Below are 113,704 nucleotides of genomic sequence, written 5' to 3'. Positions count from 1 at the left end.
AGTGCTTGCGAGAGAGAGAGAGAGAGAGACAGAGAGAGAGAGAGAGAGGTGGGGAGGGACTCCTTGCCATTCCAAAATTGGTGGTCCTTCTTTGGCCAAGTGAGCAAGACGTGAACATCACGAGCGACGAAGGCAATCGGCGAAGATGAGTGGCGAAGGCAACCGGCAAAGACGAGGTGAAGGCAATCGGCAAGTGACTAGCAAAGGCAAGCGGCAAGCGTGGGAGGCGGAACGAATGCCAACCCTCAAGTTAGACTTTAAGGTTTTCTTGATGCATTATTTATCTTTGCGTTTCATGTTTACACTTGCTCTAAACCGGTCTTTTTGCCGTTGAAAAGGGAAAATTACCAAAACATCCTCTGATTTGTGGAAATTCGCAAAATGCCTCTCAAATTTCCAAAATTCCCAAAATATGTGAGAGTGAATTTCTCTAGAAAATAGAAAATTAGTAGCTTTTCATAGGAAGACTAATTGTCTATCATACAAGATGCTAAAACTAGAATTTGAGTCATAATTGCCTTCGTCTGGGAGGTAATTCGTGCCTTTTCATTTCTTAAGGTCAAAATGAAAAGTCATAATTGCCTTCTTCTGCGAGGTAATTTGTGCCGTTTCATTTCTTATGGTGTTCGTAAGGTCAAAATGAAGAGGGCAAATTACCAAAACACCCCTCTCATTTGTCGAAATTTCAAAAATGCCCCTCAAATTTCAAAAATTCCCAAAATACCCTTGGTTGTGAGAGTGAATTTCTCCCAAAGTTAGAATATATTTGTAGCTTTTCATAGGAAGATTAATTGTCTATCATACAAGATGCTAAAACTAGAATTTGAGTCATAATTGCCTTCTTCTGTGAGGTAATTTGTGCCAAATTACATGCCAAGCACTCAAAAACGGATCTCAATTGTCAAAAAGGAATTAAGACTAGGATGGAGGTCGGGTGCTTGTGTGTGTGTGTGTGTGTGTGTGTGTGTGTGTGTGAGAGAGAGAGAGATAGAGAGAGAGAGAGAGAGAGAGAGAGTGGTAGGGAGGGACTTCACGAGCGGAAAAGACAACCGGCTGAAGGCAATTGGCAAGCGACTAGCGAAGGTAAGCGGCAAGCGATCGAGGCGGGAGTGAGTGGATTTAGGGCGACGAACGACAACCCTCAAATTAGATTTTAAGGTTTTCCCGATTCATTTATCTTTGCGTTTTGTGTTTGTGATTTCTCTTAACCGGTCTTTTTGCGATTGCATTTTCCTTTGGGTTTTGTGCGTGCGATCACCTTATGGTGTTCTTAAGGTCAACATGAAAAGGGAAAATTACCGAAACACCCCTCTAATTTGTGGAAATTCCCAAAATGCCCCTCAAATTTCCAAAATTCCCAAAATAGCCCTAGGGGGTTGTGAGAGTGAATTTCTTCAAAATTTAGAGAATTTGTAGCATAGGAAGACTAATTGTCTATCATACAAGATGCTAAAACTAGAATTTGAGTCATAATTGCCTTCTTTTGCGAGGTAATTAGTGCCAAATTACATGCTAAGCACTCAAAAACGGATCTCAATTGTCAAAAAGGAATTAAGACTAGGAAATCTTGAAGAAAATACCCCCAATATTTTGTCATAAATTCTCAAGTTAGATTTTAAGGTTTTCCCGATGGGTTTATCTTTGCTTTTCGTGTTTGCAATTGCTTTAAACCAGCTTTTTGCCATTGCATTTTCCTTTGAATTTCGTGCGTACGATCACCTTATGGTGTTCTTAAGGTCAACATGAAAAGGGAAAATTACCAAAACACCCCTCTAATTTGTGGAAATTCCCAAAATGCCCCTCAAATTTCCAAAATTCCCAAAATACCCCTGGTTGTGAGACTGAATTTCTCCAAAATATGTAGCTTTTCATAGGAAGACTAGTTGTCTATCATACAAGATGCTAAAACTAGAATTTGAGTCATAATTGTCTTCTTCTGCGAGGTAATTAGTGCCAAATTACATGCTAAGCACTCAAAAACGGATCTCAATTGTAAAAAAGGAATTAAGACGAGGAAATATTGAAGAAAATTTCCAAAATACCCCCAATATTTTGTCATAAATTCTCAATTTAAATTTTAAGGTTTTCCCGATGCATTTATTTTTGCGTTTCGTGTTTGCAATTGCTTTAAACCAGCTTTTTGCCATTGCATTTTCCTTTGAATTTCGTGCGTACGATCACCTTATGGTGTTCTTAAGGTCAACATGAAAAGCAAAAATTACCAAAACACCCCTCTAATTTGTGGAAATTCCCAAAATGCCCCTCAAATTTCCAAATTTCCCAAAATACCCCTGGTTGTGAGAGTGAATATCTCCAAAAATTAGAAAATATGTAGCTTTTTATAGGAAGACTAGTTCTCTATCAAACAAGATGCTAAAACTAGAATTTGAGTCATAATTGCCTTCTTCTGCGAGGTAATTAGTGCCAAATTACATGCTAAGCACTCAAAAACGGATCTCAATTGTCAAAAAGGAATTAAGACTAGGAAATCTTGAAGAAAATTTCCAAAATACCCCCAATATTTTGTCATAAATTCTCAAGCTAGATTTTAAGGTTTTCCCGATGCATTTATCTTTGCGTTTCGTGTTTGCAATTGCTCTAAACCGGTCTTTTTGCCATTGCATTTTCCTTTGGGTTTCGTGTGTGCGATCACCTTCTGGTGTTCTTAAGGTCAACATGAAAAGGGAAAATTACCAAAACACCCATCTAATTTGTGGAAATTCCCAAAATGCCCCTCAAATTTCCAAAGTTCCCAAAATACCCCTGGTTGTGAGAGTGAATTTCTCCAAAATATGTAGCTTTTCATAGGAAGACTAATTGTCTATCATAAAAGATGCTAAAACTAGAATTAGAGCCGTAATTGCCTTCTTTTGCGAGGTAATTAGTGCCAAATTACATGGTAAGCACTCAAAAACGGATCTCAATTGTCAAAAAGGAATTAAGATTAGGAAATCTTGAAGAAAATTTCCAAAATACCCCCAATATTTTGTCATAAATTCTCAATTTAAATTTTAAGGTTTTCCCGATGCATTTATCTTTGCGTTTCGTGTTTGCAATTGCTCTAAACCGGTCTTTTTGCCATTGCATTTTCCTTTGGGTTTCGTATGTGCGATCACCTTATGGTGTTCTGAAGGTCAACATGAAAAGGGAAAATTACCAAAACACCCATCTAATTTGTGGAAATTCCCAAAATGCCCCTCAAATTTCCAAAGTTCCCAAAATACCCCTGGTTGTGAGAGTGAATTTCTCCAAAATATGTAGCTTTTCATAGGAAGACTAATTGTCTATCATAAAAGATGATAAAACTAGAATTAGAGCCGTAATTGCCTTCTCTTGCGAGGTAATTAGTGCCAAATTACATGCTACGTACTCAAAAACGGATCTCAATTGTGAAAAAGGAATTAAGACTAGGAAATATTGAAGAAAATTTCCAAAATACCCCGAATATTTTGTCATAAATTCTCAATTTAAATTTTAAGGTTTTCCCGATGCATTTATCTATCTTTGCTTTTCGTGTTTTCAATTGCTCAAACCGGTCTTTTTGCCATTGCATTTTCTTTGAATTTCGTGCGTACGATCACCTTTGGTGTTCTTAAGGTCAACATGAAAAGGGAAAATTACCAAAACACCCCTCTAATTTGTGGAAATTCCCAAAATGCCCCTCAAAATTTCCAAAATTCCCAAATAAACCCCTGGTTGTGAGAGTGAATTTTCCTCCAAAAATATTAGCTTTTCATAGGAAGAACTAATTGTCCTATCATAAATCAGATGCAAAACTAGAAATTAGAGCCGTAATTGCATTCTTTTTGGCGAAGTAATTAGTGGCCAAATTAACATGCTAAGCACTCAAAAACGGATCAGAATTGTAAAAAGGAATAAAGACTAGGAAATATTGAAGAAAATTTCCAAAATACCCCCAATATTTTGTCATAAATTCTCAATTTAAAAATTAAGGTTTTCCCGATGCATTTATCTTTGCGTTTCGTGTTTGCAATTGCTTTAAACCAGCTTTTTGCCATTGCATTTTCCTTTGAATTTCGTGCGTAAGATCACCTTATGGTGTTCTTAAGGTCAACATGAAAAGGGAAAATTACCAAAACACCTTATGGTGTTCTTAAGGTCAACATGAAAAGGGAAAATTACCAAAACACCCCTCTAATTTGTGGAAATTCCCAAAATGCCCCTCAAATTTCCAAAATTCCCAAAATACCCCTGGTTGTGAGAGTGAATTTCTCCAAAAATTAGAAAATATGTAGCTTTTCATAGGAAGACTAGTTGTCTATCAGACAAGATGCTAAAACTAGAATTTGAGTAATAATTGCCTTCTTCTGCGAGGTACTTAGTGCCAAATTACATGCTAAGCACTCAAAAACGGATCTCAATTGTCAAAAAGGAATTAAGACTAGGAAATCTTGAAGAAAATTTCCAAAATACCCCCAATATTTTGTCATAAATTCTCAAGTTAGATTTTAAGGTTTTCCCGATACATTTATCTTTGCATTTCGTGTTTGCGATTGCTCTAAACTGGTCTTTTTGCCATTGCATTTTCTTTTGGGTTTCATGCGTGCGATCACCTTGTGGTGTTCTTAAGGTCAACATGAAAAGGGAAAATTACCAAAACACCCATCTAATTTGTGGAAATTCCCAAAATGCCCCTCAAATTTCCAAAGTTCCCAAAATACCCCTGTTTGTGAGAGTGAATTTCTCCAAAATATGTAGCTTTTCATAGGAAGACTAATTGTCTATCATAAAAGATGCTAAAACTAGAATTTGAGCTGTAATTGCCTTCTTTTGCGAGGTAATTAGTGTCAAATTACATGCTAAGCACTCAAAAACGGATCTCAATTGTCAAAAAGGAATTAAAACTAGGAAATCTTGAAGAAAATTTCCAAAACACCCCCAATATTTTGTCATAAATTCTCAAGTAAGATTTTAAGCTTTTCCCGATGCATTTATCTTTGCGTTTCGTGTTTGCAATTGCTCTAAACCGGTCTTTTTTCCATTGCATTTTCCTTTGAATTTCGTGCGTACGATCACCTTATGGTGTTCTTAAGGTCAACATGAAACGGGAAAATTATCAAAACACCCCTCTAATTTGTGGAAATTCCCAAAATGCCCCTCAAATTTCCAAAATTCCCAAAATACCCCTGGTTGTGAGAGTGAATTTCTCCAAAAATTAGAAAATATGTAGCTTTTCATAGGAAGACTAGTTGTCTATCATACAAGATGCTAAAACTAGAATTTGAGTCATAATTGCCTTCTTCTGCGAGGTAATTAGTGCCAAATTACATGCTAAGCACTCAAAAACGGATTTCAATTGTCAAAAAGGAATTAAGACTAGGAAATCTTGAAGAAAATTTCCAAAATACCCCCAATATTGTATCATAAATTCTCAAGTTAGATTTCAAGGTTTTCCCGATGCATTTATCTTTGCATTTTGTGTTTGCGATTGCTCTAAACTGGTCTTTTTTCCATTGCATTTTCCTTTGGGTTTCGTGTGTGCGATCACCTTATGGTGTTCTTAAGGTCAACATGAAAAGGGAAAATTACCAAAACACCCATCTAATTTGTGGAAATTCCCAAAATGCCCCTCAAATTTCCAAAGTTCCCAAAATACCCCTGGTTGTGAGAGTGAATTTCTTGAAAATATGTAGCTTTTCATTGGAAGACTAATTGTCTATCATAAAAGATGCTAAAACTAGAATTTGAGCCGTAATTGCCTTCTTTTGCGAGGTAATGAGTGCCAAATTACATGGTAAGCACTCAAAAACGGATCTCAATTGTCAAAAAGTAATTAAGACTAGGAAATCTTGAAGAAAATTTCCAAAATACCCCCAATATTTTGTCATAAATTCTCAAGTTAGATTTTAAGGTTTTCCCGATGCATTTATCTTTGCGTTTCGTGTTTGCAATTGCTCTAAACCGGTCTTTTTGCCATTGCATTTTCCTTTGAATTTCGTGCGTACGATCACCTTATGGTGTTCTTAAGGTCAACATGAAAAGGGAAAATTACCAAAACACCCCTCTAATTTGTGAAAAGTCCCAAAATGCCCCTCAAATTTCCAAATTTCCCAAAATACCCCTGGTTGTGAGAGTGAATTTCTCCAAAAATTAGAAAACTTGTAGCTTTTCATAGGAAGACTAATTGTCTATCATACAAGATGCTAAAACTAAAATTTGAGTCATAATTGCCTTCTTCTGCAAGGTAATTTGTGCGAAATTACATGCTAAGCACTCATAAACGGATCTCAATTGTCAGAAAGGAAATAAGACTAGGAAATCCAAAAATTTCCAAAATACCCCCAATATTTTGTCATAAATTCTCAAGTTAGATTTTAAGGTTTTCTCGATGCATTTATCTTTGTAATTCGTGTTTGGGATTGCTCTAAACCGGTGTTTTTGCCATTGCATCTTCTTTTGGGTTTCGTGCTTACAATCACCTTATGGTCTTCTTAAGGTCAACATGAAAAGGGAAAATTATCAAAACACCCCTCTACTTTGTGGAAATTCCCAAAATGCCCCTCAAACTCCGAAAATACCCCTAGTTGTGAGAGTGAATTTCTCAAAAAATTATAAAATTTGTAGCTTTTCATAGGAAGATTAATTGTGTATCATACAAGATGCTAAAACTAGAATTTGAGTCATAATTGCCTTCTTCTGCAAGGTAATTTGTGCCAAATTACATGCTAAGCACTCAAAAATTGATCTCAATTGTCAAAAAGGAATTAAGGCTAGGAAATCTTGAAGAAAATTTCCAAAATATCCCCAATATTTTGTCATAAATTCCCAAAGTGTCCTTCAAATTTTCCAAAATTCCCAAAATACCCCTGGTTGAGAGAGTAAATTTCTCCAACAATTTTTTTTTTGGTAGCTTTTTATAAGAAGATTGATTGGCTATCATACAAGATGCTAAAACTAGAATTTGAGTTGGTTATGTACGCTTTGAAGATTCATTATTTTTAGACATAAAACCCTTCTTATGCGAGGTAATTTGTGCCAAATTACATGCCAAGCACTCAAAAACGGATCTCAATTGTCAAAAAAAAAAAGACTAGGAAATCTTGAAGAAAATTACCAAAATAGATACAAGGGTATTTTTGAAATTTGAGGGGTATTTCACGAATTTCCACAAATTAGAGAGGTAATTTGGTAATTTTCCCATATTAAAATTTGTTAAGCGGGAATACACTAAACCAATCTTTTAGGGCGACAATGTTTTTTCCCAAAGCATTGATGATGAAGGACACAATGAATTAGGGCAACCCTTTGCTATATTTGGAGATTTTCACATTAAAGACTTTCATGCGTGCTATCACCTTATGGTGTTCTCAAGGTGAAAATTAATATCTCAAGGTAAATATTAAAATTTGTTAGGCATGATTACACTAAACCGATCTTTTAGAGCTACAATGCTTTTTACCAAAGCCCTGATGACAAAGGACACGATCAATCAGGGCAACCCTTTGCTATATTTGGAGGTTAATTTTACATTAAATTCCTTTGACTTTCATGCATTATACCACCTTGGGGTGAAATTTAGAGATAAAACTCAAGATTCGTAGGTGGGATTGTACTAAAGTTAGGATGCTTTCGTCCAAAACAGGGGTGCTTTGAGTTTCATGGGTGCTATCACCTTTTGTGGGTCCTATCGCCTTGAGATAAAATCTTAGAGGTGGATCTTGAAATTCATAGGTGGGAATTTCCACAAATTAGAGGGGTATTTTGGTAATGTATGTAGCCATGGTAAACATGTTTTCTAGCACCATAGAGAGAGAGAGAGAGAGAGAGAGAGAGAGAGAGAGAGAGAGAGAGAGATAAAAGAGGCCAAATGTAACCTCATCTCAACATCCCCTACTATAAAAGGCATTCTGTATTTCAAAAAAAAAAACCACATGGCACATGCAATTCCTAGCATTGTGAAGCATAGAGAGAGAGAGAGAGAGAGAGGGGGGGGGGGTATATATCATATATATGTATGTGTGTGTGTGTGTGTGTGTGTGTGTGTATATATATATATATATATATATATATATATATATATATATATAGAGAGAGAGAGAGAGAGAGAGAGAGAGAGAGAGGGGGGGCGGTCAAGAAAATTTGTGCCAAAAACTAATCCCAGAATTTGCTATTTCAAAAGAAACCCAAGTGATTCCTCATACTACAATGGAAAACATAGAGCTCCTTACCTCATTTAGGTTGTTCTAAGAAATATTGCATGAGACAAGTAAGACCCCTTGAAACTCTTGCTCTTAGCGTAGCAGTCAAAAATGGAGAGGGAGTTGGGAGAGCCAATCTATTGCAATGGGGCAAGAAACTCTAATAACCAATCTACCAAACTTTAAGATTCCTCTTCTTCTTCATGCAGGTAGCCATGATAAGCACATTTTGTAGCACCATAGGAAGACCCCATGAGGGGGCAGGTTTTGGAATGTCATACGAGCAATGCTGATAGACTTGCCGATGAGTCTTGATACCTAAGCGTACTATTTCAATGTGAATTGGGAGAACCAACCTACAATATTTGGAGAAGGAATTGGAAAAGCCAATCTACCACATTGGGTGAGAAAACAAACAAAACCACTCTTACCACACTTGGGCGGTTCAAGCTTTCTCTCCTTCTTCATGCAAGCACCCATGAAAAACCTGTTCTTCACATCACAGAGAGAACCAATGATAGGAGATGCTAAATAACCTTCAGGAAATCTCACAAGAGTCTTCAACTCCAATGGTGTCATTTCATATTTAATTATCCTATGACATCTATTAAATTTAATATATCTTACTGATAGAAGAAGTGGGAGGATGCATGAAAGGAAAGGTTTGTTAAATCTATAGAAAGGATCTATCAAACAAGTCTTGAGCTCATGTGCACTCTGTATTCCTTACTTGGGGTATACTAATCCAATTGATATTGTGATGTGTTGAGGGTATTATACGCTTGCATTTGGAAGTTAGTATAGATAAGGAACTTCCCTACCTTAACTACACTACTTTAATCAATACTATGATGTATTGAGGGTATTTCATGCTTGCATGTGGTAGTAACTAAAATGATAAAACTTATGTACTCATTATGAACTTAGTGTTTTCTCTATTTCTTGACAGAAGCATTTATGAGGACAAGGGACACATGCCTTTGTCTTCTTGAATCTCCAAGTCATTCCTCTCATGTGCGTGCACGCCAAAAGGTTGCACAAAATTAAAGACACCAACTCGCTATACAACATACGGTATACTTGCCAAGTGATGCCTTGCCATGCTCAACAAATGACCATGGTCATGGTAGGAGTCCCTCCACAAATGTGGAGGGTTCTATCCACGGTGATGTTACTATTCCACAAGTCCCTTTGCAAACTATCATGCAAGGACAAGGACGAAGACAACACACTCTTTCATGTTTGGATGCAACAAGAAGATATCATTGACAATGGGCAAGGCAACGCACCTCCAACATAAGAGAGCAGCACCATCAACATGATGGACAATTTTGCCCTCTCATAGACGCTCAAAATGAGGAACATGTCCCGTATGTTCATGACACATCACTTGGAAGAATTGCTTGCATTCTACATGCCTATCCCTATAACCCTGTTCACCCTTCCGTGCTACCATTGACACATGTCTCATTGCCTACAAATCATACATGAACCATGTCCTCCTTCTGTGATTTTTGTGGTGCACGTCTTTGGCCGTGTGAAATGAAGAAGGAAGATACACCATCAATGGGAAAATATTGTTGCAAAAATGGGAAAGTATCCCTCTTTCCTCTTGCAAGACCGCTAGATGTATTGGAGAGGCTACTCAATAATGGTGATGCTTTGAGTAGGTCTTCAGAAGAAACATCAGGAGTTACAATAGTGTGATGGCATTTGCATCTCTTGGAGCTACCATTGATGAGACATTGATGGGTAGGTCTGGTGCATATTGCTTTTGTGTGTACATGGCAGTGTATACCATCAAATTGGTTCTTTGCTAGCACATGAAGCAGGGGTGCCAAAATTTGCACAGATATATGTATATGATACTGAGCATGAGGTTTGGAATCGTATGAGTGCCTTGGATGGTTTGAATTTTTCCACTCTTGAAGCATTATCAATGATGATGCAATCATGTAATCCGTATGTGAATGCCTTCTACAATGTTGGTAGAATGTTACGTGACATTCCTAGTGTGGAGATCAAAATGACAATTTGTGAGAATAGAAATACTTCCACGTAGTACTTGATACCTGTTGGCAACGAGGTTGATGTGATTATGCCATGTCAAGGGGATGTACAAACAGCTGGCCATTGAGACATTGTGATACATTGTCAAAATGGAAGGCTGCAAGGGATTTCGAATCTACACAAGTCATACATGCCACTATTGTATATTCTTCTCTTTCCACGGGGAGAAGATGGATGGCATATCAAACTTCCTTATGCTAATGTGCATGGACCTTTGGATGCCTTGGTTGGTCGACAATGTGCCACTCAAAGAGAGTACTATCCATACCGGCTACAGGTTCGTACTGATACGGAGACATGCTTGCTTTGTGGGGGTCGTTTACTTCAAAAATTTATGGTTGATGCATATTGTGTCTTTGAGGAATGTCGTCTTGCATGGGTCCGTACAAATCAGTAGTCATTGAGGGCATAATTGTATGCAGGCTTGGTTGACATGGTGCATTTGTCTGGGAGTGATGTTGTACTTGGACGGTCTGCAGGTCAAAGAATTGTCTTACCCTCATCTTTTATAGGCGGCCCTCAGCACATGTACTAATTGTATCAAGATGCAATGGCTATTGTGTGTGCAAAAGGGAAAGCAGACCTATGTATCACATTCACATGTAACCCTAAAAGGCCAGAAATAAATGAGGCATTACTTCCAGGACAGGTTTCCTCTTATTGACCAGACCTAACCACCAAGGTTTTCTTCTTGAAATACTCAAGCATGATGAAATATATCTTAAAGAAAGATATTTTTGGGAAAGTGGTGGCTTACATGTCTGTCGTGGAGTTCCAAAAGATAGGCTTGCCCCATTCTCATACATTATTGATTCTAGATCCTCGATGTAAGCCTCAATCAACAATTGACTATGACAAGATGGTTTGTGCAGAGCTGCCATATAAAAATCGATTTCAAGTGCTGCATGATATCATTGTTAATTGTAACATTCATGGACCATGTAATGAGTTCAATAGTTCATCTCCTTGCATGGTTGATGGCCGGTGTATTAGAAAATATCCATGTTCATTTTGTGAGCAAACAAGCATGGATAATAATGGCTACCCTATTTATGTGCGATGAAACAATGGCTTCACCGCCAAGGTTAGGGGTTCTACTATTGATAATCGATGGGTTGTGCCATATAATCTAGTTTTGTCAACACTATTTAATGCACATATCAATGTTGAGGTATGCTCTACAATTTCAGCTGTCAAGTATGTATATAAGTAAATCTACAAGGGGCATGATAGGGCAACTGTAATATTCCATATATCGGTACGTGATGCAAAAAGGGAGAACATTGATGAGTTAGACATGTACATGAATGGCCGCTATGTATCTGCATTTGAGGCTTGCTGGAACATTTTTGAAAATCCTTTGCAGAATGATGCACCAGTTGTTCAGACATTGAGCGTCCATGTTGGGGTTGGTCAAATGGTGACTTTTTGAGATAATGATAGACTTAATGATGTCTTGGAAAGGGACAATGCAGAGAAGACCACTTTGACAGAGTGGTTCACATGCAACTTGGAGAATCCTGATGCAAATGATAGTTTGTACATTGATTTTCCTCAAAAGTGGGTGTGGAATTCAAGTTCCAAAAAATGGACAAAGAGACGTCGTAGGGACAATATTGGGCGGATGTATTTTGTGCAGCCCTTTGCAGGTGAACGATATTATGTCTATTTGCTTTTGACTGTTTTTAAAGGATGTAAATCATTTGAGGATCTGCGCTCCACAAATGGTGTATTGTTTCCAACATTCAAGGTAGCATACATTGCAAGGGGTATCTTGGAAGATGATGGGGAATGGTTCGGATGCATGAAGGAAGCTTGCAGTAAATATACAGGCTTGCAATTGAGACATTTGTTTGTGACCATTCTATTGTTTTGTGAACCATACTCCGCTCATCTCTTATGGGAAATATTTTGACGTTTTTTGTCTGATGACTATCAACACATGTTGGAGAAGAGATATGAGTCGTTAGATGGATGTATACAAGTTGTTGAAGGGTATGCGTTGAGAGGTTTGCATAACATTCTTGGTACTTTTGGACGACGTTTAAGTGAATTTCCTGGAATTCACATGCCTGATGAGCGCTTTGTGACACATGATGAAAATAGCTTGCTTTTCCAAGAGCAATGCCTTGACACAATGCAAGAGCTATTCGTGTCATGTGAAATGGAGCAGACTCTAAATGAAGATCAAAGGATTGCTTTTGAGGCAATTTTGCATGGATTGACTATTGATGGTGGGGCTATTTTTTTTTCTAGATGGTCCTACAGGGACTGGGAAAACTTATTTGTAAAATTGTTTGTTGTCATGCACGTGTGCGTGGAGAAGGAGAAGTTGCATTGGCCACAGCATCTTCTGGTATTTTAGCATTGCTATCGCGAAATGGATGCACTGCACATTCTAGATTCAAGATACCCTTGGACCTTCATAGTTGCAGCACATGCAATATCCCTGTTCAGAGTCAACTTGCTAAATTGCTAAGAATGTGCAAGTTGATTGTGTGGGATGAAGCTCCTATGATGCATTGATATGCCTTCAAAGCTTTGGACAGGTCTTTGCAAGATATCATGTGCTCAAGAAATCCATTTGGTGGAAAAGTGTTGCTTCTTGGGGGAGATTTTGGACAAATCTTACCGGTGGTGTTCCAGGGAGCGCGTTGACATTGTTAATGCTACAGTTTGTCGATTGCACTTATGGAATCATGTGAAGATCCTTAGAGTGTCACATAACATGTGTGTGGGAGGTGGTGATGTTGCAAATTCTGCCTACAGAGAATGGCTTATGGATGTAAGAAATGGGACTTTGACAATCCGTGATGAACAAATGATAGAAATCCCCCATCACATGGTGCTTCTTCATCTTCATTGGATGTATTAATAGGTTGCATCTATCTAGAAATTGATAAATATGTGGTCCATGCAGAATACTTCAAAGAGCGGGTCATGCTTGCTCTGAAAAACTTTGAAGTTGATATTCTCAATGCTAAGGCCCTGTGCACAATGAAAGGTGATGTTGTGTAATAGTTTAGTGCTGACTCTATGGTGGAAAACTCGATGCAAGATCTTTCTTATACTCTGTGGAGTTTTTAAATAGTCTCACCTTGGGTGGTGGATTTCCAACACATTGCTTGGAGTTGAAGATGAATGCCCCAATCATTCTACTACGGAACATTGATCCAAATCGAGATCTATGTAATGGGACACGCTTGGTTTGCAAGGCATTTCATGCCAGAGTTTTGGAGGCAGAAGTTATTACAGGTACACGGGTTGGCACTCGGGTTTTCATCCCTCGAATATGTTTTGTGCATTATGGTACAAAGTTGCCATTTGTTCTTAGACGGAGACAGTTTCTGATTAGATTGGCTTTTTGTATGACAATATATAAGTCTCAAGGCCAAAGCTTTGCCAGGTTGGGCCTATACCTGGTGATACCGGTCTTCACTCATGGACGATTGTATGTTGCATTGTCACGTGCACGTTCAGCCGCTAGAGTGAAGATGGTAATGCTTTGGCCCTGTCACTTAGATAAATAAAAAAAAAAACAAAAACAACATAAGGGAAACCCACAAAAATATAAAATTTAAAAAAAAGGTGAAAAGAGGATAAAATTTGAGATTGTAGTGACAGTTTGTTATTTCTTTCTTTCTTGTTTTTTTTAAAATGGGTGTTAATAGTGGTTATTTTATGGCACAAATTATTGCCTCGTTTATTGTTTCAATTTTTTTCCCACTCCATCTTTATTGGTGTGTAATGGATACCTCTATAGACTACTTGTTTTTTGTGTTAGACCTTTTGTTCGTGGGTTGGGCATAGAGACTGTAGTCTATTTGATAGATGATCTACATGAAATGAAATGGTTGTTACGTTGGTGGGTAATGGGACTTGATTTGCAAGTGCACGATTGGGATTATCTACGCTTCTTGTTTGCAGTTTTTGAGTGTTTTTGTGAGAATGGCCCTATAGTCTTTATGGAGATGTTTCCTGACTTAGATGAGGATATTATGATTGACCCCATAGTAGATTTGGAGTTTTTTATTATTGACGATGAGGATGAGAGGTACCCTTAGGTTTACCTAGGGGATTATATCACAATAGTCCAATATGTCCAAGCACAACCCTATGGAGGGGGTCTTCAGCGTGTAGCACCTTTTGGCTTAGCCAATGCACATGCACTATTCTGTAATATGTAGTGAGAGACTTAGAGGATGATGCAGAGGGAGGAGATGGATTTTAGGTTTGTCTAGCTTTGCATACACATGTTTTTAAAAACAAAACAAACAAACAAAACCACAAAAATCCAAATAAATAAAAAATTTATAAAGTCCAAAAAGAAATGTTTTCTTTTATTCTTGATTTTCTATTTTATTAAAAATAAAATACTAAAAACACAAAAATAAGCAAAACCATCAAAACAACAAAACAAAAACAAACAAAATTCTATAAAAATTAGAAGTAGGTCTCTGCATGTACTTTGTAATGACCAGCCAAAGGTGTAGAAACTGGTTTTGCATTTTGCATTGCAAACCTTTCTAGTACCTTCTTGATGTAATCTTCTTGAGATAGCTTTATTATCTTCTTCGTCCTGTCCCTTGATATTTTCATACCAAGTATCCTCTTTGCAACACCTAAACCTTTCATTGAAAAAGATTTAGACAGCTCCTCTTTTAGGTCTTTGATGTCCTGCATGTTAGCACTTGCAATCAGCATGTCATCAATATACAACATTAGGATGATGAATTTCCCATCTCCCAAATTCTTCGTGTAGACGCAGTGATCCGAGTTGCATCTTCTGAATCCATGATCCAACATCCATCGATCAAACTTCAAGTACCATTGTCTAGATGCTTGCTTTAAACCATACAAGCTCTTCTTTAATCTGCAAACCATTTTCTCCTTACCTTTTACTTCATACCCCTTTGGTTGAAGCATGTAGATTTCCTCCTCTAAGTCACCGTGAGGGAATGCCGTATTTACATCCATTTGCTCGAGATTTAGATCATGAGCAGCCACAAGGCTTAAGACAAGCCTAATTGAGTTCATTTTTACAACAGGAGAAAATATTTCATTGAAGTCAATACCTTTCTTTTGAGAAAAACCTTTTACCACAAGCCTAGACTTGTACCTTTTCTTCCCACCTTCTTCGTCCTTCAGCTTGTACACCCATTTGTTTTGAACTGCCCGCTTACCTTTAGGCAACTCAACCAACTCCCATGTTTGGTTGCGATGTAGTGAGTCCATCTCCACTTGCATGCTCTTCGTCCATTCTTCTTTGGATTCATGTTGCATAGCTTCTTCGTATGATTCCGGCTCTCCAGAATCTGAGATCAAGAGATGGTTGAAGGAAGGAACAAACCTTTCTGGAGGTCTACTTACTCTTGTAGATCTTCGGGGAATAGGTTGAGGCTCCTCATTTGGTTGACGTTGTTGCACATTGTCACCATTTGCAGTCCTTGAGTCTTCACCGTCCTCAAGCTCCATGTACTCATCACCTGTTTCTTTTGTTTGTTTTCTTTCCGAGTAATCTTTGTACATATTTTGTTCGTTAAAAAATTACATCCCTACTCCTTAAGATTTTACCATCTTCAGGATTCCACAGGCGATACCCAAAGTCTCCTTCTCCATAGCCAATGAAGAAACACTTTTTGGACTTTGCATCTAGCTTTGATCTTAGGCTTCTATCTATGTGCATGAAAGCCTCACACCCAAACACTTTGAGAAATGCATAATTCATCGGTTTACCTGTCCATGTCTCTTCTGGAACTCCCCCATCCAATGCCGTTGAGGGTGACCAATTGATTAAGTACACAGACGTACTTACAGCTTTCGCCCAAAGCTCAAGCGGTAGGCCTGCATGTAGCCGCATGCTTCGTGCTCGTTCCATGATTGTCCTATTCATCCTTTCTGAAATCCCATTTTGTTGAGGTGTCCTTGGGGTTGTTCTTTGCCTCCAAATGCCATTGCTAGCACAAAAGATTTCAAAAGCTTGGCTGCAATATTCGCCTCCATTGTCGGATCTGAGGCATTCAACCATGGTACCTGTTTCATTCTCCACAAAGGCTTTCCACCTTTGAAATATGGAAAATACATCGGATTTATTCTTCATGACATCAACCCATGTTTTTCTAGTCGCATCGTCTATGAATGTTACATAGTACAATGAGCCACCAAGTGATGGTGTACTTGCAGGACCCCAAACATTAGAATGAACCAACTCAAGTTTTTTATTTTTTCTTTCATTTCCTGATTTTTGAAAATTTACCCTCTTTTGTTTACCATAAACACAATCTTCACAGAACTCTAAGTCCACTTCTTTCAAACCTGGTAGAAGCTTCTTTGTTTGAAGGATTTGCATTCCTTTGGCACTCATATGCCCAAGTCGGTAGTGCCACACCGCATTGTCAACTTCTGTAGTTGCTGCACAAGCTGAAGGTTGCGTGCTAACAGTACACAAGTAAAGTGTACCGACTTTTTCTCCCTTGGCAACCACCAAAGATCCCTTTGAGATCTTCCACCGTTTGTTTCCGAATGCAATGTTGTGACCTTCATCGTCCAATTGTCCTGTAGAGATCAAATTTTTGCGAAGAGAAGGAACATGCCTAACATCTTTAAGATTCCATTCATTTCCGCTAGCAGTTTTGACAGAAACTGTACCTTTGCCGACAATCTCACAAGCTTCATCATCTCCCAAGTATACATATCCAAAATTACCTTTGGTGTAGTCTTGGAAATGTTGCTTGTGTGGTGTCGCATGGAATGAAGCCCCGGAATCTACTATCCAGGAATTAAACACATTGTCTAATGAGAGAATTAGAGCATATTGCTCTACTTTACCTGCCACATTGACCTCCGATGTTGGCTTGTTGTCTTGAGACTCTGTCTCCTTCTTCTTCTTGGACCAGCAATCCTTCTTGACGTGGCCCTTCTTGCCGCAGTTCCAACATTCAAGAACTGACTTTGTGCGTGACTTGCTCCGCCTTGAGCGATCACGAACCTTTTGGTTTTTGAACCTCTCCTTAGGCCTTCCTCTTGTTTCCACTGATAGTGCAACACTTGATGATTCTCCTATGCTTCTCCTTCGCATTTCCTCGCTTAGGAGAACACCCACAACATCATCAAACTTAAGAGTATTTGTGCCAGAGATAGAATTACTTACAGCCATCACAAGGCTGTCCCAACTATCCGGTAGAGATGATAGTATAAGGAGAGCTCGCACTTCGTCATCGAAATTGATTTTCACTGATCGAAGTTGACTTATGTTTGTGTTAAAGTCATTTAGGTGTTCTGCAACTGAACCATTCTCTGCCATCTTTAGATTGAACAAGCGCTTCATAAGAAATACCTTATTGGATGCCGATGGTTTCTCGTAAAAGGCCACAATTGACGCCAAGCTTAACCGGATTGTTCCCAGTGCCTTTCGATCAAGGACAATCCATGCTTCATCTGCCATTGTTGCGGGCTTCTTCTCAAGACCGCCTAGTGGCAAATAGAGGTCCTTCTGGTAGAGATAGTCTTCAATCTGCATCTTCCAATGTTGGTAGTTTTTGCCGTTGAACTTCTCAATCTTGAGCTTCCCTTCCTCCGCCATAACTCCCACTCAATTCAAGGAATCCTTTCCTTGAGATAATTTAGCTACGAGCAAACCTTGCTCTGATACCAGTTGTTAAGAAATAAGACGTAGCTAAATAGGTTTTTGAGTAGATTACTTAATGGAGAGAGATAGATTTCACACACAAGAGATTATAGAGTAGATAGAGAGAAAGAGTACACACGATATACGTGGTTCACCCAATGTGGGCTACGTCCACGGGAAAGCAGCCACTCAATGGCTTTAGCACTTCAAAAGAAGAAGTAGTTTACAAAGGGATTAAACCCTTGATAGAGCTCCCGCCTTGCTTCACTCTCACCACCTCACACTCACCTTGTTGCATCAACTTCACACTATGAAATGTGTGTAGAAATGGTCTTCTTTTATAGGCCAAAAGGGGGGGGAGGGAGAGATTGGGGAGGAGGAGGAAGGTAGGGGCAGGGAGGGAGAGAGGAGGGAGGAGGGAGGAGGAGGAGAGAACAAAGCGTTTTTTACTTTTTGGGAGCAAATATTTTTGAAAAAATGGACTTTCTAAGCTTGTGGGTTAAAAAATGGGTCAAAAAATGATTTTTGGATATGTATATATGGATTTTTAAGTAAAAAATAAGTATAAATGATATTTTTTAAAAAAGTCAAATTTTGACTCTTAGTGACCCACGTTTTTGTTGATGTGGTCACAGGTCACATCCCTATGCTTCCTTCACTTTAAAAAAGCTAGAGAGAGAAAGTAACCCCTTAGGTCCACATCCTTTATTTGTCTAAAAAAGGGCTAGAAAAGCCTACTCAAAACTACCTTCTTCAATGCCCTTGCCCCCTTAACCCCACACAACATTAGCCTTGGTTCTTAAAAATTAGGATTCCTTACAAGGCCCATGCAAGGTCCATATTTCTCCTAATGATGTGATTGGCTTCGCCCAAGTCTTTCATGTGTCAAATTGACTTTTCAGCTTGGTTTTCAAGTCAGCAATGTCCTTCTTAGAATGACCAACAATAAGCATGTCATCTACATAAAGGATAAGCAAAATAAGTTGTCCATTGGGTTATCTTTTCACGTAAAGACATGGATCCTCATTACTGCGCCACTTATAGCCTACGGAACGCATAAATGCATCAAATTTTTGATACCATTGTTTGGATGATTGCTTCAAACCATAGAGACTTTTGAGAAGCTTACAGACCAAATGTTCCTTGCCCTTTAGCACAAATCCTTTAGTTTGCTGCATATAAATCTCTTCCTCGAGATCACCATGTAAGAAAGTTGTAATGACATCCATTTGATCAAACTCAATATCTTTAGTGGAAACCAAAGCAAGCAACGTTCTCAGTGTGGTCATCTTGACCACTGGAGAAAAGATTTCCTGGAAATCGACACCATATTCTTGCTTGAAACCTTTGGCCACTAAACAAGCTTTGTAATTGTCAAGCTTCTTCTTGTAAACCTATTTACAAGGCAATGCTTTCCTACCTTTTGGCAATGAAACAAGTTCCCATGTTTGTTCTTTGCAATACTTGACATCTCCCACTTTATAGCATGTTCCCACTGAACCTTACCATTGGCTAGCATAGCCTCTTTGTAACAAGAAGGCTCACCACTATCTGTCAGCAAAACAAAATCCATGCCTGGAACAAAACTTTTTGGCAGATATGAGACTCTTTGAGATCTTCACGGTTGATTAGAACTCGTACTAGCATGTGTAATAATTGGCTCGGGAGCTGTCTGGACAGGAGGTGATACATAAAAAAATATCACTTTCTAGAATTCAACCTCTTTCACTGGCTGTCTATGCATCTTAGTCTCATTAAAGACAACATCACTGCTACGGATCACTGATCGACTTTTTGGATCCCAGAAACGATAGCCAAATTGACCATCTACACCATAGCCAATGAAGATGCATTTCCTAAACTTAGGATCTAGCTTAGCACGCAACTCCTTGGGTACATGTACATAAGCTTCACAGCCAAATGTGCGGAGTTTTTTATAAGACAATTTATGTCCTGACCATAACTTCAAAGGTACACAAAACTGTAATGAAGCATGTGGTGATCTATTGATCAAGTACACGGCTGTGTATAATGCTTCATTCTAAAACGCTTGCGATAAATTAGCCTGTGATAGCATATAAATAATTTTCTCTTGGATGGTCCTATTCATTAGTTCCGCAACACCATTTTGTGCAGGGGTCTAAGGAGCTGTAAACTCAAACTTAATTTCCCTACTTGAACAGAAGTTTGTAAACTCTTTGGAGACATATTCTCCACCATTGTCTGAGCGCAAATCTTTCAATTTATGTTCAAACTGAGTTTCAACACTAGATAAGAACTTCTTGAAGCAAGAAAAGATCTTATCTTTAGACTTCATGGCATAAATCCAAACATGCCGTGTTGCATTGTCAATGAATGTAACATAATAGGACGCACCACCATGGGATTTAGAAGGCATAGGCCCACATAAATCACTATGCACAAGCTCTAAGGGTTTTCTTTCTTTGACAAAAGAATGTGTACGATGTGTTCGTGTTTGCTTTCCATATTGATAGTGCTCACTAAAGGGAAAATCAAAAAATGACAAAGACGATAAGTAGCCCAAACGAGAAAGTGTCTCCATTCCCTTCTTTGACATATGTCCTAACCAGCTATGCCACAAAGCAATGGTTGGCAGCTTAGTTATAGAAAGAACACTGCTTTTATCAGATACATAAAGAGGATAAAGTGAACCAACTTTAGAACCATGGGCTATAATAAGATGACCCTTTGCAACACGCCAAGACTGCTGATGAAAAGTGACTTTGTAACCCAAGTCATCAAGGTGTCCAACTGAAATTAGATTGTGTGTCAAGGCTGAAATATGACGTACATTACGGATGATAAACTTCACCCCATTTTCCATAACCGTGGCAATATCACCTACACCAACAATGTCACAAGAGTAACTGTCACCAAGTGTAACAGAGCCAATGGTTTCCTTGTATGTAGTAAACTAATGCCTATGAGGTGTGACATGCAACTAAGCACCCGAATCAAGAATCCATGTATGGGATACTTCACCACTAACAAGGAGTTCAACTGGCATAGAACTCTGCAAAGATAGAATTTCCTGTGCATCATAAAAGACCTCATTATTTTCAGTCAACATATTAATGTCTTATGCATCATTGTCATCCTAAACTATGTTTAGTTCTTCAATCTTAATTGAACTCTTTGGTTTCTCCTCTTTATCATCATATCTTTGCCTTTACCTTTGCCCTTCTCTTTGTCATGCTTCCAAGCATAAAAATCCTCTTTTATGTGACCAAATTTACCACAATAATGGCATTGAATATTGCGGTGACCACGAGACTTTGATCTATCCTTTGATGCATCTCTATCGCCCTCTTTTTTGGACTCATGTTGTGAAGAACGTCCTCACGTTGCTTATCATCCCTTTGCACATAATGAGCTTCATCATAATACGAGCTAGTCATGTTCTTTCGACGCATCTCCTCTGACAAAAGTGCACTAGTAACATCATCGTACTTTAGCGTACCATTAGGAGCAGAGTTACTAACATCTGTGCAAAAGGTATCGCGAGAGGTTGGCAACGAACAAAGCAAAAAGATTGCTTTCATCTCATTATCAATGGTCAAGCGCTGTGCACAAATTTGGGCAAAAAGAGAATCAAAATCATTGATATGGCTGGCAACACTGGCTGACTCCTTCATACGAAGGTTGAAAAGTTTTTGCATAAGGAAAACCTTGTTGCTAGTCGTATCCTTTTCATAAGTGTCGCATAATTTTTTCCATAAAGCATGAGCAGTCTCTCATTCTAACATTGAAAAGTACACCGACTCACCAAGGTGCAATCTAATCGTAGACCTGCATAGCTCATCAAGCTCCTCCCACTGAAACTGAGTCATGTGCATATCTTCAATTCTAGCCGCATAGGCAATAGGCAACTTTTGCTTCTTTTGGACAAGCACATCATGTATTTGGTTCTTCCAAACCTGAAAATTAGTGCCATCAAATTTCTTTATGTCATAAATGTCACGGTCTTTGCTAGTAGACATGGTGACAAAAAGATTTTGGGAAAATTTTGGCAGAGTCTCCTTTGAATTTGGAACTATGTCAACCAAAATACAAGACAAAATGACCAAGTATGTCACTCACAAAGCATAAAAGAGGGCAATGCCTCTCAAAAGCACACTATACAGAGACCAATTGAGGCGCATAAATTGTCAAACTGACCATAAACCGCCAACTCGACGTCAAAAGCACCTATACCACTCTATACATGTCCTATGGCAAGGTCTTGTGAGGGATTCTCCAGCTACCTGTATCACCGAAGGTATCTCCACATTTGAGAATACCCCAGCTCAATGAAAACCTCATGCTATAGATCCTCAACCACGTAGGTTATGTAGCAAAACGTATAGCCAAGTCTCAGAAATGGCTATCATCCGGACCAAGTCTCAGAAATGGCCGAGATTGCCGTACTAGCCAAAAGATGGCTCCACAAAGCGTACAATGGCAGTATCCACAAAGACGTACAAGTCTGCCACGACACTGAAACAGGTGTCAAACGCATATGCATGCAAATAAACATCCTTGCGGGGAGTCAAACCACTTTCAAAAGAGCTCAAACACTGTCAAAAGTGTCAACATATGCATGTACGCATAAACAACTTCTCCCACTAGAACCAGAGTATCGCAAGCACTAAAACCTGCAGCCTATGAGTTGATGCCGATGACGTAGTCAAAGCTGAAATCGAGGTCGAGAAGCACAGAGAAAGCTAACCAAGCCGCTCTATGTAATTGTACTTGTACCTGTACCTATAGTCAAAGAAAACAATGTCGTCAAATTCTCACTCTATGTGTGTGTATGAGGCCACTCCGAAATAGGCTACACACTCCTAAATGAGCCGTGGACTCTTGTGGAAGAGACTGCAACAATGGTACCTGTAACTAGCTATGGAAGCTCTGAAGCACAAACTACCAAAAGAGGGCTGAAAAATTCAGTTCCTGAACCGTAGCTTGAATGGGGTTTCTGATGGCTCGAATGGCTCCGAAAGGGGGGTAAAACTGCAGGACACCTGCTAGAAACGCTCTCAAAAAGCTAAATTTGTCGATGCCGAAATCAAAATCCTGTTTGCACTCTTGAAAGTGCACGCGTGCACGTGGAAATGATTTTGGGAATGAAATGTCTCTCATACCAGATGAAGGGGAGGAGCTGGGAGCACAACGATAGAGGAAGAGGAATATGCACACACACACACACACATACTCGCCACCATAGCCACACACACAGGTTGAAGGGGGAGAATCAACACGTATTGTGTGCCCCCTTTCTTTCTTCTCTATCTTTTACACTAAGTCACAATACACATTGTACTTAGTGTTAGTGGCTCACATAAGTGTATAGCTGTACACTTAGGGTTAGTAGCAGTTAGTGATGGGCGTTCGGCCACATGGCCATTAAACCTAACACCTCAGGTGCTTTGCATGTGCAAATATTGCTTGTAAGACTACCCAAAAAATGATCCCTAATACGTGGTGCCTCGCCTGATTTTGTGGTCAAGAAAAATTTACATTTCCACTCCATAGGTAAGTGAGGTGCTTTGCATGTGCAAATATTGCTTGTAAGACTACCCAAAAATGATCCCTAATATGTGGTGCCCCATTTGATTTTGTGGTTAGGCAAAATTTACATTTCCACTCCATATATCGACCGCATATATTGTGAGCAAACTCCCATTCTTTGTCGGGGGCTTTTCTTTTCTTTCTTGATTTTGTACCACTTGCATCGACATTTTGCTCCATTGCTTGAATTTAATGCTAAAGGCATAAGAACTAGATATTCAGCTATAAAAACAATTTTCTACTTTTCAATATATATTAAAACTGAAAATCTTTCTTAAGATAGCAATTAAATTTAGTCATTGTGCAATTTGCAATGTACTTTTGTCAACCCACATATCGATCACATATGTTGTGAGCAAATATACACATTACAATGCATTATCTGACATACAATATGCATACAACAAAACTTTGAATTTTTCAATGCATTTACAAACATGAGGATAGTTATACACCCTCTACGATTTGCAAACAATAAAACAGGTCTAAAAACTTCACATTATTCATATATATAGAGATTTAGGGTTTTTTAATTTGCTCAACTATTTTTGCATGCAACAAAGAATGATAAACTTAAACATTGAAACGAGGATAATTATTTGCAAAACACAAACAAAAGCAATAATATCTATGATTGTCCATCTTGCACACTAACAATCTTTCACAATACCAATGCACTCTCTATTTAAACCAATTCATAAAACAAAACTATTAAATCTTCAATACAATTACACAATTGAGGACTACTTGTACCCAATCAAGGATTATAGCCCCCTTATACACGTTCATGTGTAATTACTCACATTATTAATATAATCACAAGATTGTGATCATGTTAGTGAAATCCCTAGTAATAGATCATGTCTCATTGGTACAAGGTTGCACAATGGCCATTCTCTGGCCATAGGGGCCCCCAATAGCAAAAATATGGTGATTGTGCAACCTTAGACCGATGAGATTCTTTCAAATGGACATGAAACTTTTCACGAGTGAGTAATGTTCTATATATTCCACTTTCAAAACATTCTTGTGCATCAAAAACCATTTCATCGGCGGTCCAAGGTTGTCTAATAGCCATATTTTTGCCATAGGGCGCATTTGGGCCCCTATGAAAGAAATGTGGCGATTGTGTAACAAGATGGATCAAAATGGCCATGAAACTTTGCAAGGTTCAACATATCCACCACTCTTGCAAATTATTATTGGCATTGAATCGCATCTCGTTCAGTACACAGCACAATGGCCATTTTTTGCCATAGGAGCCCCCATTGCCAAAAGATGGAGATTGTCATTAGGAAGTGAATGGGGTATAGGAGGGCCTCTTTATTTGGCAGTTTAAGGGAATGCTTAAGGCTTAAGCCAAGTTTGACCAAGCTTAAAAGAGAGGGAAAAGGCCTATGCTGAGATTTTAAAAAAAGCCATTTTCATATTTTGAATTTGAAAATAGTTTATTCAATAACCCAAAAGAGAGGTGGGTAAATGAATTTTAAAATGTCCTTTTCCTACCCCTCTTCTCTCTCTTACATATAAAACACTCTCTCTCACTTAGAACTCATTAAAGGAGGCACTTTTCAGCCCCCTGCTAGAAATGCAGATTTTCCACATTCTCTCACTGCATCCTCTCTCTAAAACTTGAGCCAACTCTCTCTCTTTCTTTCCTCCCTTTTCTCTCTTGTCATTTCCTCTCCCAATCATTAAGGAGCATTCTTGGCTGCCTCTTTCTGAAAAAGTGCAGATCCTCCAAGGTTGCAGATCTGCTCTCTCTCCCACTCTCTCTTCCTTTATTGTCTCTCTCTCTCTCTCTCTCTCTCTCTCTCTCTCTCTCTCTCTCTCTCTCTCTCCCCTCGCTTCATGCTTCTCCCACTCCAGCTCCAACTGAGAGCAATGGAAATCTCCATTACCTCTGTGTGTAGCAGTATTTCTCTCTCTACACTCATGATCAATAATTCGAATTCAAAGGAGATTGAGCTGCACTCCCCCTCTTTCTTCCCTCCACAACATAATCCTTTTCTCCTATCTCTGAGTACTCTCCACTTCTTTCCTCCATAGCCACCTTCACCTGGTTGTAGTAGTCACCATTACACATTCTCACTAATTTGCTTCATTAATTAACACAAATGTCATTCAATTCCCTACCACTACAAGACATTATTAACAAGTCAAAACGATATCAATTAAACGTTGATTTAGAGTAGGATTATGCTACTGTGTGACTTGACACATCTAATCCCAATGTTGGAGATTAGCTACGGAACCATGGATGTAAGGCAATCAACTTATGGGTTGATTACCATATTACCATGACAATCCAATGACCAATGTGCATCATCGCCTTTTGGTAATGTCACTAAGCTACTGCATTTTATTGGAGATGGGAGAGACGGATTGTTTGGCTACTGTTGGAGATTACATTCAGCTTTTGTCAATGAAAGGGAAGCAAGAAAATATCTTTGTGCTACCTATTCATCATTTCAAGAGAAGTACGTGAAAGACATCTAGCTAGTCAGAGAGGAAGCCAACAAGAAGATGAAGCAGCTAAAGGAGGAGATGTCAAAGCTTATTGAAAAAGCAGAGCATAAAAAAATGGAGCAAGAGCGCCATCTAGACAATTATGTTCAGCTACAACACACTGCACGTAATATGTGCTGGCAAATCGATCATCTCACACAGATTCCATTGGGCTATCACATTTGCAAGCGCAAGTGACATGCGATGTCTATGTTATCTTCAAGCGTTGGAGCTCAAAAGAAATGTATTCATCAAACTCGGTAGGAATACAAATGCAAGCTTCTAATTTCATACATTTTTTACAGGTTGTTGTAATATTATTTCAATATGCAGAAACTTGGCTTGGATGATGATGGGAATCGATTCCGATGTTGAAACAATTGGACATACTCTGCTGCAACATATCATCAAACCAAAGGAGTTGGTGGAGCTTTTGGATGATCCATCCAATGCTGGCATTACTAATGTTTTGTGTCGAAAGTATTTCAGTGAGCTAAAGTGCATTGTGTTTCCTCAGGAGATGATGGAGGTGTGTGACAGCGTAGGAATAAGTTTCAAGGCCTACGAAGCTTTGTATAGACTTCTCACACTAGGTCACAGAGCAAAAGGTTTGTTTAGGTTGTTGCTGCCAATGCCTTATAGTGTTAGTGTTGCAAAAAGGTGCACCAATAATGATGTTGCAAGCTTGTTGGGTGGATTTCATTATGTGGAGGATGCCCTACCATTAGAAGAGAACAAATCCATTTGTTACAACGAGTTCAATAATGTCTATGTTGACTTGTTGAAGTTCCAGGAGTCAATGATCAAATTTTATGGGTTGACACAGGAAGAGTGTGATGGCAAAGTTATATTTGTGATGAAGCTTAATGAGTGCCAGATTGGCAAAGGTCAACGGCTTGAAAGGGTAAGCGTTACGCTTATGAACAGAGCCTTGGTGGGCGTCGATGTTGAGCTAAATATCAGCGAGAAGGGAAACACCTGTTTAGGTGTTCAGTTCAAAAAGAATATTTAGTGGTTGGAATATTTTCATCTCCCACATGAGACACATGAGTCCCTCAAATAGTATTTTAATCACACCCCAATCATTGACGTTATTTGGCAACAACAAGAAGGACAACGATTGCAGGTTTTAGGTCTGGGTACGTTCCAAGTGGAGTGGCATTTGGCAGGAGACTTGAAAATTCTCAAGTGTATGTTAGGATGCAAGCAAGATGCAATGACCCTCTTTCCATGCATTTATTGCTGCCACATATAACTCTCATTAGGAACTAAGGGCAAGGGTAAGGGTAAGGGTAAGGGTAAGGGTAAGGGTGGCAAAGCTGCAGTGGTCAACTCTGCAAAAGGTGTGACCACTACACAAACAGTGGGAACATTGGGTAAAGCACTACAACAATGGTTTCAAGGTATCATCGTTGTAACCAGAGTGTACCCCCTAATTGAGACATGGACGATCCAAATTGTGATCCTATTCTACCGATTCCTCTGATAAATGTGCATGTGTGCACTCTTCATGCCCATCTATGAATTCTTGACGAGTTTCTTATGCTCCATATTAACTATGCTTGGAATATGGAGCCTGCAGAAAGAAAGAAAGAGTGTATCAAAGAACTCGAATCTATTCTATCAAGTGTTGGCCTACATGGGGGTGCAGTAGAGTTATCAAAGGACAAGAAGGCATCTGGAAGTACACAGGATCGTCTTAATAAAATATGTATGGGTGGTAGTAAAGCTAAGCATATGCTTTTAAACTATTCTGACTCCCATAGTCCCAATGAGTGTCAATTTTGGAAAAAGGTGTGTGACATTACCACCTACAGAGGTAACAAAGCAGCCCTAGGAATTAAGCGTGCTCGTGTGTGGCAGTCTATAGATGATATTTTTTGTTTGCTTGAAAAGGCGAAGCTAACTTCTGCTGAGGTGTCCACGGTAAAGTTTGTAATCAATAGTTTCACATTGCAAATGGTGGATGCCTGGGGGGAGATGCACATAACACATTACATGGTGGGTTGAACACTTTGTCTTTGCAGTAAAAAAACATCAGTGTTGGAGCAAAAGTTTTATATTTTTGCAGCACATTCTTTTTGCTCAAAGCTCACTTTTTCTTGCCACATTTGGCTCATTGGGCATCTAGGTAGCCAAGGAATGGAGCGCTCACACTATCAAGCAAAAGCAGTGTATTTTAAAAATATACGGCATGGAGGTAAGAGAAACAAGAGCAACATCCTACACGAAATGTTCAATTGGTTCTACTGAGGTTTAGCGGGGAGAGAAAGGAAGAAGACCAAAGTGCACAGAAGCTTGAAATGCAGAATAGAGAAAGTGGATAGCGTGAGGTGATCAAAACTATATCATGCTTCTAGTGCAAAAGATCGATTCCGATGATGGTTGGCGACAAGGCGACAAAATGACAAGTGTTGGGTGGAAAACCAATAAATTTCTAACACTAACCACTTCTATATTAAACATACTTTGTAATGCCACGTGATTTGTTGATGCCCCAATCAGTGGTTCCATGTAACAAGTTTCGACAATTTTGGAGTTTTTTTTAAAATTTAATGGTATTATTGAGTTTTTAAGTTTTTTTTAAAAAATAAGTACTATATAAGTTAAAACTCACAACTTGAAGTTCATTTCTTGTTTGCATATTCTAGAAGATCCACTCGAGCACAAACGCATATACACTCATATCTTGCACCACATGGACGATTCACACGAGCAGCCTGGCACTACGCACAACAATACCACCACAGCCACTCACACCATAGAAAATCCGAAATCGGAATCCCATGCAGAATCTACGGCTTCAAATCCACATTTCGAACCACAAGTGGATAACCTAACGCCCCAGCCCCCGCTCTAGACACCCAAGACCCTTCCCAACCATCAAATCCAGATGATTTTACCACCATGCAACATATTTTTGGAGATCTTGGCGATATAAAACATGCCACTCGCACACCTCTGCCAGATCCCCCACCAATTTCACCTCTTCACAGAGCCACACAAGAAACAAGAGAAACAGAAGAAGAATACCGAGGTCCACTTGAAAATTCGACACCCTCGCTTGCTGTCACAACAACTGGTGCTCAAGCCACCACAGAAACCACACAGCAAAAGTTTCCACCACGAGTCAAGCAAAGAGTAATCAAGGTTATACCATGCGACCCGATTTCAAAAGCACGAGATACAAAGAGGAGGGAAAGAATAAGGGAGATGGAAAATAAAGAGGTAGCTGAGAAGGAAGCGTAGAGAGTACAAGAAGAGCAAAGAGACCAAGAGGAATGGCAGAGAGCTTAGGCCGAGAGGGCTCATTTGGAAAATTTACAAGCACAAGCAGAGGTAGAGAGAAAGGCGGTAGAGGATAGAGCTCAAGCCACCCCACAAGCAAAGGCTGGGAGCTCAAGGCCTTCAAAAATCCCTCAGAGAGCCAAGCAATGTGTAAAGGGAAATAAAGACAAGGTTATACCTGAAGAGCGACAAGCCCAAGAGGAGAGGAGGAAAAAGTATAAAGATGATCCTCCTCAATGGGCCAGGCAGGCGGCTCCTCCACCACCACCAACAACACAGAAAAAGCGAAGATGGAAGTGTTGGAATTAGGGTTGCAGAGAAACGCACACAGCTTGGGAAGACGAGGGAAGCTCAAGGCACACAATTGAGAGTGTGTTGCTTAGTGTGTAATGGAAAGATAGATAGCCCTAGAGTGATGGGCAAATATACAATGCACGGCGGAAAAAACCTCCTAAAGAGGAAAAAAATTCCCCGGCGGTCCTAGTGTGTTCACACACATCACTACCACATGTATATGATAACAAATCCCCCCTGGAGTGATGCGGTGAACGAGAGCTGGCACATGAGTAAAGGGAAGTGCCATTCCCTAAGGACATGATCAGTCCACAAAGGGGAGTAAGCCCAAAGCTTTGCGAAAAGCTTCAAGCTTCTCACGAGACAATGCCTTTGTGAAAAGATCTGCAAGGTTGTCCTATGGTCTCGGTGGTCCTAGTGTGCTCACACACATCACTACCACATGTTTATGGTAACACATCCCCCCTGGAGTGATGCGGTGAATGAGAGCTGGCACATGAGTAAAGGGAAGTGACATGCCCTAAGGACATGATCAGTCCACAAAGGGGAGTAAGCCCAAAGCTTTGCGGAAAGCTTCAAGCTTTTCACGAGACAATGCCTTTGTGAAAAGATCTGCAAGGTTGTCCTGTGTTGGCACATAAGCCAAGCTGATCTCTCCTGTTGAGAGCCTCTCCCTGACATAGTGGTAATGCACCTCAATGTGCTTTGTGCGAGCATGAAAAACTGGGTTCCTCGCAACTGCCAATGCGCTCTGACTGTCAATGTAGATAGTGTTGGCAGTGTCCTGTCCAACACCCAAATGAGCCATAAGGCATCTGAGCCATACACACTCAACCGTAGCTGTGAAGACTGCCCTGTACTTAGCCTCACAACTTGAAATGGCCACAGTAGGTTGCTTCTTGCTCAACCATGATATACATGAACTGCCAAGCATGAAACAAAAACCACTTGTGGACACTCGCGTGTCAAAACAACCAGCCCAATCGGAGTCCGAAAAAGCATGTAAGTCTGGCGGCAATGATCCTCTCTTGGGATAAAACAAGCCAAGATGTAAAGTGCCACTAAGGTAGCAAAAAATCCTCTTGACAATCTACCAATGCTTAGACCCTGGGCTATGCATAAATCTGCTGACCTGTGAGACTGCAAACTGAATATCTGGCCTCGTGTTGCATACATAAATGAGGCAGCCAACAACAGTTTGATAAAGAGTGACATCAGTAGGATCGCCAACATCATGTAGAATCAACTTCAAACGTGTTTCCATGGGAGTGGCAATAGGCTTGCAATCCTCAAGTCCAAACTTACATAGCAATGTCTCTATGTAATTTTTTTGACACAAGGCAATACCACCATCACACTGCTTAAACTGTATACCCAAGTAATGATGCAACAGCCCCAAATCTTTCATCTTGAAAGTAGCATTCAAATCAGCCTTAAATTCAGCAATATGTCTCTCATTTGGTCCAGTGATCAGCAAATCATCGACATAAAGAACCACAATGAGAAGTACAACACCCTCACGCTTTACATACAATGTGCTTTCTGTTGGACTGTTACAAAAGCCTCGTTTAACCAAATGAGTGTCAGCTTTTTCATACCAAGCACGAGGATATTGCTTCAACCCATACAAAGCCTTTTTACATCTGCACACTTTGTCCTCTTGTCCTTTTATGACAAGACCGCGAGGCTGTGTTACATAAACTTCCTCAAATATGTCACCATTCAAGAAAGCAGTAACAATGTCTGATTGATGTACATCCCAACCAAAATGAGCTACCAATGCACATAGAAAACGCACAGTAGTCATCCGACAAGTGGGAGCAAAAGTCTCTTCATAATCTATGCCTTTTTGCTATGCATAACCCTTTGCAACAAGTCAAGCCTTATGGCGATCGATCTCACCATCCAGCTTGCGTTTCAACTTGTAAACCCACGTACCGATGGCCTTTTTGCGAGGAGGCAAATCACATAAAGTCCATGTGTCATTTTCTATAAGTGCATCATATTGTGATTGCATGGCAGCCATCCAATTTTCTGAATTCTTTGCTTCATCAAAAGATAGAGGCTCCTCAACATCATGTAAGCTAGACACAGCCAAAGCATAACAATCTGATACATAAGATGCATGGCAAGAGCCTGAATGAGTACGACTAGACAAAGGTGCATCCAATTTAGTGTCACGCAAAGTGTGCAACAGCCATTTTGGCATACCTCTAGCCTGTTCATTTTCAACCCTTTCCTCATCAAGTACATCATGTACATCTGCATCAGTAATAGGCTGATCTGTAACATTTTCAGAAACCCCCATAGGCTATACATTTGCCTCATTAGAACTTACATTCGTATTTCCACCACTGAAAGGAGGCAACAAAGTGTCATAAATGTCGTGTGAGCTTACATTATTGTCTCTAGTACATGACAGCAAGGGCTGAACAGAATCTGCCACAAACACTACATCCCGTGAAACCAGAATACGTTTTGTTTGCGGATGATACAACCTGTAACCTTTGCTTTCAGCACTATAACCAACAAAAATACATTTGATAGCCTTATCATCCAATTTTCTGCGTTGTGTTTGTGGCACCAAAGCATATGCCAAACAACCAAAAACACACATGTGCTCAATAGAAGGCTTTCTATCATGCCATGCTTCATATGGAGTAATAGATTGCAAAGATTTCGTAGGACACCTATTTAGTACATAAATGGCACACATGATGGCCTCAAGCCAAAAAGAATGCGGTAAAGCTTGACTTTTGACCATACATCGTGCCATTTTCGTCAGTGACCTGTTTTTCCTCTCAGCAACACCATTTTGCTGAGGTGTATAAGGCATTTTACAGTGTTGTTTTATCCCATGACTAGCAAGAAATTCATTAAATTCATGAGGCATATACTCCCTCCCTCGATCAGAACGGAGGGTGCCCATAGTACATTTAGAGACATTTTCAGCCATAGACAGAAATTGTTTGAAGCACATAAAAACTTCGGACTTCTCTTTAAGCGGAAATACCCATGCATGCCTGGAGTAATCATCAATGAACGTCACGAAGTATAGGTAATTGCCCAAGGACGGAGTTTGCATGGGCCCACAAACATCACTATGCACAAGCTGCAACTTGCATGTGGCCCTAATTGAACCATCCTTTGGAAACTTAGAACGCTGCATTTTACCCAGAATGCATCCTTCACAAACATGTTTGACAGGTGCTTCAAGAGGCGGCAAAGAAGCAACCATATCAGATTTCTGCAAACGCAGTAAACTGGAAAAATTCAGATGACCAGAACATGCATGCCAAAGTTTTGCATCTGAAATAGCCCTTGAATCTGCAACAGCATTTGCAAAATTTTTTCCACACTTGTCATACAAAGTGAGCTTATATAGCCCACGGGACAAAAGGCTAGATGCAACAATTTCATCACCAAAATTGAGATCATGAACTGTACATCTGCCATCCACAAATTTGACTACAAGTCCAACTCTAGCAAGTGCGGATATAGACAAGAGATTCTTCTTGATCCCATGTACATAAAGTGCATGCATCAACAAGTGTGAAGGAACTGCCATTTGCAGCAATCTTTCCAACTCCCTAAACCAGATAAGAGGCATTATTGGCACAAGTGACTAAATTCCCATGAGGGACAAACTCAAGAGAGGTAAAGAATTCACGATGTGAGGTAATGTGCTTTGTAGCACCACTGTCGAAGTACCACACATGTGAATCTGCAGCAACTGACAAGCATGCATCATGGACAGCAGGATTGTAAGTGCACTCTGCGCTAAAAGACCATTCTGCATCAACATCACCATCAGAGTCTCCTTCCATAGAAGACTCAACAATGGCTGCATTTGTAGTGGAACCAGCATTTGCAGTAGAAGCACCGTCTTTCTTCTTAGCCTCTTTGGCCTTCAACTTAGGACACGACTTGATCAAGTGATCATTAGCTTTACAATAATGGCAACGCATCTTCTTTTTTCCCTTATCACCAGAATTGCCAGACAAAGTGCTTCCAGCAGAAGCATTAGGAACAGAAGTTTTGCCACTCGCAGCAGAACCATAAGAAGTGGTTGAATTACTGTTACCACCCTTTCTTTGAGAAGCAATAAAAGCATGTTGAACTGCACGCTGTCTAAGCCTGTTTTTTCTGGAAAGCGACTCTTGCAACAGCAATGTGCATAATGCATCAAACTTGACAACTTCTGGATTTCCTTGGGTCATAAATCTCCAAGTATTAGCAAAAGTCTGGTAAGAATCTGGTAAGGCATCAAGAACAGTTTGCACAAGGGAACTGTCTGAAATGACTTCTCCTGTAGAAATAAGTTTCTCATTGATATCCTTAACACTAGCAAGGAAAGTGTCCATATCATCTTCCTCATGCATAATCTTCGACTCTAGCTCTTTACACCACAAATAAATTTTAGCCTTATTGCGACTTGCATAAAGACCAGCCAAAATATCCCAAGCTTGTTTTGTAGATTTTGCTAAACGGATGTGAGGAACAATGATGCGCTTCACAGACAACGCAATCAATGCATGAGCCTGCGCATCCTTAACATCCCAACGAGCTTGTTCTGCTATAGGTAAAACAACTCTAACAACAACAATCCTTGCAGCAAGACCTGCAACATCCTCAACATCGCCTACATCCTCAGAACCAGGACGTACATCAATGCCCTGCACAATATTCTAGATGCGCTTTGACACAAGAACATGTTGCATCATATAAGCCCACATAGGGTAATTATCCCTACAACCTGTCCTCAGCAGCAAACATCTTGAACACATCTGTGTTGTTGTTGTCAGCCATGGTAAATGCTGCACCTGATGTGAAAACTGCCCGAAAATAGGAGAAACACAATGGGAACAACACGTGCTATATAGCACAAACCGTAGAAGACTATAAGGCACCTGTTATGCAAAAAATTGGCACTGACAAAATTTTTGCACAAAATGACGAAATTGTCTGTGCAAGCCTGTCTGTAGTGGAAACGGAGGCCGAAATGAGCCCGAATCAAAGCTCACTGAAATCGGAGAAAGTGAGCAGGCGTGTACTGGAGCAGCTGCGAACGCTCACCAAAGCTCATTGAAATCAGAGAAAGTGAGTAGGTGTGTACTGGAGCAGCTGGCGACCTGCTTTGATACCAATTGTTGGAATTAGGGTTGCAGAGAAACGCACACAGCTTGGAGAAGACGAGTGAAGCTCAAGGCATACAATTGAGAGTGTGTTACTTAGTGTGTAATGGAAAGATAGATAGCCCTAGAGTGATGGGCATATATACAATGCACGGGGGAAAAAACCTCCTAAAGAGGAAAAAAATGCCCTAGTGGTCCTAGTGTGTTCACACCCATCACTACCACATATATATGGTAACAGGAAGCCAGGAACAATTGCTCTGCGTGAGATCATAAAATATCAAAAGAGCAATGAGCGAATCATACCCAAAGCGGAATTCTCTGGAGTGGTGAGAGAGATGATGGATGAATATAGTGGCTCGGTTACAAGAATACAACGTGCAACTCTACTGGCCCTACAGTATGTCGTTGAAGACATTTTGGTGCAGCTTTTTCAGGATGGCGTCTCCTGTATGGTGCATGCAAAGCATGTAACATTAAAAAGTGCGGATTTAGTCTTAGCAATAAATTTAAGAAATGAAGGATGCCTTCATCAGAAATAGTCTCTCCCATGTACTCTCTCTTGATGAGATTTGTAATCTTTTTCTATAATGTCAAATGACAAATTTCTACCATTTCGTGTAATTGTTCAACTTTATTTTGTACATTGTTTTTTACAAGTATTTCAATTGTTGGGTATATTAAATTTAATCTGACCACCATGGAAATCGGCTCGTCCGACGGTGTCCACATGCACAAAACCTAGAACATCCAGCCACCACCGGGTGGCCGAGAGACAAGTCTCGGTGATTCTTTTGCAAAACGGGGCAACAAGAGGGCCATATAGGGTCAACCAGACCACATTATATATCAGCGATGCCAGGCGGGGTCTGGCAGGGCAAAAAAAGCCCTTGTGCACCACGATGCGCAGGGAGAAGATATGGCATTGGGTCACCGGGGCAAAAAAAGCCCCTATGTGCCACAATGCACAGAGAGTTGTGCCAGATCTTCTCCCTACGCGTCGTGGCGCACAGGGGCTTTTTTACCCCACCGGGCACCATCAATGTATAATGTGGTCCAATTGACCACGTACGACCCTCCCATTGCCCCGTTTCGCAAAAGAATCACCAAGACTTACCACCCGGTGGCTGGATGTTCCAGGTTCTGTGCATGCGTGTGCATGTGGTGCAAAAATGAAATTTATTGGACAATATGAATTTAAAAAACAATAAGTACTGAATGGTGACAGAAATCATTGACAAAAACAAGTATTCTTCATTGATTTGGATATTACATCATGGTCCATTAGTTTTTCTACGAATTACATCTATGGGTATGGGGCGAATGGCTGACTTGATGCCAAGGGATTTTACAATTTTCTCTGGGTTTGTCAACCCTTGACCTAGGCTCAAGGCACAATGGGAGAGGATCGAGCCTGGGTGCTTGCCTGTAAAGGCATACAGTGCTGCCTCTCAGTCCACCAATATACATTTGTGAGCGTTTAGGGTGAGAGAATATTCATTGAGTATGCCACTTAATGCTTTGCACTTTAGCAGCTCCGCAAAACCATTCGTGGAGAACTCTATGTGAGCAACTCTAAGAATCAATGGCCCCAGGTGGCTCAGGTAGTGCCAAAGCGAGCTACCCCTACCCATGGAGACGTTGCACAAACCTCCAATACCCATTGCAAACTTATCAACATGGTATGCCGTCTGCAAAGCATTTGAATTATCTTTAACACTTGTAGTATGGAATAATAGACATTCTACCAGGTTAAGATTTGTTTACCTCAGTTTCTTCGTCCTTCTCTTCAAGATTTTTCTTTGTAAGTGTGGATGAAATGCGCTTTTGGATACGCTTTCGTAGAAAGAGGCACATGGTTTTGTTTCCACTAAGGTACTTGCTACTGTTTGCACCAATTGGTGCTCGTTTTCATTGGGGAGGAAAGAGAGGCTTGCTGGGAGATCTTGGTCTTCAAAGTCAATTTAAAAATTGACTTTCTCTTCCTTTCCACTGGGATCCTTCATGGCCGCATAGATAGCAAGAACTACGCGCGACTCACCTTCTCTGAGTCCTAATGTTTTGGCAATCTCGTCAAGGAAAAGAAAGTGACAATCATCCACCACCACTACATGCAAAGTGAGAATTTGGAGGTCTGGGACCTCTTCCAACACCTCATCTCCCTCTATCATTCGATCCTCCTCCTCAGTGGAGCTGGGATCTTGCAAGAGGATGAATGCCATAGATGCTTCAATCTGCTCATCAATCTCTTCGATAACTTCATTTGATTCCTCACAATGGTCATAGGAGGTCTTTGGTTGACCTTTTCCTTTGATTTTACCTTATCAATTCCCTCAAGCACAAGTAAGACAAGAACCATGTCCCATGAAATGAATTGGTGCCTATGCACCCCATGCCCAAATCTATGAGACCATCTTCATCCTCTGTCTTGTAGTTCCATTCCGTGAGGGCTTTAATAAATCTCAACAAGCAAACCAAAAGTTTTTGTCGGTCGCATAGAGATGCTTCAAGAAATCCACTAGCAACCACGCCGTGTCGGATCCCTCAAAGATTATGGCATATTCGTCAAGAAAGCTTCTGATTCATACCTTTGCATGAAGGATGACAATGGCCTGCATGTCAATTGTCCCCTCAAACACACACTGAGTAGTTCATGTGCTTGATCTGCAAGTCCTACCTTTTCTAATTGTGTGAGAAGTGCATCAATAGACGTTTCCATGGGTTCGTTCGCGAAGAAGATGCGAAGAGAGCTTAGAGCTAGAGTTTTGTGAATGTGAGAAATGAAGTTTAAAAACTAGAGTCACTTATATACCCAAAGTCACTTTTTAAAAAGCACTTAAGGTCAAATCTTAAAACTATAATTTTAAACAAAATCACGCGACAAAGCATTGAAAGACACCAACATTGAAAACATTTTTTCTCCACATTAAATAAATTGCACGTTTCAATCGAAAACTCGAACAAGTTGAGAATAAACAAGTATGCATAAAAACGAGATTCAAAACACTGTATGTATTAATGTGGGCAAAATCCTTGTCAGTTACAAGCTTTTACAAAAATACATCACGAAAACGGAACGTTCTCACACAGAAAGTTCTTCTCTTTTCTGGAGCGAAAAATCTTTTCATTGATTACAAAGAGATATTGCTTGGCAAGGTATATTTGAGATTAAGATACTTGCAAAGATGACTGAGACGCCAGTCATTGTTCACTGTAATGTGGTGCACTGCATCATTGTTGAGGTGTATTTGCAGGTCAACTGATTCTCTAGAAACAACCTCAGAGTCTAGTGCCTTCCATTCTCCCATCGTCAGCTTCCATCTTCTATAGGGAAAGACCTTTGCTTTGCAATATGGTATATGAACACCACGTTGTCAGCAACTACAGAGCACTTGATTCTTTCTCCCTAGTGGTTGACCACCTTAGTTTCCCATCCAAATGCAAGAAATACGTTGATCGCACTTCCCCCTGTGCAAGGCCACATTGTTGGTGTCCTGTGAACTCTCTGAAGTCAAAATATAAACACAAACACATGAAGAGACATAAACCATGTTACCGTGGCTTTGTGGGAACCATAGGTGCTACTTGCACATCCACCTCAATTTTCCTTTTGGTTGCTGCAATCAAGGCACTGTCTGGCTTAGGCCATTCCAAACTCTCCAAGGTTGGAGAGTGAACCAAAGACAGATCACCATATCCATTTCTCCTAGATGTGACATAAGTATGTGTTGGAGCCCAACTTGTTCAACTGTTGTAATGAGCCCATCTTGTAAAGCCTATCAAATTCCCATTTTTATGTCAAAGAGGTCTTATCATTTTGATCCACTTGTTTGGGTTATGTAAAGATTAATCAGTCAGTCATAACCCACTTTTTTTCCCACTTTGTAATTATGATGAAGAGAACCCCATGTACATTTTTCAGCTAAGGTGACTAAAGTATAAAAGTCACCTTAGAACCATTTTTTGAATAACATTTGAATATTAATCCTATGTCGTATGAGTCTGAGAGAGAGAGAGAGAGAGAGAGAGAGAGAGAGAGAGAGAGAGAGAGAGAGAGAGAGAGAGAGAGAGAGAGAGAGAGAGAGAGAGAGAGAGAGTGTCTTATCCTCTTCGCTACGCGCTTCTCCCTCACCGGATTCACGACATGACCACACCATCACGGTAGCCTCTCCGAGAGCTACACGCCCATGCCACGCATTCACATTTTTGAGTTGTTCGCGATCGATCCTTCCTCGAGCTTGTTTTGCTTGTAAGTAGCACAAACAGTGTCTGTTTTCAACAATCAAGTGCTTTATGGAATGAGAAAGAGATTAGCTACACATAGATACTAATAAACTTAGGTTTCTCACACTTTTGGATTATGACCTGTGAGTCTATCGCGACTATATTTGAGATAACTAGGGTTCAAATCTGGTGAGATTAGACTTATAGGTAAGTATATCCTATTGAGAGGATGGTGCCTAGTAAGTTTGATGTGATTCCGAGTTCATTTGAGGTGTAAACGGTGTTGTGAGCGTTTAGGGATAGAGTGGGTTGCATTCTACAAGGGTTAGTGATTGATGCATCATAGGACTGTGTATGTGTAGATTGGTCTCAGCCTGACAAGCTAACAAGATTGCCTCCGTGCACCTACGGGTTAGTCGTGTCATCGGATGATAAGTATGTTGTTTGTGTCGTGCTTGTGAGCATGAACATGGGAGTAGTTTTGCCCTAAAACATTGGCCCCGCTGCCGGGGACACAAGACCTTAAGTAGGGAGATCTACGTCACTTGTGTGATGGTTAGCTTACTTTAGTTTCGACTAGAGAGAGCTTAAACTTTTAGAACAAGATCCAGGATAGAGTATCCTGAGGTCTAGTGGATAGCCAGGAAGCCTGTGTCTTGCCGAGGGTCTTTGACTAGTTAGATTTAGTTAAGTAGGATAATGTGGAGTTATGGTTTTTGGTTTTGAGTGCTTGTTATACTTGTGTAGAAATAGTGTTAAAATGCTGTAAAAACGCAAAACAAACAAAAAGAAGAAACAATAAGGATGTTTGCTTGCCTTGAAAGCAAAACCCACACCATATACCCTTGAAGGGGGTGAAAAGAGTGGACATTGGAATTTATGATCCAGCACTTGAGAAAACATATAAATCACGACCAAAACCAACAAAAAGAAACAGGTGATTGTCATAAGAAAACACTAAGTGAACCTAAAGAGGCCAAGAAGAGATATCACCATTAGCCTAGGGTAAACTGACTGTGTCATGTGGTACTATTGATATTCACAAGCTTAAGATGAAGTGTCATCAAATTTGCATCACTTTAAGTGCCTTTGAGTTGTGAATTTCCATAAAAAAGTGAAATTTGTGAAGTGCTTGAGTCCAAGGTCAAAATAAGTCCAAACTTCATAAAACTTGAGGGATAGACTTATATGGGCACAGAGAACACAATTGTCCAAAAACAGACAAAAAATCAAATCCCAATTGCTCTCTGCCGAGTCTATTGCGATAGACTAATGAAGTTGGTGATTGACTAACAACAGGAAAAAAAACCTTTATACCATAGGTTTAACACATCAATACAAGGGTACTCACAAAAATTGAGTGAAACTGAATACCATCTTGACCACAAAACTTCAAAATTGGTGTTTTAAAGTCTGAATTCAGAGACAAGGGCAAGAAGGCTTTGACCAAATGCCCAAATAGTGCAAAAATTTGTCAATGCACTACACAGGGAGAGGGTGAACCAGCTGTGGAGATAACTTGAGAAAAATGCCAACAGTGGAGAACATGCTGAGTCTATCGCGATAGACTAGGGAAACTGCTGCTAAGGACCTTATCTTCCAAATTTCCCCTAGGGAGCTTTAGCAGAGCCTATACAGCATACACACCAAATTTCAAGGCATTTAGATCACTGAAAGTCAATGTAAGGCCCAGATATAGAATCAGGCTCTGACCAAAATACCAAAATGGGACCAAAACCCAAACCAAGTTTCCAAACTTCATAAAACTTGAGGGATAGGCTATAGAGGGTAAAAGGAACTCAAGGGTGAAGTCACAATTTTAAATTAACTTATGCTGAGCAAGTTGTCAGTCTATCGCGATAGACAAGGAAAGTAGTGATTCAGATATATTTTGCAAGTTGTGACTATGCTGCTAGGACATACTCTCCACATAGATCCCAGCCATCATTTCCTATTTGAAATTGGACCACCAAAAGCTGACTAAGTGGTTGTTGTACATACTTGAAAGATTTTCGTGGTTCATGGAAAACCCTTGTGAACAGACTAACCATACTTGTGTAGATCCCAGAAGGAGATCATCACAGAGCCGCACAGGAAGGAGGAGTCCAAGTAAGCTTTAAGTTTGCAACCCAACTTTCATTCTTATGTATTTAAGGTCAGGAGCCTTTGTTAAGTCAGGAGCTAAAAGTGTCAAAAGCCAAGTAAGCACCACGTCCACTGAAGAGAGTGTAACTCAGACGAGACCAGACCCATTAGCACCGATCATTGAAGAGGGTAGTGATATTGACACTTTGTCGGAGAAGTCCTTCTTCATGATGGGGAGTCAACAGCCAAGAGGTTTCAACGGTGAAGGACCAATGCCAGGGGGAAGCACCTCCCTACATCCTTTAAACGAAACCAAGTTTACTATAATCTTCTTGGAAGGAACAAACTCGAGGGGAGCCTTAGTTTTATTCTGACTATCAAGGACGCAAGTGTATTTGTATTGAAGAAAGACCGGCTCAGAGACTGGAGATAATTCGAGTCTATGATGATGGAGACAGATTCCGAGATAAAAAGGGGAACCACTATCTGATAGTTAGTAACCCTGAGGATTACAACAGATATGGAGATAACATGGCAAAAGGGAAAATGGTTTCAGAAACCCAAGAACTGCCTCCTAACGTTGATCGACCTAGAGTGCTTTTTATGTATGATAAAAAAACAACAAGGGTCCCAACCTATAATGAGAATGTGGGGATTTACAAGCATGAAAGTGAGGGGATAGTCTCTTACTTTCGATGCAAGGAACCCTACCCAAACGAATTAAGCAAAGACAAAGTTCTTTACTTATTCTCTTATGAAACTGCTATGGGGAAGGATATTGTTTTTGTTGACAGGTACGGGCGAGAATACAAACATATTCTCCCAGAGGAGGTTGAAAACGCAACAGTTTTGGGAGCATCAACATATGTCCCCGATGAAGTACCAAGAGCCACCTACACCCCTAGCAAGTCGACAAATCCCTTTTCAAAAGAGTATGACGCTACCTCACATTCTACCCGACAACCGACGTTCAACTGCCAGGACCAACCAGCTACTCAGCCATCATTGCAGGCATGGCTTCGATAGAGTGCTACATTAGAACAAGACCGAACCCGAGAGGGTTATTAAACCGCACGAGGGCTAAGGGATTTACAAGAACCACCACTCTATGCACAGTATCAAGGAGAGAGTAAGCCAAAGACTCAGGGGTCAACAGAGCCTGGAAGACCACTCCTAGAACGAGTTCGGAGAGATGAACCATCTCTTGCAAGAACTGTTAGAAATTATGGCTTAGGAGCACCATTGGGAGAGGAACCTAGCCACTACAGAAGACCAAAGGAGGTATATCGACTAGGACGTGGAGATCCCATGATGAGATTTGTAGACCATCGTAGAATTAGACCTTTCAAGTGCAAAAATGGGTAAACAAAAAATACACGGGAAGCAGGGATCCGAGAGATCATGTAGCAGCCTTTGTGCATATAATTAGAGCTGAAGAGGTGTTAGATTTCCCTACTCAATTTGCAGGATTTGGTTTAACCTTAGAGGATGATGCTGCTACTTGGTTTGACTCTGTGGAGCGAAGAGACTTTGAGTCTATGGAGGAAGTGTTTGACGAGTTTATCGAGGAATTCTCACAAAGGGGAATAGCTCATAATACAGTTTCACAAATCCATAAATTCAAACAGAAAGATGGAGAGTCTGTGAGAAAGGCAACCCTCCGATTAAAAAGATATGTTAAGTTTTGCCCTGTGGAAGAACTGCCAACTCAGTCCAGACTTATGCTTATATTTATCCAGGGACTAAGGAATGCAGATCTCCAGAAGGACTTACATATGAAAAGGAGCACGACGTTGAATGAGTTAACCAAGGAGGCTCTATACCTTGTGGACAATTGTGCGGTCTACAAAGAGGGTGAGTTCAAGGATCTTGACAATGATTCCTCCTCGCAAAAAAGTGGAAGCAAGTCTGTTAAGACAACACCGAAAGGAGAAGTAGCGGTGAGCCAAGAGCAGCTTGTAGAGGAAGTGCTTAAAAAGATTAACTTGTATTCCAAACCACAAGCTAAACAACCAAAATGGTGTGCGATTGAACAAAAATGGACAAACCATGGGACGAAGGAATGTTATTATAACAAGGGATATGTGAGAGAACGACTATATGCTCCGCAAGCTCAACCGATATCCCCTCAAGTCCCACCGATGCCTAGATATCAAACAGGCAACCTACCAGGACCTATAGGTGTAGAAAGACCACAACCAGTGTTGGGACAACAACCACCCCTACCAGGATTGCGACCAGTCGGCATAAGATACACACCAACAGTAACTGAATCGGATGAGAAGGCTTTGGTGCCTATGCATGCATACTACGAAGAGCCCAATGGATATGCGGAAAACTCTGTCTATTATCCACCGGAAGAACCCTCCACACCAAAACCATGGAGCATGATAGGAAATACAGGACCACCAACTGCTGCACAGGCAGCGCGGGAAGGAAGATATAGCTTGGATGAAAGAACACTGTTTTTCATAGCCAACGGAGGCATGAGCGGGCAGAGGTTTGCACATCAACAAAGAGGAGCTCAAGGAGCACCTCAACAGCCTAAGGGACCATGCTACAGGTGTGGTGGAGATCATTGGCTGAGGGACTGTCCTCATGATGAAATCATTAGGGTCAACGCATATTGCACCGAGTGTGGAATTACTCACTTGATCCCTGATTGCCCTAAGAACCTAAGCAAAGGAGCAAAACTACTTCGAATATGCTGGGAGCACTGCCTTCCAGTGGAGGGTCAGAAAACGAAACTCTGATTCCTGTTAAGGTCTTGACGAGAGCCCCAAACAAGGAAGAATGACAATCAGCCCAAGAGTAACGATGAAAATCAAGAAGAAATCAAAACTGACAAGTCTAGCGTCAGTCGTGATAATCCTTGGAAAGAACGAAGAGCGAAAATGAAAGCTAGATGTGAGTGAAAACAGAAAGATGTAGAAGCTGAGCTAACAATAGCTCGACAGCAACTTAAACAACAAAGAGAGTCTGACTCTGTAAAATCAATGGAGGGATCAAGAAGCGCAAGCTCAGGAGGGTCTGTATTAGTAGATAAGGTCAATGAACCCTTAGATGCAATCTTACAAGCATATGAAGCAAGATTGAAGAACAGATAGACTCTAGAGCAAAGGTGGATGACATATCCACATCCAGAGATAGAAAAATAGAGACTAGAGATGTGCAAGCAGCTGATTGAAAATGCACAAGCTTTACTAGAGCCTCCACCTATGGCAGTGGGAGATAGAATAATCAAACCACCAAACAATGAAACACCTCTCAAAACTGAACAAAGGGTACCTGACAAGATAAAAAACGTTAAATCCTTGCCTGATGTAGAGGATGCAAGAATCGTGCCTAATAGCACTGATGAATCGCTGAAAGATTTTCCACCATATACACCTATTGTGGAAGAAAATTGGCATGAATAGCTATGGGAAACGGTGAGAAAAGCTCAAGAAAAATATGAGACAAAAACAGTCGAGTCAGCGCCTTTCTCGGAGTTGAACTTGAATAAGCCTCCATGGGATTTAGATGCTAAATCATTTCAAGGGGATAATGGTTCAGCTGCATCCGAAGATAGCAGACCAGCATCACTCAGAACTTTGCCACCATACATGGGAGACTACGAGGAAAGGTCAGAAATTCGAAGGATACCTTCTCAAAGAATAGGAGGGTCAAATCAATTGGACAGTAAAATCTTGACAGACTCGTTGACCACTCCGGTCAAGTGTACAATCACATTGGCAGGATTGTTTAAAATTAGGTCAAGCATGTGGACGGAAGTGGAAAAATGTCTTGAAAAATTTGGTATAAGGACGCCTCTTAAGTTCTTCAAAACTGAGCTTAATGACACATAACCGAAGAGAGTCAACACTAGACCAGTGCCACTCAACAAGGTCGGAGAGTATTGTGAGGGTGAAGACGGAAACACTACTCTACCAGTTGAGTATAACGGCATAGAGACTAAGGCCATACTTGATAGCGCAGCTGGCATTGCCATTGCGACCAAAATGCTATGGGAAAAATGGGGAAAACCAGCAATACGAACAACTAGAATGAAATTGCAACTAGCGGATGGGCACATAGAAAGGCCTATAGGATTGCTTGAGCCAATTGTGGTATCTTCATGTGGCATAGAGTACGAACATAAATTTGCCATAGTAGATTTCGGCAAGAAGAACAATTATGAAATTATCCTTGGTAGGCCGTTCATGAGGCAATTCAAGATGGTGCAGGACTGGGGGTATGATTATTTGTATCAAAGACATGCTGAAACCACTACACGTGTAAACATGAAAAATCATAGCTACCATGATGTCACGAGAACACCTATGGAAGAATTTGACTCAGCCACCATTAGTTGATCAGAAGTCCCAGCGTGGCTCTGTAAGAAAAAGGAGACATGGATGTGCGGAGCATCTCAATGTAGTGAATTTGACCACGATGAAAGGACACTAGAGAGGGTCTTGGAAGACGATGCCTATATACGAGAACCCTTTCCTGAAGAGAAGCTCAAACCCCTAGAATGGTCTCAAATTTTGGCTACATTGGATGTATGCGTCAATGAAGTCACTCCCACCAAATTTTGTGACGAGAATGGCTACGATATCATACCATACTACATGTTAAGCAAAATTGTGGAGGAAGACAAGAACGATGGAGATACTGAGAATACGAGGATCAATAAAACGGAAAAAAAACTTGAGATTAAGATAGTGGGCTATGTGGACATCCCCACTAAAGAAATTGAGCAGGATGGAGAAGAATTTTATGATTCTTCTGATCTATGTGAAAACAAAGATAATGCGGATGACAAGAAGTCGAAAAATACGGAGGAAGACGACCATCAAGATCAAGACAATGACGTCTTCTACAATTTCCCAAACCAAAGTGAGACACGCCAAAAAAGATACAAGAGTAGTCGACACCATAACAGTCTACCAACTATGCTTAGACCTATGCTGGAGTTCAGGGGTAAGACATATTTTCTTATGAACATTCATGATGTTGATTATGCTAAGGACAAAGTGTCAGGAAGATTTCTTAAGATTGCTAAAGACTCAAGATTTAAGTGCAGACTGTTGAAACCTAAGAAAACCAGCAAAGCAAAAAAAAAAAGTTGCAACAAAAAAAATTGGATGTCTCTGGCGATCCAATTATAACGAAAGTTGAACGGAAAAAGAGATACAATGATTTGAAACAAAAACTGAAAAATGTATGGACAACTGAAATGGAAAGTAGCGATGGAACAAACGCTAGTGATGGGAGTAAAAAGATAGATGTACCTTCTCACTATTGTAAGTACACCATTCATGAAAGAAAATTGGTGGTTCAACAACCAATGAGAGAGCCTAAATCAAACGAGTCCTACGATGGGCCAGAGAATGCCAAGAAAATAGATCTAGCAGAGCCGGGAGAAAGTCCTCGACCTGCTTACATTGCCACAGATCTAAGCCGGGAAGAAGAGGACTTACTGATCAAAACGCTTAAGGAATTTCGTGATGTATTTGCCTGGTCGTACAAAGATCTGAAGGGGGTGGATCCTAACATTTGTGAACATTCAATCCCTCTAAAGTCTGATGCGAAGCCAAGCAAACAACGTCCATACACGTACAATGAGACATTCACCAAAAAGATTAATGAAGAGATATACAAACTTATGGAGGCTGAATTTATTTATGAGATAGAGCACACGGACTGGGTGTCACCGATAGTGGTGGTACCTAAGAAGAACGGGAAATTACGAGTGTGTGTGAATCTCAAAAAAGTAAATGCAACAGCAATAAGGGACAACTATCCTCTTCCTATCATGGAACACTACCTGGAACGAGTAGTAGGCAAGCAAGCCTATAGCTTTATGGACGGATTCTCTGGTTATAAGCAATTGGGGGTCCAAACTAGAAGATCAATACAAAACAACGTTTGCAACAAAATGGGGCATATATGCGTTTAGGGTAATGCCATTTGGCTTGACCAATGCTCCAGCCACATTTCAGAGATTAATGACACATGCTTTTAAAGAATACTTGCGAATATTCTTGGATATTTACATGGAAGACTTGTGTGTCTATTCCCTATTGAGAGAAGACCATATAGATCATCTTAGAAAGTTATTCGAAAAATGCAGAACGTATAGGATTTGCCTCAACCTAAAAAAATGTGTATTCATGGTACGGCAAGGTAAGACCTAGGCCACATAGTATCGACTAATGGAATTACCACTGATGAAAACAAGGTAAAGGTGATCATAGAATTGCCAAGACCAAACACTGTGCGAGAGGTACAATCATTTATGGGACATTGTGGATACTACTGACGTTTTATCTACATGTACGATGTAATAGCAAAACCCTTGTATATTCTAATCACGATCTTCATATGGACAAATGAATGTGAGGAGTCATTTCAGAAACTAAAAGATACACTGGTATCTGCATCAATTCTAAAAGCACCAGATTGGTCAAAGATCTTCCATGTACATGTAGATGTTTCGGTATTTGCAATAGGTTGTATATTAGCACAACCAGGGGAGGGTAATACAGATTTTCCGATCAGTTTATGCTAGTAGACAACTCAACAATGCAGAAAAGAATTATACCACCACTGAAAGAGAAGGATTGGGTATGATATATGCGGTAAAGAAATTTCAGCATTACTTACTTTCTAACAAATTCACATTTTTTGTGGCATCATCAGGCACTCTTGTACTTAGTAAACAAACCTTGTAACATGGGACGAATTGTAAGATGGTTCATTGTATTGCTGGAGTTTGATTTTACTGTAGTAGCTAAGAAAGGAAAAACTCATCAAAGAGCAGACCACCTTTCTCGATTACTACATGGCGAAAAATCTACTGGGGTAGATGATGATCTTCCAGACGCATACCTGTTTAATATAGAGATGGTACCAAAATGGTTAGAGCAAATTATTCTGTTGCTAACATATGGAATGAATCTTGATGACAAACACACGGTGAAAGACGTTAGACAAGCACGAAATTACACAATGCTTGCGGGAAGAATGTACCATCATGGAAACGATGGGATTCTAAGGTTGTGTATAGGCCCAGAGGAGTACGAAGTGTATCTAGAGGAGGCCCATACAAAAATAGGGGGACTCCATCGAGGAAATCAAATGACCTATGAACAATTAAGAAGACTTGGAGTGTATTGGCCAAGAATGGCAGGCGAAAAATGGAAGTTGATCCAAAAAGGGGTCACTTGACATTCATTTGAGGTGGAAATGGGATCAGATCATGTGCAAGACATGAGAAACCAACTGGTGGGGTCACAAGTGGAAAATCTGTCCCTTGTCAAAAGATAGCCAGTCTATCGCGATAGACTGGGCAGAACTTGCAAATGAGCTGATTTTCAGTTTGTGACTATAGGGTGACCTTATATGCCCTATGCACATACACCACACAAAATTTCAAGGCATTTGTACTTGTTCTCCTTCATCAACAACATTAATTTGAAGCCGTCAGAGTTGGACAATGAAAGAGCTTGTCTATCTACTAACATTTTACCTTAACTCATCTTGGGATTAAGAAGGCTCATCTAGATGCATGATTAAGTGGTAATCAATTTAGAAGAGAAGTACTATGTTTGTACATTAACTGTTATTTGTGAATACAAGATCCATGGATGCTTCTCCGGGAAAAAGGAAAGGCAAGAACCTGGCAACGAAAGGTGCAATACCCTATGCACTTCTACCCAATTCATTAAAGTCAACAGCCACCTGGATACCTGCAGACGTGCAACAGGCAGCAGCCTTTCAAATCTATCAAGGTTCATATGTGGATGACAAAGGAAATTTAGTGGATACAGTGATGATCCCTAAGGAGGCAGGAAATTACCTGAAAAGATCACCGCAAAGGTCATGGCTGAAAAAAGTTGGCTTGTGGAACTTTGTCTCACTACCTCTAGTGGGGATAGATTTCAAGAGGGTACAACACATAATTGAGACTATCCAAGAAGATGGAACTTGCAGGGTGGTAGGCATGGATAATGAAGTGATGGAGATTCAGATCACCAAGGAAATCATCAAAGAGGCATTGAAATTGTCTGATTAGGGAGCCAACATGAGAGAAAGAAGGAAGAACCTCACAGTCTACCTGCAAAGGTCCAAACTGCCTTCTTTCGAACTCATAGCAAACCCGGAAGTAAGAGAACTGACACAGGTATACAGTCAGTGTTTGTTGAGCTACAGCAAGAGATCGCCTAGATACACTACACCACACGGGGTCATCTCAACAACACTGACCTGGGCTATGGGAATGACACATGAGTTCTATATAGATCACGCATCATATCTGTTTGAAGAAGTGACAAAGCTACGGCAGGACAAACCAAATTACATTACAGGAGGAGAAGTCCTCACCAGAATAATATACCAGGCCATAGGCGCGGCAGATCACTACTCCTCATCAAAATGACTGGCTGGTGTTAAGAGAGAATATCGAAGACAGATCACAAAGGCGAGTGCCGGCCTCTACTAACACCATTGGAGGACGCAGACTGGAAAGAGTAACCAGAAGTACACAGGAAAAGATGGAAGAAGAAAGAAAAACTGAAGAAGAAGATTTGCGACTAAAGAAGCGAAAAGCGGAAATGGAGAACAACACCGGATTGCCGAATGTAGAAAATGGAAAGAATGCTAGAAGGCTTTGTTCTTGAGATATCTCTACGAGGCGATGTAGGCACCACTTGGAGACCTTCTAGTAGCACTTACACATTGAGAACAAAGAATAAACACAACCCAGCTTTTGAGTTCGACTGGTTTGAGAGGTACATCCAAGAAAGAAATGCTACGGATGAACCAGAACTGCTACTAGAAGAGGAGGATCTCCAAACCTTGAGAGATCAGTTAAGGCCAACTTCACGAGATCAAGAAACACCACCTCTATCTCCAAGGCCAGAGACAAGTGAGAGGCAATCAACCCCACCTTCTGACTCTCCTTCGCATTCAGAGAGCTCACATCGTGATCAGAGGGTTCATATACCACCCAATGAAGAAGAAGAAGAAAGAACAGATGGTCACCCAAACACTGGAAAAGTATCACACATTGATAAAGGCAAGCAAAAAGAGGTGGATCTGACAAAAGAAAAAGCTTCCTCCTCTCAAGAAATTGAGCTGGAAGCTACTATAGACCTGGATTTACAGTCAATGGAGACCCTACTAAACCGAACAAGACTGCACAGTCAGTGGTTAGCCGATCAAAACAGGTCCAACAAAACAAAGTTAGAAAAAAACCATCAAGAAGTTCTGAAGCTGCAGGAGCAAAGAGATGACACCCTAAAACTGATCAGCATCAGAGATGCTGAGATCTTGGGGCTCAAAAGCAGAGTAAACCTCCTCAAGGAAAATTTATAGGAGTCTGAAAATTTCAATGCCATTTGTGAAGATACAATTAATGTATTTATTGAAGATGTCAATGACAGAGATGAACAAATCCAAAGGTTGGAAAAACAAAAGCAAGATGCCCTGGAGACAGTCAAAAGTTTGCAAGTCGTAATCGATGACTTACAAATTGAAGTTAAGGATTTGAGAGCAGTAACAGATATACAAGCAAGGGAAATATAACGAGCAAAGAAACAAAAAACGTTGCTACCAACAACACCGGTGGTCCAACCGCAAGAAGAAGTGGCTGCACTGAAGAGAGAGCTGGAGTTGGAAAGAAAACAACGCTTAATGATAGCCGAAAGTGCGCTTAGAGCAGAGGATCAATTACAAAGGCAAATTTCGGACTTACAAAGTGAACAGCAACAAGGACCAGCTCATGATAGTGAAATAGAAAGCATTGTTTCCAAGTCCCTCAGGGAGGAAAATGAAAATTTGCACATCAGGGTAAAAGAGTTAGAGGAGTCTGCAGCTCAAAAAGAGATGGAATTTCAAACTCTCCAAATCAATAATAGAACAATGGCTGCGCAAATTGCAAGTCTTCAAACTGCAAGGCAACACCAAGGAAAGGTACGAGTGCACCTGGAGCAAGCAGCCACGGATTTGGCTGGACTGGCAGAAATATATGGGGGTGAAGATGACTATGAGGAAGAATGAGATGATCATGAGGCCCCAGATACGCAGACTGATCAACCTGGCTCCAAAGACCAAGAAATAGACGAAGATTCAGTCACAAAATTTGAAGAACAGAAGCTGGCCGAAAAAATGGAAAAGCAATCAGAAATGATGTGGTACAAGGCCATGCAACTAGAGAAGGAGATGCTACAAGGGCTCTCCAGATCAGGCAAGATAGCAGCAAAGCTATGGGAAGAATGGAATGCCCCTATGTTACCCTATGCTCTGTTGAAATACGAAACTCTGACACATCAGCGGCAGCTCGCAAAGGAAGAACATGTGCCAGTATTTGAAGGAGAATTACAGGATCGAGAACAACAAAACAGGATAGTAGACAGCAAGCCAAACTGGAGGCGTCAATGGCTTTTGGATCACCCTAACAACCTGATCCACTTAGTCAACGCACCGCCTAGCTGAGGAATGATAGGACTTTTTGCCCAACGCCCCAAACTTACACTTACAACCAACATAAAGCATTACACTTACAACTTTTTGCCCAACGCCCAGAACTAACACTTACAACCAACATAAAGCATTACAAAGCAGAAATCCTACATGGCTGAACTATCCAGTATTGCCAGGGCCTGCCGAGGGAGAGAGAATATCCGGTTCTTACATGGTGAAAACCCTTCAGGGCGCCATCGCAGAATTCGGAGGCTCTCCCGCCTATCGTGCAAGATGCTATGTAAAATAGCTCGAACTTTTTTGGCCTGTCTCACAGTGCTCTCAGAAAGCTGGACTTCAGAGTACATGAATACAGAAAGAAGCATCTCAGAGCTGTCATATGATCTAAGTGGGCCACCTACAGAGCCAGTGTTGTATGCCTATTTAAGACGGCTAATGTTTCTGCCAAGCTACCATCTCCAAACATTCAAAGAAGCATTTTACACAGGATTCTTCATGTACAAATCCAAAAAATTTGGCCCATTAATGGCAAGCGAGTCTATGCGATATAATGCGTTTCTACATCAAATCATCTAGGAAGGAAGACATCGACACTGAAGACAAAGACGATCATGTGGTGGTAGACATGAACTAGGAGGGGGGGAGTGTTGGAGCCCAACTTGTTCAACTGTTGTAATGAGCCCACCTTGTAAAGCCTATCAAATTCCCATTTTTATGTCAAAGACGTCTTATCATTTTGATCCACTTGTTTGGGTTATGTAAAGATTAATCAGTCAGTCAGGACCCAGATTTGTTCCCACTTTGTAATTATGATGAAGAGAACCCCATGTACATTTTTGAGCTAAGGTGACTAAAGTATAAAAGTCACCTTAGAACCATTTTTTGAATAACATTTGAATATTAATCCTGTGTCGTACGAGTCTGAGAGAGAGAGAGTGAGAGAGAGAGTGTGTCTTACCCTTGCATTCTACAAGGGTTAGTGATTGATGCATCATAGGAGTGTGTATGTGTAGATTGGTCTCAGCCTGACAAGCTAACGAGATTGCCTCCGTGCACCTACGGGTTAGTCGTGTCATCGGATGATAAGTATGTTGTCTGCGTCGTGCTTGTGAGCATGAACAGGGGAGTAGTTTTGCCCTAAAACAGTATGATTATAAAAAAAAATGTCATGTGAGGCAAGCTTGGAGGACTAATAGCCAGCATAGAGCAACTTGCCAAGCTCAGTGTGGATGGCCTAAAAAGTTCCTGTGAAGGACTCTATTGGCTCCCACTCTACAAAATCGGATGGAAAAACATCTATAAACATGAACAAGTAATGGAAATTTTATGGTCATCAAAAGCAACACACAAGGCAAAAATACTAAATAGATGACCAAAAAACTTGAAAGAGAAATAAAAATTACAATTTGCAGGAAACCTCGATGGAGCCACTGTTCTCTCTAGCTTCAGTTGTGAAGCAACATACACATGATGCACCTTCGCAAGCCTCTTGTCATTGTAAGGTCCCCGTCCTAAAATATCGGGGCGACTTAAAAGATAGCCTTTTTTATTCCCTAAATCCGTTGACGACAGCCTACTCCGATAATGCAAAGCAAGGATACGAGCAACGAAAGAGAGGAAGACTTCCACCTGATGTGTTTGTAGTTACAGGACACTACGCCACAAGCCAGGTCGATGAGCTTAAAGGTTCTATGGACTCTAGATCCTACATTATAAGAGAAGAAAATCCCCTTTCACATATTAAGGATTCAAAAACAACGCCTTTTCCCCCGCGTTTAAGAGGCACGGCCGCCATCCTTAAATCCAAAATATGACAAGAGATAAATCTCTAACTAACGAAGACAAAGTGAAAAGTACTCGACTAATCGAGTCCACCCATCCTTGACTGGCAACCTGAGCCAGTCCCCACTTTCCACACCGCACTCACCCGTTCTTTTAATGTTGTCTAACTACTACCACGACATATACAACAATGTTCCTCAATTAATTCTTAACACAAGTTTTTTTAGTACAATCCTTTCAAACATCATCGAACAATTCTTTCATAACCAGAGTTAAAAAATTCAATAATCCGCAAAAAAAAAAGAGTCTTTAGTTTCTAAACAAGTTTTGCCGCTAACCACGGACTTTCTCTGTTTAACCGACAGAGCCTTTGCAAAGGTTTTCCCTAATCGCTAACCGCGAGATGCGCATACTTCCCTTTTGCTAACCGCAAGGGCATCTTGCTACCCGCAAGGCATCTTGCTAACCGCAAGGTAAAAAAAAGAAAGTTGATGACCTCAACTTTAATCTCCGCTAACCGCGGATTCCTCTCGCTAATCGCGAGTTCCATCTGTAAACAAGATTTTCTTTCAATATTTCATATTCTAAATGTTTCTTTCAACAAGATCAATCAAAAACATAGTTTCAAACCATAATTACTTATCAACAATATTTCTTTATCAAAAAATAACAATTTATAAAAGCAATACTTTTACTACTTTATGAAACATATGCTTGTTTCATGTGATTGAACAATCACGTTTCCGGTCGGTTTAAGGTAAGGTTAAATCTAAGTTCATCTTACCGATCAACATGAATACTATGCATAATTATAAATTTGTTTTACCGGATTTGGAGCGCGTGTGGCTAACTCCTGTGCTGGCGGTTGGACGGCTTCGACTTCTTCATCGATTGATGCTTCCGCATGAGGTACGTTCGGAGTTTACACCCTTCTTCCCACCTTCCTTGGTGGTGCAACGGCATGGGCGTCCTTGGAACTTCGCGTTACACGCTTCGGAGCCATAACTTCGGAATGGAGAAAATAAAAGCGCGTTGATAGAGAGAGAGAGAGAGAGTGCGTTCACAAATTGGGTGATGGCACGTCGACGATTGGAGATGGAGATGGCTTGAAGGTGAGGGGTAAAGGGAGAGAGGTTTTGTCCGGCGCGTCGTTGCGAGAGAGCTTCCGCTTCTGTAGATGTGTGTGTTCAAAGTGAGAGGAGAAGGGTCCTTTATATAGGCATTAGGGGGGTGCTAAAAATACTGAGAGTTTTCAAGAATAGAAAAAGGAAAAGCTCGCGCGTCGTCGCGGCCTCTTTTTGTTTTTTTTGCGTTCGCGAATCTTATGCGCGATTTTGAAAAGCTCTATATTCTATAAGTTTTCATTCTATTTTGAAAGAGAGAAAGAAAGAAGTATTCTAATTTTGACTTACCTCTCTCTCTCTCCTAAAAATACCATCTCTAAGCTTTTTCTTCACACATAGATTAGGTCCTCACATAAACCTATCGTTCCACATAAAGAAAGATCATAAATAAATGGATTCTGAACCCGATTTTCAATCTGATTGCTCTGATAAACTCATGATGACTCACAAAATCGAGAATCTCAATTGCTTTGCAAAATAACTGGAATGATTTATATGGATAAATGTTGGTACATTACAATCTCCCCAACTTAAGGATTCGAGATATCCTCATCTCGAGAAAAAGTGAGAATAATCCCTTTCTAAGGTAGCTTCATCTTCCCATGTTGCATCTTCTTCAGGGTAGTCGTGCCATTGAACAAGGTGTTCTCTGAGGATTCTATTCCGAAGAATCTTCTCTCGGGACTCCAGAATCCTGGATGGTTGGAGTTCTAAGATACTTTGGTTAGGCATGACAATCTGTTCATCATTTAGGAGTTGATCATCACTGGGGATATAGGGCTTTACTAAGCTCACATGAAATACGTCATGAACTTTAATATGTTCTGGTAACTTCAACTTGTAAGCTTGAGTACCGATACACTTGATCACTTCATAAGGACCACAATAACGTGGGCTAAACTTCTTGTACTTTCCAAGCGATAAAGTACTTCTCTTTGGATGAATCCGAAGAAAAACCTTGTCGCCTTCTTTGAATCTTCGCTCGGACCTCTTTCCATCTGCATACTGTTTTTGGCGATCTTGAGCCGCTTGAATATCCCTCCGAATGGCTTTCATTTGGCTTTCCATTTCTTTAAGCATCTTCTTAGACGCTTCTACTCTTATGGTAGGATCTGAAAAATTAAGCGGAGAGATACATTCTTGTCCATATAAGGCACAAAATGGGGTCATACCAATGCTTTGATGATAAGAAGCATTGTAGACATACTCCACTAGAGGTAAAAATTGAATCCATCGCTTAGGTTCCCTACTGCAATAAGCTCTGAGAATATCTTCAATGACTTGGTTGACTCGCTCGGTTTGTCCATCTGATTGAGGATGGTATGTGGTACTAAAGTTCAATTCTATCCCAATTGCCTTGAAGAGCGAAGTCCAAAAATTTGAAGTAAACTTTGCATCTCGATCGCTTACAATTCGCTTGGGTAATCCATGCAATCTGAAAACCTCTTTAACAAATAGTCGTGCAATATCAGAGGCGGTAAATGTTGTCTTGACTGGGATGAGGTGTGTAACCTTCGTGAGTAGATCAACGACCACCATAAGTGAGTTGTACCCACCTTGTACCGTAGGTAATCCTGTGACAAAGTTCATGCTTATACATTCCCACTTCATTTGTGGAATGTCCAGAGGTTGAAGTTTACCGGGAAGTTTAACCCTTTCAGCCTTAATCCTCTGGCATGATAAGCACTGGCGAACATAGTGTAGTACATCTGCCTTCTGTCCAATCCAATAGAAGCTTTTGTGTACTGCATTGAGAGTCTTTGCATAACCTGGGTGTCCTGAAGTAGGGCTATCATGGGCTTCGAACAAAATAGCCTTCTTTAAGTTAGGGTCCCTCAGTACACATAACCTATCTCTGTGGTAGAGACAAAGTCCATCTTCTGAGAAGTGTATCATTGAAGGTATAGTCTTTGACTCTCCATATCGAAAAAGGTTAAGCTGCCTTTGATACTCTGGATCAGATGATGCAGCTTCCTTAATCCTTTTAATGATCGGGTTGTTAGGTATAGATATGAGTCCCACAAAAGGTTTTCGACTCAACGAATCTGCAACTGTGTTTTCTTTCCCAGGGTGGTAGAGAATATCAAAGTCATACTCCTGTAAAAGTTCCACCCATCGCCTTTGTCGCATATTCAAGGTTACTTGGGTAAAGATCCACTTTAAGCTCTTATGGTCGGTTATAAGTCAAAACTTTCTTCCTAATAAATAGTGTCTCCATAGCTTTAAAGCATGAATGACTGCCAACAGTTCGAGATCATGGGTCGGATAGTTCTTTTCATGAACCTTAAGCTTATGTGAGGTGAAAGCTATTGGTCTGCCTTCTTGAGTTAACACTCCTCCAACTGCTATTCCACTAGCATCAGTGACAACTTCAAAGGCTTGATTGAAATCTGGTAGCTTTAGACATGGGGCCGTAATTACATATTGCTTAAGTTGGTCGAACCTTTCTTGATGTACTGGTTCCCAATTGACCCTTGCTCCTTTCTTCAAGAGGTTTGTCAAGGGTGCAGCGATCACCGCATAATTCTTTATAAAGATTCTGTACCAGCCTGTGATTCCCAAGAATCCTCTAAGCTCACTTACATTAGTTGGCTGAGGCCATTCAACAATGTCTTGAAATTTAGCGGGGTCTACTGAAATTCCTTCTTGCGAAACAATAAATCCCAAGTATTCAATCCTTGGAGAGAAAAATAAACACTTGCTCATCTTTGCGTATAGCTTATGCTGGCGAAGAATATCTAACACCTTCCTTAGGTGAGCTTCATGTTCTTGTTCATCTTTTGAGTAGATCAGAATATCATCAAAGAAAACAAGGACAAAATCGTCTAGGTAAGGCTTGAAGATATCCTGCATTAATCTATTGAATGTAGCTGGAGCATTGGTTAGACCAAATGACATTACTATAAATTCAAAATGGCCATAACGGGTGTTGAAAGCTGTCTTTGGAATATCTGATTCCTTTATTCTGATTTGATAGTAACCAGATCTTAGATCTATCTTTGAGAAGACCTTAGAACCATGTAGCCTGTCCAACAATTCATCGATTCGGGGTATAGGATAGTTGTTCTTAATTGTTACCTGGTTTAGTCCCCTATAGTCAATGCAGAGTCGTAAAGTCCCATCTTTCTTTTTCTGAAAAAGTACCGGCGCTCCCCAACTAGATTTGCTTGGTCTAATAAATCCCTGTTCTAGAAGTTGACGAAGCTGCTCCTTCAGTTCAATTTCCTCCGGTAAGGCCATTTTGTAAGGTCTCTTTGTCACGGGCTCACTTCCTGGGAGAATCTCTATCTCATGGTCAATTTCTCGGGTTGGAGGAAGGAAGGTAAGGTCTTCAGGAAAAATATCTGAATATTCATGAAGCCACGAGGGTTTTGTATCACTTGAATTTGGATCGACCTTATTCAACTTGACCACAAATACCTATTGACCAGCTCTCATACCCTTGAGTAGATAGTTTGCCTTCACTAATTGAATCTTTGGGCTTCCACTTTTCCCTTGCACTTTGACTTGCCTTGCTTTACTATCTCGAAAGCTCAAACTACCTTGACCACAATGGATGCTAGCCTAATTCTTGGATAACCAATCCATCCCAATAATCCCATCGTACATCCCAACTGGTAGGGTTCCAAAGAAAGCTGAAGTAGTGTGCCCTCCTAGTTCAAAATAAGGGATTCCCACAGAATGTTGAGATACTGCGGTTTTCTCATTAGCCAATTCTACTGTCATAGGTTTAGCTTGTTTTTGGTTTAGGTTCAACTTTCGTAAACATTTTGGGGATAGAAAAGAATGGGTACTGCCACAATCGATGAGAAGGTTAAAAGATTTACCTTGATGAGTGGCTGGGGTCTGAATAACAGCGAATTGTCGTTGAGCTCCAGGGTTGTCAATGGCTGCATAGATAGTCGCTCTTTCTTCTTCACTAATGGTAGGTTCTCCTAAGGTTACACGTGCATGTGCATTCCTACCTTGACCTCTTCCAAATACCCTTGCTGCTCTCCCTCGCCCTCCTCCACGTCCACTACCTCGTCTAGTGTTGTTTCCAATAGGGTGGCGTCTTTGGTCCACATCCGTTGCTACCGCTGCTCTGTTAGATAAGTATGGACATCTGTTCCGGTAATGTCCCAATTCTCCACACTCAAATCATCGAACATTCAACCTTGCAGGGTTTTGCACGTTTGCAGCATAGGATCTTTGTGGCTGCCTCTCATTATTGGAAAATCTTACTGGTCGTCTAGCACCATTAAAACTCTGATTCTTTTCAACTCTCCTCCTTATGCCTTGCTCCTTCATCAAAGGTTTGGCTCGCAATAAGGCATCTTTCACAGTGGTAGTGAGAGCGGATTTTTTGAGATGGGGCTCAACTCAAAGCTCCCACCAGACAACCACTCCGTGAGACCCTACACATGCATATTTCTTAGGGGCACCACCCTCTTTTATGGAGAAAGAAGGAAACCAAAACAAACCATATACAACACACACACACACTCACACCTTCCTTATGTGCTTCAACACAAAATGCCCTTCAACCATTCAACACACACTCCTTAAGCAATCCCTTTGAACACTGCACAAACTCACATGCAAAGATTGACCTTCACCATATTAGTGCTCATATACTTCTAAGAAAAGCAAGCACAAAACCTCAAAACTCAAAACACCATAATGCACAAATACTTGACAACTCCTTTCCTTTCCCAAAAGAAGAGACTACTTACACACATAAGGCGGCATGCATAGAGAGCTCTTCTCCATCTATGCAGCCCCAAGACTTACTTACACACAACATAAGGAGAGAAGCCAAGCAAATAGACACCATGGTGCACAAAAAACTTTCTCAAACAAACAAGCAACCCAATGAGCACAAAATATGAGAAGCTGCCAAGATAGGCTTACCAATTTTACATGCGTTTAGAGCAAAAGTGTGACGACGACACCCCAATTGCAACAATTTGTTGATCAAACCAAGAGATAGATCACTGAACTTGATATCCTTGCTCTCATATAGAATCTACAATCCTTATTTAGGGATGAGTATAGTAAGGGAAATGTTTGCAAGAGAATGGTAGCAATAGCATATTGATGCTCTCTCTATGGTGCCGCTTATGATAGAGAGCTTAGGAAATGGATAGGGAGACAAGAGGAGAGAGATATTAGGGCTTCCCTAACCTTAGAGGAGCTTATTTGCAGCAATGGAGTAGGTGTGTGTATTTTTGTGCTTGGAAAAGGGCCTTTTTATAGCTGTACAAGACCTTGGGTTAGGTTAAACTTGACTAGGGTAGGTAATTAACCATAGTTAGGTTCCCTTTTGACCATTCCTTCAATTATGCAAATAAGAAACTTATTTTTTCATTAAAAATATCCTTTTAGGTGGTGGAGGCTCCATAAGGGTTGATAATGTATGTGGGCCCCACCATGATGTCCCTCCAGTGGCTCCTGTAGAGTGTCCCCATCCTGTTTGTTGTGTCTCTGGAAGCATCTTGAGCCGACCCCTCCACATGCAAGTAGTTTTTAACTCCCCATTGGTATTTTAGAATGTTGAAGAAGTCAAGAAAACTTTTCACCTTTGTGGTTTACCTGATTGTAACTTTGACCTGCAGTAACAGTGTCTGGAGCACCTTGTTTTCACCATAACTTTCAGCCTGTAACTCAGAATTGGGTGCTGTAAAAGGCAAAGTTGACCTTCTCAAAGTGTTTAAGCTGATTTTGGAGTGTTCCTCAAGTATACCCACGAGCTAAGGTGTTCAAGATGCATCCAAAACACCTTTTGAACCAAGTCTCCTTGTAGGGGGCCCTTTAGCATGCATCCAAGGTGTAGCATGCTTTTTTCAAAAGGGAATCCACCTTAAACAAATGAAGTAGGCTCCAATAAAGTTTGATTTATTGGGGATATACATTATATTTAAGATTTTTTGACCAACACAAGTAAATGATCCAAGACTTGGGTCACATAGTGGTGGGGAAGGGAAGGCCTACAAGGTTAACCCTACCCTTGAAAGAAGATGGGTAAGATAAGTGCCCATAAATTATTTATTTACAAATTATGGGATGTAGATAGCTATTTAAATTAGTAAAGTTAATTAGTTAAAAGAATATACAGCAAAAAACTAGGAGAGTAGAATTAAGTTTACTATTTATATTTAGCATGAAGAGAGAAATATGATGTAAATGCATAAAGATCTAAGAAGGGTAAGGTGTTTATATGGAAAAAGGCTATTACGGAAAGAGAGAATGAACACTAGGTTAAAACTTTGATAAAAAATATATACATTTGAGTAAAAATGTAGTGCAAATGCAAGGTTACCATTTAACGCTACTCATATTAGCCCTCGCCCTTCATCTAGGATCATTCATGCTCCTAGATGAAACAAAAGAGTTTTTTTTTTCTTCTTCTTTTTTTTTCTTTCTTTTTTTGTCTTTTTTTCTTATTGTTCTGAAAAAAGGAGGAGCGATATACACTCTTTTACTCCATTAGACCTACTTTTCATTACCTCAATCCCATAAATCGGAGATGGGAGGGTTGCCTTGGGTATGTTGAGATTCCAAGGCTGGTTCTTCTTTGCACATCAAAGCTTTAAAAATAGGTGGAGCATTTGCCAAGCCGAAGGGAGCCATGCCAATTTGCAGCTTAGACGATGTAGGTAGATGACTTCCTATGAACGGATTGATACGATGTAGGTAGATGACTTCCTACATCAGCTTAGACGATGTAGGTAGATGACTTCCTATCAACGGATTGATACGTTGAAAGTAGGGCTTTAATCTCCATCCATTGACTCTGGTCTTGTGGAGTTTTCCTGATAAATCTGCTAATCTGTAACTACCATTCCCAAACTTTGTTTTTATCATGAAAGGTCCCTCCCATCTTTGCAAAAACTTTCTGTCAAGTCGAGTATCAAGTCGGTTATCATAGCGAAGAACCAACATACCTTCCTTCAATCCTTTCCCCTTGAGCTTCTTGTTGATTTTGTCCCTTTGGCTTGTGGCTTGGGCAATGTAATAGTCGATGGACTCTTCTCTATCAAGCGGAAGTCGTTGAAGATCTAAAATTCTTTCCTGCAAAGATTCTTTTGGCCTCTTTGCTCCCCGTGAGAGAATGCGTAGGCTTGCAATCTCCACCTCAATAGGAAGGAGTGCCTCCTGTCCATATACCAAATGAAAAGGAGTGAATTGAGTGGATACCTTGAAAGATGTTCTATATGCCCATAGAGCTGCGGTCAAATGGCGATCCCAGTCGTTTGGTCGATCTGCAACCTGCTTAGAAATGATCTTACATATCATTCCATTCACCTTTTCAACCAACCCATTGCACTGAGGGTAGTAAGGTGTAGAATGCAAATGTTTGACTTTTATCTTTGCCGAAAGATTATCTAGGAGCTCTGCTCTAAACCCTGGACCACGATCTGACAAAATCTCTAGTGGTGTGCCGAATCTACTGCATATGTGATCAAAGATAAATTTTGATACCTCCTCGGCTGTAATTCGTGTTGTACTTGCTGCCTATGCCCATCGTGTCATGTAATCTACTCCCACAATGATGAAGACCTTCCCGGTAGATGTGCGAGGTAAGGGGCCTATTGCATCCACACCCCACTTCTCAAAAGGACCATACGAAATTATTGGAACTCGAGGTTCGTAAGTGAGTCGTCGATCTCCAGCAATCTGACAACCTTTGCATGACTTACACCAATGCTGGACATCACGGTGTAGACTTGGCCAAACAAACCTTGCTTGCAAAATCTTCCTGTTTGTAATATCATGAGAAAAATGACCCCAACAGACATCATCATGGCATGTAAAGAGGATTCTCTCTATTTCTTGAACAGAGGGCACCCTTCTTAGCACCAAATCTTTCCCTTTATGATACAGATCATCTCCTATGAGTTGGTAAGGAGTTGCCTTTTTTACCAACCTATGCCTTTGCACTTTATCCAAGTGTTTAGGGCACTCACCAGTTTGGAGGAAAAATATGATGTCCTTCAATTCCTCTTGGCCTTGGTACTTTGGTTCGTAGAGCTTCACACCTCCCACCATGATCTGAAGTTTCTCATTGGCGAGATAATCTGCTTCCTTGTTGAGGGTTCTCACAACATGCTGTACCTGTGTAGCTTCAAAGTTCTTTATCAAAGCCTTCACCTGTCTAAGCCACTCCACTAGAGTAGGGTTCTTGCACTTCCATATCCCTTGGATTTGCCTAATAACTAGTAAGGAATCACCTCTTATTATAAGTCTTTCGATGCCAAGTTTTCTGCATTCTTCAAGCCCCAACTTTAAGGTGACATACTCAGCCTCATTATTAGAATGAACATTTTCCAAGGTGATACCTTTCTTAACAAGAACTTCCCTTTGTGGACTTAGAATAAGAACCCCCCCTGCTGCCTGATCGTGTTGTCGTCGGTAAGCTCCATCAAAGCACAAAATGTGTGCATTGTCCATCTCCTCCTCATTATTTTGTGGTGTAGCTTTGTCTCCTGCCTTTGGTGACTCTTTCCTTTCTCTCACTTTGTATGTGAGAATGTCTGCAAGACCTGCCCTTGTGCTATCTTTCACAAGAAAAGTGTATTCAAACTCTTGAAGTTCTAGAAACCATTTGGCTATCCTAGATGAGAGGCTCATGTGTTGCACAACATATGGTAAATTGTTTTCCATGGTGAGAATGACAAATGGTGCAGGTAAGAGATATGATCGGAACTTTCTTACCGCAAACATAATTGTGAATACCACCTTCTCCATATCGGTGTAGCCCTTCTCTGCAACGGTCAGGACTTTGCTTGCAAAGTATACTGGCCTCATGTAGCATGTTTTTGGGTCTTTTTGCATGAGAACTACACGGATGGCCTCCATTCCTACACTTGGCGTGATGTAATATGTATCCTTTGGATTTGGTGGCATTATTGTTGGAAGAGAGTTGAGAATACCCTTTACTTCAGTAAAGCATAATTCGTGTTCCTCTCTCCATTCAAATGTGGGTTTGTTTGCTAGCTTGTGCAAAGGTGCAATAGCTTCCGCTAGAAGGTGAATGAAACGAGACATGTACCTTACTTTGTGATTGAAAGTCGTGAGCTCCTTGGTTGTCGTTGGTGGTTGTAGTGACAAGAGAGCATTTACTTTTGATGGATCCACTTGAATTCCTTGCAAAGAAACCACATGACCTAGCAATACCACTTGTGACTCTGCAATGTGACACTTCTCAGGAGAGCGGATTTTTTGAGATGGGGCTCAACTCAAAGCTCCCACCAGACAACCACTCCGTGAGACCCTACACACGCATATTTCTTAGGGGCACCACCCTCTTTTATGGAGAAAGAAGGAAACCAAAACAAACCATATACAACACAAACACATACACACACACACACACTCACACCTTCCTTGTGTGCTTCAACACAAAATGCCCTTTAACTATTCAACACACACTCCTTAAGCAATCCCTTTGAACACTGCACAAACTCACATGCAAAGATTGACCTTCACCATATTAGTGTTCATATACTTCTAAGAAAAGCAAGCACAAAACCTCAAAACTCAAAACACCATAATGCACAAATACTTGACAACTCCTTTCCTTTCCCAAAAGAAGAGACTACTTACACACATAAGGCGGCATGCATAGAGAGCTCTTCTCCATCTATGCAGCCCCAAGACTTACTTACACACAACATAAGGAGAGAAGCCAAGCAAATAGTCACCATGGTGCACAAAAAACTTTCTCAAACAAACAAGCAACCCAATGAGCACAAAATATGAGAAGCTGCCAAGATAGGCTTACCAATTTTACATGCGTTTAGAGCAAAAGTGTGACGACGACACCCCAATTGCAACAATTTGTTGATCAAACCAAGAGATAGATCACTGAACTTGATATCCTTGCTCTCATATAGAATCTACAATCCTTATTTAGGGATGAGCATAGTAAGGGAAATGTTTGTAAGAGAATGGTAGCAATAGCATATTGATGCTCTCTCTATGGTGCCGCTTATGATAGCGAGCTTAGGAAATGGATAGGGAGACAAGAGGAGAGAGAGATTAGGGCTTCCCTAACCTTAGAGGAGCTTATTTGCAGCAATGGAGCAGGTGTGTGTATTTTTGTGCTTGCCAAAGGGCCTTTTTATAGCTGTACAAGACCTTGGGTTAGGTTAAACTTGACTAGGGTAGGTAATTAACCATAGTTAGGTTCCCTTTTGACCATTCCTTCAATTATGCAAATAAGGGACTTATTTTTTCATTAAAAATAGCCTTTTAGGTCGTGGAGGCTCCATAAGGGTTGATAATGTATGTGGGCCCCACCATGATGTCCCTCCAGTGGCTCCTGTAGAGTGTCCCCATCCTGTTTGTTGTGTCTCTGGAAGCATCTTGAGCCGACCCCTCCACATGCAAGTGGTTTTTAACTCCCCATTGGTATTTTAGAATGTTGAAGAAGTCAAGAAAACTTTTCACCTTTGTGGTTTACCTGATTGTAACTTTGACCTGCAGTAACAGTGTCCGCAGCACCTTGTTTTCACCATAACTTTCATCCTATAACTCAGAATTGGGTGCTGTAAAAGGCAAAGTTGACCTTCTCAAAGTGTTTAAGCTGATTTTGGAGTGTTCCTCAAGTATACCCATGAGCTAAGGCGTTCAAGATGCATCCAAAACACCTTTTGAACCAAGTCTCCTTGTAGGGGGCCCTTTAGCATGCATCCAAGGTGTAGCATGCTTTTTTCAAAAGGGAATCCACCTTAAACAAATGAGGTAGGCTCCAATAAAGTTTGATTTATTGGGGATATATATTATGTTTAAGATTTTTTGACCAACACAAGTAAATGATCCAAAACTTGGGTCACATAGTGGTGGGGAAGGGAAGGCCTACAAAGTTAACCCTACCCTTGAGAGAAGATGGGTAAGATAAGTGTCCATAAATTATTTATTTACAAATTATGGGATGTAGATAGCTATTTAAATTAGTAAAGGTAATTAGTTAAAAGAATATACAGTAAAAAACTAGGAGAGTAGAATTAAGTTTACTATTTATATTTAGCATGAAGAGAGAAATATGATGTAAATGCATAAAGATCTAAGAAGGGTAAGGTGTTTGTATGGAAAAAGGCTATTACGGAAAGAGAGAATGAACACTAGGTTAAAACTTTGATAAAAAATATATACATTTGAGTAAAAATGTAGTGCAAATGCAAGGTTACCATTTAACGCTACTCATATTAGCCCTCCCCCTTCATCTAGGATCATTCATGCTCCTAGATGAAACAAACGAGTTTTTTTTTCTTCTTTTTTTTTCTTTTCTTTCTTTATTTTTCTTTTTTTCTTATTGTTCCTAAAAGAGGAGGAGCGATATACACTCTTTTACTCCATTAGACCTGCTTTTCATTACCTCAATCCCATAAATCGGAGATGGGAGGGTTGCCTTGGGTATGTTGAGATTCCAAGGCTGGTTCTTCTTTGCACATCAAAGCTTTAAAAATAGGTGGAGCATTTGCCAAGCCGAAGGGAGTCATGCCAATTTGGAGCTTAGACGATGTAGGTAGATGACTTCCTATCAACGGATTGATACGTTGAAAGTAGGGCTTTAATCTCCATCCATTGACTCTGGTCTAGTTTTCCTGATAAATCTGCTAATCTGTAACTACCATTCCCAAACTTTGTTTTTATCATGAAAGGTCCCTCCCATCTTTGCAAAAACTTTTTGTTAAGTCGGTTATCATAGCGAAGAACCAACATACCTTCCTTCAATCCTTTCCCCTTGAGCTTCTTGTTGATTTTGTCCCTTTGGCTTGTGGCTTGGGCAATGTAATAGTCGATGGACTCTTCTCTATCAAGCGCAAGTCATTGAAGATCTAAAATTCTTTCCTGCAAAGCTTCTTTTGGCCTCTTTGCTCCCCGTGAGAGAATGCGTAGGCTTGCAATCTCCACCTCAATAGGAAGGAGTGCCTCCTGTCCATATACCAAATGAAAAGGAGTGAATTGAGTGGATACCTTGAAAAATGTTCTGTATGTCCATAGATCTGCGGTCAAATGGCGATCCCAGTCATTTGGTCGATCTGCAACCTGCTTAGAAATGATCTCACATATCATTCCATTCACCTTTTCAACCAACCCATTACACTGAGGGTAGTAAGGTGTAGAATGCAAATGTTTGACTTTTAACTTTGCCAAAAGATTATCTAGGAGCTCTGCTCTAAACCCTGGACCACGATATGACAAAATCTCTAGTGGTGTGCCGAATCTACTGCATATGTGATCAAAGATAAATTTTGATACCTCCTCGGCTGTAATTCGTGTTGTACTTGCTGCCTATGCCCATCGTGTCATGTAATCTACTCCCACAATGATGAAGACCTTCCCGGTAGATGTGCGAGGTAAGGGGCCTATTGCATCCACACCCCACTTCTCAAAAGGACCATACGAAATTATTGGAACTCGAGGTTCGTAAGTGAGTCGTCGATCTCCAGCAATCTGACAACCTTTGCATGACTTACACCAATGCTGGACATCACGGTGTAGACTTGGCCAAACAAACCTTGCTTGCAAAATCTTCCTGTTTGTAATGTCATGAGAAAAATGACCCCCACAGACATCATCATGGCATGTAAAGAGGATTCTCTCTATTTCTTGAACAGAGGGCACCCTTCTTAGCACCAAATCTTTCCCTTTATGATACAGATCATCTCTTATGAGTTGGTAAGGAGTTGCCTTTTTTACCAACCTATGCCTTTGCACTTTATCCAAGTGTTTAGGGCACTCACCAGTTTGGAGGAAAAATATGATGTCCTTCAATTCCTCTTGGCCTTGGTACTTTGGTTCGTAGAGCTTCACACCTCCCACCATGATCTGAAGTTTCTCATTGGCGAGATAATCTGCTTCCTTGTTGAGGGTTCTCACAACATGCTGTACCTGTGTAGCTTCAAAGTTCTTTATCAAAGCCTTCACCTGTCTAAGCCACTCCACTAGAGTAGGGTTCTTGCACTTCCATATCCCTTGGATTTGCCTAATAACTAGTAAGGAATCACCTCTTATTATAAGTCTTTCGATGCCAAGTTTTCTGCATTCTTCAAGCCCCAACTTTAAGGTGACATACTCAGCCTCATTATTAGAATGAACATTTTCCAAGGTGATACCTTTCTTAACAAGAACTTCCCTTTGTGGACTTAGAATAAGAACCCCCCCTGCTGCCTGATCGTGTTGTCGTCGGTAAGCTCCATCAAAGCACAAAATGTGTGCATTGTCCATCTCCTCCTCATTATTTTGTGGTGTAGCTCTGTCTCCTGCCTTTGGTGACTCTTTCCTTTCTCTCACTTTGTATGTGAGAATGTCTGCAAGACCTGCCCTTGTGCTATCTTCCACAAGAAAAGTGTATTCAAACTCTTGAAGTTCTAGAAACCATTTGGCTATCCTAGATGAGAGGCTCATGTGTTGCACAACATATGGTAAATTGTTTTCCATGGTGAGAATGACAAATGGTGCAGGTAAGAGATATGATCGGAACTTTCTTACCGCAAACATAATTGTGAATACCACCTTCTCCATATCGGTGTAGCCCTTCTCTGCAGCGGTCATGACTTTGCTTGCAAAGTATACTGGCCTCATGTAGCATGTTTTTGGGTCTTTTTGCATGAGAACTACACCGATGGCCTCCATTCCTACACTTGGCGTGATGTAATATGTATCCTTTGGATTTGGTGGCATTATTGTTGGAAGAGAGTTGAGAATACCCTTTACTTCAGTAAAGCATAATTCGTGTTCCTCTCTCCATTCAAATGTGGGTTTGTTTGCTAGCTTGTGCAAAGGTGCAATAGCTTCCGCTAGAAGGTGAATGAAACGAGACATGTACCTTACTTTGTGATTGAAAGTCATGAGCTCCTTGGTTGTCGTTGGTGGTTGTAGTGACAAGAGAGCATTTACTTTTGATGGATCCACTTGAATTCCTTGCAAAGAAACCACATGACCTAGCAATACCACTTGTGACTCTGCAATGTGACACTTCTCAGGATTAAGCTGTCCCCCAAATTGATGAAGCCTCCTAAGCCCCTCCTCAACTTTTTGGCAATGAAGTCTTTTGCTACTATAGATACAGAAGTCATCCATAAAAACACTAATTGACTTTCCAAAGAAGGGCTGAAAGACAAGAGTTGTAAACCTTATAAAGGTACTAGGAGCATTTGTGAGCCCAAATGGCATCACTCTATAGGCAAAGCAACCCCAAGGTGTGATGAAAGTGGTTTTTAACTGATCTTCTTCTGCTATTCTGATTTGAAAATACCCTGAATACCCATCACACACTGTGTAACATTCATAGCCGGCTACTTCGTTTAAGATTTCATCTTGGAAAGGAAGAGGAAAATGGTCCCTCTTTGTTGCAGCATTGAGCGGTTTGTAGTCAACACAGACCCTCCATTTTCCGTTCTTTTTAGGGGTTACTAAAATTGGGGACACCCACTCAGAGTTAGACACAGGGTAAATGAAACCAGCTTTGAGGAGTCGGTTAACCTCTGTCAAAAGTGTCTCTTGTTGTATTTTTCCTAGGCGCCTTAGCTTTTGAGCCACAGGTTTAGTACCTGGTTTTAATTCTATGCCATGCTCTATAACATACACACCTCTAATTTGTGAGTAATCAGTGATAAACAAATTGGGATACCTCTTGAGCATATCGATGTAGGACCGCTTCTCCTCAGGGGTAAGATCTTTTGCAAGCATCCTCTCAAAGTCTTCAAAGTGCTTGTGGTCACCTTTGTCATCCTTTGTTTGCTCCTTTGTTGGGTCAACCTCTATTGATGGAGTTTTTGATGTGTTGAAGATGATTCCCATTACCTCCAAAGATGATTCTTCTTCGCTATTGGATGTAGTGGTTGAACCTTCCTTGTCGCTTGAGCCAAAAATCTCTTCACTTTCTTCATCAGCCGTGGTCTCATAGTTGATGTCGAGCTGCTTTCCTTCATGCCAATCGTATACTACATGTTGCCCCTTTTTGAGAATCAATTTTCCTCGTCCCCATTTTTGATTTGCATTCACAGCAATGAGCCAAGGCCTCCCTAGGATGATGGGATAGCCCTCCCCCTTGGCCGGCATAACATACATGTCCACACGTGCATCTATATTACATACAGAAACTTTTACATTCTCGATGATCCCTAGGCACTTCACACTTGCATTGTTGGCCAGCCTAGCTTGACAATTAGAGGATTTAGTGATTTCAAGCCCTAGTCTATTCATGGCTCTTTCCGTGATCACACACATTTGTGCTCCACCATCAACATACACATTGGATACCTTCCTACCCCTTACATAAGCATCTACAATAGGTTCCACATCTTGTTGTGGCTTTGAAGTCAATGCCTTTACTGTCACCTTTTCTTTCTTTCTTGGGAGTCTTGTGCTTACAAGTTTGGACCAGTGCTTTCTCACCTTGGGTGATAGATGTAGGAGTTGAGGCCAAGAAATATTGGGCTTTTGAGTTTGCAAATCTTCTAAGATGTTGTAGGGTTCCATATTCTTTCCTAATGGAAAATCGTTGATGCCGATCTCCCTTCGCCTTGACCTCTGCTTCTTGCCTCCTTCCTCCTTCTTTGACTTTTTCTTCCTCTCCTTCCTTGCAGGTTCTGACTCTTCATTCCTTGTGTCTTCATCCTTGTTGTGTGCTCTTGTGCGCTTTTCTGATGGCATAACATCAAAATGTATAGGGCTCACCTCTATCTCCTCTTCCAGCTTTATGACGTTTCCTCCTCTCTCTTCCTCCACTGGTGGGACAGGAGGGATGTTTGCCACTGGAGGTGGTGGTGGTCGACGAAGAATTTGCGGGGCTTGAGCATGCTCTTGCTGCACCATGAGCGGAGGGGGTCTAGGAGGGTATATGTCCCCTGGAAGCCTTCGAGGGTGAGGGCAATTATACATGCCATGACCAACTTCGTTGCAATTCCAGCATCTCAACTCTTGTGCTTGACGTCGTTGATTGCGATTCCCTTCTCTTGGTTGTCGTTGTTGGGGTAGGCCCTGCACTAGATTCAAGGTGAGACTCTCTAGTTGTTGAGTTAATCTTTGCAAGATCTCTTGTTGTGATCCTTCCCCTATTTGTGAAGTTTGGGCAAGAGAGCCCCTAACTTGTGCTCCCATGCTTGGTGAAGAATCCCTCTCAATAACTTCATTTAGGTCCCTTGTTCTATGTGCTTGAAAATTTAACTTCTTGAATTTGACCATGGCCACCTCACGTGCTTCCTCAAATGTTGATGGGAATTTTAACTCTACCTTGGTCTTCAAAATTGGATACAAGCTAGCCATGAACCTATCTTTCTTTAGAAAGTTTGGTGCACCACCTTGGTTTTGTAAGGTAGCCTCCCATCTATCCCATAGGTTAAGGAAAACGGCCTCATAAGATAGGTAGTCTTCAAGGAATACCTGCTTATGTTGAAGTAGACAATTCCAAAGACCCTCTGGAGTATCTCCTTGCCCAAATTTGGCAAGAAAAATTGCACGTAGCCTCAATTGGTTTTGTTTTGAGGTTGCAAGGCCTCGTACCATGCCTTAGCCTCCCCTTTGAGAACGAGTGGAAAAGCACACAGCTTCACCTCTTCTTGATCTCTCCCAGGGATGAGGTGTGCCATCTCCAAATTATCCAGAAATTCTTGTGCATCCTCACCATTTTTAGAATGAAAGGTAGGAAAAGTGCTTGACATTTTTACAATACAAGGAGGTTTGTGTACCACAAAGTTTTGACTACGATGAGTGATCACATCAAAATGAAAATATATACATCAAGTGTTAGTTCATAATTTATCATAGGAAAAATAAAAGGGTTGATTGAGGCATTAATTTCATTAAGGCGAGTGGGTCCAAAAATTCTCCTAATGGTTGCTTGAAATCTAAATTTTGTAGCAATTATGATGTGCACAGATTGACGAGCTATGGGTGTAAAAGGAGAAGCAGCTCCAGGTTGGTTCATGTGACAATGTGTTCTCCTTTTTCTTTCTCTTGAAGAAAGTTTCCTTTGAGTGGATCGCTATCTAAGCGCCTCTTGTCCCTGCCTCAAAACAAAATAAAAACATGGACATCAAATGAATCATCATAATTAATGAAGGGAAGAATGATGGGATTTGGAGATGCCAAGATTTCACCAAGTCTTTCTGCTCCAAACATAAAAACAATGAGTTGTTGGTAAAAAAAATTGCGATCTACACAAATGTTAATTCTGATGCGTTGTGAAAAATGAAAAGCATATGGTGCAACTCTATTGTTCATGAGGAGAATAGAAGGCAATTAGGAAAGTTCCTCAGTGGGGGCACCACTTTTATGAGAGCGGATTTTTTGAGATGGGGCTCAACTCAAAGCTCCCACTAGACAACCACTCCGTGAGACCCTACACACGCATATTTCTTAGGGGCACCACCCTCTTTTATGGAGAAAGAAGGAAACCAAAACAAACCATATACAACACACACACACACACACTCACACCTTCCTTATGTGCTTCAACACAAAATGCCCTTCAACCATTCAACACACACTCCTTAAGCAATCCCTTTGAACACTGCACAAACTCACATGCAAAGATTGACCTTCACCATATTAGTGCTCATATACTTCTAAGAAAAGCAAGCACAAAACCTCAAAACTCAAAACACCATAATGCACAAATACTTGACAACTCCTTTCCTTTCCCAAAAGAAGAGACTACTTACACACATAAGGCGGCATGCATAGAGAGCTCTTCTCCATCTATGCAGCCCCAAGACTTACTTACACACAACATAAGGAGAGAAGCCAAGCAAATAGACACCATGGTGCACAAAAAACTTTCTCAAACAAACAAGCAACCCAATGAGCACAAAATATGAGAAGCTGCCAAGATAGGCTTACCAATTTTACATGCGTTTAGAGCAAAAGTGTGACGACGACACCCCAATTGTAACAATTTGTTGATCAAACCAAGAGATAGATCACTGAACTTGATATCCTTGCTCTCATATAGAATCTACAATCCTTATTTAGGGATGAGTATAGTAAGGGAAATGTTTGCAAGAGAATGGTAGCAATAGCATATTGATGCTCTCTCTATGGTGCCGCTTATGATAGCGAGCTTAGGAAATGGATAGGGAGACAAGAGGAGAGAGAGATTAGGGCTTCCCTAACCTTAGAGGAGCTTATTTGCAGCAATGGAGTAGGTGTGTGTATTTTTGTGCTTGGCAAAGGGCCTTTTTATAGCTGTACAAGACCTTGGGTTAGGTTAAACTTGACTAGGGTAGGTAATTAACCATAGTTAGGTTCCCTTTTGACCATTCCTTAAATTATGCAAATAAGAAACTTATTTTTTCATTAAAAATAGCCTTTTAGGTGGTGGAGGCTCCATAAGGGTTGATAATGTATGTGGGCCCCACCATGATGTCCCTCCAGTGGCTCCTGTAGAGTGTCCCCATCCTGTTTGTTGTGTCTCTGGAAGCATCTTGAGCCGACCCCTCCACATGCAAGTGGTTTTTAACTCCCCATTGGTATTTTAGAATGTTGAAGAAGTCAAGAAAACTTTTCACCTTTGTGGTTTACCTGATTGTAACTTTGACCTGCAGTAACAATGTCCGCAGCACCTTGTTTTCACCATAACTTTCAGCCTGTAACTCAGAATTGGGTGCTGTAAAAGGCAAAGTTGACCTTCTCAAAGTGTTTAAGCTGATTTTGGAGTGTTCCTCAAGTATACCCACGAGCTAAGGCGTTCAAGATGCATCCAAAACACCTTTTGAACCAAGTCTCCTTGTAGGGGGCCCTTTAGCATGCATCCAAGGTGTAGCATGCTTTTTTCAAAAGGGAATCCACCTTAAACAAATGAGGTAGGATCCAATAAAGTTTGATTTATTGGGGATATACATTATATTTAAGATTTGTTGACCAACACAAGTAAATGATCCAAGACGTGGGTCACATAGTGGTGGGGAAGGGAAGGCCTACAAGGTTAACCCTACCCTTGAGAGAAGATGGGTAAGATAAGTGCCCATAAATTATTTATTTACAAATTATGGGATGTAGATAGCTATTTAAATTAGTAAAGGTAATTAGTTAAAAGAATATACAGTAAAACACTAGGAGAGTAGAATTAAGTTTACTATTTATATTTAGCATGAAGAGAGAAATATGATGTAAATGCATAAAGATCTAAGAAGGGTAAGGTGTTTGTATGGAAAAAGGCTATTACGGAAAGAGAGAATGAACACTAGGTTAAAAATTTGATAAAAAATATATACATTTGAGTAAAAATGTAGTGCAAATGCAAGGTTACCATTTAACGCTACTCAGTAGGTTTCATGGCTTCTAGTCGTGAGCAAATGGGTTCTCTTAAACCTTGGCAAAACCGAGCTACTTGTTGCTCTATCGTAATTGGTGGTGCATATCGCCTAAGATTTACGAACTTTGAGTAATACTCTTCCAGGGATAGGCTGTATTTCTTCAAGCTAAAGAACTTGTTCATTTTAATGCTTCATGAGCAGGGGGTAGGTATCTTTCCTTTACTGCTTGCTTGATTTCCCTCCAATTCTGGGAATTTTCTAACACTCCCATGTCACGGCAATGTTGTTTCCACCATAATTTGGCTTCACCTGTAAGGCGAAACATCCCCAGCATCGCTTGGTTTGCAGGTGCAGTCTTGGCAGCTGAGAAATAATCGTCCATAGCTTCAATCCATACTTCCGCATCCTTTTCCACATTGGCACCTTCACCCTTAAAAGAAGGTGGTTGCATTTGTTTGAGCAACAATTTCTTCTCCTGAACTTCCGTGTATAAAGCATCGTTCCGAGGATTCTCCACTATAGGAGTAATTTGAGGGTTCTCCTGCAAATTTTTAACACCAATGCTTATAATAACTTAAGTCATTAAAGTATTGGGTTTATCTAGTCTTTTAGAGTTCAACACATGGCTTAACCAATCATAACTTAGTCCAATCACATAACTTAACCAATCATGGATCTTCACCAACAAATAATCAATGACTCGATCAGTCACTCAATTCTTTTGAACAAAACAACTAAGTTTATTATTTGCAACCCATACGCATTAACGAGCTTTCTATTCCTAGCACTAGTTGCATTAATTACTATCGTGAAGCATGTAGGGAACACCAAATCTCAATTAAGCTCAAGAGTAAATTTATTTATCAAGAGTTAGTTTCTCTTCCAAAAAAAAAATCAACGTCTTCTATTGATGTAAGAATACCAATGGCCTTATTACAAAATGTTATAGTAACCCTAATCCTTAGGTGTGTATATTTGAAGCTGTGATATTCTTGGACACTCTTTAGGAAGAAGCGCGGAGGATTTTCTATAGGGGCTAATAGTCGATAAGTGGCGGGGAATTGTGGTAATCCTGTTGTCCATCCCTTGCCCGAGAAGTGGCTAGTTTTGCCTATAACAACCACTCGGTCTTTTGGAACTATTGCAATGACCTTGTCATAGACCCACCGATTGAGGTTGACGCTTCCATCTGCCGCCATTTCTTTGAAATCTGTTGGCCAAAAGGTATAGTAATGGACCAGCCTTAGCTCTTCACACCATTTGATGCGGCGAAGATCATTATTTAAATTCCCTAAGCTTCCAGCCATGATGGTAAAAGTACTTCCACGAGACCACCAGGCTCGAGACCATCCTCGTTGGGTTCGAAAACGCGGCGGAGTGGTCGATATCTCGAGGATCCTCATGATTGATGCCCGAAAGTCGTAGTCATTCGATCGGCATGCAGACATGTACATGATGTTGAACACCTGAAATCGCATGTATGCCTCATGCTGATCCTGAAACGTGTTATATATAAATACGTAAGAATATAAGTTCATTTTAATAGAGTAGTTTAGAAACAAAAGTAGCAATAATGGGGAAAAAAACACATTCTTCCCCTACATTCCACTCTTAACGTTGGGTTAACCTCTGTTTAACCTTGGCTCTGATACCACTTGTAAGGTCCCCGTCCTAAAAGATCGGGGCGACTTGGAAGATAGCCTTCTTTATTCCCTAAATCCGTTGACGACACCCTACTCCGATAATGAGAAGCAAGGGTACGAGCAACAAAAGAGAGGAAGACTTCCACCTGATGTGTTCGTAGTTACAGGACCCTACGCCACAAGCCAGGTCGATGATGTTAAAGGTTCTATGGACTCTAGATCCTACATTATAAGAGAAGAAAATCCCCTTTCACATACTAAAGATTCAAAAACAACGCCTTTTTCCTTGCGTTTAAGAGGCACGGTCGCCATCCTTAAATCCAAAATATGACAAGAGATAAATCTCTAACTAACGAAGACAAAGTGAAAAGTACTCGACTAATCGAGTCCACCCATCCTTGACTGGCAACCTGAGCCAGTCCCCACTTTCCACACCGCACTCACCCGTTCTTTTAATGTTATCTAACTACTACAACGACATATACAACAATGTTTCTCAATTAATTCTTAACACAAGTTTTTTTAGTACAATCCTTTCAAACATCATCGAACAATTCTTTCATAACCAGAGTTAAAGAATTCAATAATCCGCAAAAAAAAGAGAGTCTTTAGTTTCTATACAAGTTTTGCCGCTAACCAGGGACTTTCTCTGTTTAACCGACAGAGCCTTTGCAAAGGTTTTTCCTAATCGCTAACCGCGAGATGCGCATACTTCCCTTTTGCTAACCGCAAGGGCATCTTGCTACCCGCAAGGCATCTTGCTAACCGCAAGGTAAAAAAAAGAAAGTTGATGACCTCAACTTTAATCTCCGCTAACCGCGGATTCCTCTCGCTAACCGCGAGTTCCATCTGGAAACAAGATTTTTTTTCAGTATTTCATATTCTAAATGTTTCTTTCAACAAGATCAATCAAAAACATATTTTCAAACCATAATTACTTATCAACAATATTTCTTTATCAAAAAATAACAATTTATAAAAGCAATACTTTTACTACTTTATGAAACATATGCTTGTTTCATGTGATTGAACAATCACGTTTCCGGTCGGTTTAAGGTAAGGTTAAATCTAAGTTCATCTTACCGATCAACATGAATACTATGCATAATTATAAATTTGTTTTACCAGATTTGGAGCGCGTGTGGCTAACTCCTGTGCTGGCGGTTGGACGGCTTCGACTTCTTCATCGATTGATGCTTCTGCATGAGGTACGTTCGGAGTTCACACCCTTCTTCCCACCTTCCTTGGTGGTGCAACGGCATGGGCGTCCTTGGAACTTCGCGTTACACGCTTTGGAGCCATAACTTCGGAATGGAGAAAAGAAAAGCGCGTTGATAGAGAGAGAGAGAGAGAGAGAGAGAGAGAGAGAGAGAGAGAGAGAGAGAGAGAGAGTGTTCACAAATCGGGTGACGGCACGTCGACGGTTGGAGATGGAGATGGCTTGAAGGTGAGGGGTAAAGGGAGAGAGGTTTCGTCCGGCGCGTCGTTGCGAGAGAGCTTTCGCTTCCGTAGATGTGTGTGTTCCAAGTGAGAGGAGAAGGGTCCTTTATATAGGCCTTAGGGGGTGCTAAAAATACTGAGAGGTTTCAAGAATAGAAGAAGGAAAAGCTTGCGCGTCGTCGCGGCCTCCTTTTTTTTTTTGCGTTTGTGAATTCTAAGCGCGATCATAAAAAGCTCTATACTCTACAAGTTCTCATTCCATTTTGAAAGAGAGAAAGAAAGAAGTATCCTAATTTTGACTTACCTCTCTTTCTCTCCTAAAAATACTATCTCTAAGCTTTTTCTTCACACATAGATTAGGTTCCCACATAAACCTATCGTTCCACATAAAGAAAGATCATAAATAAATGGATTCTGAACCCGATTTTCAATCCGATTGCTCTGATAAACTCATGATGACTCACAAAATCGAGAATCTCAATTGCTTTGCAAAATAACTCGAATGATTTATATGGATAAATGTTGGGTACATTACAGTCGTCTTGTGTTTGTTTGAACTCCATGATTATTCCCTTTCAATGGTGTGCTCGAGAAGCCATGTGTCTCCTTGAGACTTTGTGTAATAAAAATTACAATTTGCAGGAAACCTCGATGGAGCCACTGTTCTCTCTAGCTTCAGTTGTGAAGCAACATACACATGATGCACCTTCGCAATCCTCTTGTCGTCTTGTGTTTGCTTGAACTCCATGATTATTCCCTTTCATTGGTGTGCTCGAGAAGTCATGTGTCTCCTTGAGACTTTGTGTGCACCTCTTGAGTTGGGCTGCATTATCACCCACATCATTCGTTTTAACTCCATTGTCACCGAATATCCATTGTTGTCTTGTACATTGTTGCATGAAATGGAGTCAATGACACTCCTAGGTCGTCGAGTACCTGATGATGCCATGGGGAATAGTAGCACAACCTGCACACAAACACTTATGATGTTTTAAGCTGTATAAAGAGCAAGATTCTTGATGGTACACAAAGGTGAAAGATGCCACTTACTGCTATACTGCTCCACCTTCTTGTTGGCTTAATGCATAATGTTGCAAAGCTTGAGAGGGGAATAAATCCTCTCTACAGAGATTAATGGAGAAGGAGCACGACCTGTTGAGGAAAGAAAGAGGGATTCTCTACTAGAAGGATATGCTGCGGATCTTCAACTTTAGCTAGAGGTGTTTAGTGAAGCCCATGGAGAAATGGAGAACTTCAATTTGAGGAGAATGCAACCCTCAAGAATGCGCACAGTAAGCTTGAGGAGGGAAAGGAGGTTTAAACTTCTGCTGCAGAGCTTTTGGGAGGGAAAACTGAAAGGAAGGAAAGAGAAGCAAGGTGAAGTGAAGAGAAGTGAGAGATGGTATAGTAGAGAGAGAGAGGGAGGGAATGATCAATACGTTTTTGGAGGGACCCCCTTTTAGGAGAGAGGGGGGGAGAAACTGGCAGCCACTAGAGAGAGAAAGGAATGGTTTTTCCACAACTATTTAGAGAAAAGTTTTTGAATTTATAAGAGATTTTCTCTTTATATTTTATAAAAGAGTACAAGTTTGACCACTTACTTTTAGGCCCTGCCATACCCACCATTTCAGTCCACATGGCATCCACCCATTTGCCCCTTCCATAATCTCCTTTTTAATCCCATGGCAACTAAATAGGCCTGTCATAATAACTAATATCTAATTCTCCTAAATGATGTTCTCATGTTAAACTGATCATTTAATATGGGGAAGTACCAAGGGGAGAAAAAGATAGAATATTGGTTAGGCTGGCAGACCGGCCACAGTAGGGATCCAAAGGAGAAAAAATAGGGATCCAAAGGGGGGGCATCTGCAAAACAGCAATGTACAACAATGGGCTTAAAAGACCCTAGGTTCAGCCCATTAAGACTTCCAAAATGCTAAGGTTCCAAAATTCAAAGGTTGTGTCCAAAGGTCAAACATTAGGGAAATTGGATGCTTTGTGTGTGTGCCAAAAGTCTTTATGCCTTTGTGCAGTTAACGAGGCATCACCGCCGAGAGATATGGTCTTAATAGTGGAGTCCTACGGGGCTTGTCTACGGCTTAACCACTATTGAGCTACTAGAAGCTTGATAGGAGCCGGTGTTGTTTTGGTGTTGAACGACCCTCTCTTCTATTCCTTGCAATTAATGGTATTTGAGCCATGGGTACAATAGCTTGAGTGCTTTTTCTAAAGGGGTACAGAGGAGTAGCAACTAGGGCTTGAAGTGACAAATTACACCTAAAATTTGTTAAAATGGCTGACAATAGTAATGAGTAGGCTAATGTTGATAACTTTGATTTTGCTAATGAGTAGGCTGCTAATGATGCCCCTATGCTTGTTAATTACCTTATTTCTAGGCTTCAACAAGCTATGGGCAATCCATTCCTCCAAAGTGAAGTGAAATGGCATCTTCGTGCCATGGGATTCTCCAAGCTCCCCACCATGACGAGAGAGTACCTAGGAAGCCTCCTTGTGAGACTTCCAAAAGAGGCCTCTCTCCGACATGGGAAGAAGAAGAGGATCCATACGAGCTCAAAAATTTTCTTCTTGATTATGCATCTCCTTCCCAAAGGAGAATTCAAGAGCCTCCACCAAAGGAACGAGAAAGAAGTGAGTCTCCTTCCACCTCGATGGAGATGGCTCCACGAAGACGGCGGGTTAAATTCTCTCCATCACCTCCAAAACAGAGAAGACCATCGCACACTTCTTCACACCCTAATTCAAAGAGGGATGACAAAAATCAAGAGAAGAAAAAGGCGAGAAAGAGGACACCCTCTTCTCCATCTTCTTCATCCTCTTCCTCTTATGAAAGTGATGGTGCAGATAAAGAAGATCATGGCAAGAAAAAGGCAAGAAAGAGGTCACCCTCTTCTCCATCTTCCTCAAATTCTCCATCTTCTGAAGAAAGTGATAGTGCAACTTTTGAACCATCAAAAAGAAGAGGCCATAGGAAATCCTATGCTGCATGGAAGAGGTCGTCCAAGCTCAAGAAGTTCAAAGAGGGAGGGAAGAGCAGCTCTTTTCTTACCTACAATGTCATCTTTGGTGCTACGGACAAAGTCTTAGCCTTTATCCAAGAGTTCAATGCGACGTTTGGAGATGAGGGCTTCACAGAGTCCTCTAAGCTACACCATGTAGCTATGCACTTTCAAAAGTCTGCCAGGCAATGGTGGTCTAGCCTACGGGCCAACGGTGAAACTCCACAAACATGGAAAGCTTTAAGAGCTTCCATTAGAAAGGAGTTTTTGGCCACCGATGCCAAAGACAAAGTACTCAACGAATGGTGAAGCTTGAAGCTCTCTCCCTACAAATCCATTCACACATATGTAGACAAGTTTTGGGACTTACAACTCAAAGCCACTGTCTTCAAAAACTTGGATTTTGGAGAGAAAAAGCAACAATTTTGTGTGGGCTTAACTGAAGAAATGGCGGAGTATGTCAACTCCCAAAGGCCATGCACCATAGCGGCGGTTATACACCATACTATGATGGCTTCTCGAATCAATTTCCAAACAAGGGCTAAGAGAAATTCTAAGCCCACGGAAAACAAGGGTTCCAATGAGCCTAAGGGGAAGGATAATGTCCAAAAGTATCCTAAGGGCAATTCCAACAAAGCTAAGGAGAAGGGAGTTTACAAAGGCAAAAACAAACTCTCTCCTGAAGAGTTTGAGCGTTATCGCAAGGATAACCGTTGTTTCAAGTGCGACGAGCAAGGGCATGCGTACCATGCTTGTCCCCAAAAGAACACCAGCCATGAGCCTCCTAGAGCTACCTTGGTTGAAATCCAAGAGGAGGAAACTCACCATAAAGGATCTCCTCTATGCCATGCTTGGGGAAAGGAAAGAGAACATGATGCTTTTATTCTCTTTGACCCTGGTTCTACTCACAATTTCATATCCATAGAGTTGACCACCAAGCTAGGCATACAACCTTATCAGATGGGAGATGTCCTACTCGCAGACGGTGCTTTCAAGGGGCAAGAAGCTTCAGTCACTTCCTTAATCGGGAAATTGAGGCTCCATATCCAAAGCTATGTGGACAAAGAGGACTTCTTTATCTCTCCTCTCAAGCACGAGGATGTAATCATAGGGGCACCATGGTTTGATCGCATGGCTACCAATGTTAAATTCCCTAAAAGAAGAATCTACTTTAGGTTTAGGGAAAAAGATATGTACATAGATGCCAAGCAAATGGGTAACACCATACCCGTTGTACATACACAAGCTTTCAATAAGTCAATAAAGAGCTCTATTTCCGTGCATATGATTTTTGTTAAAGATTCTCAAAATGAACCTAATGTTTTAACAAAAGAAAATAAACACACTCACAAGGAATTAGAGTTATCCAATTTTCTCAAGGGGTTTCAAGATGTCTTTATCGACGAAATCCCTTGTGAGCTACCTCCTAAATGAGGCAATGATGACCATGCAATTGAACTTCTTCCATGAATTTCACCGCCTAACAAACCTCCTTATAGAGTTCCTCAAGCTCAACAAGAGGAGATTATGCGGCAAGTGCATGAGTTAGTTGACAAGGGCATGGTTAGGCCTAGCTCATCTCCATTTTGCTCACCCATGTTACTAGTGCAAAAGAAAGACGACACATATCAAATGTGTGTCGACTATAGAGCACTAAATAGGATCACTATCAAGAATAGGTTTCCCGTTCCATGGGTAGAAGACCTATTTGATAAGCTACTAGGGTCCACCTACTTCAGTAGGATTGACCTAAAAAGTGGCTATCATCAAGGATAGATGAGCAAGACATTGTAAAGACCGCATTTTGCACTATGTTTGGTCTTTACAAATATATTGTCATGCCTTTTGGCTTGACCAATGCACCAGTCACATTCAACCGCTTGATGGAGAAGCTATTCATGCCTCACCAAACCTTTACTGGAGTGTTCTTTGATGATATTATCATCTACTCTAATTCGTTAGACAAACACAAGTAATACCTCCAGGTAATATTTCAAGTTTTAAGAGAGAATAAAATTTATGTTACTCGAAAGAAAAGTGATATTTTCTTACAATACATTCAGTATTTAGGTCACATTATCTCTCAAGATGGCATCCAAATGGATCCATCAAAATTAGAGGTAATAAAAGATTGGCCTAAACCAAGGAATCTTCATGAACTAAGAAGCTTTATAGGTATGTGTGCATACTGTAACATTTAATGGTCTAGTAACTTGTGTGTAGTGGAAAATAGCATGAACATAGTGAGCATTTCATTAGAATAGATTCCTAATGAGAATAACAAGAGTGCTTGGGTGGAGAGAGCAACAAAAAGCATAACACCTAGTTAGATACCATGAATAATACTTCAAAAGAGAGAGAAATTAAGCAATTGACAACAGTTGAGGATCGGATTTGCATGGAGCCAGTCCCCCCTCCAAAAGGCTTTGTGTTATGGTTTCTCCCATCAAGAGAGACATTTTACAGTACAATCCTTTGTGTTCCTTCAATACTAGCTAGTGCAATGAAGATGGAAACTTCAAGCACTAAGCAAAACACTTATCAAACACGACATCAATTCCCTCACGGTCTCAGACCCAAGACCTCACACACCTTCGAAGATGGTGAGAGCTAGCGAGGTATGAGAGTAGATTGAGAGGAAGAAGGAGTAGTCTTACGAGAAAGATGTACATCTCCTCACATAATCACTCATGTTGGCATAGCTTAGCTTAGTAATTAGCATGGTAAAGGAGATGAGCATGCATTGAAGCTTGGCTCTTGGTTGGATTTGCATCACAAAGCCAAGAGTTATTGGTGTAGGCCTCCCTTCTCACAAGCTTGGAGTAGGTGATAAGCTTTCCATTAAAGCTTGAGAAGAGAGAGAGAGAGTCTTATTACTCTACACATGAGCTTGTGTGAGTGTGTGTGGATAATTTCCTTTGAAAAATCACCCCCTCTCTCTCGGTCGACCCCTCTTGCTATTTGCTCTTGCTAGCATCTCATTGGACCTCCCCAGTCTTAGCCAATAGGATTTTATGAGCATAAGTGATAGCCTTCTGACATGTGTCCCCCTTTCCTCTTTTGTGAGAGCTTTAGGTAGTTAATAAATGCAACTAAACTCTCATTGGACCCCTTTGTCTCCTGGCCAATAGGAATCAGGCAAGCCATTGGGTTGTTGAATTCTCATTTGACCCCTTGGGAGACTGCTGTCCAATAGTCTTCTAGAGATATTAATTCTTATTGGTTCTTTTATTAAGTGTTTTTAAATTAATTAAAAGTAGATTTACTGTATCCTAATTCTCATTGGGCCACCTCCATGGCCATCCAATAGGATTTGAGTACACCTTGTGGGCATTTGGTCTAGGGAGCTGACATGTGTCCCTCATTCCCTTTGTGTAAAGGGAGCTTGTATGTGTGTGTGTGAGTTTCTCTCTCATCTCCTACAACTAGGGCTCGCCCCCTGCTATGTAGGGATGCATGAAGACTTTTGGCACACGCACAAAGCATCCAATTTCCCTAATGTTTGACCTTTGGACACAACCTTTGAATTTTGGAACCTTAACATTTTGGAAGTCTTAATGGGCTGAACCTTAGGGTCTTTTAAGTCCATTGTTTCACATTGCTCTTATGCATATGGCCTCCCCTTTGGATCCCTATTTTCCTTCTTTGGATCCCTACTGTGGCCGGTCTCCCAGCTTAACCAATATTCTAGCTTTTTCTCCCTTGGCACTTCCCCATATTAAATGATCAGTTTAACATGAGAAAATCATTTAGGAGAATTAGATATTAGTTTTTATGACATTACCTCTCTCTTGAAATCATAGTCGTCCTCGACGATGGGGTAGATAAGATAAAGCATATTCATTAGTCCTTTTTCTAGCGGGTAGAGGATCCCTATGTTACCCTATGACATTGTTCCAAAATGGATGACTAGTCCTATCAATCTTCCATAGTAGAGTGACAAGCTCTACTTGGCGTTTGGGAGACGTTGTCTCCGCAAACTCGATCTAAGCATGCATACTACTTCATTTTTGTGCACAATAAATAAAAAGAGAGTCTTATAAGACAAAAACTTTGTTCATTTTTTAACATTTGTACATTGGCTTACTCTAGGGAAGCATTGTAAGCATTGACAAGGTTTAGGTTATCCTTTAATTGTATGCCTTGCATCCATCTAGCATCTTCAAAAGGATAATTCTTAAACTTAATAAGATATCGTCGGATAGTCTTACCGCCTCTTAGTACCTTGTCTTCATGTCGGAGAATGGACTCGGGCTGCAGCATCTCTTCTTGGTCCTCGATCTCCGGTGGGTCTTCAATAGTTGATTCTTGAGGTGGCTCTCCTTTGTAAGGCTTTAATAGGCTAACATGGAAAGCATTGTGTATGAGCCAATGATTGGGCAACTTGAGTTGATAGGCCATCTCATTGATTGGCATAAGAATCTGGAAGAGACCATAGTACCTTTTTGCTAACTTAGCATAGTACTTTTGGTGTCTCATAGGATTCTTGCCCGTCGTGTGCCTTAATTGAGCCTTGGGAAATTTGAGTAAGACCCAATCATTTTCTTTAAAGGCTTGGGCTCTTCTGTGCTTGTCAGCAGCAGCCTTTTGCCTTTGCTGTGAGATAGAGATAGCATCCTTAATCTTTTGGAAAGATTCTTGTAGGTCTCGGCTATACTCATCTGCAACGAAGATCTTCCCGTGTACCTTAAGTAGCAAGGGACCTTTTGATCTTCCCTCAATTACCTCGAAAGGTTCTTTTCTCATTGAAGTATGTACAGTGTTATTGTAGGCATACTCCACTAAGGGTAATTACTTCTCCCATTGGGATCTTTGATCTACTTCCGTTACATAGGCTTTTAGTAGATCAAGAATTTTTAGGTTAGCTATTTCACTTTGGCCATCCAGTTGCGGGTGATAGGCCAAAGAGAAGTTTAGCCTTGTTCCTAAATTCTCAAAGAGACTCTTCCAAAAATTACTGGTCATTCTAGGATCTCTATCCGACACTGTGGACATTGGCAAGCCATGGTACGTGAAGATTTGTCAAATGAAGAGGGTTGCCATTTGATGGGCTTTGATAGTCTTTTTGAGAGGTATAAAATGAGCTTGTTTGCTAAACCTGTCTACTATCGTCCATATTTTTGTATTCCCATGGATCGACTTAGGCAATCCAAAGATAAAAAATCCATGGATATGCTCTCCCATGGTGAATTAGGGATTGGCAAAGGTTGAAGCAATCCTGGTTGCTTCCCTCTATCAAACTTCATCTTTTGGCATACCACACATTTAGAAACATACTCTTATATGTTTGCTTTCATGGTAGGCCAATAGAAATATGTTTCAATCCCTTTTAGGGTAGACTGAATCCCTCTATGCCCTGCATAAGGAGGAGCATGAGATTCATACATTACTTTCTCACGTAGTGAGCTAGTTACACATAGTCTATTTAGGTATGAAATAGCATATTTAAATTTCTTTTCTTGTGGGTGGAAAATATATCATTATGTGCACTTGGAACCTTATTACTTGACCTTCAAACCAAACCTCCTATGTTGCAATAGAGGATCACTTAGACATAGTTGTAAGTACTCACATTAGCTTACTACTTGAAGTTATTGAACAAGTAGTGGACTTTACATTACTCCATAAGGAAGGGAGCCTAGCTTGGACAAGTGCACCTTGAAACTAGCCCTTTGATACAATAGAGCATATGCTATCACTTGAAGTGTAATAGGTAGTGGAGTTTTCATTCCACCATAAGTGAAAGTAGCCTACCTCCTTGGACAAGTGCACCTTGAAACCAACCCTGCTATGATGCAATAGAGCATGTGCTCCACCTTTTATGTATGCCCATGCCTGAACTTAAGAAGTCCTAGATTAGAGGTGGACCTTGATTGAATGCCACATGTCTTAAAAGTGATGCAACATAAAAAGTGACTTGTATTCCTGAATAGATCCTAGTTGCACAAGTGATGGAGCTAGATTTTTTTTTTTGGCACTATTTTAACCTTAGTTTGGACAAGTGGTGGGCCTTGAAACCAAGATCTCCATGTTGAAATTAAGTTGTAGATAGGACAATTGAACATAGAAAATGATAATGGATGCAATATACTAGTCACCTAATTATCCAATTGATTGAACCCATGGAATTTTAGTCGTTTTCAATGTGTAATCTATGTGTGTAAAGTGGAATGAGACGGGAAGAAAGATGTCTTTTTTGACAAAATCTCAATATTTTATACATGATATATTGAAAGTGGTCCAATCTTGGAATTGGGATTTTTCCACTTTACCTAATATAGTCTTTCTATAGATGATGCCACATTTAAGAGACACGACCACCATCCAAAAATTCCTAGATGTTGTAAGTGACTTATTCTTAACTAATAGCTAGTATTGTGAAAAGTACCAGACTAATCGAGTATACCCATCCTTAGACATAGTTGTTATTGGGAACCGAGGATACCTTGAAACCATTGTTGTAGTGCTTTACCCACTGTTCCCACTGTTTGTGTAGTGGTCACACCTTTTGCAGAGTTGATCACTGTAGCTTTGCCACCCTTACCCTTACCCTTGCCCTTAGTTCCTAATGAGATTTTACTATGGCAACAATAAATGCATGGAAAGAGGGTCATTGCACCATGCTTACATCCTAACATACACTTGATAGTTTTCAAGTTTCCTACCAAATGCCACTCCACTTGGAATGTACCCAGACCTAAAACCTGCAATCGTTGTCCTTGTTGTTGCCGAATAACGTCAATGATTGAGGTGTGATTAAAATACCATTTGAGGGACTCATGTGTCTCATGTGGGAGATGAAAAGCTGCCAACCACCAAATATTCTTTTCGGAATAAACACCTAAACAGGTGTTTCGCGTCTCGTTGGTATTTAGCTCAACATCGACGCCCACCAAGGATCTGTTCATAAGCGTAACGCTTACCCTTTCAAGCCGTTGACTTTTGACAATATGGCACTCATCAAGCTTCATCACAAATATAACTTTGCCATCACACTCTTCCTGTGTCAACCCATAAAATTTGATCATTGACTCCTAGAGCTTCAACAAGTCAACATAGACATTATTGAACTCGTTGTAACAAAAGGATTTGTTCTCTTCTAATGGTAGGGCATCCTCCACATATTGAAATCCACCCAACAAGCTTGCAACATTATTATTGGTGCACCTTTTTGCAACACTAACACTATAAGGCATTGGCAACAACAACCTAAACAAACTTTTTGCTCTGTGACCTAGTGTGAGAAGTCTATACAAAGCTTCGTAGGCCTTGAAACTTATTCCTACGCTATCACACACCTCCATCATCTCCTGAGGCGACACAATGCTCTTTAGCTCATTGAAACACTTCTGACACAAAACAGTAGCAATGCTAGCATTGGATGGATCATCCAAAAGCTCCACCAACTCCTTTGGTTTGATGATATGTTGCAGCAGAGTATGTCCAATCGTTTCAACATCGGAATCGATTCCTATCATCATCCGAGCCAAGTTCCTGCATATTGAAATAATATTACAGCAACCTGCAAAAATTGTATGAAATTAGAAGCTTGCATTTGTATTCCTATCAAGTTTGACAAATGCATTTCTTTTGAGCTCCACTGCTTGAAGATATCATAGACATCGCATGTCTCTTGCGCTTGCAAATGTGATAGCCCAATGAAATGTGTGTGAGATGATCTATTCACCGGTACATATTATGTGCATTGTGTTGTAGCTGAACATAATTGTCTAGATGGCACTCTTGCTCCATTTTTTGATGCTCTGCTTTTTCAATAAGCTTTGACATCTCCTCGTTTAGCTACTTCATCTTCTTGTTGGCTTCCTCTCTGACTTGCTGGATGTCTTTCACGTACTTCTCTTGCAATGATAAATAGGAAGCACAAAGATATTTTCTTGCTTCCCTTTCATTGATAAAAGCTGAATGTAATATCTAACAGTAGCCAAACAATCTGTCTCTCCCATCTCCAATAAAATGCAGTAGCTTAGTGACAATACAAAAAGGCGGTGATGCACATTGGTCATTGGATTGCCAAGTTAAATATGGTAATCAACCCATAAGTTGATTGCCTTGCATCCATGGTTCCGTAGCTGCTCTCCAGCATTGGGATTAGATATGCCAAGTCACACAGTAGTGTACTCCTGCTCTAAATCAACATTTAATCGATATCGTTTTGACTTGTTAATAATGTCTTGCACTGGTAGGGGATTGAATGACATTTGTGTTAGTTAATGAATTAAATTAGTGAGAATGTGTAATGGTGACTGCTACAACCAGGTGAAGGTGGCTATGGAGGAAAGAAGTGGAGAGTACTCAGAGATAGGAGAAAAGGATTATGTTGTGGAGGGAAGAAAGAGGGGGAGTGCAACTCAATCTCCTTTGAATTTGAATTGTCGGTCATGAGTGTAAAGAGAGAAATTGTTGATCATGAGTGTAAAGAGAGAAATACTATTGCACACAGGGGTAATGGAGTTTTCCATTGCTCTCAGCTAGAGCTGGAGTGGGAGAAGCATGGGGGAGAGAGAGAGAGAGAGAGAGAGAGAGAGAGAGAGAGAGAGAGGAGTGGGAGATAGAAAGACAATAAAGGAAGAGAGAGTGGGAGAGGGCAGATCTGCAACCTTGGAGGATCTGCACTTTTTCAGAAAGAGGCATCCAAGAATGCTCCTTAATGATTGGGAGAGGAAGTGACAAGAGAGAAAAGGGAGGAAAGAAAGAGAGAAAGTTGGCTCACATTTTAGAGAGAGAATGCAGTGAGAGAATGTGGAAAATCTACTTTTTTGGCAGGGGGACTGAAAAGTGCCTCTTTTAATGAGTTCTAAGTGAGAGACATTGTTTTATATGTAAGAGAAAGAAGAGTGGTGGGAAAAGGACATTTTAAAATTCATTTACCCACCTCTCTTTTGGGTTACTAAATAGACTATTTTCAAATTCAAAATATGAAAATGGCTTTTAAAAAAATCTCAGCATAGGCCTTTTTGCCCTCTCTTTTAGGCTTGGTCAAACTTGGCTTAAGCTTTAAGCATTCCCTTAAACTTCTAGATAAAGAGGCCCTCCTATACCCCATTCATTTCCTAATGACAATCTCCATATTTTGGCAATGGGGGCTCCTATGGAAAAAAATGTCCATTGTGCAACCGTGTACTCAACAAGATGCGATTCAATGCCGATAATAATTTTCAAGAATGGTGGGTATGTTGAATCCCTTGACCTTGCAAAGTTTCATGGACATTTTGATCCATCTTGTTAGACAATCGCCACATTTTTTTCATAGGGGTCCAAATGAGCCCTATGGAAAAAATATGGCTATTGGACAACCTTGGACCGATGAAATGGTTTTTGATGCACAAGCATGTTTTAAAAGTGGAATATATAGAACATTACTCACTCATGAAAAGTTTCATGGCCATTTGAAAGAATCTCATCGGTCTAAGGTTGCACAATCACCATATTTTTGCTATTGGGGGCCCCTATGGCCAAAGAATGGCCATTGTGCAACCTTGTACCAATGAGACACGATCTATTACTAGGGATTTCACTAACATGATCACAATCTTGTGATTATGTTAATAATGTGAGTAATTACACATGAATGTGTATAAGGGGGCTACAATCCTTGATTGGGTACAAGTAGTCCTCAATTGTGTAATTGTATTGAAGATTTAATAGTCTTGTCTTATGAATTGGTTTAGATAGAGAGTGCATTGTGTATTGTGAAAGATTGTTAGTGTACAAGATGGGAAATCATAGATATTATTGCTTTCGTTTGTGTTTTGCAAATAATTATCATCGTTTCAATGTTTAAGTTTATTATTCTTTGTTGCATGCAAAAATATTTGAGCAAATTAAAAAACCCTAAATCTCTATATATATGAATAATGTGAAGTTTTTAGACCTGTCATATTGTTTGCAAATTGTAGAGGGTGTATAATATTCCTCATGTTTGTAAGTGCATTGAAAAATTCAAAGCTTTTTTGTATGTATATTGTATGTCAGATAGTGCATTGCAATGTGTATATTTGCTCACAACATATGTGGTCGATATGTGGGTTGACAAAAGTGCATTGCAAATTACACAATGAGTAAATTTGATTGCTATATTAAGGAAGATTTTTGGTTTTAAAATATATTGAAAAGTAATTTTTTTTTTATAGCTGAATATCTAGTTCTTATGCCTTTACCATTAAATTCAAGCAATGGAGCAAAATGTCGACGCAAGTGGTACAAAATCAAGAAAGAAAAGAAAAGTCCCCGGCAAAGAGTGGGAGTTTGCTCACAATATATGCGGTCGATATATGGAGTGGAAATGTAAATTTTGCCTAACCACAAAATCAGAAGGGGCACCACATATTAAGAATCATTTTTGGGTAGTCTTACAAGCAATATTCGCACATGCAAAGCACCTCACGTACCTATGGAGTGGAAATGTAAATTTTTCCTGACCACAAAATCAGACGGGGCACCACATATTAGGGATCATTTTTTGGGTAGTCTTACAATCAATATTTGCACATGCAAAGCACCTCACGTGTTAGGTTTAATGGCCATGTGGCCGACCTTCCATCACTAATTGCTACTAACCCTAAGCGTACAACTATACACTTATGTGAGTGGCACTAACACTAAGTACAATGTGTATTGTGTCTTAGTGCAAAAGATAGAGAAGAAAGAAAGGGGGCACACAATACGTGTTGGCTCTCCCCCTTCAACCTGTGTGTGGCTATGGTGGTGAGTGTGTGAGTGTGTGTGAGCGTATTCCTCTTCCTCTTTCGCTGTGCTCCTAGCTCCTCCCCTTCATCTGGTATCAGCAGGGAGATTTCATTCCCGAAATTGTTTCCGCATGCACGCGTGAGTGCAAACAGGATTCCGATTTCAGCATCGATAAATTCAGCTTTTCGAGAGTGTTTCTAGCAGGTGTCCTGCAGTTTTACCCCCTTTCGGAGCCATTCGAGCCACAGAAACCCCATTCAAGCTACGATTCAGGAGCTGAATTTTTCAGCCCTCTTTTGGTAGTTTGTGTTGCAGGGCTTCCATAGCCAGTTACAGGTACCATTGTTGCACTGCCTTCCATCTACAAGAGCCCACGGCTCAGTCGGGAGTGTGTAGCCTCTTTCGGAGTGGCCTCATACACACACATAGAGTGGGAGTTTGACGACATTGTCTTCTTTGACTACAAGTACAAGTACATAGAGTGGCTTGGTTAGCTTTCTCTGTGATTCTCGGCCTCGATCTCAACTTTGACTACGGCATCGGCATCAACTCATAGGTTGCAGGTTTTAGTGCTTGCGATACTCTGTTTCTAGTGGGAGCAGTTGTTCATCCGTACATGCATATGTTGACACTTTTGACAGCGTTTGAGCTCTTTTGACACCTGTTTGAGTGTCGTGACAGACTTGTACGTCTTTGTGGATACTACCATTGTACGCTTTTGTGGAGCCATCTTTTGGCTAGTACTGCAGTCTCGACCATTTATGAGACTTGGTTCGGATGGTAGCCATTTCTGAGACTTGGCTATACGTTTTGCTGCATAACCTACATTGTTTTCATTGCGCTGGGGTATTCTCAAATGTGGAGATACCTTCGGTGATACAGGTAGCTGGAGCATCCCTTACGAGACCTTGCCATAGGACATGTATAGAGTGGTATAGGTTCTTTTGACGCCCAGTTGGTGTTTTATGGTTAATGTGATAGTTTACGCGCCTCAATTGGTCTCTATATTGTGTGCTTTTGAGAGGCATTGCCCTCTTTTATGCTTTGTGAGTGACATACTTGCTCATTTTGTCCTGTATTTTGGTTGACATAGTCCCAAATAAAAGGAGACTTTGTTGAAATTTTCCCAAAATCTTTTGGTACTTTTGTCACCATGTCTACTAGCAAAGACCATGACATTTATGCCATAAAGAAGTTTGATGGCACTAATTTTCAGCTTTGGAAGAACCAAATGCATGATGTGCTTGTCCAAAAGAAGCAAAAGTTGTCTATTGCCTATGTGGCTAGAACTGAAGATATACACATGACTCAATTTCAGTGGGAGGAGCTTGATGAGCTATGTAGGTCTATGATTAGACTGCACCTTGGTGAGTTGGTGTACTTTTTAGTGTTAGAATGCGAGACTGCTCATACTTTATGGCAAAAATTATGCGACACTTATTAAAAGGATAAGACTAGCAATAAGGTTTTCTTGATGCAAAAACTTTTCAACCTTCGTATGAAGGATTCAACTAGTGTTGCTAGTCATATCAATGATTTTGATTCTCTTTTTGCCCAGATTTGTGCACAGTGCATGACCATTGATGATGAGATGAAAGCAATCTTTTTGCTTTGTTCGTTGCCACCCTCTTGGGATATCTTTTTCACAGATGTTAGTAACTCTGCTCCTAATGGTACGCTAAAGTACGATGATGTTACTAGTGCACTTTTGTTAGAGGAGATGCTTCGAAAGACCATGACTAGCTTGCATTATGGCGAAGCTCATTATGTGCAAACGGATGATAAGCAACGTGAGGGATGTTCTTTGCAACGTGAGTCCAAAAAAGAGGGCAATAGAGATGCACCAAAGGATAGTTCAAAGTCTTGTGGTTGCTGCAATTTCAATCCCATTATTGTGATCAATTTGGCACATAAAGGAGGATTGTTATGCTTGGAAGCATGACAAAGAGAAGGTCAAAGGTAAAGGCAAAGATCATGATGATAAAGAGGAGAAACCGAAGAGTTGAGCTAAAATTGAAGAACTGAACATAGCTTTTATGATGCACAGAAAATTCTATCTTTGCAGAGTTCTATGTCAGTTGAACTCCTCGTTAGTGGTTAAGTATCCTATACATGGATTCTTGATTCGGGTGCTTAGTTGCATGTCACACCTCATAGGCATTGGTTTACTACATACAAGGAAACCATTGGCTATGATACACTTGGTGACAGTTACTCTTGTGACATTGTTGGTGTAGGTGATATTGCCATTGTTATGGAAAATGGGGTGAAGTTTATCATCTGTAATGTGCGTCATATTTCAGCCTTGACATGCAATCTAATTTTGGTTGGACATCTTGATGACTTGGGTTACAAAGTCACTTTTCATCAGCAGTCTTGGCGTGTTGCAAAGGGTCATCTTATCATATCTCATGATTCTAAAGTTGGTTCACTTTATCCTCTATGTATCTGATAAAAGTAGTGTTCTTTCTAAAAATCTGAGCTACCAATCGTTGCTTTGTGGCATAGCCGGTTAGGACATATGTCAAAGAGGGAAATGGAGACACTCTCTCGTTTGGGCTACTTATCGTCTTTGTCGTTTTTTTATTTTCCCTTTTGTGAGCACTATCAATATGGAAAGCAAACACGGACAAATCGTACACACTCTTTTGACAAAGAAAGAAAACCCTTAGAGCTTGTGCACAATGATTACTGTGGGCCTATGCCTTCTAAACCCCATGGTGGTGCGTCCTATTATGTTACATTCATTGATAATGCAACATGGCATGTTTAGGTTTATGCCATGAAGTCTAAAGATGAGACCTTTTCTTGCTTCAAGAAGTTATTATTTTTTATTTAGTGTTGCAACTCAGTCTGAACATAAGTTGAAAGCTTTGCACTCAGAAAATGGTGGAGAATATGTCTCCAAAGAGTTTACAGACTTCTGTTCAAGAAGGGAAATTAAGCGTGAGTTTACAGCTCCTTATACCCTTGCACAAAATGGTGTTGCGGAACGAATGAATAGGACCATCCAAGAGTGAACTATTTCTATGCTATCACATGCTAATTTATCGCAAGCATTTTGGAATGAAGCTTTATACACAGCTGTGTACTTGATCAATAGATCACCACATGCTTCATTACAGTTTTGTGTACCTTTGGAGTTATGGTCAGGACATAAATTGTCTCATGAAAAACTCCACACATTTGGCTATGAAGCTTATGAACATGTACCCAAGGAGTTGCCTACTAAGCTAGATCCTAAGTCCAGGAAATGCATCTTCATTGGCTATGGTGTAGATGGTCAATTTGGCTATCGTTTATGGGATCCAAAAAGTCGATCAGTGATCCGTAGCAGTGATGTTGTATTTAATGAGACTAAGATGCATAGACAGCCAGTGAAAGAGGTTGAATTCTAGAAAGTGATATTTTTTAATGTATCACCTCCTGTCCAGACAGCTCCCGAGCCAATTATTACACATGCTAGTACGAGTTCTAATCAACCGTGAAGATCTCAAAGAGTCTCACATCCGCCAGAACGTTTATCCCAGGTGCAGATTTTGTTTTGCTAGCAGATAGTGGTGAGCCTTCTTGTTACAAAGAGGCTATGCTAGCCAATGGTAAGGTTCAGTGGGAACATTCTATGAAGTGGGAGATGTCTATTATTGCAAAGAACAAAACATGGGAACTTGTTCCATTACCAAAAGGTAGGAAAGCATTGCCTTGTAAATGGGTTTACAAGAAGAAGCTTCACAATTACAAAGCTCGTTTAGTGGCCAAAGGTTTCAAGAAAGAATATGGTGTCGATTTTCAGGAAATATTTTCTCCAGTGGTCAAGATGACCACACTGAGAATGTTGCTTGCTTTGGTTGCCACTGAAGATATGGAGCTTGATGAAATGGATGTCATTACAGCTTTCTTACATGGTGATCTCAAGGAAGAGATTTATATGCAACAACCTGAAGGGTTTGTGCTAAAGGGCAAGGAACATTTGGTATGTAAGCTTTTGAAAAGTCTCTATGGCTTGAAGCAATCATCCAACCAATGGTATCAAAAGTTGATGCATTTATGCGTTCCCTAGGCTATAAGCGGCATAGTAATGAGGATCCATGTCTTTACTTGAAAAGCCAACCCAATGGACAGCTTATTATGCTTATCCATTATGTAGATAACATGCTTATTGTTGGTCATTCTAAGAAGGACATTGCTGACTTGAAAACCAAGTTGAAAGGTCAATTTGTTTGACACATGAAAGATTTGGGTGAAGCCAATCACATTTTGGGTATGCGCATTACTCGTGATCGTAAGAAGAGGTTGTTGTACCTTTCTCAAAAAGAGTATGTGCACAAGGTTCTTGATCATTTCAACATGCAGAAGGGGAAGGCTTTGAGTACTCCATTGTCTACATATTTGAAACTTACCAAGAACGATTGTCCCAAATCTGCTGAGGAAAAAGCTGCGATGGCTAAGGTTCCTTATACTTCACCTTGTGGTAGTCTCATGTATGCCATGGTGGCTACAAGACCTAGCATTGCACATGCAGTGGGAGTTGTCATCAGATTTATGTCTAACCCTGGTAAAAAGCACTAGGATTTTGTCAAGTCAATTCTTAGATACTTGAGTGGCATTGCAAATAGACAGTTATGCTATGGTCATGGAGAGTCATCCATTTAGGGATTTGTAGACAGTGATTATGTAGGTTGTGTTGACAGTCATAAATCAAAAACAGGTTGGATTTACACATTTGTTGGTTCTACTATTTCTTGGAGATCCGTTCTTCAAGACTGTACATCCATTTCTACCACAGAGGTAGAGTATGTTGCATTGAGTGAGGCATGCAAAGAAGCTATTTGGCTTGCTCGCTTATTGAAAGATCTTTGATTGGAGCAGCATACACTAGTTCTTCATTGTGACAGTTAGAGTGCTATTGCCTTGGCTAACAATTTAGAGTTTCATTTCAGAACAAAACACATTGATGTGCATTATCACTTCAGTTGTGAATGCCTGGCAAACAAGAGCCTTGATTTAGTGAAGATTCCTATATCAAAGAACACAGCGGATGCACCCACTAAAGGTCTCTCTAGCCATCAGTTTCAGCATTGTCGTGAATTGATGGGCATTGGGTGAAGAGTGGTTGTCTTCCATTCTTATGGTCTCCCACATTGTCCATCAAGTGGGAGAATGTTAGGTTTAATGGCCATGTGGCCGACCGCCCATCACTAGCTGCTACTAACCCTAATTGTACAGCTATACACTTATGTGAGCCACTAACACTAAGTACAATGTGTATTGTGCCTTAGTCCAAAAGCTAGAGAAGAAAGAAAGGGGGCACATAGTACGTGTTGGCTCTCCCCCTTCAACCGGTGTGTGTGGCTATGGTGGTGAGTGTGTGTGTGTGTGTGTGTGTGTGTGTGTGTGTGTGTGTGTGTGTGTGTGTGTGTGTGTGTGTGTGTGTGTGTGTGTGTGCGTATTCCTCTTCCTCTTCAACTGTGCTCCCAGCTCCTCTCCTTCATCAAGTACCTGTAGTTGTAAAGCATTTGAGAGAAGAGCTTCTTAAAAAGAGTAGCAAGAAACGGTGGGTATAGGAATCTGTTATGGATGCATGTCAAGAGCAGCTAGAGTTAAATACTAATCATGATAATCCTATGGTGACACCAACCAACCCTACAGAACAATATGCGCAAGGAGAGGAAATGCTAAGCAGTGTTTCTTTTAAGTGTCCCAATGTTTGTGGACCTGGACAAATACGTCAAAGATCATTGCATCAAAGATTTGAATGTGGACGCTAGAAGAAGCACAAAATGCACTTGCAAAAGCAATTTCTTCCACTAGGAGTGCATTAGTCATGGTTGCCAACAATCATTGGAAACATGTATGGAAGAAAATTGGTGAGTTCGGTCCTAGATTTGCAGCTCCTTTGTATCACACGATAGGAATTGATCTCTTGGACAAGTGTTACATCAAAGTCAAGGAGCACGTTTCTAAAATAATTCTTAGAAATATATCGCTTTCAGGTTGCACAATTATCATTGATGGTTGGTCTAATATTCAAAGAAGACCATTGATCAATGTGATGCTGGTTTGTCCAAATTTCAATGCTATCAAAAGTGGCAAATACATTGTTGAGGTCTTGATTAATATACTTAAAGAGATTGATGATGAATGTGTTATTCAAGTAGTCATGGACAATGCAAAGAATTGTAAAAATATCGGCAAGAAATAAATAAGTGTTTTGCACAAATTCATGCCAATGGTTGTAATATGCACACTGTTAAATATGGTGCTAAAGATTGGTATACTAGTGAACAAACTACATGGTTCACCAAAATAACTGACATAGTACGATAAGTTGTGAAGCTTATCTTGAAACGACAAAGAGTGCTCAATTTGTATAGGATGCGCATGTCAGTTAAGCTAAAATTACATGTTGATGCTTGGTTTTGCACGCACTTTTATACATTGGAATCACTCTTACACAATAAGTACACTATGATCGACACTTTCAACTGCAAGGCTTTTGACGAATGGAAGCTTGACCAAACTAAAAAAGTGAAATAGAAAATTACTTATCTACGTGGTGGATCCATAAACAAGGCTGCTTGGTGGAAGAGTGTGATGGATGCATACCATGTAATGGTGCATGCTATGTTCGCTATTCACAACCTTGATCAGAAGGCACCAAATATGGGTAGAGTGTGGATGACTTGGTGGTCAGCCCAACAAAGTCTAGAAAATCGTGAGGAGTTAAAAGAGTCTATAGTAGAGAAGGAGTGGCGAATACCATTCTCTGCAAAACAACGAAGAATTTTGTCTAAGTACTTTCATGCAAGGTGAAAGAGTGCTCACATTCCACTCCATAGTGTGGCTTACATGCTCAATCCAGAGTATTGGAATTTAGACCTGATGTTAAATACAAAGGTGGTCAAGGATTTCTATCAAGTAGTCAATACGTTCTACTATAATGTGCAGGATTGAATTGATTGCATCAAAGAGATGAGTGCATTCAGACTAGAAGAAGGACCTTTTGTGCATAATTTGACAAAAGAGAAACCTGCATGGAAGTGGTGGATAATGAATGGTGGTGAGCACTACTTGACTCTATGTCCTCTTGCAATGAATTTTTGGCACAATGTATAACAAATTCAAGCTCAAATAGAAACTGGAGTATGTACAAGTATGCTCACATCACTATTCAAAATAGATTATTGGTAGACAAAGCTAAAAAATTAGTTTACATGTTTTGCAATGAAGAGATACTTCATCACATCAAAAGTGTTGGTTACGAGGAAGAAATGCCTAGCTGGGTACATGATTATCAAAATGAAGATGAAGGTGAGTTCAATGTTGGTGTATCTCAATGCACTATAAAATAAATCAAAGAGAATCTCACAATAGATATGGAAGATCAGTTAGAGGAAAACCAACAATACTTGGACTCAGGAAAAAAAAAACTACACATATTCATGTCCTTCTTCACTTATTTATTGATATAAATCTTTTCATTCTGTGTGGTTTGGATTTGCCCATTTTGATAGTCAACGAGCTGTGTGTTTCGCTTGTTGTGCCGACATACTGTGTGCTAGAGATTTCATTCATTGAAAAGCATCAACAACCAATTTTTGTTGATATGTTGGTGTCGTTTGTGTACCACGTCTGCTCTTCCTCAACCATGGTATCTTAGAAATGCAATTGCTAAATAGACAAATATTAAATATCTTGGGCAAACATTTTTTCTCTCAATTCACTACTCCCAAAGATACTAGAATAGTGTTGGAAATAATGCACATGTAGGGGACATGCTAATCAAACAGCTGATCCAAATATACTTCAAGTGCTGTGAACAACAATATCACAATTGACTAAAAACAACTGATCCAAATATACTTCAAGTGATGTGAACAACAATATCACAATTGATTAAGACAATTGATCCAAATACACTTCCACTCATGTGAACAAAAACATCATGATTGTTTATAGACTTGAATTCAAATAAAATACTCAGAGGGAAAATCAATAGCAATTTATAAAATGTTCAAGCTAGATAAAAAGACACATAAGTTCAATGAGTGATCACTGACATGATTAGATCTGCCTTCAAATGCTCTTTAAAGAATAGCAAAATATAAGAGGTATTTCTTCTAGCCTCGTGCTCTCTTAATTTCATCCAAGTGTCCACCTTTTGCTGAATAACTTTGAGAGCATCTTGGTCGAGGTAGCAAAATACTTCTTCTAGGAAGTACACTTTTCTAGCTGCACTCCAAAAGTCTAGTAACATATCATTTAGAAAACATAATGCATAAATATTGCTAGCTTTTATTTATGCATATGAGCACTGTGGATTGTATATCTTTGGAGCAATCCATGGCCTCTTGCAAGCTCATGTTCCCTTGCTTCCCTTGCCTCCAAAATTGCAAACAAAGATTGAGCATCAAGGTGTATGGGTTTTTTGGCCAAGTGGTAGGTGGCCATGGTGCCCATTACATCTATTATTTGTTCATATGGCAAATAAGGAGGAGTCTGAGAGTCATTACTCTCTCATGCTCCACCGAAATGGTTTGTCTTTGCATTCCCTTCCCCTTCTCTCCATCCCTTCTCTTGCACACTCTGCCTCCGCTCCATCAATTTGTATTAGAGCATAGGTAGCCCCGGCACCTCCTCTCCACTACTTGCACGTGTACAAACACTGAGCAAGAGGAGCTCTGCAAGATTCTGCAGAATCGAGCAGAGCACTGTATCGATAGAGGGCCGTGAGGGGAGAAGCAACAATAGGTCATGATGGCAGTAATAGGAAGCAAAAGGCATCAAGCCATGTATGCAAAGGCTTGGGAGCGGGAATCTGAGGATGATCCAAGGCAATTGAAGCTCTACAATGAATTTGAAATGAAGGATGACTAATTCCATGGAGCTGAAATTGAAGCCGATTTCAAGGTTTCCTCTTGCCTAGCTGTATGAGCATTAATGAGCAAAACTCAATCAATTAGTAGTTGAGAGTACCTAGCATTCAAGAGCTTTCCTTGTCATTTGTGAACAAGCTAGATGAAAGAAGTTTATAAGAGCCCAACAGTTGAAGGAGCTATGGGGGTTGGGCGCACTGATTAAGCATTGCGGTCCCTTGGAGTGCGTGTAGTGGTTACGAGGGACTTGTTGAAGCACTACCAGCCCCATAAAATTTGCAAAAAAAGACAACTTTTAGCGCTCCATAGTGTTTGAACTAGCATATTTAAGCGTCTTGCAACATCCCGGGCCATAGATCCATGCAAGTCAATAATGGGACGCAACTCTAAGTTTTATGATTTCTTGATCTTGAATATTAAGTAAGAACTTGGTCGTACCCAAGATGAGTCGAAGGAGTGGAAACAATCAATATTATAATTGAAAAAACTCCAAAAAGTGTTGATGGAATGTAATAGCAATGCTAGAGTTCTGCTAGTGGGTATTAAGCTATTTTCGTGGAAATGGTTCTCTCCTTGATTTTAGGAATTTTCTCTCCAATGAAACCACTTGATGCCTACAAAATATTCTCCATCTTAATCCCATCCCCATAACTTTTTATAGAGTGCAACTTGCATGACTACTTCCCCCCATTCCCCCTAGGTAATCCCGCTGGGTGCGGCCCACTGCGTGCGGCCCAACTCTAGTATGGCCAAAGTCGGTTTTTATAACAACACATGGGTGGCACTCCATACTATTTTGAATATTTTTTTCTAGAAAATTTACCCTACCCACAAAATTTTCCTAAAGCACCACATGCTACATTAGCTTCCGTGGTCTTTTGCTGCAACCAGTCCACACCAGCGCGGACTGGTTGCAGCACTAGACCACGGAGCTACTGGAAAGCAATGTAGCTGACAATAATTCTGGTGCATACCTCTTAGACGTATGATGGCAAGGTGGCATGATGTTCAGATGTTTGAGGACGGTGGACAGTACAATGACACCGCCAATGTGATGGAGAGGGTGAATGAGCAATGCGTCGATTGTAGGGTGCACCAGCAATTCATATGCTTTTTTTCCACGATTGAAGGGATTAAGACGTTGGATTGTAGTCAACATTGGTGTGTAGAAGAAGTATTGTGCTTCTATGATGGTTTCTCTTAATGTTTACCTACTACTGCAATAAGATTTTCCGTTTCGGCAAGAAGACCTATGTGTGTGTGTCCATACCACAAAGCTATATTGTAAGCAGCTGCAGTAATACGGGGCCCTGAATCACCACATGCCTTGGAGGACCACCTTGCATGCAATGCCATCTCTGGGGATCCTTGAATCACGAAGATAATACTCATGGCCAATATCGTTATCATAATCCTCCTCCTCTTGTGCCTTGTGGTTGCAACAACTGTGAAACTACAGCTACAACGACACCACAAGGCATGTGCTATCGTCCATGTCCACATGCATGGACTACGCAGGCAAGGAAGGGATGAGAGACTGCACGAGAGATATATATTCCTGCTAGGACAATCGAGCTCAAAGGCACTAGAGTTTCATGATTGTGGACGAGCTTGTAAGCATGCGTCGGTGGTGTGTGGCCAATTATGTGAGGTCCCCACCCCGCCGTTTCCAATGGCGGATCTGATGGTGAACCCGGTGGCCACTAGATCTATTGCGGAAGCAAACAAAATGGTTCAGGGTTCGACTAGCAGACGATCTCTCATCACAAAGTGAGTCGAGTTCGAGCCTACTAGCAGGGAGATCTAGCTCCACCTCGCAGGGGAAGCGTACTTGAACTATCTAGCGATCCTAAGACCCACCTTCCAAGAGGAGAGAAACCCTGAGCGTCTTTTTCCTCATGTTTCAGAGGCACGTACAATCGAGATTTAACCGCTCTAGGGGCAATGAGTATTACTAATATTGAAGTAAGCACAATGGGGACAGAGAGTTCCTGACCAATCGGGACCACCCATCTCGTAGGCATTGGCAACCTGAGCCAAGCCCCCACTTTCCACCCCCACACTCACACTTCCTTGTGTGACCTAATTACTACCACAAAGGTTGTTCAACATAAAGATTCCTTGTTTAATTCCGAATCACATTGTTAGTTAATACAGCCCTTCAACCAGTATTACAAACAACACCAAGACAGAATTCTAGTAAAAATTCTACTCAAACTTATTCATAAAAGTTCCAATGTTCTGGAGGTACAACATCCCCCCTCCAGCGAGAGTTCACTCCTCCCGTTGTCGCCTAGCTACCCATACAACTAGGTATGTCCACCGCATAGAAAGCACGTCATGGACACTCCCACCGCATAGAAAGCAAGACGTGGGTTCCCACCGCATAGAAAGCAAGTCGTGGGTATCCACCGCATAGAAAGCAAGTCGTGGATTCAAGAGCCCTTAACGAGGAACTCTGTCCCCTGTGATCAGTAGGGGGGTCAGGATTGATTCAACATTGGAAATAAAATGAACATGTCGAGCTAAATTCTCCCTAGCAGACATTCTTTCCTAATTGCAACCAGCATACCCATCAATCATTTCCTTCCTACTTTAGAACTTAATGTACAATGAATTCAATGCCGAGGTTTCCGTCGGATTTCTCCAACATGTTTGGGGATATTTTCATTCCTAACTAAACGTGTGCAATGTTAAATTAAACAACTTGAATGAAATTATGATCTACCTCTTCCATTTCTTCGTCGATGGCCCGTGAGATGGCTGGTATTTGTTCCTCCATGGGAGCTTTTCCCTTTCCGTTCACCTTGCTCGTTCCTGCCTCGTGGTCGTGGGCTCCACCAAAGAGAGTCCTCTTAACCGGGGCCATTTTAAACTCACTACTTTAAGTAATTAACTTGGAGAAAAGAGCTAATGTCCGTAGGCGTCATAAAAAGCCAAATGATAGATTAGCAACATCAAACAATGCCTGCTACATGAGAGGTTTAGAGTTTTCCATATAGCAATCATTATGGATGACACATAATCCTATGGGAACCGGCTCTAAAGATAATTACTCGGTTTACATGATTAAGAATAATAGGATTTCACTAATGGAATTACCAAAGAGATGAATTAAGCACGATTAATCTCTTTCCTAGCAATTAGAGGGTGCAGAATCACCGCATGCATAGGTGTGAGAAAAACCACCTCTTAGAGACTTAATGACAGATTAATCTTACCTTAATTATATCTTAATGCATAACAGAGATGGATCTAAATCAGCTACAATATTGATGCGTGATAGAAAGAGTGATTCTCATCAATCTACACAATTGCCAGCTTACCGATTAATTTCTATGCTACCTAGAGAGAGAAAATTCTAATAATCATGCACTAATCATTAATTAAGAGTGATGAATGGCTGATAATTCAGCTATGGGATGATGATTACATAATAGAATATGGTTAAGGAGAATTTAGAGTAATTATAGAGAATTACGACTAGGAATAAGCATAATAGACGAGAAATTTAGATGGTAATGAAAAGGATTTGCAGAAAGCATTAATTAAACCGTGGTTACCGTGATTAAGGGCTGATAATCCTCTCGATTCTCTGATCTAATCGAGCTTCTTGAGGCGAGAATTTGACAGCACCTCCCTCCTTGCTTCTCCTTCAAAAGGTGTGTGTTCCGGCAGCACCTTCCCAGAGTGTGTGTAGGTGTGTGTGTGTGCACTGTGTGTGTGTGTGTGAGCGTATGTGTGTGTGTGTGTGTGTGTGTGTGTGTGTGTGTGTGTGTGTGTGTGTGTGTGTGTGTGTGTGTGTGTGTGTGTGTGTGTGTGTGTGTGTGTGTGTGTGTGTGTGCAGGCCTTTAAATAGGCTCCTACAAGCTGAAAATCGATTTGTGCTGCTATAAGCATCTGAGTGAGCACTCAGTCTCTGCATTGGCAAGTTCAGTTCCCCTACCCACCAAGTGTCAGGTTGGCTTGGTTAACTGACTCTGAGACTTAGTTACTGGCTTGGAAACTCTCCCAGGACACCCACAAAGCAAGAGGGCGCCCCCTAGCTGCTAAAGCTGATCTGGAGTGGGCTGGAACCTGTTCCCACACAGTCCCGGGCCCCCGATACCTCCCCGGGAAATTTTGAGAAAATTTGATTCTAGGCTAAAACGGGTCATACGAGTCGGATTTTGATGCCGAAAATTGCTATAGCAAGCTCTAACTAAGGCATACTGGCCCGAGTACCTGCCATATTTAGCAGCCCCCGGGGTCCGAAAATGCATTTTTTTGAAATTCGGGGTTCGGGTGCAGTTTTTCGAGACGATCAAAACTAAACGGGTCGTGTGACCAAAAACTTACTATTTTTGGAATTCTTTTACAAAAATTATTTTAATTCACATTTCGGAGCTTTAAAACATTCTAAACATCATGGCACTAACAGAATCTGGAAAACTACTAAAAATAGTAACTTATTCCATTATATTCAGTTCATGGTACAAGGGTGCTCTTTTTGATCGGGGTCAGAGACCTTACAAATTAATGATGGCGGTGGAGCTCTGGAAACCCTCCGAAAGTGGGTATTGGTGCATGTTCAGGAGGTCTTCTTTCCAGAGACTGCTTTTCTTGTCTTTTGAGGTGAGCTTTTTGTTGAAACGGTGGCCATTGTGGTAGCAATATTGGGTGCCTCTTTGAGGCAGGGGAAAGAAAGAATTACCTAGAAAAGGGGTTCCACAAGCAAACTGATCATATAAAGCAGCCCTTTGGAGGTCCGTGCAAGGCACCTCTTCAAGATTTATTTTATCCTTAAATTTGCAAGTAGGAGGGCTCGAAGAATTAAGAGGCAACTTAGAATCCAATGCTGCACACATTGCCACATAACGTAAGCGAGAAGATAAGTGTTGACTTCAGTTTCGGTAATTAGTGAGTTGGAGCTTGCTACAACCGACCTTTTAGTGCCTCTTATCAAAATACCTTGCCGCTTCTCTTTTGTCTTGGAAACCTCCCTTCAAATACTATCTAAGACCGCATGCATGTCATCAGCTATGTTCACAAATCCAGAAGACAACAATCAGTTCCCACAAGGTTAGGCAGATCTATGATAGCTAGACATGTTAACCTCTCCATCAATTTAACTTGTTTGTATGAGCACCTTCTAAATTCTCTGAAATGAACCCCGTTTTACTCAGATTTTCTACTATAATTGTGGCTTTGTTAATTTCTCTCTCAACGGGTGCATCCACACATTGTTTCTCTCATTTCATCCACCATTTCAGTGCCGAGATGGCAAGGGGAAAGGGAGGGTAGCTCAAGGGTGTTTCACTGCAAAGGAGAGAGAGAGAGAGAGAGAGAGAGAGAGAGAGAGCTTGTTTTTGCTTTCTTTAGGAACTTGTTTGCACTTGCTTACAAAAGTGGAGGTGTTTCAAGCTTTAGGAGGTTCTTGGATAGCATCATAGGCTTAAGAGATTGTGTGTTGATTTTTTTGCAAAATCTACGTGCCAAATTTTTGGCGGGCTACTTTTGAGAGGAGGTATGCCACATGGAATTGAATTATATATGTTTTGAGTATCATAGAGATTGCTTGTGTCTTGAGTATTCAATTTTCATAATGGTTCTAAAATCTCATTTTTTCTCGATTGAGTGTCAGATTTGTGGTAGTGAAAGTAATGTGCATGGCATAATTTGTTTCTTCCACCATTTTTGCTCTTGTATCAATTTGCTTGGATTTGTCTTCGCTCGGGTTTATTTGCTCGATGAATAGAAAGCCCCCCTAAGTATAAGGCAAGATTGGTTGCAAAAGAATTCAAGCAAACGAAAGGCATGGATTTTGATGAAATCTTTTCTCAAGTGGTCAAGATGACTACATTGCATCTTGTGCTTGGTCTAGTAGCCATCGAGGACTTGGAATTGGTCCAAATGGATGTGAAGACAATGTTTCTTTGTGGGTATCTTGAAGAGGATGTTTACATGAAACAACCAAAAGGTATTGTGATAAAACCTGAGAAGACAACATGAACATAACTACTTTATAGACTCAAGAAAGATTTGTATGGATTAAAGCAAGGCTCAAGGAAATGGTACATCAAGTTTGATAAGTACATTCAGTCCTAGGGTCACATACAGAACTAAGATGACCAATGCTTTTACACAAAGGGGTTGAACAATGGTTCCCTCATCATTCTGATTTTGTACGTGGATGACATGCTCATAGCGGGGAAGTCAAAAAATGAGATTGCACTTCTCAAAAATACCTTAAGCAAGAAGTTTTCTATGAAAGATTTGGGCGATGCACATCACTTTCTTGGTATGTGTATCAAGAGAGATCGCAAATGTGGTATACTTGAACTTTTGCAGGAAGAGTATATTCATAAGGTATTGCAACATTTTTGTATGCGAGGGGGGAAAGCATTGAGTACCCCAATGGTAGCATACAAAAAACTTAGCAAGCATGATTGTCCCAAATCGGATGCTGAAAAGATAGAGATGGAAAAGGTGCCATATTCTTTGGCAATTGGTAGTCTTATGTTCACCATGGTTAGCACACGGATAGACATTGCATATGCAATGGGAGTGGTCAGTAGGTTTATGGAAAATCCAGGCAGAAAAAATTGGGAAACAGTGAAGCATATCTTGAGATACGTCAAGGGCTCAGCTGGCAAGTGCTTACACTTTGGGAACAGAGATGCATCCATAGTTGGATACACTGATTCGGATTATGCGGGTTGTGTGGAAACTAGGTGATGCACATCTGGCTATGCTTCCTTGTTTGCTGGAGCGGCAGTTTCTTGGAGATCATGTATCCTAAATTGCACTTTGTCTTCCACCACTGAGGCAGAGTATGTTGCAATTTCTAGTTCCAATAAGTAAGTTGTGTGGTTATCTTGTCTAGTGGGAGATTTTGGTATACACCAAACTCCATTGCTACATTGTGATAGTTAGAGTGTGATTGCGTTAGCAAAGAACCCCGTTTTTCACTCCAAGTAGAAACACATAGAGGTCAGGTATCATGTGGTATGGGATATTTTGGCTAGCAAACGCATTGAGTTAGTCAAAGTTCACACAGATGAAAACCCAGTGGATGCTCTAACAAAGAGCCTAGGCTTAGAGCGGTTTGCACATTGCATAGAGATGATGGGTGTAGGGTGAAGCTAAAATCATTCTTCACAATTTTTGTACATTTGCCCATAGTAGCCCCTACATTCTTCAGCCACTTGAGCCACATTGGCCTTCAAGTGGGAGTTTGTTGGGTTTTAGGCCAAGTGGTTGGTGGCCATGGCCAAGCTCCCATTACATATAATATTTGTTCATATAGAAAATAAGGAGAAGAGAGTCATTACTCTCTCATGCTCCACCAAAATAATCTGTCTCTGCATCCCCTTCCGCTTCTCTCCATCCCTTCTCTTGCACACTCCACCTCCGCTCCATCACAAAATTGTTAGATGCGTGCTTGGCTAAGGTTCTAAGCATCATACCATCCCAATGTGGCGTTTATTTGCATGAGTAAAATACAGATTACGTTGTAGGTATGTAGATCGTAGTGCACCATACCAGTAGAATGAGCTACCGCAATGCCATCAATCAGAGCATGTTAAATGGTTGGCATCTGCTCAAGCACTGCTTTGATTCATGCAGTCTCTATCTTTGTTGATAGCTGTTGATTTGTAGATGGAAAATTCTTCTAGTTGTACTAAAGCCTATGCATGCAACTTTTGAATGTTCTTTGGGTGAACGGCAGATGGCATATCATGTCTCCCAATGAGTCCCCCATTGTAGTATGTGAGGATTGTGATCGAGGGGGCCTCAGTGGTAAAGCCAATGCATCTAACAATAGAGGGGTGAAGTGTTTGAATGCCCTACTCTATCTAGAAGCTATCAAACTTCACTTTTGCCCCTCCCTTGTAGCATTTTCCTACATGTGCTATATTCTATGGAAAGAAGGATATGCTTTTAATAGTGTATAATGTGCAAATACCAAAAGAGCCTGCTCCAATCTACGCACCTTCTACTAGGGTTTCTTGAGGGATTCCTATCAGATGTGCACACTTGGCATTAAATGATATGCACATGATTGTGTCAATGCCTCTGGCATCTAATTTGCCACCCATGGCCCCTTGTGCATCTTGCACCATCTTGATTTGCTTGGGTAAAGTGGACCAGTCTTGGACTTTAACCTACTTCATGTTTATCTTTTGCTCCTCCCACTATTTATCCCACAACTTTATTTTTGCCATATCGCAAGTGCAAGGGGGGTCTTCTTTCAAAGCTTTGCAACCTATTTTCATATTGCTAAGCACCGTCTGATCTTGTGTGTGTGTGTGTGTGTGTGTGTGTGTGTGTGTGTGTGTGTGTGTGTGTGTTGGTTGGTTTGGGGGGGGGGGGGGGGGGGGGGGGGGGGGGGGGGGTGGTCAAATTCCCTTATTCCTGTTGGGCAGTAGCAACTTGTACTAGTCTTTGACATGCAATCTATGCTTTGTGTTCTACCAAATCGTTTCGGTGAAATATTTAATGAAGTTGTCACTTTGATTTATTTTTTGAATGCGACTATGTGCACACGCGGAGATTGCCAGGATTCACTTATTTTGAATAGCGCATATAATAATTTTCTTTTTCTTGGCCATCATTTTCGCATTGGAAAATAAAAAACAACATATTAAATAGATTGGTAGGGTGCACCAACACTCTCACACTAGTCGCACAAACCATGATCATAACCCTAAACACTTCAAAAAATTGTGTAATATTTGATCAATACGAGTTGATAACCATTTTCAGTTCAAAAAGTAGTGTTTCATTAGACAATATCAAATAATATGGATTAAAAATCCTCAACACTTAAGAAAACAACATTAGATCAAACAATACGGGTTAAAAACCCAAAACACATAAGAAACAACATTAGATAGGACAATATGGGTTAAACATTTCAAAAAAAAGTGCTAAACCATAAGACATGATTTGACATTTTGTACGTTAACACTTCAAAAAAACAAGGTTATAATAGAAGAAATCTTCATCATATTTTTCATTACGAGGTGAAGAACACCACTAGTTTGATGTAGTGAATCCTTAACCAAATTATATTATGAAGATGGAAAAACCATGAAAATTTGATGCAGTTTTAACAAAGAATTCATAAATTGAATATAACTTTTCACATCCAAAAACGATTTTGGAACGATATCAAGGCAACACTTAAGATTTGTAATGTATCTTTTGTCAACTTCAATGAACAAAGCACTTTTCAAGGTTTTAAACTCACAAACATTTCGCAATCTTTGCTATTTAATAATATTGATAATGTAAAATTTCTTTAAAAAAAAACCATTGCTATAAAAAATTTGATGAAAGTATGTATATAAATTTTTTGGTTGTGTCTATATAAGCTATTTGTAAACTAGTAGAGTACAAATTTTAGTGAAAGATCGACTATTGTTTTGCGAAGGTGCTATTCATTGGGTGTAATCACTATTAAGGTTGCACAAAAGTGATATGTTCTAATTTTTTGAGTACTTTGGATAATATTCTATAAGTAATAAGTATCAAAGCATTTCTAGATAAGTTTATTGGATTTCATGTATCTTTTGATTAAAGCAACAACGATTGATAAATAATTCAATAGATAAGTGTTACACGATTAAAATGATCTTTTGAAATTTTTTAACAAAATGCATTATGATTAGATATGATATATTTTGACAAGAATACTTAAGAATAACAATTTTATAGACATTACAAAAATTTGTATGTGAAATACTCTTCACAATCGCATCGATCAACTATTTCCTATACTAAATACTTAAACAACATTATATATACATGCACATACAGATTATATGGCGTTCATAAAGCCAGGTTAAAGACCTAAATGCCACATTTATGCAAAAACAATGCTTCCATCAAATGATACTCTATAGATGAGTTACCGACCCAGTGCCATTTGAATCTAGAGGATAATAATAGTTTGCATATGCACATCATATGGCCGCGTTATTGGTCGATGCCCATATGTTTCTTTTGCAAGGGAAAGTGAAGTTGACTCACCATAAGTATACCAATATCCCTATGTTACCAACGTAGTACCCAAACAGTGAGCCAATATTTATCACAATGACATCATATTCCTCACGTAACCGAGGTGATGCCCCCGTGGTAAGCACTACTCCATAGAGCATCTTATGCACACGCCCACATTGTGTGGTAAGGTACCTTATTATTACAGTGCACTATGACAAAAGGCATGCTACCACACAATGCACACACAACCGTGTGGTTAGATACTCTGCTATTGCCGTGCGCTTTGACGTAGAGCATGCTTCCACATGACTCCCTCTCACCCCCCCCCCTCTCTTCTCAACATACCTGTAGAGGAGGTCCTCTCTCTCTCTCTCTCTCTCTCTCTCTCTCTCTCTCTCTCTCTCTCTCAAATGCTCACAAAAAAACAGCCCGCGAGCCCACCTATTTATTAAGTTACGGGCCCGTCGGGCTTCTTTGTTTTCCCCATGGGCCTGCCGAGATATTCTTGTTTCTCAATGGTTCCACAGGGAAAACAAAGAAGCTAGATGGGCTTTTTGTGGGTTACCAGGTTGCCCTGAACCGGCTTGTTTGTGATTATGTTAAACGTGATTATGTGAATATGTTAATAACTCTTTGTGATCACAAAAAAAATTTACTTAATTATTAAATCCATGTCTGTCACCAATGGAACTTTGTAGATATGGAGGATATAATGCATTCTCCACCCTACAAAGTTTCATATCCATATGAAACCTTTTCTTTGGTCCAAAGATATGCATTGCCATAGTTTTGCAATAGGGTTCATTTAGGACCCTATGGCCAAAATTTGACTCTTAAGCAACCTTGTACCGATGAGATGGTTTTTGATACCCTTGAAACTATGCAAGGGAGGAGAATATAGTGCATTACCTATGCATGCAAAGTCGCATGGCCATCTAAAAGGATCTCACTGGTCCAAAGATACACAATTGCCATGTTTTGGCTATAGGGACCCCTATGGCAAAAACTGGTCATTGTGCAGCCTTATACTGACGAGACGTGATATGATGCCAGTGAATAAAATTGTTGCAAGGATTGGGGATATGGTGCATCTCAAAACCTTGTAAAATTTTATCGCCATTTGGAACCATCACATCAGTCTTAGGTTGCACAATCATCATTTTGACTATAGGGACCGCTTTGGCAAAAAATGGCCATTGTGCAACTTTGTATCAACGTATCTGTTGTCAATGACACTTTACAAGGATAGGCTATATTGTGCATTATTCACCCCTACAAAGTTTAATGGTCCTATGAAACCATTTTGTTAGTTCAAATTGCACGATTGCCATATTTTTTCCATAGGGCTCATTTGGGACACTATGGCAAAATTATGGCTATTTGGCAACCATGGATTGAAAAAAAAGATGATTATTAATTTCCATGAAATTATTCAATGGAGGGCATTAAATACCCCACCCTTTACAAAGCCTCATGACCATCTAAAAGGATCTCATCGGCCTAAGGCTGCACAATCATCAAATTTTGGGTGTAAGGATCCCTATGGCCAAAATTGGCCATTATGCCATCCTGTACTAAAACGAGACGTGATCCGATGCCAACAAAAAATTGCAAGGTTGAAGTATATGGTGTATCCCATACCCCTACAAAAGTTTATGCTCATTTAGAGCCATGTCATCAGCATTAGGCTGCACGATTGCCATATTTTAGTTCTAGAGACCCTTATCGCCAAAAATGGACATTATGAAACTCTTTCCAATAAGACATAATTTGATGCCAATTATAACTTATAGGGATGGATAATATGGTGTATCCCTTGCCCCTACAAAGTTTCATGACCATTTGGAGTTGTCTCGTTGACACGATCACTATATTCTTGAAATAGGACCCCAAATAGGCACCTTAGACCAACGAAATGGTTTATGATGCTCATGAAACTCTCCATGTGTGGGAGATATGGTGCATCTACCAACTTTTCAAAGTTTCATGGCCATCTTAAAGGATCTCGTTTGTTCAACTCTACATAATGTCCATATTTTGGCTGATGTAGGGGGCCCTATGGCCACAAAATGGCCATTGTGCACCCTTGTACCAATACAAATGTGATCCGTTCCCAAAGAAACTTTGTAGGGAAGGAGGATATGGTGCATTATCTACCCATACAAAGTTTTATGTCCATATGAAACCGTTTTGTTGCTGCACAATTGCCATATTTTTGCCATAGGGGTTATTTATGACCCTATGGCAAAAATATTACTATTATACAACCCCGGACCGATGAGATTGTTTTTGGTATCCATGAAACTATGTAGGAGAGGTGGATTTGTTAGGCTTACCACCCTTGCAAAGTCTCATGGCCATTTGAAAGAATCATGTCAATCTGTATTTTGGCAGTAGGGGTCTCTATTGCCAAAACTGGACATTGTGCAAACGTATATTCACGAGACATGGTTTGATGTCAACAAAAAATTGCAAGGGCAAAGGATATGGTGTATTCCCAATTCTTGCACAATTTAATGGCCCTTCAAAAACTGACTCATCTGTCTTAGCTTGCACAATAGCCATATTTTGGATGTAGAGGCTTTTATGGAAAAAAATGGCCATTATGCAGCCCTATACTGATGAGACATGATTCAATACCAATGAAAGTTTGCAAGGGTAAGGGATATGGTGCAAATACCTTGCAAAGTTTCATGACCAATGGAAGTCGTCTTGTCGATCTTAGGCTACACAATTAGCATAGTTTTGCCATAAGGGCCCCAAATGGGCTCAATGGCAAAAATATGGCTATCATGCAACTTTGGACCAATGGACGGTTTTTGATACGATTGAAAATTTGGAAGGGTGGGGGACATGGTGTATTACACACTCTTACAAAGTTTTATGTCCATTTGGGACCATATCATCGGTCTTAGGTAGTGCAATCGCCATATTTTTACCAGAGAGCCCAAAATGAGCCATAATACTCTTGTGGATATACATGCCAAACTTTTAGACATGTGTGCCAAGTATCGTGCTCTTTACTTAGCAAAAATTATGGTCAATCCCAAGCCACATGCTCTCCCACCCAAAAATAAAAAGTGACCCTCCAACATTGGAAGAGAAGCATGCCGTGACTTAGAAACACTAGAGTAGATAACATGTATACTAGGGAAGAGCACTTACCTATGGTTTACAAAAATTGGGTGAGGGTAGTTCCACTTATCTGCAATACCCACGCATGATTTTTTAGTTTTTTTAATGGGCATATCATACAATCACTCAATGCATTGATCATGATATTTGGAAAACCATGTCAATAATTACTATTGAAATCTATTAGGTCTCCCCAATCTCAAAAAAATAAAAATTCTTTCAAAACATATTAAGTGCATAAGTGAAGGGTGAGTTTAGGAAATGAAAAAACATATCAAAGTGGAAGTCAAAAGACATATGAAGGTGAAAAGTAAAAAGACATTTGAAAGTGGAAAGTCAAAAGACCTTTTGTGTCCATATTAACTCTCACGTTTGGACGTAATTGTAACTAAGAAGTTGCCATGAGCCTACTATGCAAAATTCAAGTACTCTCACTTTTCATTAGAACATACCATATTTAATTATGGTTTACATTGTGCAACACTATGATAATTTGACTATATCATCGTATATATTTCAAAGGGGCGAGGTCATGTGGCGCTATATTGTTTTGAACAAAACATTGTGTGAATGAATTTCTACAAGTATATACTGCAATCGGCACTTAGCTAAAGGGTACACAACTTCATGGTGGTGCCTGCATCTTCTTCTTTGTGAGGTCGACTATATAGAAAAAAAACTTCAGCCTACTATTTGCTATACACTCGCTACACATAGCTTGTAGGGAATCTTGAGGTTAAAAAAAATTGTAGCACAAGGAGCATATAAGTGCACGATTGTGAACCCATTTCATTTGGTTGAGAGGCAGACATGCTTTTGGTGTGACACATAAGTGGTTGAAATGTGTAGCACTATTGGGGCAAGAGTGCCTTAGGGGCTATCACCTTATTAGTTCCTTAGGTAATGGTCACACAATAAATAGTTATCAATTATTTCATAGATAATAGTCCCTCACTAATGGTCATGCAAGGAATGTTGCAAGTCATAGTTCTACAATGCACGTCATATAAGTGCATGATTGTGAACCCATTTCATTTGGTTGAGAGGCAGACATGCTTTTGGTGTGACACATAAGTGGTTGAAATTTGTAGCACTATTGGGGCAAGAGTGCCTTAGGGGCTATCACCTTATTAGTTCCTTAGGTAATGGTCACACAATAAATAGTTATCAATTATTTCATAGATAATTGTCCCTCACTAATGGTCATGCAAGGAATGTTGCAAGTCATAGTTCTACAATGCATACCAAATTTTGTAACTATGCCAAAACTAACATAGTTGCTCTCGTAATCGGCATGAGGCCTTTA

The 113,704-nt window shown here is 40.4% G+C and overlaps 1 protein-coding gene and 1 long non-coding RNA gene across 2 annotated transcripts; both read right to left on the bottom strand.

Moving 5' to 3' along the window:
• Positions 1 to 73,765: 73,765 nt before the first annotated feature.
• LOC147461971 (uncharacterized) lies at positions 73,766 to 75,065 on the bottom strand. Its single transcript, XM_086506811.1, has 2 exons — positions 74,541 to 75,065; positions 73,766 to 74,128 (listed from the first exon to the last, which is right to left on the bottom strand). Exons 1-2 carry the CDS (start codon positions 75,063 to 75,065, stop codon positions 73,766 to 73,768), a joined length of 888 nt encoding a protein of 295 aa, XP_086362937.1.
• A 28,639-nt stretch (positions 75,066 to 103,704) lies between these two features.
• Positions 103,705 to 113,291, bottom strand: LOC147461970 (uncharacterized). The gene is made up of 4 exons (XR_015187660.1): positions 112,851 to 113,291; positions 112,429 to 112,468; positions 104,199 to 104,292; positions 103,705 to 104,110 (listed from the first exon to the last, which is right to left on the bottom strand). It is a non-coding gene; the product is annotated as an uncharacterized LOC147461970 (long non-coding RNA).
• Positions 113,292 to 113,704: the final 413 nt, after the last annotated feature.

The sequence above is a fragment of the Adiantum capillus-veneris genome, chromosome 3, assembly GCF_014529385.1.
Source record: "Adiantum capillus-veneris isolate H3 chromosome 3, ASM1452938v2, whole genome shotgun sequence".
Taxonomy (NCBI): domain Eukaryota; kingdom Viridiplantae; phylum Streptophyta; class Polypodiopsida; order Polypodiales; family Pteridaceae; genus Adiantum; species Adiantum capillus-veneris.
The sequence above is the reverse complement of the archived record's forward strand: the minus strand, read 5'-3'. Positions and strand labels throughout refer to the sequence as shown.

What these genes read in the sequence shown, in the direction of transcription:
- LOC147461971 (XM_086506811.1), bottom strand. Translation starts at nt 75,065, where the DNA reads ATGCGATTTCAGGTGTTCAACATCATGTACATGTCTGCATGCCGATCG. An exon ending in ATACACACCTAAGGATTAGG is followed by an intron (nt 74,129 to 74,540) that starts GTTACTATAACA and finishes AAAAATTTGCAG; the next exon opens with GAGAACCCTCAAATTACTCC.